A 144179-nucleotide genomic window follows, 5' to 3' on the forward strand; every position below is an offset into this window, starting at 1 on the left:
TTGTTAATAAAAGCAAAGCCAGTGGAGGGTCTATGGTTCCACCAACGACAGCAATTTACAGCTAAGTCTGCCATATCGGTATCTAGAGTTACTGGAAGAAATCTTGTGACAGCAATATGGTTAAAATGAGAATTGAAGTGCAATACATATGTACTGTATGGCAAGACGTACGTACTAGTATTCTGACTGGCTGTATTTTTTTTGCATTTTTTAGTGTTACAGACTAATTGTAACCATTTATGTGTAGTTTTTCAATGACATCAACACATTTATTTTATGTTAACAATATATAATTCAATGGTTTTTTTTTATTTGAGATTATTGTTGGTTTACAGAATTTATTTATATTTATTTTTCATAAAACCAGAATTTTTTAAAGAAAAATATAAAATTCAATTTCAAAATATATTTTATTTCAGATTTTTTTTAAAGTGATATAATACGAAAGCTCATTAGGGACATTTTCAGAATAAAAAAAGTAAGAAATTATCTCAAGAAACTATCTTGAGATTTTGTCATGGTTTGCTGCAAAAATTGTAGTTTAAGTATGAAGGCCCATTGGGGACATCTACAGAATCAAAAAAAAGAAAGAAATTATTGAGATCTCATTATCTTGAGATACTTTCTTGTTATCTTGAGAAACTTTCTTGTTATTTCTAGTAATTAGGCTAAAAAAAATGTGTGGTTCTGATTACAATCAGTGTTAGAATAGGTGCGGTAGGTAGATTTTTTATTTTATTTTAAAATTTTTTTTCCCATATGTCAGTGTCTAATTCAGGTAGTTATGTTTTTCTGTTGTTTTTCCATATGGTCTGTGTTATTGGTTTCTTCTTATCAGATGCACAGCCATTACATATTTGAAGAACAGTTTTATACTGTCTTTTTAAGTTGATGTCAGTTTCCACATCCACTATTTCTTACTAGACTTCACGATTTTATTATTATTTTTCTTAAATATGTACAAAAAAGTTATGGTTGGCGTGAAATATTAGGTGGAGGTCGAGTAACCGGAACCAAGCAACTTTTTTCATTCGGCCTTATCTCGAGATCTTTGGGTTATTTTATTTTTGCTTTAATGTAAATTTAGCACTGTATACCTTCATGGAATGGACAACAAACTGGTCTGCTGTTTATAGTACTGGCCTAGGGATGTCAATGGCTATTATTTTGCCATCATTGGTGGTGCATTTCTATGAATATTCCTGCACACTCTCATAAGACAGGACACCAATAATCGATTCTTACATAATGATTATTTTGTTTACTGAAGTGTAATTCATCTTTTAATAATTGTTCTAAAATATTACGACAATCAAAATACTCAAGATTATACATTTTATCATAGACCCTCCACCAGCTGTTGAGAGTCTATGATTTTATGAATTACTATTTTTTTAATTGGATGGACACATATAATTGTATTTCACAACCACACATGCCCTTGCCCTGTACTTATAGGCTACTGCAGACCCTATTGCTTACATGTGCAATGACTCTCATGAATATTTTTTAGCGACAGATTTAGTATTGCATGTAATCTAAGATGAAAAGGGGACACTATAGGGTCAGAAACAGTTGGCTAAATACATGACTTCTGTTTAAGTTGGGACCAATGCCAGCTAGCTCCATGCTGATAAGTGAAAGTGAAAGAAACCAATGCATTTTATGTCCTTTAACATCCAGGTTTTTCTGAATGTACAATGTATACTTTCTCTCTCACCCAAATATGCAACATGTAAGGATCAGAGAACACCTAATTCAGTTTGACACTTGATATTTTATTCTCTCACAGACATATGTTCACAGATCACATACAGACATTTGTACAGAAAACAGCAATATTAGAAATTCACATACAAGCAAAGGAAATGAGGCAACCCAGCAATATTCAAGATAAATTGAAAGTTTGTCTAAATCAACATGTCCATTGGGTTGATTTACAATACATTCATGGTATATTTCACTACTGCTAAGTTTCCAGCCTTGAAATGACCACCCCACCATGATTCCTTTGAATGTAGAGTAAATCACATACTAAAATCACCATTAGTATTGTTAGGCTAAAAAATTGGTATGAATCTGTTATCCATCATGATAAACTCATACACTCTATTTCTACTGCTACCCTGTACACACAACATCTATACCAAAACATACATTGGCTAAAACGTAGACAATTAATCGTCTACAGTCAAAGTAACCATATATACATAGCCATATATATATATATATATATATATATGGCTATAGATGATTAACTGTCTATGTTTTAGCAGATGTATACCATTGGCAAGCAAAGTTGAACATGTTCAAACCAAGAATATGGGATTTACACCCTGGTCAACATCTATTTACACCATTCGTAATGCAGTGCTGGAAGTGGGATAGTGTACAGCAGTTATGGTTCTTGAAGTGGGATGGTGTATAGCAGTTCTACTATTTGACACAGACCTGCTGTTGTAAAGTATATAATTACCAACAACTTTCACTGTATTAACAGTGTCTTTACTTTGTACAAATACAAGAATCATAGAATCAAACCTTTAAAGACAAAGTTTGACTATCGGGTAAGGGTAATCTCTAAATTGATATATCTATGTGGATTGACACACATAAAGAAAAGTCATTGCTGGTTCTATTTTAAACTTATAAGCAATAGTGCTGGACAACTACATAAACTCTACCCATTCTCTATATCCAATGTACCTAAAAGATGGGCAAGGGGTATTCTCATAACTCAGTATCTCATCCTTCTAATACTGTGTAAACTGAAAAACTTCAAAATAAAGAAAATAAAGATAATCAAACACTGGTACTTTAGTGTCTACCATGTTTTGTAGTCATCAATAATATATTTTCTATGGCGATCATGTCTGTGTACAATTATTATACTATTGCATTGCCTACACCAAACCACGATTTTAATCACTAAATACATTCAATATAATATTATTTTAAAATTTCTGAATAAAAGAATGTATTCAAAATGTTATTTGATAAGTGATGTCATTTAAATACATGCTCCACTTTTCACATACAAGCTATACACATTTCAGTTTGATTTTTATACTGCAGATATTTCTGTCATACCATACAGGTAAGTTTAATATTTCTTGATTGTAAGTTTTAATAAGGACTCTGTTGAACAATCCGATCAAATATTTTAAACTTGAATTCTAAAATGAAAGCTTGGAATTGAACAAGGCTGCTGTATAGTACGGATTCCCAGGATAATAACTCTTAAACTAAACATCATAATATGAACACTTTGACTTAATTTAGAGAAATGCAGAAGCATGACCCCCTAAGTTAGCCTAAAAAGGTGGATCTGCAAAGATATTGGGATCAAGAAGGTACAGGATGTACTGATAACATCTCATGGCCATAGGCTATTCAAAGAACAAATGGTTCACCCCTAAAACTTTGTACACTGCATGAAATACTGGTAATTTGTCTAAAAGTATTCCCAAGCAGCTGTGTGAGAATCTTGCACTTAATTCTCATTTACTGAGAAAAGTCTGAGATGTGGGCATATTCCCACCCAGCAAGACAACATACTACCTTACTATAGTACTCAACAAGGCTGCCTACTGAGGGTGACATCAAAAGATTGGTCAAATGTATACCCAGTTGGGGTGGGGGAGGGGTAACCAGAATAAGCTTGCACCCAGATAAAAATGACTGAGATTTTAAAAAAATGCAGCTACATTTTTCATAGATAAATAAATAAAAATAAATAAAAAGATGGTCATGTTTTGAGTATTTTAGGAATGAGATGGTTGGTAACCATTGGCACTATCTCACTATCACTATTGGTATTCTGGTATTTTTATCTGCTGTATACTAAAATTGTTCTATAACTCTGAATGTGAAACATAGTGAATGGAAGACCCAAATATGACTTGTAGGTGGCTTAGTTTGAAGGAGGGGGAGGGAAAGGGAGGGGGGGGGGGGGAGTTTGAATCAAAATTCATATTGGGTAATGATCATTTGATGTCATCCCTGATGTAGGTTATGCAGATAGACAAATAAGTAGATAAAACAACTGTTAAAACAACAACAACAACAACAACAACAACAACAACAACACCAACAACAACACTGAGAAATAATGTAACTTGCTAACTTCATTGGTTACCAGTGTGGTTCATCACACTTTTGTCCAAAAAAAGTATATGAAATATGGGGCCTACAAATATAAAGGAAGGATTAATGATGGCATTGTCTCCTCCACCTAATTGTCCGAGACATACCAATATTCAGTCTCACATAAAACTATTTCACCATGTCACTGTAAGAAACATCACACTTTTAAAAGTCTTTTAGAGAATTTACATCACATGAAATTCATAAAATTTTCTAAAACAACAAGATTAAAATATTGTCATAAAACAACATCAGCTATACTAGTAGTACCTTCTGGAGAGGTTTCCTCTCAGACTAAAATTAATCACACTATTGCTATGACTATGTATTTTTTTTAATCATAATTATCTAAACTGTGACAAGTAATTTCAATATCTCTATTGCTATCTAAACTAATCCCCAAATCAAGTGGTTTCTCCCATCAACACAGTTGGACTATACCAATCTCATATGGAAAATGGGTGAGGAAGGGTTATACATGTATAAATATTCCCCCTATTCCTCTGTTATTCCTTGATTTCAATCAAAATATATCTTTGACATAAAGACGATGCCCATATTACTTGCTAATATTACTTTAATACATGACATCAAACTATACCATACACTAAAAGTCTACCAACGCTGAAGGCTGTGTAAATTATTTTTAAAACTATTCCACAAGTAAAAGGAGCAAGACAGACTAGTTCATTCCACAGGAAAATATGAACTCTGACCTTGGAAATTCTCTAGACAATCTATAATCCTAACCTCAATGTGACCATAGAGGGCAGTATTGTGTAAGAACACTTAAAATATGCTATATCTACATTATTGTCATTATTATTATCATTATTATTATATTATTATCATAGAATATATGTACACATCATAAAAGGCACTATATTAACAATCAACAAATGTACAAGGTTACAAATAGCTAGAAAAATATGTTACGGACAGAAATATACAGAAAACTTCAATATTGACACGCTTGGAGCAAACGTAGAGCTGAAAAGTCAGAAAATACATACAAAATAATTAGTAAATTCCACATACATAGATAGATAGATTGAAACAAACATTGCTAGGACAATGACCTGCACATTATTGTAAACTGCATTATCATTGGAGGATCACTTATACAACTTCAGCAAGTTAGTTGCTGATTGGGTAATTGAAATCTGGTTTTACTGATAAGAACCAATCAAAACATCCTTTTAAAAAAAAACACTCCTGCAAAGTTAGACAGACTCTTTCTGAAATTGTGCAGGTCAAGCAGTTGAATCCTCTTTGCCAAAACATAAATGTAAATGAGTACAGGTAAGTTTTAAAAGCCATTCATTTAGAATACTTATTGGCTTTGACAGAGAAATTCATGAAAGCAATAACTAAGGATAACTCTTGTGACATTCATCGTCAGAATATGTACACAGATTTCTTAACTTAACTCTAAGTTGAACCAACCAGAAACCCTAAACTTTGGTTCATTTATGCTAATTCTTTAAACCCCTTAATAGGTAATGATAATTGACTGGTTTATATGGACTTCATCTTTTCAACAACCAATTGCAACGTCATACTGAGGAATGCATTCTGTTGAACAGTAACCACTATTAACTCATTCATCTTTTGAGCAGCCAATCATGCAAAGCTTTTGCTAAATTCATGTTAATTGGAAGCTCACTACAAAGATGCACTCTGATTGGCTAATTATAACCACAGATCAACCAATCACAGAAATACATGATTTAACCAGGTGTTAGTTATAATTTTCTACCACTAGCTAGACACCAGTCTTTACAATACAGGTGTAGTTTCAAAAAATGGTAATTTTCTTATGAATTGAGAACAGTTTCTTGCATATACATTCTTATCATGAAAATGCACTGCTGATTGGTTGGTGAAAACTAATGATAAATACACAGCCAGGTGTTACCAGGTGTTCACGATTCTGTATATATATAGTGCATTCTTTACAACAGGTGTAATCTCTATATTCATTAACTTACAAAAGTTTCAATTCTATTCATTATTCACCTTTTTCCCTATGTCATTCATTCCTATACATTGTTTCATCGGTCCATGTAAATAACAAGGTAAAATTCTGTAAACTTCATTCCATAAACACTTAATAATCCTTCATATATTTCTATACCATTCAATTAAAATATATAATAATTTTCAAATTATCAAATGATAAAACATGGAATGACATTTTCTAAAAATTTTGATTGATTCATCATTTAAAACTACTTTCGGCTGTCCTCAGAAGTACAATTCATTCGATAAAATGAGGCATTATCATTTCAAACGTACAATTGATTGTAATCATTGAAGACTAAACACCATTAAGACTACCACCATATCTTTGTGATATAGTTACAATACATTAAACTTTACCCCCTATCTATATAAAATTAGACTGTTCGATTCATACATTCATAAAAAGGATTGGGCCATCCCATTTTAGGGTAGGAGGTGTGATTATGGCTGCTCCTTTGCTTGCTTCTCTTCATCAGGTGTTGTTGGTGGTGATGGTTTTTCACTTAATGGCGCCAGCCTGATAGCGCCATCTTCATTTAGTTTGGTGTAGTAGCTGACTTCACCAGTACCCAAGAGGCTTTCTCTGGAAGCAAAGCAACAGGCACGACACCAGGCTATGTTTCGGAAATGAGTGGCTGCAGTGAAGACAAAACATACGGTGATAAGTTTTATTGGAGATATGGATAGCATGCTTGTGTTCAACATTAATGTTATCTATGCACAGTGAAGATGTCAGACGTTGATGTGAGGATGCAGTGCAGGAATAAAAGTATACATAGAATCCTGACCAGATGTGAGGTATGTAAAGAAGGGAACTTCTCACTTAGCTGTGTTGGAGTTTAACATCTGAATGTTTGTAAAATAAGCTGGAGTTGAGGGAGATAGAAAGTCACCACATGTTTTGATCAAGCTATAAAATGAGAGTTTGAACGTCAGGAACAAAATGACAACATAAGAATAATAATCAGCCTTCAAAATATAGAATATAACTATAATGACTTCCACTAGAATCAGATGCAAAAAAACAGACTGAGTCGTTGAGGGTAAGGGGGAAGGGGGGGGGGAGAGGTTATCAAGTGTGAGGCAAGAGGCTCCTGTAAGGGTGTAAAATACCTTTATAATTATCAACATTTGATTCATTCAACTTGTTTACTGCATGTAGATGAGGCGCATTACAAATCATCTTATTATTATTATTATTATTATTATTATTATTATGTAACTATAAAATTGACTGACTGCATGGTTTGAGGTAGAAATTATAAAAGTGGTAACATTACGACTATAGATTATACTGAATCTTGGAGTTAACATATTAGGTCTGAAGTTTCACACTTCCCATCCCTCTTTTCTATTCAATGTACGAAGACATGCAATCGTAAAGAGTCTCCCTGCCAATCATGTTTCCCTTTCCCAGGCCAATGCATCTGTCCACTGATTCCTAGATGGCTTCCACCTGAGGTATATATTCAAGAGCTAAACATTTAGTGGAGAGTTTGGAACATTCTGTTGTTGAGTGCATGAGTGCACATTTGACCATGGACAATGGAGTGTTAACACTGAGACATGTTATGTGAGGTTAGGTCATAGGTCAAAGTCACTTTTGGCAACATATGATTAGTAATTAAACAGGGCTTTTGAGACACTCCTCCTGCCTCCTGACACAGGTATGTTTTAGTTAATATGAAAATCTGTCACCATAAATAGTCGATTTTCCAGTTCCAAAATGCATTGCGTGAGAGGGTGGCTTTTATGTTGTTACTGTTAGTCTTGTTTTGTCTTTATTACGTTTGAAATAACATTTTAATTTTTATCAGGAAAAGAGGGAAAGACATGTTGACCTCTTCGATTGTGAGTGCTTTTAAATAACAAAGACTAAACAACATCAATGATAGAGATGGATTTTATGAGTGAACCCAGGGTACAATCAGGTGACAACTATCCCCCTGAGTAGCGCGTGCAAACCCCTCAGTGCGTACACAATACATGGCATATTGTATGGGGAGACACGCAATGCATCTTGAGGCATCTTGGAACCAGCAACAGGTCTATGGTGAAATGATCTCCACATGATAATGAGACAATTCCTTTATTTGAATCAGTGCCACCATATTGTTTTTCACATGCAATCATTCAAGGCATCCTGGAAAAAGAATTACAGAACATTTTGTAACCTAAGCCACAGTCCCTCTAGAGACTGTGCCTAAACACGCCCCTGAACTTCACTTCCATTCCACATACACGTATCTGGTTATCTGGTTTGAATTAAAAGGCATGACTACAATTAAGGCCTCTATTAGTATCCTACTTAGAAGTACCACAATTTGTTAACCAAATACATGCCCACTTTGGTCTATTGTAAACTCATCATGTGAGTTAATTTGAAATTGTTTGATGATGTGACAAGTTGCATTGGCACAGTACACTCGATATAATTGGTTGTATTTCATATTCATACAATGGATGATACTTTCAAATATGTAACTATTTGAATTTGAAATTGAAACCCTAGGATTGGTTGATTGTGAAATTGGCACAGTCTGATTGGCTGATACTGAATCTCACCTGTTGAGAGAGATGTGCATATCTCAGCTCATTTAGCATGTTGCAGAGCCACAATGGCCTCCTCACTCAGTATGGGAGTAGTCTCACCAACGGCACTAAAGAAACTTTTGTCTGCAGAATAACCATGTCGCTTATGAAATCTACTAAACTAGGTTCAATTTCACCATGCATTTTACTTCCAAAAATCAAGCCTTCCTGAGACAACAACTCCATTTCTACAACTTTGACCTTTGAACCTTAACACATGCAACCATCTTTACCACCTAGATGATGCATAAATATCATGCTACCCGTGGAATCTGAGGTGTCATGTGACCCACGCCATCTGAGGTGGCATGTGACGAAGGAATCTGATGTGCCATGTGACCCAAGGAATCTGATGTGTCATGTGACCCAAAGAATATGAGATGTCATGTGACCCAAGGAATACCAATGCAAAACTTAAGATAGGTTTGTCATAAAACTAAAAGGATTGGGTGTGTCATGTAAAAGTAAGTTATTTTTATTTTTCAGGAGTGGTACAATTAACATGTAAAGGAAAAAAGGTATAGATGTTAGTTTGTGTAAACCATGCATAAATAGATGTTTTCATTTGCTATATATAAACTACACCATACTAGGAAATACAGTACAGGATTGAAATCTTTTAAACAGCTGAGCTTTCACGAGTTTTGATGCATTTCAAAAGTTACTCTATATTAATAAAAGAATAATTAACCAACGTATTTCAACTGGAGTGAAACTTAGCAAAACTTTCATCTACCATTGCACGTATTTAATCTGAGCAATGGCATTCCAATATGCAGGACCATTCCTTTTTAATTTACTCTACAATTTGCTATCTTATGCAATATAAGACAGTAGCAGGACTGTGATTCTAATTGTGTGAGATAATAAGTTCACAAGAATTGTTTATCTAAATAATCTTTTCACCGTGCACACCAGCAAATATGTAAGCCAACATTGTGTCTATTGAAGCAGACTCTTTTTGGCTGAGCTAAAAATAGACTTTTCCATGTGCATGATGGGTAGAAGTGTCAACTTCCTGTTGTCAATGTTACTTACGTTTTTGCTTGCCTGTTGTCCGTCCAACTAGGATGATTCCAATGTATACAAAGAGTGATATAAAGCAGGCAACGTTACCATAGATCAAGAAGCTGACTGGTCCTAGCAATACAAATATCTGTCAAAAGAAGAAATGAAATCTGTGTCAGAATTCATGTAACAACAGACAGACAGACAGACAGCCAGACAGACAGACAGACAGAGCCACAATCACAGTGTTAGCCCCTTAATAACAGACACAGACAGACAGACAGACAGACACAGACAGACAGACATACATACAGACAGACTGCAGACAGACAGACAGACAGACACAGACAATCAAACATGTAACTGACAGACAGACAGACAGACAGACAGACAGACAGACAGAGACAATCAAACATGCAACTGACACATACAGACACAGACAGACAGACAGACAGACAGAGACAAGTCACATACATCAATTTTATAAAAGCCAATTGTTACTCAGTGCCCTTATGTCACATAATATATAAAATATACGTTGTATTCTTAGTCATTGTCTGTATGATTAAATACTATCAGTCAGTCCAACTACATTTCTAAGGTAACTTCAAAGTTCTAACATCTGGTTTTTGGAGAATATGTTAATTTGGTTTGGAAATAACCCAGTCTATATTCACTAAATCTCAGTAGCACCAAACAGTTGGATTCAATGATTTTCCCTTTTTCTCTTTCAGTTATTCTGTACACTTTTACATCATCACTAAAATGATAAGATATTGTTCTACCAGGAATCCAAGTCTAAGTTTATGAAGTCAGAAGACACATACCCTTCCCACTATAACAGGGAATGCCATTTCACCACTAGCTGCTCCAACTACAATGAAACTGGTCACAGAACCTACAAAGAAAACAAGTAGGTATATAATTACATATACTTTGCATTGTCATTATGCATCACGTCGTAAATTTCAGAAACATACTAACAACTAGACCATGATTGATAGATATCTGTGAGCTGAAATTATAGTAGACTATACGATACATTGTGTAACTCCACCCTAACTGGCCTCCTCTCACCCTGAGAGGGGTTGACTGATGTGTGAAGGCGCCCCATCACGATGTACCTTACAGACTATTAAAGATAATATAGATACGAATAACTAGAGATTAATTTTCCATGGATATTGATTATTGTGATTTATATTGTGATATTATGCTGATTTCAAATGCCTATTTGGGTAAATAAAACCACTTAAAACATGTAAGAATTAAAATTTGTTTCGAAAGTCTTAATTTCGAACTTTTTAATGCCTGTTTCTTTCATGACTTGCATAAGGTGTCAGAGACTGTTTCTTTGACCTGTATGGGGTACAGACAAGTCTGAATGTATTCAAACACACTGTAAGTTTAAAAATAAACATGAAAACAACATACCTGTGACGTCTATATAACGTTCAGCTAAGGCTAAAACAGTAGGGTAGACACTGCTTAGAAATAGTCCAAAGGTAGCTGAGCCAATAAACATAGCTATATGATTATGGCGTAACACCAATTCCATACCATAGGAGGCAAAACATCCAATCTAAAACAAAACACACAATGTGTAATATGACAGAAATAAGTTATGGTTATCAGTAAAAAATGAACAAAATGAACAATGAGACTTTATGGTACATTTCATAATCAGTACTCTCTGTGCTTTCAAACTATTTCACATTCCATAATTTGTCAGCAATGTTTTCCACAAATTATGAATACTACTAAATCAAATGTTTTATAATATAACTGCTACTCTGGTAATCAAGCCTTCAGTTTACAAAATGGACGCAAACTAAATCTATAGTTCTTCAATGTGGTAGATTAAAATGGGTGATAGCTGTTCCTCTGTGGTACGATTCTAATCGCTCTGTGATCAAGGTAGTGTAAACATGGGAAGCACTAAAACAGGTTCATGGAACTCTGTCAGTAAAACACTGCGACATCTCCCTACTGAGACTTTAATTAAACCAATGTCCATTCAAAGCTTATCACTGTTGTATCAACATGTTGTGTCTACCTTAGTAAACCGAAGGCTCAATTACTAGTAATAACAAAATTTTTCCTCTGTATGCATTGACCTTTGTGTTATAAGACTTCTGATTTTACAAGACTTAGAATAAAATATCTAAACTCAGAAGTAACATGCTTGTAACAAATTTTACCAATTTCTATGCTACTAAGTTTTTACTTTATTTTCTCAAAACAACCAATTCATCCATCATTTCAAAGATTCAGGACAAGAAACAAATGAATAACTCTTATCTAAAAGTTTTAAAGTTTTGCCATAACAATTTAAAAATTTAAAGTTCTTTGTAAAACACACTACTTACTATGTTGATGAGTAGCATAAATGAAGGTGATAGTTTTGTAGATATAGGTATTGATATAAGTCTACCTAGGGCAAAGCTACCCCAGTATACAGATGTCAGGTAAGCACCAGCTGTGGATGACAAGTCTATCACACTCTTTACAGAGTATGTGTACACATACCCACCATAGGCAGCCTATAGGAGAAAAAATGACACATATTTAAGCATCAAATTGGCAAAGTCTGGCAGCTGCGATTTTGAATTTTGAAGTCAATGTATAAAATTATATACAATGTACAATAATAACAATAAAGTTAATTGTTATATTATAGCACTTTCCAACAGTGTGCTCAAAGTGCTTTACAATTATTACCACTGGCATGGATCTACAGCGGCACAATGGCTCTTTATACTTCAACTCCCTGGGGAGCATACAACTATAAGGCACATTCAAGTAAAGTATTCGAATTGGAACCTTTATCCTACCAGGTGCTTACTACAGCTCGGTTGACGAGGGCACGATCATGCTTCAAACTTTGCCCATGAACTTCAGCCATTCAGAAACAAATGGAAGCAATGCAGTGGCTCGAACCTGCAATCTAGTTTCCAAGCCAACCACTCTAACCATTTGACTATCATGACATCACAACCTGCAACCTAGATTCCAAGCCCACCACTCTAACCATTTGACTATCATGACTCCACATAGCAGTCATGGTTTTAGTGACAATGGGAAGGATTGATTTGTAACAAATTTCTACTCAAATATGATATTGCCAATTAAAGCAAGAAATGATAAGGCATAAATTATTAACACTACAGTTGTAATTTGTAGAAAATATCTGAACATGCATAAGGAGAAGTCAACCATATATTAACTCAAAACATGTGGTACATCTGGTACATCTTACCTGTAAACCATTGTATATATAAATAAAGTAAGAAAAATGATAGGATTGCAAACATCATAACTTTATTTGTTTTTGTATATCTTACCCTTTACTCGACTTTCTGTATATCTTACCCTTTACTTGATTTTCTGTCTATCTTACTCTTTACTCAACTTTCTGTATATCTTACCTGTAAACCATCGTATATAAAAAGCAAGAGAGCTGACAGGATTGTGATTGTGATGACTTTACTTGATGATGATCCACAACATCTTTTTTCTATATTCTTCTGAGTATTGGTTTTTATTTCAGTAGTGTTAGGAGCTGTAACAAGAGTCAAATTACAAAAAACAATAGTTAGTTTAAATGGAATAACTGTGTTTGTCTTTGAGGACCTGCTTCTCAATGAAGGGTTTTGTAATTGATGATTGTGTTTCCAACATTTCTTTTTAACTGTAGTTTTAATATTTTATAAAATGTTACCACATTAATCATTTAGTAAGTTTATTTGTATTTTTCAAAACGTTTGGATTAATAAAACATGTTCAGTTTTGTAGAATATGTGACATCAAGGGTAATCATGGCTTTGAGAGAGAAAGTTAAACAGCGCCCCCAACGTCTGTTTTCACAATATACCCATTTCTGTTGTTTTTACATACACTTCCCAGGAGGACACACCACAAAGTAGCAAAACACGATGTTGGTTTATTGACTACTGACAGCTATTGAACACAGCCTTCACTTTAATTAGCAGACAGCTGTTGAAGAACAGTGAATACATTGTTTGATTATGATTGATAGGCTGACAACAGCTGTTGTCATGATGTACATGTACAATGTGTATTAAATTTGTCAAGGCATTTTTCTATTAGGAATTTCAGGGAGTATACAACAAATTTGACAAAATGCCAATATCATGAAATACAGCTCCTTTTCACAAAAGTCTCCAAAATCAAGTAATATCACAGAACCCCATCAAGCATAACGGCCAAGTTTGAATATTCATGATATTGCAAGTTATGGTGCTTGTGGTGTCCTTTGTGACCTATACAGTGTGGAGTAATACTGCAGAAAACACTGCCCACATATGAGTGCAAATCCCATGAATATTCAAACTTGGCACCCACGCATCATGGGGTACTGTTATTATTTCATGTGTTTCTTTGAAACCAAAAAAGTTGTGAAAATATGATTGTGTGTTCACATGATTTTGTGAATGTACATGGAAAGCTTGCATGTTCACTTGTAATACAGGTATGCATGAGTGTCATCAGTCTTGTACTGCAGTAGTACACACGCAAAGTCACTGGTTTATTTTCAAGAAAATCACTGGTTATCACTGATTTATTTAGGTATCAGAAATACTTTTCACTTCTAAGTATACATTACATGACATTATAAAAAAGCAATGTTTTTACTACCGTAACTGCAGTAAAACGAAAGTACCAACAGAGGGGACTCAAAGATGCCATTATGATAATAAAATATTCTACTACATTCAACAGTTTAATAAATGTTGGGAAAAGCCTAAACGGTACGGGAAAATTAGGAAGATTTGTCATTACTTGCTGTCATCCGTAACAAACACTTTATAAACATTACATATGTACGTAGCGTGAAAGTGACATCCATAGGAATTCTAAGATGAGGAACACATTGCAACCGTTTGGTGCCAGGTTAAGTAAATGTCTTTGTGTTTTACAGCCAGCCTGACGTCAAAACTCTACTGTTATTAATTTATCTAATCTATACTTACATTTATCAAGGTCTTGATATTTCTCTTTTTCTGTCTTGCTGTCTGCATCACTTGACACTACAATGCTCTCCCGACAACAGCGGTTACGGATTACCATTACGAATACCATGCAAATGATAGGCAGCTATCAAATATGAAATGTCAAATAAATTATAACACCACATTTCTTATTTTTAGGTTATCTGCTTGCTAATAAATTCTATTCTGTGTACTAAAATATTAGATTGTATCATACTACTTATTTATAATTAAAACATATGTGATATTTATTTATTTATGTATTTTGAAATTTTTTGAAATGTGTGTTCATATAAGCCAAAGGGCTGGATGTGGCTCTTTTGTTTATAAATCTTTATTTAAGCATTGTATAATTTAAATAAGTCCACGTAGGACACCTTAATAAACAATAAGATAACATAACTAAGAATTGCATTAATATGATTACAGGAAATTATGAATATTAAAGTTATATGTGAAAAATGTATTGAATTACAAAATCAAAATTAATAATTTTTTCTTCTTCTCATTATAATAAATCATTGAATTATACCTGTATAAGAGACATGATCCAGAATGAATACCGCACACGTGTTCTTTCTTGAGCTTCTTGCAGTGTTTCCATGGTAGAACTTGGATGAATTATTGGCTCCTCAGTAATTGTGGGTTCAGTGATAGACCTGACTATGGGGCCAGAAGTTACATTGGATGAGTTGGTATGGAGTAATGGAGTACAGTCTTCATTCAGTAGAAAGGGTTCTGCTATTATGGGACTAATGAATGCACCTATGCCGTAACAGAAGTGAAGGGCCTGGCAGAAGAAAAGAGACATAATGTCATGGTTACTACAAGACATCGTAGTCTGTAAGGTATGCAGTGACACAGTCAGTGGTCAACTCCTCAGTGAGGTCGGAACAACATGACATATCTTACAGTCTAATGACACTAGAAATAAACATACTACTAAGTATTACAAATGTACAACAGATTACTTGCACTGGTGCCCATGCATACTAGTGGTATTTTCACTGCAGTGCAATACTGAAAACATTATTGCAAACCTGCATGCAAATGATATGCAAATGGGGATGCAATAGTTCATTCTTCATGAAAGTGAGTGATTGCACATTATCATTCTTATGGAAATTTGTTATTTCAGATAAACATATGTAATAATAACAGAACCCCATGCAACATGAGTTCCAGTGTGGTACTCAAGAGTATTTGCACTCGTGCTTGCAGTGTTTTCTGCTGCACTTTCACTTGCTATGCTGCTGAAAGTACGGGCGCCAAGAACACTGCAAGCTCTAGTGAAAATACACTGAGTATGTCACATTTGCACTCACGTGTTATGGGATTCTGTTATATTATGTAAATAATCTTCACTATTATATCTACACTTTCCATACATCAAGCATCTATCACAATTTTTCGGTGGTTTGATAACCTAGTAATTCTACAAAGGTGAGGGTGGGGGGAATCTTGTAAATTTACATGTACACTAATTCTGAAACTGACTTATAGGCTTATACTGCACAGATTATGATCATCGCTAACAAACACGGCTGATATTGTTTGGGGCTAGCTAAAACAATGGTATAATCCTACATGCGGGAATACATGAGTACTAAAATTTTAACCAATACATGTAACATAAATTTGATAAGTGGAGAGCTTTTGACTGCAAACTGTCAGTCTTGTTCAGTATTTGATAGTGATTTGATTATGATCAGGTCACGGAGAATGTTCCCACAGATCTTAGTGAGAAAGTACCATGGTCCCTCATATCTATTAGGTTATTTGGGCAGCTCTTGATGTAGATCAAAGTTCTCACAGTTTTCTTTTCAAGAAAGACTTTAAACCTGTCAAGTAGCCTGGGGAGCAACTTTTTGAAATCTGGACATAAATTCTTTTTTTTTTTTTTTTTAACGATTATGATGACAGCGATTGACACCATTTTGATATGGTCAATTCAGACTTTATTCGTGTTTGATGTTTAGAATTCACCCGATGAAACTAGCATGGAGAGTAGATGGTAGGAGATTACAATTTTAAATAGTAATAACAGTTATTATTCTAATTGTCCCACCATTCAATAAACACAGGTATTACAATCCTAGGCTATTTCTGTTGACAGGGGTAGAATGTTGCCGTACAATCTTAATGATTTATGCTGTACGTGTTTTAGTACACACTATGCTGTATTTATATCCCATGGCATACATGATAAAAAATGCTCTCCAGTAAAACAGACATCTTAACAAGAGTCTCATATTTCACCCTGTTAGAAGAGTTTGTAAAGGAGAAAATCACAATGACTCATACATTTTACATTTTTCTTTTCAGTTAGATATAGAAAACATGTGAAAACAATATATACAGCAGTGTGTACATTCAAAGTATTGATTGCAATAAAGTCACAAAACTGGAAACAACAGTTTAGTTTTGAAAACATTTTGTGTTTCTCCAATTCATTCTGAAGGTTTAAATTGAAATGGTAGAACGTTTTCTAAGTGAGAAATTGCTGTTTTTTTCACATATTACCTTAGCGGCAATCTTAGAATACTAGTATTGATGGTATTACAACACAACTGATTACATTCAAATTGAATATTCATGTTAATTCATTTTTAGAATTAAATATTTTTTGAATGTGAATCAATCCATCAGAAGCAATACCAACCTGTGGAAATATGCCAATGGTATTGTACAACAAATGCAAACTCAATACATGTACAAAGGTTCAAGATGATGCAATTTTTGGCGGGTTTGATTTTGGTTGAATATCTGGATGTTGTTTGGCTGTTCAGCTATGGGTGTGGTCAAGGTTGCTAGGCTCATAGCTACTAAAACCTCAGTTCACTTGCACTAAAAATAAGTGGTACAAGAGGGTAATAAATCAATAACCATCTGTAAAAATGGTGCTACTAGGGGGGAGGGGCATAATTCAATACCATCTTTAAAAATAGTGATACTAGGGGGCCTTAATTCAATACCCACCTGTAAAAATGGTGATACTAGGGGGCCATAAATCTTGATGAGGCAGACATTGGCTGTGGTGTCTATGATTCCCATGGCAATACCCATGATGGCCAAAGTAAGAGCCAGCAACCACAAAGCATGACAAAATGGCAGCATCGCTATGGTGATGGTGATTGTGATGATTGATATGAATAAAATAGGGTCAGCTGGTAACCTGTAAAGACAGCAAACAGACAAAGAAACAAATCAACAAACAAACAAACAAGTCAATAATATGAAACATAGTAAGAGAAAATGGACCATAAGTTTTAGACATCATAGCCACAACTACACTCTTAAAACCTTAGCATTTGGGTGTTTGAGACACACAAATTATAGCATAAAACATCAAATGCTAAGCTCTTATGACCAGGATTCAGTGTGTCTCAAACAAGGATTGTGTGTGTTTCAAATAAAAATTGTGTGTGTCTCAAACACTCAAATGCTAAGGTTTTATGACAAAGAGTGTAACTTATATCATTTGTTCTACATACCAACTTATTCATTTTATTTACTAGATTTGTTTTTTTACTATTCATCTTCAACACACAGTGACTAGGTCAAGTGCATTTTCCTCACCTATCTATCTATCTATCTATCTATCAACTCATCATGACAAAGCCCCCTTAGGTCACTCATATTTTCCTTGGCTGAACAAAGATAAATATTGGGGAATAGTATCTAATTATATTGAGAAAATCATTTTACATCCAAACTAATTTTCCAAATTGTAAACATACTACAATATGGAAACACTTTTTTTTTATAACTTGTTTGTTAATCTTGGAATATCCTCAATATTTTGTTGACAAATTAGAAGACTCTCCAAGTGAAGTTTGTAAACGCTACAGAAAAGTTATTTATATTTAGTTTCTTTTAATAAAGTACATTTATACAAATATGTCGACTTGTCTGCTTATTTTGTGTATTGAGAGAAAGTTATCCCTTTGAAATCTCTTACAGACATTTCATGATTTCCAAGCAGAAAAATGTGAAAATGGCATTTTGAACGTAAGAAGATTTGAGGAACAAACATATTTCCTATTCGTTGCAATCATTTAATTTTTCCACACATTCAATTTAATTTTGTATGAAAAAGAAGAAAAAATGATACATTCGGATAGTCAACCAGTAAATAATTAAATGTTATTCCCCCAATATTTCCTTCGTTCAGCCAGGGAAAATATGAGTGACCTAAGGGGTCTTTGTCACTATGAGTTGATAGATAGATAGGGCACGAGTATTTTCCAGCTGAATGAAGAAAAATATTGGAGAATAACACAATTATAGCAGTACTGTTAATTTCAAAGAAAAATGAGGGAAAGTAATGGCAATTTTGAACGTTTTGACTCGTATTTCGAATACAGCAGAACCAGTGACGTAGAACGACCAGAGTATATATTCCTAATTTTTGTTCTACATGGCTCATGCATGGTGTATAATTTTTAGTTTCCTTTTTTAGCCATAAACATCCGTTGGTTTAATCGCAAACATCAATATTACAATTGTTAGTACATTATAAATGCTTTATACAATGATTCCAACACAAATATGACAAGCTAGCTTAAAAAATGAAAATTAATGCATTTGTTTGTTCACTACTTTTCATTACTATTGAGCCATCCAAAGTAATTTTTTTAATATTGATTATTATCCCCAGGGTATATCAATTATACTTCAATAAATATCTATTGATTGAGTTATTCTACAGTTATTTGTTCAATACCTGTTTCTCTGTACATGTATACTGAGATTTACAATAGAGGAATGATATTACAATGTAAAGAAATCTTATTGACTGTCAATATAGAAACGTTCATGTAATTATGAACTGAGAGTCCACGAATAGACTAAAATGTCTTATGACATGGATGTCTAATATACCACTGCTTAGGTGCTTTTAGTCTTTCATTGTCTGTTTGGCTGATGGGGGAATGGGGGGGGGGGGGATGTGGGTGGGGGGGAGATGTAAGGAACTAAGGGTGAATATACCTTCTCTATATTGAATCCTTTTCTATGTCTCCATAAAGGCTCAGTGTGTGTAAAGACTTGAGGGCAGGAGAGTAATGACTGACTGACTGAATGCCTACAGGACCTTTCTCAAAAATGGAACTTCTGACATTTACAAGGTAATATCTCACAGGTGTTGTGTACTTTGTGTGTGGGATTTAACTATCGAAGTGTAATTTTCCTTAGATCAAAGTGTGTGTTTGGTTACTACTCTAAGGATCGGCATGTCTTTGTAGTTTGTTCTGAAAGAAAATTGTCTGTCGATATTGTCGTGAAAATTCACCATTACTACTATTTTATTTGTAGAGCAGAATAACTTTCACCAATATACAAGATACATATATGTTGAATTTGTTGACTCAAAACCAGTTTTACAAAACAAATGATTTGACAGATAAATTTTCCTTTATATAATTTCATTATTCCTTGGTACAATTCAAAACACATTTTTAATAATTATTTTTTGTAACAAAAATTTTTAAACAAAAAGAAATAATAAAAACGTTTTAAATTTACAAAAAGAATGTTTTGTTTTTTAAAATTCTGAATTCTTTATGACAATAATATTGTCTTCATGCAAGTCATTATTATAGTGAATGTGCCATAAATGCCATAGCCACAGATGTGTGTCCATTGTTTTCTGATGTACTTTAAGCTGACATTATTATATTTAAAGCTAAACGGCACCGTCACTTGATTATACAATAAGGAGAATTGACAAACAAAGCAAATTTGTCTCCCACAAACGTCTTTTACTAATTTCTCGGAACAAATAGAAAATGCTGTCCCTCTAGTGTCAAGAGTTAGAAATGAAAAGATTCAAAATGAGGCTTGAAAAAAAAAGCTAAAAAGAAGACACCAGATAATTTTGGAATGAAGATATTATAAACTATAACAACAGCAAATGTCCATTTCATTATGTAATGCACACAGCTGATTGACCTTGAACTATTAGTACATGTAACAACTGGTCTTTTAATTCCTGGCTAATCACTGTCACTAATATTTTCAGTGTTGCGTAACAATACAGCCATCATCAATCAATGCAACATACAGGTTAGGGGTATTTTTGTTCATTATTATTTGTATTCCTACACGCAGAAAGCGTGAATTTATAAGTATTGAATCTGAAAAGATGGAAATCATATGATAATTCTACAATAAAAAGACCGAGAGTACAATCTAAAAACTCTATCAAGAACAAAACTTACTGATCAAATATGATGAAATCACAGAGAATGAATGAATTCTCCATTGAATTTTACCTCATTAAGACTTCATGACATGATTTCTGTCATGTATCACCTCAAATGATGAATTTTCAATTTTTTCACAAGATATAATATTCCATGGAGTCACTACTTAATACAGGAAACAGAGAGTGTGAAGATGGTACCCACTGGTGCAGAAACTACTTAAGAGATAGTTATCTGAGCTTTACTAGGTGTCGACATGGCTATCTTTGCAATTTATAGTGTTCTCATGGGGGTTCATATGTCAGCAAATATCTCTATATAATGTCTTTTTATCCCCCATTTTCATGTTTAGCATGATCTTATACTTGACTTGATTTGACAAATGACATAGTTTCTGAGTATGTGAGAACTGGTGACTGTGATATGAAGAAATGGAATTAATGACTTCAACTTGAGTTTGGTCTTGGCTCCTTGTGTGAATCTATTGAGAACGTTCACTACTTATAGATAATGGTTCACACATGGATAAATCGACACTTATTCACATCGTGATAATTGCATGTCTCAATTCGCTCTTTTCTCTTCTAAATGTAGTATGTAGTTTGAAAAATTACACCTTTCATAGCAGATTCACTTGATGATGTTTACAAAATACCCAATAACCTGACACAAATGATGGAACTATAGGATCTTGGTGCCTGAACCACACCAAGCCACTAGGACGCATATAAAATTCAAATTATAAAATTATTAATTGCTGCTAATAATTTGTATAATAATGAGGTTGCATGTACATGTAGGTATGCCAGTGCACTGTTTTTGGGGTCGATTGTAAAATGACTGTGTGCCCATCGACATTTCAAAACTGCAGTTGAATTACTTTCAAACTGAAAATAAATAAAAACAATAAATAAACAAACTTTAGTTTGACTGACATTGGTCAGATAAACTAAGCAATTATCAAATCACATCATGATCAGGGTATCTTTACTGCAACGTGCAAGACGCACATAAAGTCAATATTGTGTCAATTATTCAACATTATGCTTTGTTTGTGAGAATAAACACGATATCCAAACAAAACAAAACACCACTGAATCACACACAAACCACTGACAATGGAAAATACAACTTGTGTGGAGTGGCGGTTTCCTTTGCGTGTTTGTATTTTTTTAAAACACCAAGACAGCAGTATAATAGCCAAGTGATTTGTGTGCATAGTGGTAGGGGATGATAATAGTACTTGAGGTGTGTCATAGACCTTCCATTATGAGACAACATCCACCAATATAAAGAATTAAGCCATAAAAACATGGATAACCACAGGGAATACACATTGTAACTACTAATTCACATATAATGGAGTAATAATTCCATCATTTTCTCCCCTGAACTATTCAAATGAAACATGAGTAATTTCTTGAGTGTTAGCCACCCCAGACTATTCATGATTGTATACAGGGAACAATTTATTGCTTGTATTATGTATAATACCTTATCTGCATGGCTGCATGCAATGGGGTTATAAATGTGCCTCGGAAATAAACTGTTTGAACTTTTGCTGTTACTTTGAAAAAATCCAACCCATTCTCAGGTAAAATCAAAGGAAAAAATCAGGGGGTTGCCATGCATACAATATATGAAATAGAGACCAAAATGTCATCAAAATTAAGCCATTTCAGAATTCAATATGGCCGCCGGGTACTATGTCACCGGTAAAGCTATGGGGAACAAAAGATTTTTGATTTCCCTGAACACAAGACAGTTGACCCCAAAATTTCTTTTATTATTTAAAAGGATCAGAAGCAAGCTCCATATGACAAAGTTTGGAGAGATTTTAATCATTTTGACTTTCAGTAAACTTTGTCTCTGATTCACAGTCTAACATGAAATCATTCAAAATTGATGAGTCTTTGGTTTAATTCTTACTATACATCACAACTTTTTATTTCACTTTATTAGGATTTATTGGGTATATATGAACAAGAATTAGCTAGAAAGTTAGTATCTGTACATATGCCTATCATCAGTTTCAGCTGGCATACATCCTGACACTCACAGTACAAAGTGTATATCCCGACAGATCAATGACTGAACAGTGCTGGAACACACACAGCAACGGGAAATTAAAAGCTCTTTCTAATATTGTTATAATGCAGTACATGTTTCCGAGTCTTGGGATCATCAAGGAAACCTACAAATAGAACACACACAGGGGAATTTCCTCCTTAAACAAAAGAAACAACCTTTCCATAAGATGGACAGCATCCTGCTTTTCATCTTACATAAAAATGTTATTTTCACTGAATAGTTACATAGCATGAACTACTAAAAATCAAATCACTGCAGTGTACATTTGTATGTCAATGTTTTCTAAGATGTGACGTACAGTTTTCTGAGATTTAACAGCATCATTTGTTATTTAGCTTTTATTAGCTTCATCTTGGATTTTGCCTCAGACAAAATAACAGACAGGTTTACCCAAAAGTGTCCTGTTAAAAATATTAAATAGGCAATGATCTGTACTATGACCATCAGATAACAGTATACAACATAATTGATGATCACTTGTGAGATGTCAGAAGTCATAGTCTTTTGGAATTATACTGCAGGATGAAAAGACACAGTCATTTACAATCAGCTCTCCATTTCTCATGGTGCTGCTATCCATGACAAAGAAGCCTCGGCTCCATAAATCTGTATTCCCAGACATCAAAACATCTGTGCCATTTACATTAGCATTCATTAGATTGGAAGGAAGATGTTCTAAGAATTACTTACACTAAAATCAGACAAATGTGCATTTTGACTTAAACTACCTTATCTACTGATTGTGATTTATGGAACAAAAAGTCATAAACATGTCATTGTACGGCTTATCTTGCACTGACAAAGAACATCAATTTTGATCAAGGAACTATGTTTGTGGAATCTCAAAGAACATTGGTTAAAATGATAATTACTCATAGGTTCTATACAGTATCTCTTCTGATATCATAGCAGTATATAATTTTCAGTAATAAACAACATATTAAGGTATGACGCTGTTAAGTATTGCTAATACAACTTTCATTACATTTGTTGATAATCTAATATTTTTCCCATTACTTTTCTTCATTCAGCCAAGGAAAACATGAATGACCTAAGGGGCCATGTCACTATGAGTTGACAGCGAATGTTGTCAGAACCCTGGAAGGGTCGTAGGTATTTTCCAGCTGAATCAGGAAATATATTGGGGAATACTTGTACAAGCATAAGTTATGAAAAATTAGGTAAAATAATGATTATTTTGAATGTTTTAATAAACCATTTTTGAAGTAGTCTGTATGAGAACCAATAGCATAGTCATGCCAAGCCATGATGTAGAATGACCTGGGTATAAATCCCAAATTTAGAACATGTTCACTACTGACTTGTGAATGTTATTACAAGGGGTTAGCCTCCATTTACCATTTAGTATAAATCTGATCAGCGGGTTTTTTATTTTTATTAAAAATTTATTTATTTATTTATTTATATTTTTAACAAATTTTAGTCAAATTTTGTCAAACAATCTGATCAGAAGGTTTGTACTCATTGTATAAGTTATATATGTAAAACATTGCATGACACATACATGTCCATGTAATATTGAGGTATTGATAGAAGTTATAACATCAGAAAGATGGAGGTGGAGATGTTGATCGTTTCTTTCCTACAAATACACTGATGTACTCTCCTATCAATGTATTATCCCATGGGTAATGACTCTCAAGAAGTAAAGGGTCAATTGCTTTCTGAAATATCAACACATGAAAGCAAGCATTGTTCCATTTATAGCAAGATGTTGCCTGTTGACATCACGATCCATGATTTTTCTTCACTGTTTCACGAACAGCTAGTAATGGCAAACAATAAATTCAGTCATGCCCCCAAATGGCAGTTATCAGCACAACTGTTTGTAGATATTTACATTAATGGTTTGTCATTGCTAGTAATACCAGTGGTTAGTGAGTCAGTAAAACAAAATCACAAACTCTGAAGTAAACAGGCTAGGCAAGATGGATTTCCAGTTAGCCTGTAGCTTTCACTGATCACAGCCACAATATACAGTATACACATTGAGTCTTCTTAGTTACTATTCTAATGTTGTCATGTGTCATTTCCCCAATACATATATCTGATGTTCATCATGTTTGAAGGCCAAAGTTGATAATAATCCTTGAAAACAATTTCAACAATCCCGAATCCATCAATTCCGACATCTAAACTTTCCCTATGACATTTCTAAATTAATTACTGTGAGGGGATATATAGATGAAGGTCAAAAATAATTGTCACTTTCAACATAACCATTCACATAAGTGTCAGTTTCATGTCTTATTTCTTTGTCTGCTATTTCAAATGACAACTGCTAACAAATAATTTGCACTTCAGCAGCATATAGTAATTACCATCTATTAGCATTAGGAGTTGTAGAGTAACACTGTGAATACACTGGCCTATTATTAGATTATGGCATCAACTTTGATTATCAGTTGTTAATGATGTCCAGGGTTCCCAAATCTTGTAATTAATCACAACACAATATATTTATCATATTGATATGTACAATTTCTATTGTATGGAATCATTAATTAATCTCGTCATCACTTTGTTGCACTATAAATTTTTTCAATTTTCTTTTTTTTGAGGGGTGAGGGAGAGGGTGAGGGGCAACACTTGTGATGTAAATTAACTTTCCCCTTCCCTATATCTACTCTCAGTCTCATCTTAACACATGTATCGTGAATGTCTATCTCATCACATGGAAAACTCTATAAGCATGTAAATTAGTTTTGAGCCAAATCAGTCTTGTCGGAATGTCACAGTTGAGATTGTTTTGGACACAATATTTTTGCTTTGTATCTACGTCAAAAGTCTTCATTTTTGAATTTGAACAAAGAAATACACACTGTGCCAGGTCACAATAATCGCATAGCAAGCACTATAATAATGTTGCCATAATACATATAGAAAATAAGTTTTAAGCTGAATGTGACATCAGAATAAAGAGGAAATTAGACATTTGTGCAGACAATAACTTTTTACAGCAACCTGTCCATGAAGTGTAAAACTGCATAATGGCATTTACTGAATGCATATTGATCAATTCGAACGCAATAAGTTCCTCATATAAATAAACTATGTGTGTTCACTTTATGGTACAGGAACTACAATTTAAAGAAATGCAATTTTAAAATGAACAACATTACTATTCTAATTTCATCTGTCGTATCGGGTTGAATTTGTAAAATGTTAACAGTAATCCGGGCTTCAATTTGCAGAGAATGATATGTGGAGTAATAAAGGCTAGAGGAAATTGGAGTATAATTTACTTATTATGTTGGATTTAAAGTATGTCATTGAAATAATCCCTTATGGGCTTTATTGAGATTGGTGATGTGAAAATAGCAATGTAATGTCAATGGAAAATTTTCCATCTAATTTAACAGTGTGGGCAGGAAGGGGTTAGAAACCTGGAAAACTCATTGCATTGTAATCTGAATTTTACTCCCTTACTTCATTGAAACTCTTATTCCCAAATTAATTTGAATTTTCTACATTATCTTTGTCTTCACAGCCTAGATTATGTGAGATACTATTAGTACATCTCTCAGAGGGCATGTGTTTTTAATTATGGAATCTTCTTGAGAGATACAGATCAAGAGATGAGATGCTGCTCATCATGTCATCATGTCATCTGACAACCTTAGTTGTTCAACCGAAAGAAATCACAGAATGAGAAACAAACACAATGGGCTGACTTCTATTAAAGTACACAATGCAAGCCATAGTTGTTCTTCGTTTGAAAAACACTTATTTTTGTTCTTAGCAATCATTTTTCTTTGTTTTACTTGTTAAAAATTGATAATCAACTAACAATTGTCAAAATCTTGTTTTCTTGTAAAAAAAATAAATATAGAGTCTATTCTTTTGGTCTAAATTATATTTTCAAAAATAGCACTATAAAAGAAATCGTGACAGCTATTATTAGTGAGCACTTTCTTCACATCAATGTGAAAGTGAAATAAGTTAATTTCCCCTGACAGTAAATGTTTGACATTTTTACTAATTTTAGGATTTTCATAAATTCCTGACTCTGTGAGCATTACTAAGGCAATCTTTCTTCACTTTAGGTATAGAAGGAGTATTCAAACTTAAGGAAGAGTGAATAATACCTATGTGACAAAAGCAGCTTACAGTTAATGTCGCTCACAGAGGTGTCAATGATGATAGATTCCATTGTAAGTATAATCAGGTTTAAAGTTGTGAAACACTGATTATTTAACAACACTTTAACAGCAATACCGATAATTTGATTTAAGGTTTTCTACTTCAGTTTCAGTTTAACTCAGTAACACTAAATAAGGTAAATTTGTTCCAATCAGTTCTTGTGCCAGGATATCATGTATTTGCTCTAGCTTGTAAATAAATGTATTTGTTTGATAGCTGTTTACTCCAAGTATTAAAGCTCACAAAGGGTATTCTAAATTTATCACAACTCTTCAAACACTTTCATGGTCAGTATACTGACTGACTGACAATGTGTATGACATACGATTATTACTCTTGACACTGGATCTGCTTATTCAATTATGTGTGCGTCCATGAAATTTCCAAGTTTGACTCATAAATGAAAACTGACATATTCAATAAATTAAGCTATCGGTTTCCATTTGGCTTTTGTATTGTGTTATTTGCTACATACATGTAACCACACTAGCAAAAATAATAGCCATGATGGAATATGAAAACATAATTTTCTATTGCACAACACTAAATTTCTGACATCATTTAGTTTTCAGAATATTTCCTACTATCTTAATATTGGTAAAGCAAATAAAAATTATTCCTGACGAGTCAGGCATATTTACCAAGTAAAATTGTTCTTCTTGTCTATTTAAAGTACTCAAGTTAAAGTCTTGTTATGTTCAACCAGTAATTATTTGTACATAACCCCCTGGATTTAAAAACTGATACATTTTTTTCACAGATCAGACAGGATATGTACTTTTTTCCTTTAAAAAAATTATTTACCCTTGTAGTTTTTCATTAAACTGATACTTCTGGTCAAAACCATGATAACCATCTAAAAAGTTAATTTCAAATATCATGAGTTTGTTTACCAAATGACTATGTCTATTTAAATTGTAATCAGCACACCCCCACACCCACAGTTTATGTTTATACTTAATTTATTATTACACTGTTATAATATGGTACATTGAGACCATGGCCAGACTGTAGCATTTATGTTAATTTGTTCATTAGTATGCAAACCACATATTAAGTTCAGTTCATGTTTATACTTAAGTCATTATTAAACTCTTATAATATGGTACATTGAGACCATGACCAGACTGTAGCATTTATGTTAATTTGTTCATTAGTATGCAAGCCACATATCAAGTTCAGTTCATGTTTATACTTAACTCATTATTAAACTGTTATAATATGGTACATTGAGACCATGACCAGACTGTGGTATTTATGTTACTTTGCCCATTAGTATGCAAACCACATATCAAGTTCAGTTCATGTTTATACATTATTAATATACAAGATTATGATACACTGTGATCATGGCCAGACGGTGATCTGTATCCTAATACATATAACATAATAAATGTACCATCACACATTATCCTGTTACATTGCATTATCATATATAATGACTTCCTGTAAATCAATACTGCATCATATACACTCTGATAAATAAGTAATGCAATTTAAAACACAACCTGATACAAATATTTTGTTCACTACATGTATAAAGATAGTCTAAAGTTTCTTCTGCCACAAGGGAATATAATATTAAATTGCACTTTGACAAATTTTTGACAATGAATATATAGTCACCCCAATGAGTGTGTGTATCTGGAAACCAGAAGGATTATTGTTTGAAGTAAAAATCAGATATCAGATATCAGAAAAATGGCAGGAATAAAATTCCATTAGATTTAAATCACAGTGGACTATTAAGATGGTAATATGATAGATTTAAACTATGTGGCATAGATGCTATTGATTCTTTTATCCATTTACATAGTACATTGAGAATTGCCAGTGCATAACATACACTTTACTAGTAATGGATCCTAACCAGGATATGTGACTGTTATGTTAACAACCATGCAGTCTAAGCACTGAAAACAGTGTTATGAAGTCCTGAATAAGGCAGTTTCAGTTATTAGAAGCTACTGGATATGATTTTATCATTAGTAGTTATGGTAAAGATTTCATATTTTGCTGAAATTATCATATAAAAACTCTTTAACATGGGCTATTAAATGAGTAACGACTCAGAATGACAAGGTTTAACAGGAATGTTAAGTTGACTGACATGGTGTAACACTTCTAACGTGTAACAAATTACCAATTTTGAACACTCTCCAAAATTGCACCATAATAATTTATCAATTATTAATAGCTCCTGTAGCTGCTCAATGACTAGTACACATGCGTGTCCTATGTGACGTTTTTTTTTTGTAGTTTTACTACACATGCGCATTCTATATACTATGCGCATACTCCATGCGAAGGGTGCTATCTACAATATCATCATGAGGAAGCCAGTCACAAATGAATCTACCCTGCGTGAGCTTATGGGCTTTGCCTATAGTTATGATGTTATCTTGGAGATGTGAATTTCATTTCTCAACTTATTAATATTAATGAAACCATTTAAATGCCTTGCTTATCAACAGCTAATAACTTTATATCTCATAGATTGCTTTAATTTATAATCGTAAATTGGGTTTGATAGAAGCGATTACAAATCCTTTTGTCGATGTAAAACATTATTTCTGATGTTTCAACATCACACAGGAGGCATTCAGTATGTCTAGCTAGAAAAGCTGGCAGTGGAGAAAGATCTTACTAGGGAAATCTGATGTCTGATTTTACAGATAGGAATTTAATTTCACATCTTTATTTTGTTCTTTTTCATAGATAAATCATAGCAAATTGTCTGAAGCTTTTCAGTGATATTTCCAACATTACACAGGTCTTAATTTTCATTAAATACTCTTTACATTCCTGTATTACTGACACTTGAAATGTTGAAACTCAAAAATGTATCACTCAAACATCTTTCCACGGATCGTAATTTATTTATTAGCAAAATTTGAAAATTTTAGTTTCTGAGCATTCCCTCAATATCTGATAGATTTCAAAAAGCAATATCATAACTATTGTGATGAACTTAATCTCTACACAGATATCAATTGTGAATGTATATATTAAACAAAATAATGTACATTCAATGTATTTATAAATGTTTTCGTCATTGTAGACAATTTTACTGAAAATGCCACTGTATACCATTCAGATCTTTAAATGTCAAATATTGACAGACTTTGTCAATCATATAAATGCCAGTAATGTTGCTATTAACTAATTAGCACTGTAATGGAGGTATGAATCTACAAGGTTGCAAGCCTATCAGCTAATAGTCGATCAGCATACACATGTAACATAATGACCAATTACTGATATTTTAAAGGCTTGTCTCTGCACAGCATCTGTGAATAATACCGTGAAGGTTTTCTTCTCATTAAAAAACTCTGAACATTTTCAATGCATTTCAATATCTGTCATCATTAATTTTTTTAGCATACAATATATTTCGTAATTAGCAGTATCTAAACTTATAACTCAGAGCACTTTAATTCTTGCTCCTGCTACTTGTGTGGTCATACATGTACACATCAATATATTTTGCTAAGACTTGATTTCGGCCAGCGTAGCTTGCGTCATAGTTTTTTAAACATTCACACACACATCTAATACACTAACAAATTCGCTTCAGGTCATACAAAAAAAATACTTTAAAAGCCAAAACATTGGATGTATGTTACTTTTTGTAATCACATATATTAGATGAATCAGGGAAATTGGCTCCCTTGTATGACAAGAAAATGCTTTTAAATACATTTGGAATTTTAAAAAAAGGGAAATTTGCCCCCAGTATTATATAAATACCGTTTGTAATTTTTCTGTCAGATACATCCTACATAGCTTTATTTCTACAACCAATAATAATCAGTGAAATCTTAAACTCCTACAATTTCTCGAGACAACTGCAATCTTGTCAGTTTTCATAAAAGTGTATACTTCCTTAATATAACAGAGAATATGATAGTTAGCCAAGTTCCAATGACATTCAAGTGTCCGTGCTCAAGATGTATAAGAAACATGTCTGTATATAAGTACTGTCATTATGCTGTCTTCGTAATATCTACATTCATACAGCTACATAATATATAGCTAGGTTTTTCTTCTGCAACAATCAAAAGAGTTAATTTTATCTCAAATTTTATACTGCTGTCTACAAATTGCAAGTAAAATATTGCCCAGTTTTCATATTTGTACAAATTTCAGCTGTTTAACCTTTTATAAATGTACACATTCTTGTGTGTATTCAAATGTCATGTTACATCACATCCATAATTCTTTAAAATTCTTGATACAAAATCAAAAGTACATCTTATACTTTCCTCTTACAACAAATATTATCTATGTGAAATAACCTCTGATATATGATTTGCTGAAAAAATATGCCACAGAAATAAATCATTTCACTATTTTTTGCATTGCATAATTGACGTTCTTATGACAAACGATTTCCTTTCTATAATCCTTAAGGCTTTCTGATCATAACATGTCACAACTCTTGGAGATGTGTTTTAAGATCACCTTTGACCTTTGATGTACAATGGCTGTCAATGTATAATGAGTGAATACATCACAACAGCTGTACAATTGCCAGTGTATGACAGTGATCGATAACTTTTAAAGTTTCCAGGTGTTGTTGCATCTAACAGATCCCACAAGTATAACCCATAATATAAATGATGTTTTACAATTTTTACTATGGTCAATATTTTTCGTCACACTTTTTTTAGTTCACACTTTTTTTTGTCATTTTAATATTAGAGGTTTTCAAAGACCTTTTAATTCAGAACATCAACTTTTGTCTGCAGTATGTCACCAGGTACATGGTATATCATTTTCATTTAAACCATCAGTTTGACATACATAGCAATCCGTTTTGGAGAAGAAAACTGCACAATATATTTTGTTTCAAAATTTTTGGTTTCAACGGAACAATGAGAACTGAGTATTGGGTATAGTCTTGTGAGCTGTGAGAATGCTTAGATGAGACCTTAATTTTTATTGCCTCGAATAAGAAAAGACACAGAGATTAGCACTATAACGTTGGATAAAACTGAATTTCAACATTATTCATTGAGGTTTGTTAGATCCAATCTATAGTAGAGACATCTGATAACATCTCTCTGAGTATTATATTTTCTAATCCCAGGATATTTCACACACTGTCAATTTTTATGACCTATTCGGCAAAACACTGTGATGTCAATGAAAAATGGCAAAGTCAATAGACAAATGGGCAGGCACAACAAATTAGGTTCCACCCCTTGTTAACCTTTCCAAACATGCATGTTTGGGCTAAAAATATGTATAGATCTCCATCTAAAAGGTCATTTCAAAAGAAGAAATTCCCCTAATCAATGTTTAAGTTCACTGTAATAGCCATTTACATTATTACAGTGAACTGAAACATTGATTAGGAAATATTATTTAGAAATTTGATTGCTATAATTATTTCTGATTACATAGAAAGTATTATTTTGGTATAGCACAATAGCAGAGTTATGGAGTTTTTTTTTAAAATTGATTATGGCAGAGATGTATATCTGGAAATGGGAAAGAAAAACTACACTTTTTTTAGCCTAGATTTAATGGGTACTAACTGCCATATAACTTGGAGTATGACATATTACAGCTCTGAGCTCCACCTTGGATAAAGACATTGTCATAATATAGAGGTTTAACATATTGTTCTATGAATAATACATTATATAGAGCAAAAGTTAACAATCCTCATTGAACTGTGGCAATAGTTTGTCAAGACTTCATCATTTCCTGCGGTGCAAATTTTGAAGTTTAATCCCAATTTCATGTACATTGAAAGAGGAAATTACTGCTCAATCTGGGGTTCCTATTCACTGCAGGTAATTTCACCCTGAGGGCAGCAACCTTATCATTGAATGAAAATCAACCGCATTCAGTTCCAGAACACTGCAATGAAATTAAAGGTTAAAGAGCCAAACAAACAATCATGTATTTGAATGGTCTCCTGAAATGTTATTCCCAAATAGATCCTTTGATTTTGATTAGTACACAGAAAGGTACCCAAAAGTGATGGCCAGAAAATGTCATACTATTTGTACATGAATTACCCTTTTCCATAACTTTGCACACCCACATTCACAAGTATGCTTGTTCACGTGAATGTGAAAAGGAAATTTTATTCTAAAAAGCCAATAGTTCTAAAACAACTAGTCCAAGACGTTTCAGTCAAGTAACTTTACGTCATGCATAAAATAAAAGCTTCATCATTCCTAGGTTCTCTTCCTAGGGATACTGTACTCTTTGAAGTTAGCATTCAATAGACGTTCAACAGGTAGGAAAAGAATGAAAAATGTTAGAAATAAAATAAGAACAACAAATGTCCTCTCAATCACTACAAATAACGACCAAATTATTCTAATGAAGTATTGAAATGCTACATTTAGATTAATAAATTGACCAAGGAAACACACATACTTTATTTTAAATATGGCACTTGGGATCTAGTGAGCCAGAGAGATCACTGTGACTAGCTGTCAGGGACTGACATCTAAACTGTAATGACTATAGGATCTAGACATCTGCTATCAATCTCACATTATATGTAGACACTTGATCCCTAAGTAATCAATTCTTTCCTCTATTGTTAAAATAAATCATTTAATTGGGTTTTAAAGTCATTATCCATGTCAGGTGATTAATATAGAGTCTACAAACTGGATTACTTCAGCCTATAGTGAAAACAACCACCTTAGAATGAGCTAGGTTACATTGAATTTCACAGTTACCTGCGCCATATATATGTATGTATCTAGTACAATGTATTACAGTATTAAAGGTGCCTCACAGAGATAACCATGAAAGTGTGTCTGTGTATAATAATGGGGTATACTTTAATTTGTACTATATCTTGCAATGTGTAGTGTGGTGTCTAACAGCGACACTAAGCCACAGAAGTGAATCTGTATACAAGAATGGAGTATTTTCATGTTGCCTACGTTGGAATAGTCTAGAGTTCTAAACTGGTAAGTATTACATATTAAAAATTTCATTACTAATACCAGTCTTGTCAAGACGGTTACGAAAGGTGTTAAATTGTGGCGCTCCCCTGTAGTGAATGAAGTGCAAATGGCACATGTCAGTAGTAATCCATCACAAACTGACAGGCTGTTGTCATCGCTCATTAATATTCATTTGATACAGAAACGTTTTTGACCTTTCTAATGTTTCTAGGACTGCAGTGATATGCAAATGTCCAACCAGGACACCAACGCTAGTCTGTTTATTAAAACTAAAATCACATGGGGACGCAACAACGTCATCATGTTTATATGAACACGGTTTAGTTGGGGGGAGCACAGATATATGTTTCGAACAACTGTCTTGACTAGACTGGTATTAGTAATGAAGTTTTTAATACATAATACTGTGCCAGTTTCTCTTGTCAATCTGTGAACACAGTGTAAATATCTAAATTCACAAAACAGAGTCACATTATAACTGAAAACAATTGTGGATGGTTGGAATATGGATTGATGAGTGGAAGGATAGACAGATGTGCAAGGATGGATAAATGAATCTTGGGATTGATGCCTGGCATGATGGCTGGAATTGTGGCCGGATTGATGGATGGATGGATGGATGGATGGAATGATACTACAATGGTGGATAGATAGATGGTTGAGTGCAAAGGATATATGATGGATGCAAGGATAGATAAACAAACACAGCCTTAGGAATATGTGGCAGAATGAGTGGAGAAGATAGATGGATATCTGATAGATGTAAGGACTGACAGACAAATAGAGGGATTGAGGGATGGATGGATGAATATGATTGATGACCAAATCTAGTGATTTGAACCTTTTTCAACATTGCCCTTTTTAATCATACAGTAGGTATGATGAAACTGACTGGAAATGCAATCTCTCAAATGAAAATAACGGGGTACAAACCATGTGTAGATTATATAGTAGCTATAAACCATGATACATGCTGAAACATTTTGTGTTAATAGAGTTCATTTTGTATATAAAAATAGTCTATACACAAACAGTCATATATTGAAATAATAGCAGTACATACCACTTTGAAACTCTTACTTCACAGATTTCAATAAAATATCACTTTTAATAACCATGATTGGTCTCCTATTAGAAGTGGTATATTAAATCTGAAATGACGGTGGTCAACTATTTTCAGTTAGCTCATTTGCTTGTAATTTTCACCAGTAAATTGTTATATCACTCATTTACCATATGTAATACCCACCCACCACACATCTGTATATGTCTGTATAAAGGTGTGTATATTAGAACTGTATGAACTTTGAAAATCTAGTCCAATGATCTCGTTTAGTACTTTTTTTTTTATTATCAAAGGGACCATACATATCATCATTTCAATCCAATATTAAATAGGGCAAACATTTTACATTAATTCACGCAACATGTGCTGTCTCATTTTTTTGGAAAATCAAATACACCTTGTAGTTTACAAAGTGATTGAAATATTAATTGTCTACAATGATTAAAATGAAATTATTACATGTATGTATATATGTATGTATGTATGTATGTATGTATGTATGTATGTATGTATGTATGTATGTATGTATGTATGTGTGTATGTATGTATGTATGTATGTATGTATGTATGTATGTATGTATCACTATGTATGTATGCATGTATGTATGTATGTATGTATGTATGTATGTATGTATGTATGTAAGTACATGTATGTATGTATGTATGTATGTATGTATGTATGTATGTATGTATGTATGTATGTATGTATGTATGTATGTATGTATGCATGTATGTATGGATGGATGGATGGATGGATGGATGGATGGATGGATGGATGCGTATTTGCTATTTACATGTATATGATGTGACTGTCACAATTGTAAAACAATTCCTGTAATGTACATTTTATTTTGAGTTATATCATTATTAAATGACGATTTCCTCTATGACATTACACAGAATTATTATATCAAGAGAGAATTTATGTTCATGCACACCTGTATGATTTCCAAATTATGAAAGAAGGACTGTTTACGCCATGTAATTTTAATGTAAGGACTTTGATCTAATAACAAATTACAAAGTTTGATTGCCCCAGTAATGCTTTTAACACAAATAGAGTACTTTTAAGTGGTATCTGTTGCATATTACAACAATTCTGATTTCTATGATTTTGTATTCTGTCTTGTTGTTTGGAAAAATGAAACAATACAAATTTGTCATAACTTATTTTTTTTTTTAAATTTAAACTTATTTTTTTAAATGTGGAAAATGTGAAAATGTAATACATGCAATGATGGACAATATACATGTATGTCATATGATTTTTATCAATAATGGTAACTATTATTATCATACAGTTATGGAATAATCTCATTGAAAATTATTTAATATGGCAGTAAATGTGTTAAGAATGACCCACAAAAAAATTATATGAACACTCACAGTGACTGATTGATTCCCTGTCCAACAGACTTTATTCTTGTTTAGTTTGCCTGCCTCCATACAGAGTTTTACAACCCTGACAATCTTCTAAATTTCCCATTCACCAGTGCAATAACCAATATCAATGATAACAGCACTTGTCTTGCCATTATTAAAGTTTAACAAAAAGGATATCCATCCTTTCTTTCTTGTAGTACTGGTACCTAGAATTGATTATGGATTTTTACACTTAGATAAAACCACTGATATGAAAAGCCAATAAATTGTATTCAGTGTTCTCACCATGATGCAAGTCAGTGCTGGCCGACAGTCAAAGATGCAGCCATTGCCTTTTTCTGCCTGCATAATTTATGTAAGCTTGGTCGGATTTCATATCTTTCTTTATAACCTACTGCCTTTAATCAATTGGTATTTAAACACATATTGTTAGATCATGAAGTATTGCAGACAATTGGTAATTAAATGACAGAGACAATTGGTAACTAAATGACAGAGACATTGGTATTTAAATGACAGAGTAGTGTGAAAGGAGGACATAGCTGTCCACAACTTCATTGATTCAAGTCACCAACATTAAGTTTACGAATATTAATTACCTTATGAATATTAATTACTTATGAAGACTCCATTTTAAATTAGTAAGATAACTGTATAGCATATATGTATGATATCAGTAACACATATCAGTAATCCTTACCCTCTGTAATGAAATAACAAATTTTTATGATTAACTTTCAATAACCACCCAGTACGGGATTGTGACCTGCTGGCATCAAATACCTTCTGTTTCAAATATGTTTGTAAAGAAAATAACAAAGGGGAATTCTTTATTGTGGTCACCATCTGTTCTAACATACATGTGATGACTGCTGCTGACTACCAATAATCAATCAATATAATAAATGAGTTTATGAAATACCAGAAATATGATCAGAACCATTAATGTAGAATCCCATTGCTTTATATGGCAGTCAAATCGTGGAGGAAATTCACTTTAAGTTTTTAAAAAAAATCTTCCAAAATTGAATAGTAGAACAGTAAATTAGGAAACATTATTTTATTTTGCATTTTATATTTCATTGTTCTTATTTGCATATATATTTACAACATGGCTTTTTTCTTTTGAAATAGCGTTCTCTTGACATGAAATATATAGAAAACACATCCTGAATTTCTCTAGCAAAAGACAATGTCACCCCCTCCCCCCCACTCTTATAAAGGTTAACCCTACCTACTTTAATACCACACAGTTCACGGCACTATTAACACGTTTTCATGTTGTTGATTCTCATGTGACTGGTTTTATTATATCATCATCAAATTATCACTGACTGCATGTGACACCAGTATAACATAGTGCACAGATGTATGAAATTATTAAAAGTAGTACTACCAGTCATGCCTTCATAAAGGTATCCTTTAATGCAAATGTAATATTCCCCAATATTTATCTTTTGTTCAACCAAGGAAAAAAAGAGTGATCTATAGGGCTTTGTAACAATACGAGATATTTTTATCAACTCTGACCTGTTTAGATCTAATTTGCATAATGCTGATTTGGTCATTTTGCTTTGAAAAATTTCCCAACTAGAGGCTAAATGTAACATTCCACCAAATATCAATGAAATAGGCCGAGCGGTTTTTTACTTGAGATTATTGACAGACCGATCGTCAGACAAACACACTTTATCATGACTGTATATCAGTTCAGTTGTGCTAAGAAATGAAAAATGGGTGAAGAAAATTTCTCTCTTTCACAAAGTTAGGTAATCACATAGTAAAAATCAACCCCACCTCTGAGAACATATACACGTTTGCAGTCTGTAATCAGTTCTGTGATTAAAACTAAAAATATCATTGGAAATTAAGAAATTTTAAAATACAATAACTAATAATATTCATACTAATTACGCATAGTGAAATGGCTTTTAAAAAGTAGCTCATTAGCATTACTTCAACAATTGCTATAACAATCACTTCTAAACAACCATATTAATTTCAGACATGAGTCCTTCAACCAGAGCTCTATTACAATTTTTCCAATATAATTGGAGCTTGGGAAGCCATATACAGTTTGAGTAATAAAATCTCTGGAGATGATACCGAAATACAGCAGCAAACCTTAATGTTATATTAAAAGTTGAAGTAGCAGCTGCATTGTTGAGTTACTATCTAATAACTGGCAGCCTTCTTAACGCATCCAATTCAGCTATATAAATACGTCTTTCTGGCAAAGAAAGAGATGTGTGGAATATTCATACAATCCACCATCTTATTGCCTTTCAGCAAATTCTATACGAAAGTTAATCAGAATCAGAACGTATCCATTGGGGACTTTTTGTAAAATTAGTTTGGCTCAGGTGTTTCAGAAATAAAAGGTAGTCTAAAATGAACATGGAGATTTGCTCCTCACTGCATTACTCTTGAAAGGTTTGCACAGAAGCTGTCCATTCAATCCAAATCTACAACTGTGAGATTTTCTCCTTGGTTGAATCTATTGATGGCTGCTAAATGGGAAAATGAGGCTATATAACCCGCTGTCTAGTTACATGTACATGTACATTTGTTAAACTAATGGAGTGAGTGTGGAATTTTAGTCGTATTACAACTTTACGGCATATTACCTACAGTGTTATATTCCATTTTCTAAATTACTTTTTTTTTTGTAAAAAAAACCAACATTTGCCTAATTGTATATCATAAAAATAATACTGGTCTTCCCCATGGCAGAAACAAACCCAATTCTGTACATTTTCTGCTGTAAGGAAAAGTAATTGTCTGTAGGGTTTGACAGAACTGTAATTTTGAAATGTTGATACCTGAGGGTCAAAGTTATGAAATGTTTATGGGTTGTGCTCACACTGGAACCCATTTTGAAGTGTATATGGTATAATGGAAACATGGTTCTGGTCATTTCATCCATTCCGTCATACAGATACAGCAACTACGTGTGTTAATATATTCATGCTCGACTTACAGATGAAGCGGAAACTTTATTAATTAATACAGCAGGCAAAATAAACAAATATGATTAATTTACTTTCTAAATAATATTCTGCATATAAAGGTAAATGCAAAGTACATGCATATTGTGTTTAGCTTGTACAGTCTTTTTTCTTTAATCTGATTGTTTATCACTAGAGAAATTGCTTTAGACATACACAGACTAACATGGGTAGAAGGCATGTTAGATGTCTCAGAAAGGTGTTTTGCCTATCAGGCTTCTATATTAAAGAACGATAAAAATAATAGTACAAATAGACTTTGAATGCATGTCAGATTGTTTTTTATACTCAGTGAAATATATCTTGACATCTATCATTCATCATTGCTCTAGTTTATGACAAGATAATATTTAAAACTACAGTACAACACCACCTTTTTCACTTACAAGCAAATTAAAAGCTGACATCAATCTGAAGAAGTGGGCTCTGCAGAAATACATAACCACCCCTATTCAAAATAACCATTTTGTTCAGAAAGTGGAAAATATTGGAGTCAATTGAATTCTGTAATGTTTAAATGTACAGATTAACATTTAAATGCATACCACCATTACAGTTGTGATCTCTACACTAGACAAATCTAATTATTGCAACATCTTTCAGCAATGTTTTCAATAAGATGTCTCAATATATATTTCACAGTGTCTACACAAATTGATGACTCAATGGCCTTCCACTCTTCCATATCAACAAATCCCAGATGATTGCTTGCTAAAATGGAAGGATATAATCAACATAGGCAATGGGATTATTGAGAGCCACAATAGGATTACGAATGTCTGTGAAAGATTTCAGATTATTATCATGGCTTTTGGAATTTTACAGTATACCGTACATAAAATTGCACATTGCCTTCTGGGCAAATGTGGATGTGAATCACATATGATTATTCATATTTCACTTCAAAATCATGACATCTGTACATTGCTTGCTGAACCATAATTAATTAATCAATCTATGGTCTTGCTGATTTACTAACACAGTGAGATTGACTAATTTCCGCAATAGGGACCACATTAAATGATGCTTAAACAACACAGAGAATGGAAAAGTTTCTTGATGAAACAAAAACCCATTAATTTTTCTACCACATGCACTGTCTATTTCATTAATGCACCATAAAACCTAGGCAAGGCAATGTTGATGTTTGCCATTTGTGAGTAGGTGTATACTCCAAAGATTTGTACATTAAAGTAGTTTGTAGAGTAAATGTTAACAGATTCTGAGTAAACTCATGGAACAATATTAAAGCACGCACAGAGGACATTATTTGCAAGAAACAAATCTAGCATGTCGCTGTCGACTACAACAGACACATATCCATGAATTGCCACATGTTTGCAATGCAGAATGGAATAACTAAGTCATGACAGTCTCAATTTTAAATTGAACAGACAGATATATATCCAAGAATTGCCACCATACTTGTACTACAGCATGGAATGACAAATTATTACAGACACATATCCAAGAATTGTTACAATACTTGGGAATTCTGCATTGAATGGATCTGTGGCTGGTGAATGAAATTTCATATGTTTACATTAGAAAAATTTGCTGATGAAATTTAAAATAATAATTTACTTAATATCTTATGATTATGTACACAATAATTTTGTACAGTGCATGTGTTACATAACTCATTCCTCACATTTCATTGTCTACTAGCTGCCTAATGTTAATTCACAAAAGTTTGAAAAATGTGTGTTAAGATAACACTGAACAGTATGTACCAGCAATTTCTTTCTCTCTAAAAGGCGATCCGTAGTTCTAAGGTTTGAATCAATATCTGTCTTGATACTTCCTCATAAAATGAACTACATATGTATGCATGTTACTAGGTATATTGTGACACTTGTACTATCTTGCCAGTTACAGCCATATAGTGTACTTTTGAACTCTATAAATGTGTACTTTTACATGTACTTTTGACGAGCTAGATAACCGAAACAAGAAACAAAATTATATAAGTTTAGAAATATTCACATGGAATTATCAAGCAGAAAGTAAATTTTGAATCTTATGTTTGATTACATGAATATGTGAATTTTATATATTGTGTGTGTATGTGTGTGTGTGTGTGTGTGTGTGTGTGTGTGTGTGTGTGCACAGACATATATGTGGTGTGTATGACTATATAAAAGAAAGAAGTGGAATATAAAAAGTAATCTTCATATTATCCAATAATAAAAAATAGTTTATTATGAATCTTAAATTCAATATTTGGATCCAACATTCTCACATTTAGTATTCTTTCATAAGTTTCACAATCATTCTTCTATTCAGGACCAACTTTTACACTCTGCCAGAATCTGCTTAGTGCTGTATTTTAAACAACATTTTAACAATATTCCAACATAGGCCTTTAAAACTCACATGATCAACATACATATATACTGTTAACTGATTACTTTACACATGCATGTACGTACAATTCGGAAAAATGTGCTTTCATCACCTCCTCAAAAATCTAGACGTTCCTAGTGCTCATATAATGCAGAGCTAAAAGTGCTAAAAAAAGAGAGCAGAAAAGAATATGTCGGTGATTATATTGTTGCATATGTGCTATTTTATCGCATATCGTTAGACAGAAACTCTTCAAAAACAATTTAGACTGATGGCTGACGTCACAATGCTTGAAATGCCTAAAACCAGACAGAGGAAAATGCCACTTCCTTTGATAGCATCTTTTATCATCCTACCATTCTGATTTATCTTTGATCTTATCAGCCGATTGGCCATTTATGTGATATCTTCATTTACGTAGATCAGACATAATGATCCTCGGGCAAACATCACTTCCCTTGATGTGTATAAAATTTATGTACCTTGGAAGTATACAGAGACCTAGAAAATGATAATGGTTCACATCAAGAAATATATATACATGCAGACATGCAGAAAAATATAATGATGGTTTGCACAAAGACATATTGTAGAATGATGAACAATCTTGGACTATCTGTCCCAAAAGCTATCAGAATAAATGTATCATGGGTAACTGTAAAGAAAAAAGACTGGAACTAGATAACATATCCACTAAAGGAATGAATTTTGTAATATTAATATTGCTCAGAAACTTAATTTAATAGAACATTAAACACAGTTAACAACAATTAATAAGTATATTCTATGTGAAATCATCTTAAACATGATGAAAAAACTTTATACTTTGGAGAAATAGAAAGACTGCAATTTATGACTGCATAACTTTACTAGAGGGACACAACTTAACTTGCAACCAAGATATTGTTCTTATAAAAGTGTATTCTTCTCATTATAATATCTGAATCCCTTATTAATCAATTCTATAATAATAAAATTACAGGATTCCTCAATCCATTTAATTATAATGTATTGAATGCTGTTAAAGACATACAATTTATAGTAAATGTAATTTGTTATGGCAATGTTTTAATATAATCATTCATATTACAGCATTTAATTTACAAAAAATGTTTGCTGGTACAAGCTTGCAATATCTTTAATTTAATGTGACCTTAAACCCTAAATCACATTTAGCTGTCAACTGCATTTCATGGCATACCTTAAATTTGAAATTAAATGAAAGATAGATTCAAGCATAGAATAAACTATACCCCCATTTGTGGTTAAATAACTTGGTAAATATAATTTTAAGTGGACTGAGTTACAATTTGTATTAATATATACATTTATACAGCGAGGAAGCATGTAGTGTACCGTATACTTTCACCAGTGCAAAGTACGGTTTTTAGAATAACAAAATTCCTATTCAAAAAGCAAAGAAGGGTGCCCTCAAGAGTTGAAGCGTTATATGGCTTGTGTGAGGAATGCCATGGCTTATAACTAAAGTCGGCAGTAATATCAAGATTTAGATTGAATCAGATCACTACCATAATCTAATAAATTGATCTTACCACAAAGTTTAATCTATAAATCCTGTTCAAAAACAGACAGTTAAACAAACAAGAGGCATGAAAACATACTCCCATTGGTGAAAGTAACGACAGCCTAAATTGTATCTCCAGCAGCTACTGAGCTGACAAACTATATATAAACATTAATGATGGATCACTTTCCCCTTAATATGGAAGTAGCAGGTGTGAGAGTGTCCAGGTGTATCCTTATTAACCGAAATTAACAATGCATTCGACCAAAAGAAACACATGTACGGGAGTAGTAACCTTATTATGCACTAAAATATAAATCAAATTTGAAATTAGATGATGCTGTATGTGTTAAAACATTTTTAGTGCCTAATGGATATGAAGTAGAGGTCCTTCACTATCTGAATGTAGTGATATACATTTCATGCTTCAGAGTAATGTACTTTTATACATGTACATGTATGTCGTCAATTCGAAACCTTAAATCTGACAAAATTTCATGAAAATATAAAAAAGTTGAGCAGTGCTTCCCTGCATGTGTAACATATTCCATCCCCAAAGCTGTTAAAAAATTTCTAAAAAATCCACTTTCTTTTGTTGCGAATATGAATGCTGATGACAAACAGTAAAACTGGCTTTTCAGTGTACAGAACTCTTGAACACTGATACACGTTTTCCGTTGAACTCTTTAGCAATTTCTCTCATGAAGCAATATATCTTGGAGCAATCTCTTGTGAGTGGGTTGTCCTAAATTGTGCAAGATTACGCGCTTCTGTTACATACTACACCTCTGTGATCATGCCGTCCTACACACATTTATAATCTGATATTCACGACTTCAAATCTGTTTTGGCTATTATATGATATTCTGTACAAATCAACTGCAGTGCTATGAAATGTGTCATATGAAATGTGATAGCTCTTAACACTTGGTTAACACTACAAGAGTTCATAGAAAAGATCATAGGGTCAAACTTTAATCATCAAATTCCTTATAAGCTCCTTTTGAATTTCTATGAAAAAATTAATTCTGATATTTGTACTGAATTATTTATCTGCATACATTGTCATGGTATCTATTCAAATTTTTGAATTTGTTTGTTATGTGCATGAACACCAATCATCAGATATTTCTCCCTCCCTCCCTCTCCCCCTCTCTCTCTCTCTCTCTCTCTCTCTCTCTCTCTCTCTCTCTCTCTCTCTCTCTCTCTCTCTCTCTCTCTCTCTCTCTCTTTCTTTGTTTTATAAGTTAAAAATAATAATACATAGAAGGATATGCCACAAAGCTGACAAACTGAATGGCAAAGCAACCTGATATAGCATTTCCAATTTGTTTGGTTACTTGTACAATAGTCTGATATAAAAAGATACAATAATTGTTCTGTATATACTTGAATTATTTGTAAATTTACTTAGGAACATTTGTATTGTATGCATGCATGCATGCATGCATGATGTAAACTTTTACCCAACTTCCTTTATAATCAAAATGAAAATATGCACTCAATGTGAAAATTTAAGAAAATACAACATATTATGCTGAAGTTAAATTCAAAATGGTTGCCAACTAAGTATGTAGTGAATGTTCATAATTCATGAGACTCGGTACATTTGTAAAACATCTGCAGTTCTTTGAAAACAATTGAGTGAGAAGTATATCTATTTGATATTCTATACTAGTGCTCTTTTTCAATCATACCTTTCCAGACATCAAAAGCAAGCTCACTTTTGTGTAAACATTGACTTTACAAGCAGGAGGATCCTCTCGGCTTGAATATTGATTGTTTTTCAAAGTTTACCTCATTCACACTACATTTACTTTACTGGTACACCACTTCAACGAATGTTGACTAACACCCACACAGATTGCAGTGTCATCTTTTTAGTCATCAATCATGGGTCATCCAGCCTTTCTGCTGCAAGATGTACCTAGTACATGTACTAAGGTATGATCATCACTGTTAGCTAAATAACACTTCATTGATAGTTGTCGAGGTATGTGTCATGTGGAACGACAGGGAATCATTAAAGTCAGATCTTTCATTTCTGAGCGAGTGGTTTGGGAATGATTCCTGTTTATGCTGGGGCCATGGTATGACAGCTACAGACTTGCGTATACAATCATTTTGATTTTAGTACCCTGTCATCAATTCACCAAGCCTTGAATATATATATATATGCATGGGTACTAAAGCTGATGAAACACTTGGAAGATGATGATTTCAAAATGGTGGCACCCTGACATGTACACGCAAACTAAAGTTGTATACTCAGCCCAGAACACCTTTTTTTGAGTCACTGCTTTCATTTGAGGTAATTTTAATTTTCAAGAATGTCAAGAATATAAATGTATCAGAATTCCAGAGTTTTGCAGAATGTCTGAGATTTCACTTTCATTTGTATTGTCACGGATTTCATTTTGTTTTTATTCTCAATCACACTGTGTAAGGGCAGCATGTACAAATACTATCCTCTCACTGCTACTTGCCTGGGGATGATTTCCATGTGATTTTCTTCAATTCCTGTGAGTAATACAGATAATATTCCCTTATGCTATATTTACCTAAATACTAGTTATTTATCAAGTTTTCCCAAGTCACCACTTGTGTTTAACTCACCCATGACATTTCATACAAAACAGACACAAAATTATGATTTTATTCAGTATAAAAAGAACAAAAACTATCCCTTTGAGGTAGTCTATATACAAAATTAAACCACCTTTCCTTCCAAGTCACATTCAGAATAATCCAATTTCATTTTAATCCTGCCCAACAGAATACTCATTCACCATAGCCTTTAATCCTGCCCAACAGAATAATCAGTCAAAAGGGGAATTATGTATATAACATAAAGTAAAATCTTGTAGAAAATTGTTCTCTGTATATGTAATGCTTATAAAGTTAGGTCGGAAGGGTGTATCAACATTAGCTAGCTGACTGGCAACATGAGAAAGCTTTGAACTCAGGAGCGGTCTCTGAAAGAAAAGTGTTTGAACAAATCTGTTCAAAATGTCCAAGCATTATACCATAAAAGTCTTCCGAAATCCTCATATTAAAATTGGATTTAATATTGTGAGCACATGTGAAAGACTTACTTTTAAAAGAATACCCATGTCCTCTATATCATGTAGGAGGTGGTGTTCAGAAGTGCATGCCTGAAGAAAAACGCCTACATGGAAGCAGCTGACTACTTAATAGTAAAGGCTTGAAGTAGGAAGTACATGTGTAGGTGAAAATCATGCCTACCTACAAAATGGACTCTCTCTCTCTATTTTTCAACATTCTGCTGGCTACTATTTTTTTGCCTTCAGCAAATCTATATTGAATTACAATATTTGCCATTGTAATGAGAAGAATTTCTTTTGTAACTCTCAATTTACAAAGGTTAATTGAGTATAAAGGTTTGTGAGATATCTTTCTTACAAAACTACAAAACAGAACTTCCAAGCAACCAAGTGATACAATGCATTACAGTACTGTAGCTTTCTACAACTGTGTAGTGAGAAATACAGTTCAACTTTTGCATTATATCTCAATTCTCGGTACCTGAAATAGAATACTGCCTAGGTGCATCATAAAAATAGCGAACATTTGATTTTTTGGTCAACACCATAATTTCCACTCCACACACATTAGTATAGGTGCATATGAGAATAAGTCAACAGTCTCGTTCCATTTTGACCCTCTAGTATGAGGTAAAAATGCTATTGCAGGTACCGAGAATTATAAACTACTCCACTATCTCTTCTAAACTCTTGTTTGCATTTCTAGGTTCCCACAGCTTCTTGTTTCCATGAACCAAACAATATCACAGATTCTTTATGTTGTACATCACCTGCACCCAATTTTGTATTCCTGCAGTATATTTACCAATTGCATATTTTGCATCACATGATCATATATTGTCATTCACACTATAAAATATCTCAGAAACAATCAGAAATTCAACTGTAACACAGCATTTTAGTGCCTAATTTAGTGTACACAGTAAAAGTAAAAAGTATTTTCTAATCATACATTAGTAATTAGTATATCTCAGAAAGTTGAAATGACAAAGTATGACAGTAGTTACCCATACTGTTCATCACGCAATTATGAACATAAATTCCTACATTTTGGGAAGATATTGAAATTACTACCACAAGGGGTGCAATATCAGAGAGTATCATTCACACTGTGTGAAGATTTGAAAAATAACTTACATGATATATATTTTAGTTCATAACATTTGTCTTGACTTTGAAAAACGACTTAATTTCTTTTGAAGAACAGTGCCTTTGTACTCGCAGGTAATACAGAAGTATATCATCGGCCAAATACATGAACAGTTCCATATCTTGCAACTGAAGGTAATTTTACCAGTTTAATGAGTCACCTTTGTGACTTAATTATTACAGGAAAATTACTTCTTGCCCTATGGGGTAATATAAACTATTTGGCTAGTACCATTATACATATTATACATGCACGCTCTTCAGAGAATATGTTTTCCAATTCAATTCAATTCAATTCAATTCAGGCATATCTGAAATTTAATATATATGTGGTTCATTGATAGTATTTTTGTAAAATTGTAAAACTATATTATTTACAACTGTGAATTTAAAATTAAAAAGATCTGATACTCTCTGGGCAACTTAAGTCAAAATTAAAAGCACAGAGTTGTCAGTTGTAGTCTAGCATGATAACTTGATTCCCACTGCTATTGGGCAGTATCATATTACCTTTCTACTTTTAAAACCACAGTGTGTTTGCTACCTGATGGCTTTGTGACAACCATCATGGTTATAAATGTATTAGGCAAGAGAAAATCAAGGCAATTTGATGTTTTTCTTGGAATTCTACCCATAATTCTGAAGTAGTGTAACTGTAGGACAAAACAAGTCTGCATACAACACATATCCCCTCAAATACTTTACTTCTAATGGTGACATGATTTAAAAAGAAATTGGTCGCAACAAATAAACACTAAAAATGTATGTGTTATAACGGAAATGGCTGGATTTTGATAACTGACTTTGAAGGTCAATATCGAGATTCAATATGTGTGTGTACATGTATGTGTGTGTGTGCATGTGTACATGTATGTGTGTGTGTGTGTGTGTACTGTACACATGCACACTCATACATTTTACATTTTATAAAACATGCATGCATACCATGAACACAGAGAAATACAAAATTCTAAGATCTCACGTCACTTCACCACTATATAATATATAATGTATCTTTGATATTTGTTTCCTCCCCATGCAATAGTAAAATCTTATAATTACATCCCTAGTGACTTTATAACATAAACCATCATTCAATGTCCAACCACAGCATAAACCGTGTGGGAGCAAAACATCTGTCAAACTTAACTGTATATACTGGTTGTCATGGTGACCAACAACCCACAGCTGAACTTATATTCCATAAAACAAATGTACGTAAATCTTTTCTTAGCTTAATACGTATTCAGATACTCTTGTGACATGACACCGGTGATCAGGAAATATGGTCACATCCTGTCAAGAGGTGTGCAACTGTATCTTTTTGATGAGAATTGATGACACCCAGGTATATCTAATCTCTCTATCAATCACTCATCATTCTTAATGACGCTACTTTCCATCATTCCTATCAGCACATATAGCAATTCACTTGGTGAGGCATTCTAAGGAGTATGGAGAATGATTTTAATGAGAGTTGTAGTCAGATCGTCTGCCTACCAATTTGATACTTTAAACAATATCAACTTCATATGGTATTTATTTGCTACTTCCAGTATATTATCACACATATAATCACAGGGAGCAAAGGGAATATGTTCCAAACAAACAAACAAACAAACAAACAAACAAACAAACAAATAGATAGATAGATAAATAAAAAATGAACACATGCAAACAAGCAAAACATGCATGCGGAAATGAATTCTCCTTTTTATCTTCCCCATAAAAGATTACCGATTATATGTCAAAAAAACACTTCCAAATCCAACATAATGGTAAACATTTAATTCACACTAAAGAAGAATGATATATTTCTTAATAAATTATCACAAATTGGAGACAAAATGTATAGACCTACTGTTTACTCAAAATGTTTTCCTCACCTTAGTAATTCTCTGACATGGAACATACAGCTGTTCAATAAAATATTTCTGAAAAACATCATACAAGTCTTGCAAAACACCTCTGAGATACAAGTTTGAAAATTGATAGCTAAGGTCAAACTTGCTAAATGTATGAACAATGTTCTCTGAAGATTAGTACAAAAGATTATTGAAACCTGTGGAGATTGGGTAAGTAGACTTTCATCACAGTTGCGTTTGTCTTTAGTTTTTCGTTCCTACACAAAACAATTATTGGAATGCAACAGAACATTAGTGTGCGTTTGAAGTATGTACCAAATTTGATTGCATTAAAAGAGTGCATTTTTAAGATACAGCCTAGTTAATGAAAATTACTAATTATGCAAATGACTCATTACAACTAAAAGCTACATCACAAAGCTTTGTAGAAGCTGTGCACTTTGTTATGGTTGATGTATGTAGTGAATTATAATGAATTTGAAAAGATCATTGTAAGATTTAGCCTAATTACTGAAAATCATTAATTATGCAAATGAGTCATTAACACTAAGTATATAACCTATTTACCAAAAAAATTAATTATGCAAATATATCATTAATATTCATAGAATGTTTACCAAAACCTAATCACTTCTAGCCATTACCCTAAAGATTATGTGTACCACATTTTGTTTCAATTGAGCCAGTCATTTTTGAGAGAAAACAAATGTCATAGACAGACAGACAGAAAGACAGACAGACAGACAGACACACACACACACACACACACACACACACAGACTTTTCATCCCTATATTATAAAATTATAACCTTCCTTTACAGAAGGTAAAAATGTCACAACCTAATTTATTTCTCTTGGTTTTTATATATTCAGCTTGAAGTCATATATATTTCTGAAATACAATCATGTTTTCATGAATTCTTTATGAAATATCGGCAACAATTTAATTGATTTACCTCACATTAAATATACATGTACAAAGCAGATACTATAGATGGGCAAACTTTCCTGTCACTTAGTATTCACCAAAAATACAGAAAAGTACGTAACCAACTTGTAGATTAAATTGTACACGAGGGAAATGCCATCTGGAATCATGGCGGTATGCCTATATGCACACAAAGACTGACAGGGAATATGTAGGAAATTAAATCCTAGCACAGGAAGAGAGTGAAAAAGCAAGGAGGAATTCTAGCGATTAGTTCCACTTGACTTGGAAACATCAACATGTCAGTTTTGATTAAGACAAGTGTTACTTTAATGGCATTTCAATCGACTACTTACAAAGTCTTTTTTCTTTAATTTCATTTGAATATGTCTGCAATGTTAGGAACACTCCAACCTCCACAATGCATGATAATCTCTGGGGAGACAGTATAGGTTGCGGTAAAGTTCAGTAGGTGTGCAATATGCATGGCCAGGTGAAGAGCTTTTAGTTTGATTTTGACAAACACTGCATTTCATGGCAGTCACTTACAGTAATTCTGACTGCCTTATTTGCATTATGCGAGGGTACACTTTGGGGTGGGGTTTGGAGGTACAGGTAGGATGTGGGGGGGGGGGGGGGTGTCTTCCAAATGATACAAATGTTTGCCCAAAAACAAAGTTTTGTATTATGTTCCTAGTTAATATTGGCAGGGTGTTCATTGCATGGGTTCCCATTGTAAACAGACAACTGCTATGTTTGGATATATGGAAAACAGGACTTTCAAGAAGTAAAATAAATACATTTAAACCTTGCCTTGGAGGGATTTATTTTTTAGGACTAGTAAGAATATGTTTCCAACAAATATAAATTGGCAAACCATAGTTTGGGTGATTGTCAATATAGTTTAAGGCTGTCAGTGATCACAGGTAAATGGTGCACAATATGCAGGCAGTACACATGTACGTCCAATATTTCGAAGACAATACAATTTTAGACCCTTGAATTACAGTAAAATCTGAGCATGCTCAGATACACTGTAGATCCACTTATGGTTATAGTTCCTGTGTCACAATATGTCAACCAATAGTCAACTTGCCAACTAAACTGAGCATGCTCACACACAAAGAACCATTAATGTGGATTATTTATAGAACCATTAGCAAGCTTATGACAGAACACCATGACACATGGACATCATGCAATGTCACATACTTTGAGAGCTTGTGGTGTTCTCTATGGCCATACTTTCACAAGCACCATAAGCAAGTGAAACTGCAGCAGAAAAAAACACAAGCATAAGACCAAATACAGTGGGTAACCATCATCTTCATTGATTATATGTTATAAACAGATGGAAACAGGAAGTACAGATTAAGAAATAGCAAATGTGCAAAGGCAAGCGGTCATTACAGCTTTGGGACCTGGTCTCAGAAACGTAATTCAGATTGTACTTTTAGTGACTATTAGCAAATGACTGAATTTTCTCGTAATTATCTTTTCCATATAATTTCCACTGGTATTTACAAACTATAGAGAGATGACTTGTTTGCAAAAGTATCAAAAGCAGACAAGTTACAGTTGAGGTATATATGCAAATCAGGTAAACACCGATGATATATGATATTAACATGACTCTATGAGTGCATGTATGACTCTATGAGTGCATGTATGACTCTATGAGTGCATGTATGACTCTATGAGTGCATGTATACTAGACTATATTACTGCATTGTGTCTATGAAAACACAATAGTACAGTAGGGGTCTAATTCTCCATCTGTGTCCATCACACAATACAACATATATTGATGACTAAAATATAGTACTACAATGTAAAATGCAACAGATGGAAAATTAACAATGCTGATCATTATCCATGTTAAAATTGATGATGCAGCTTTGTACAGGCACTATCATTTTTTTCTTTTGTTTGTTGGTAATTTCATTTCTCTACATGATGGAATGGATGGGGCAAAGAATTCTTTTTAAAAAGACAGTCTTACAGAAGTTACGGTTTCAATTATTTTTACAATTTTTACAATTTTACAATTATTTTCATTTTTTTTTGTAATGAAGTATATCAAAACTCCTGGCCATTCTCGCAAGCCATGGAATACTTTTAATCTTTTCACTGACAAAAAAATAATTGTCTAGGTACACCAAGGTGGTGCGTCTCAAAACAGTGTCATAAAGATTGAGGCTTGTGGTTTTACAACAATTGATCCTATTCAGACAAGGAGAAATATGATACACATTAAGAATGGCCTAAATTAGTGAATTCAAATGTTATCGATTTTGTAACTCGTAGATGAAGCATATCCATATACTATCATTGAGAAATCAATGGATGTGAAAAATTATCAAAACTGTACCATTAACACTAATAGTCTCATCTGACATAGGGAGCTGAGACTAGTAATAGAGGGTAAGAGATCTGAGCAAAGGAGTACCATCCCTTATACTATATTCCTGCCTTCAGGTTGACAAAAATAGATCTCTTTGACGTCATTGTGGGGTCTTGACATGAATAACATAATAATCACGATTGATATCTCATATAGCAGAATTAATTGACACCCAAAATTATTTATACCTTGCCGATAAGAAGACATTCACATCCTGTTTGTTTCAGTTCTTTGTCTTTTATGCCCTAAAAATATAAATGTTACTATCAATATTTATGAGTACAAAAATGAAAGTCTTTATATTTCAGACAGGGCCACCATTAAGACCTGCATCAGTACAACAGTCTCAATTTTGTTGCACTCTTTGTTTCAGTTCTTTGTCTTTCATGAAAATATAAATGTTACTATCATATTTATGAGTAAAAAAATACAACATCTTTCACAGTGTACTAGCACAAATGTGGCATAGACAGGAGACAACATACCTGCATCATCAAAATGACACTGGTCTCAATATCATACTACATGTACAGCCAATCACTACAGCAGTCTGCATCCATGGTGAGTTACATGTAAAGCCAAAAAGTCCAATTTGACATTTTTCAATTGAAATTCTTCCATTCCATAAACTTTTTTTATTTTGACTTTTTGACAAAGCCATAAAAGATGAAATGCATATAAATCATTTCATTTATCATACCTTTGAAATTCAAATATCAAATTATGTAAGACCTTCTGTGAATTTTTCAAGATTGGTTGTCAAAACTAGCTAATACTAGATACATGACATAGGAAACAAACATGTGAAAATGAAACACCAATATCTTATCAATTCAATCTGATGACTGACTACATGTATACCAAAGTTGTTATTCAAGGTATTAAATATACCTATAACACATCAATGCTTATGTGATGTGTATGATGAATACTTGTATTAAAGTGGGACAAGCTGAGTTTATAAACCTTTAACTCAAGTGAAAATACTTGCATGGAACCTCAATTCAACTATTCTAGTATAATATTAACGTCAATGCATGTCTTCTATCACATTACAATCATCTTCTAGCAATGTTAGAACTGTTTATTGCCTAGTATGGAGTCCTCAAACATTTTTGGTACGTATGGAAAATTATGTTATTGGATCATTTCTATGTTATATCTTAATACCAGGTTTGAGTTAAGTAAATTGCAAGTGATGGTTTAGTATGCTTCAGTAAGTAGAATACTATGAGTGACTTTTAAATACGCAGCATAAATCTCCAAAAAAAATAAATGAAAACCCAAAACATATAAACTCAGCTTGTGGCCCTTTAAACACAATCGATACTCACTCAGTAAACAACATCCCATAAAGTGACGTTGTTGAAATATACAAAGTAGTGTTATTTTAAATACAAAAAAAGTTATCTGGCATTGTTTTCATCGTAGTTTATAAATAAAGTAAACTCTACTATTACAGAGTTCAAAACTAGTTTTTATAAATGTGATGTTTCCGTATAATGAGCCACAGGTGTCAATCATAATTTCTTGGTGCATCTACGAATTACATTAAGAAATCATTCAGTACTATAGATCTTACAGTTACTACAGTAACTCTGAAAATTAAATAATGTTTTCATTTGTAGAATAATGTATTATTAATGTACTAGTAATACCTATATAAATATTGATGTATTCTTTCAAGAACTTCAGTAGAAATACTATCCATTTTTCAGAAAAAAGTCACACTTTACAATGAATCCATAGCAACTTTACCTGCCATCAACAAGGTATGTCCTTAGTGCTCCTTACTTTTCATTCTGATAGTCCTATTATCTGGCTTTAGATATTGTTGCTATGGTAACACTCGCTAAGGAGACTCTGGAGTAGGAAGCTCTGATTTGGTGTCATTGATAAGTCACCTTGTCACGTCTGGTTCATTTCATCTGGACGGGTGAATGCTTTTCATAACAAGTAGGTGTCAAAAAAGTCAAGAGTTTCACGTACACATTATCGCTTTCTCTGAACTTTTTCAAATATTTCCAGATGTCTCTAGTTAACGAGGTATCCTCCTGATACGCATAATTCAACTTTCAGTTTTAGTGAACCTTTCATCAATGTTTGTGTTATTTCTTGTAGCTAATTCTCCACATCAAGTTCTCTATCCATAAAATTTACCTCTGTATTGGATACCCATGCAAATGTACCAGTATATAAATCAAATATAAACATTTTATTGAAAGATTTTACAACTATTTCCACACTTTTCTTGAAAAAGAAGTTTAATTAATAGTATTACACTGCATTTGTAGTTGGATGGCACAAACAAATCCATTTTGTTAGTACCCTAGTATAATAAATTTGACTTTCACATTGTCAATACACTTTGTTGTAACAACCAAATTCCTGAGAGTGTATCTGTTTAAGTGTTTAAGTACCAATATATTTCATCTTAGCTGCACTTTAATATAGAAACCCATTCCTACCAACTCTGCATCACATGGATGTATGAAAATTGACAAATCTTGCTAAGAAGAAACATGCTGTACACTTGAGTAAAGCATCATGGGAAGATAACAAAGTTCTCTTCAGGCACCCTTGGCCAATCAATCCTGAGGCTTCAAGGGGTATGAATCTCCTAACTTTGTTTACTTCCCATAATGCCTTGTTCGAGTGTAAAGCAGACCTCTTCGTAGCATATTTGACAAATATGTTATCTCTATGTTCTTAGAGAGATCACAGATTTTTTTGTCAATTTTTACTTCTATTTAAGACAGATCACACATACAAGATTGGTGAAACATAACACAACATAACGTGAACATATGAAATGCTGGTTTTATCCCATATTCCCATTATTGAAACATGTCCTTGCTACATGTATATCTTACATCCAATTCAAATCCACCTGTTACCTGGGTATAGTAATATATGTGTTATATTTAGCAATGATATACCACATGCCGCCAGGACTATTGAATTCCGGTAAAAGTCTACCAATGTCTATTATGATCCATATGACAGGAAGTGATTATCACTCAGTTTAAAATAGTTTCATATAAAAAGATTTTAAAACAGCGGAAGTAAAACAACTGAAGGTCATGCCGGTACACGCAAACATGCAATAAATTGTATATATGACGTATTAGTAAATTCCTTTTCAAATAATGACTTGAATGTATAGCAACTTTTTTTCAAATGAGGCATTTGTGGCTGTATTTGGTGTAATGGATGTAAAGTTAATGCTTATTGTTTGAAACATGCGTATGGATTATACTTGGGCCTATAAAAATTGTTTGGTTCTGGTTACCTGACCCCACCTAGTTTTTCACAGCCGACCCTAAACTTTTTTTTTTTTTTTTTACAAATTTGAGAATAAACATTATAAAAAATTGTTTAAGTCCCACAAGAAATAGTGGATGCAGAAACTGACACCAACTTAAAAAGACAATATAAAAGTTAAAACTGTTCTTCCAATCTGTAATGGCTGTACATCTGATGTGAAGAAACCAATAACACAGAGACCATATATATTTTATCTATATACATGTATATATATCTATAGATACATAATTTTTTATATATAATCTACCTACCCCACCTATTCTAAAATTGAACGTAATCGGAACCACACATTTTTTTTATTAGGCCTTATTGGTTAGAGCAGATATAAGGTTTATGCTTACTGGTTACAACATTGTAAACCACACGCCTCTTAATGGCACCATCTGAAACCTGCACTGGCTTGCAACAATGACTGGTTAAAGAATATAACAGTCTCAAATATGAAATCCACTATTTACTACATTGTTATTTGATTTTTCATTTTGCTGAATATTTCTTCTTTTTAGAAAAATAAATAGAGAAAATATGTCTAATCATCTTTCTTGAATAAAATTTGCAGTCTTGGAATTTGTTGATCAGCTGGGCACGACAGACAAAAAAGTTGGGCACTCCATTTTGCACTAACACATGCAAAAACAGCACTGTTCAACTAACGAGTAGTCTTCAGTTCTCTTACAAAATATTATGCCACTGTTTCAAATATACTGAAGACTAATTATGTTTGAAAGTTTCACAGCAATTGTGAAAAGGTAAAGGTATATAAACAACATCACAATACAAAGCTACATGTTATAAGCATACAAGACATGTATTACCATGGGTTGCTATCTGCCTTGCTGCTAGTGCTAAACCATGGTTTGATTTTACATACTTGATATATGATCACTTATTTGCCGTCTGTCATGAAAACTGATGCCATAGTAGAAAACTTAGACTGTTTTAAGACAACAAAGCGGTGAATATTTGAGACTATTATCCTAAAGTTTTTGCCATTCATTTGCCTTGAAAATTGATGCCGAAGTACATTTTGTACGTAGTAGAAGCTAAGGCTGTATTTTTTTTCAACACAAACTTGTTAACCTTTCATTCTTGTAATCTGCCATGGCAACCGATGAGACCTTTTCATGAGTCAAAACACTGGCAATTTAAAAAACTTGCCTGCTATTCCAGAATGTTGTTATCTATTTATACCTTGATAACTGATAAAGTACAAACTGACAAATTCACGATCCCCAAATGGTGACAATTTTAAAAGTTGAACGTTATCCTTGCCAGGCTATTGTTATCTACATTGAAGATGCTGAAATCTAATGAAATTAGCAATGACTTCTTTTATGATGCTGAGCTAAAAAGGATTTCAAAATCTAGCTGTTATATTTAGGAGTCCTTATCGGCCATGAAAACTGATATCTTATGCTTCTATGCATTTTTAATACTTGTGATAATCTGCTATTAGTATAAGTAACATGGGCTGACAGTGTATTACAAGCTATCACGTATCCTACTTTTTTAATTTCTATAAATCTGTGCGAATGTCTACCCTTAGCTGCTGTACAGTGTCTAAAACATTACCTATACAAATTACAACCAAGATTATATACATATCATACTATTTTGAATCAAGTCCTGCATTTGATATATTATACAACCAGTATCACTGAAGTAAATCACTTTCTCTATGTGCTACTTTCATTTATAGCAATCACATCAGGTGTACAACGAGTAACACTGAAGTAAAGCACTTTCTCTATGTGCTACACTCATCTATAACATTCATATCAGGTGTACAATGAGTAACACTAAAGTGTTTTCTATATGTGCTACACTCATTTATACCTTTCATATTAAGTGTAAAGTATAGATTCAATTGGTTTATTTACAAGTCTAGCAAATGGCCTTTCTAATGTGGTCAATTAGCAAATGAAACAGTATACTTTTACACTTGATATGGATGCCATAAACAATCGTGGTACATACAGAAAATGCTTTACTTTGGTGTTATGCGTTGTATTTTAGTGGATAACAGTACATCTATAGTAAGTTATATGTGTACTTCATTGAAAGAGCAATTGAACTATTTGTGTATTTTTAGTTTTGTATTGCTGAAAATATTCTGTACCAACTAAAATAAACAATCAACAGCCTAAGACTCAAAATCTCTGTCCTGTAATTCTACACATAAATATTATATTGTTATTTTACCAAAAAAAAGTTTGTGTGTGTTTCCCTCATAAGAAATTACATTTCATAATTTACTATTTGGGACCTGGCATATGACTTCACTATACATATCAGAACAAAGTCATGTTGTATATTTCTATCAAGTTTATATCCACAAATATTTTTTCATCATCATGTTTTATATCTCAGTAACTTTTTCACATGAAAGTTCTACTGAACAATGCATCTTTTGTGATGGTATTTTCTGCAACCATTGATGATACATTTTTTGTAATTCCTACAAACCACAGATGATACACTTTTTGTAGCTCCTACCAAACACGGATGATACATTTTTTGTAATTCCTACAAACTATGAAATAGTCAAATGAAGGTTTTGATTGTACATGTTTAGCCAAATAATGAGACTATTTAAAAATGATTCAAAATTAGGAGTAATTAATAGGCATCTAGGCTTGTGGTTCATTAGCTTTATCATTATTCACGATTTCTCTTTTGCTGCGTGGGTTTCAATTTTAGCTGTTAAAGTGTAAAATGTATCACAATTTTAATAGCTGAAATTTTCTATTATAAACAATTTTTTCTTTCAATAAGTTGACTGCATTGACTGATATATAAATGAAATATCAATGAATAAACAATAGTCATGTACCATGATATCGTCTACCTCTGACCCAACTCAGAACTGTTTGTAATATTGACTACATCGGTGACAATGGGTTAAAACTTGAGAAAGCATTTTCATTGAAATTTTAAATACGTACAAAAAACTCATCTTGTATGATATTCATGTTGATTTTTGTCCTGAAAACAGTATAAAAATATCCATAAAGCTTTGACAAGTTTATGTATGTGTAAATTTCTAAATCTTGGTGTCAGAGGCACTATGTGGGTGCACACACAAAATACACTATTGAGTTCAGTTTGCCAAACTGTTTATGCTACGTCAAATCTCTGTTACTTGTGATGATGATATCTTTTAGTAAGTACAATAACATGCGTAATTCTTCATATAATTTATAAAACAAAAATACAGCATAAAAAATACTGTAAGATCTAACCCGTGTTAAGTCACAGGGAACAGGACAAATAATTAATTTTATTTCCCCCCCCCCTTTTTTTCGAATTTCTAACATTATTTTCTTATTTTCTCTATATTTCTCTATATTTCTCTATATTGCCACCATAACTATTCCTATTTCCTACAGTTATCACTTTGTTATCAGAGTTTACCAACTTTGCATTAATTAGTATATTGCTAATCTTAGAACAAACTCACAGGCTATTTGTCCAATTAATACATTAGGCAGTGAATGTAATTCCTCAGACATTCTGAGTACATATGATAGCTAAGGTATAATTCCTGTATGACAAGCCATTATTAGTATTGTATACCTTTTACAAACATTACTATGACAACTCAAATGATGCATATTACCATAGCAACCAACAAATTTGAAATAACTACAAGATCAGTAATCAATTATAAATGATCTCTGATAAATGATACCGGTACATGAATTTTATATGAAATGGGAAAGCCATAGATATTTTTTTGAATCTTACAGGCTTCATGTTTCTTCAGGTAATTTGTTTAATGACAAAGAAGTATGTCTACAACACTAGAGTAAGTATTTTCAGTGGAGTGAGAGACACAGTTGACATACTGCTATATGCTTTGTCAAATTCAATTATGACATTTGTATTTTATCCTGTAATTTCTTTCAGAACAGAGAAGGTAATCCGTTCACCTCTGTGACGACCGACCCAGCTGACATCACTGCCACGCTCTGTCAACTTTAATTACGTAACTTACGACATCTACGCATCTAAAGCTTTAGACTGTACGCATGTTAAGCTAAAATGAGATTTTAATAGTTTTTTGTGTTGTTCTCGGGTTCTTTATTTCCTTGACCTATACAAGTAAAAAATTGAATAGCGAAATAGTAAATTGGAAAACCCAAAGATGTATTCAGCTGGGAATATAGTAATCTCTATTTTAGTTATCTTTAAGTTTGATTAGAGCCCATGTTGGACAGATGAAATGACCTGACTGCATTGAAACCATGAGATGTAAGATAGTCTTTACTATTTAAGAATCTTCAGTCAATTACATCGTAACTAAGCCAATACAACTCAAAGTTTCAATACAAGGCAATTATGATGCATGTTTGTTCTCGAGTCCATTGGTTGGTGAGTATACTGAACACAAATCACCAAAAGACATCCTTGGATTGCATACTGTCTTGCTATTCAACATCACACGATGTCACTCAGCCAATCGCATAGCACTCTTATAGTGTTACCATGTACTGTAACACAAATTTTACAAATTACAAATTTTTTTGCCAAACGAGAAGTTTTAATTTCAAATAACTTTTAACACCATTGCAGTTTTTTTGTTTGGGGTGATACGTAGGTAAAATATACCCAAGTTCCTGAAGTATTTTCCAGGGGTTTCTCACCAAATTTCCAGTAAGTTATGGAAATCTATGCAATTATCATAAGATTTCCCTCTTTGTAATACCAAGATTTCCAAACTTTATCAAGCATGTAGCTACATGTATGGGACAGGAAAAAGCTTCCATACTATTGTCACCTGACACCCTATATTTAGGGTATAATTACATAGAGTTACAAACACCAAGTTATTAAAGTCTGACACCCCATAGGCTGTAATTACATAGAGTTACAGACAAAGTCATTTAAGGGTGAATGCTGCCCAAAACATCTTTTAATACAAGTTACATGTTAAATGTCAACCACCTTCAACGAAAAATGTCATTCTCCAAATTATAAATTTTGTTATGACAAGAAAACTAAAAGACAATAATTTGAACTTTATAATTTAATATAAACTTTATATTTGACTATAACTCAGAGACCCATATATACACAAACATCAAAGTGACAGTCTGGTAGCAGCTAGTCTGGTCATATGACAAAATACATCCATTAACCAAATGTTTGACATGATATTCTTGAAATGTCAGAACTGTCTATTCATAGCCACAACTGCACTCCAAGTCACACCAATCAATAGAAAAACAGGGATAAAAAGCAGATGTACTTTTAACAGCATCAACTTTAATCAATAACGCAGCATTTAATTTCCTCCTTTTCCATGCCTGCACAACCGAGATGCCATTTAAGTTACGACCATAAAAAACTACATGACAAGGTTCTATAGTAATGTTAGATTGTACATCACAAATACATCATCTAGTTAAATAGGATTTCCTAACACTACAATGTATATAGACCTCATAACCACAATACAATGTATATTATTATATGTTCATATACCTTGTCACACGAAAGCCTTCCAACACTGACTTTTCACGTATACATCTTGTTGTCCAGCCCTTTTGGGCTTCTCAATCACACCCAGCGAACACATGTCATATACAGACTAGTGGCTGTCCCTAATAGCTGACAATTCTGTTTAAATAATTATTGACTTTGGTGTTTAAACTTACTAAATATGCATTTTGTTATAAAAATGTGTCTCCCAGCAACAGGTTTCTGAATATTGTACTATAAACTGTGATTATTATAATCATTTATTTGAATTTATCTACAAAACTCAATAAATTGATGTTGAGTTAAACATCCAAAATCTTGCAATGTACAGTATGGTTCAAAAATCCCCAGCATTCAGATTTGCTAGTCTGATGTCAGCCTGATGTTATTACAAAGCTAAACATGTTAAAAATAGTCTTAATATACATGTTGGTGATGTACGTGTTGGTGCCAGCACAATAGAAGTTGTATTAGCTCTGAGCTATGGTGTTAACATCCTAAGGGTTGGTGCAGGCATTATTCCTTCCAGCTGCTAACTCTGCAGGTGATATTGTACTACCAACCCAGTGTTATATAGCACTGTGAGGTTATTGGAGAACACCACTCTAGGAAATAAAGGCATTTTCATAAAATATGGGTTCTGGAGAATCACTTCATGATTTTACATCACTTAAGATTACTTGTGATTTCAGAGAAACATCAAATTGATCTTGTGCCTTTATAAGGTGTCTTTGCTGTGGGCCACATATTGCCTCATAGGCGTCAGCTGATATGATTATTCATGACTAAACAATGAATATTCATGACTCTTAACTGTCAATTCTTGGACCATGGACTAGGACCATGGACTTGATTACATTGTAGTGTTTCAAGTGAATTCTTTCCATGGTCCTTTCAGATTTGTTTATTGTTATTGTTTTTGTATTGTTAGTATCTCATGTTTCTGATGAAATAAAATTCCATTGAATTCAATTCAGCAAAGATACCCTATAAAGGCACAATCAACTTGATGTTTCTCTGAAATTGCAGCAATTGTAGGTGATTTAATAAAATCATGAAATGACTCTCCAGAACCCATAGTTTATAAAAAATGTCTCTACTTCCTGGAGTGTCACAGTTCTCCTAGAACAATTCAGGTCACTGCAGGCATTTAACCTTACCAGTTTCTAACACTTAAAGCCAGTCAGGTGTTTACACTCACCTAAACCAAACTAGCCCAGTTAGAAAGTACAATGGTAAATTTGTGTGACTTTTCAATGAGTCATGCCACCCGCCCGGGTCGTGCCACTGAGTCTAGTACCAGACAAAACCATATAAAGCCTGAGTAGTCAATAGCTGAATTCACTAAAAGGAAACCCTATATTTTGGCTTTGAATGCACACAAATTGGTTTACCTTACCGAAATTCATAACATACAACTGTTGATGACTGTAGAAATAATAATTTTAGATTTAATATATCAAGATCTCCCATACTGTGCTCAGACTGATAAGTGCATTGACCTATACCTGCACAATGCTATGCTATCTAAGCATACACCCTCAATTGTGGAGCATAACAATGTCAACTTATTGAAGCAACTTCTTAGTGCACAGGATTAAATCCTTCACATAGCAGCCTATATCCTACCAGGTTCCTATTTATACAGCTGAGTTGACTGCATCACAATCATGATTCAAATCTTGCCCTACAACTCTTAGCCATTCAGGCAGCAGTGCGACATACACTATTAAACCAGTGACTTGCAGATTCCAAGCTGGCCACACTAACCATTTGAACATCATGTATCATATTGTTTTAACAACTTCAGTGGTGGGATTATCAGAATTTGATCTTATTATTAATGTTCATGAACAATTTATAAGTATGCATCTTTTGTTATGCAAATCAAATCAAGTGACATAAAAGTGGATTAACTGCACTGAAAGTTGCACATGTTGTACATAGTCAAAGATTCATGTCACATGACAATTGGCTTGTTGGAAATGTGACCTATTCAATGACACAAGTAAAGATTCTCAGAAATAATAACTGCACACTCGCTGCATATTAAATTTAGGAGTATTTGGTCAACGTATACATGTAGATGGCTATCATGGTCAAAGCCAGGCATAAACATGTCACAAAGTCAGGGTCTAGACTTCATATTCATCAAGCTGTGAACAGCTGCAACATTGTAACATGTACGTATTGAGTATTCAGGGATAATTTTATTAAGCTATTGAAAATATCAACAGTCAATTACATAATATATTGTATTCTAGTGTATAGTCAGTTATGAACTTATGTACACACGCTGGCAGCAAAGTCAGCTATGTACACATCCTGGTAGCAAAGTCAGCTATGTACACATCCAGGTAGCAAAGTCAGTTATGTACACATACTGGTGACAGTCAGTGACAATATACACATACTGTACTGGTGGCAATAAGTTAGATATGTACACATACATACTGGTGGCAATAAGTCAGTTATGTACACATGCTGGTGGTAATATTAAAGTCTGTTGTAGGTAGGCAATAAGTCAGATGTACTAGGGGCAATATGTCAATTTTGTACGGGGACAATAATTCAGTGGTACCTGGGCAATATGTCAGTTGTACTGGGGATAATACGTCAGTTATACTGTGGGCAATATGTCAGTTGTACTGGGGGCAATAATTCAGTTGTACTGGGGGCAATATGTCAGTTGTACTGGGGATAATACGTCAGTTATACTGGGGGCAATATGTCAGTTGTACTGGGGGCAATAATTCAGTTGTACTGGGGGCAATATGTCAGTTGTACTGGGGGCAATATGTCAGTTGTACTGGGGGCAATAATTCAGTTGTACTGGGGGCAATAAGTCAGTTGTACTGGGGATAATACGTCAGTTATACTGGGGGCAATATGTCAGTTGTACTGGGGATAATACGTCAGTTATACTGGGGGCAATAATTCAGTAGGGATAATACGTCAGTTATACTGGGGGCAATATGTCAGTTGTACTGGGGATAATACGTCAGTTATACTTGGGGCAATAATTCAGTACCTGGGGCAATACATCAGTTGTACTGTGGGCAATACGTCAATTGTACTGTGGGCAATACATCAATTGTACTGGGGATAATACGTCAGTTGTACTGGGGATAATAAGTCAGTGGTACCTGGGGCAATAAGTTAGCTGTACTGGGGATAATACGTCAGTTATACTGGGGGCAATAATTCTGTACCTGGGGCAATACATCAGTTGTACTGTGGGCAATACGTCAATTGTACTGTGGGCAATACATCAGTTGTACTGGGGATAATAAGTCAGTGGTACCTGGGGCAATAAGTTAGTTGTACTGGGGGCAATATGTCAATTTTGTACATGTGCACTATTGATAATTAGGTTCCTTCCTCAGCTTGGGCAAGGTGTACTTCAGAGAATGGAACCAGCTGTTATCTATTAATATACATGTGTTTATAAATAAAGAAATGCTGAAAGAAAAATTGGCTTATTGGTATAACCTCGATTGACTTTAACTTAGCCACAACTGATAAGCTTTCTGTAACATCTGATGTGCTGTACTTGTATGCAGGTAAATTATTACTGTCACAGAAAATAAATGAATGTAATTAATCTTTTCTTTTGAACAATACAATTTATACCCTGGATGATATACATGCTACCAAATCATTTTGTTACCCTTTTTCCATCTCTAGTAATAAATAAAGGAAAAACTGATAAAGATTTACACATAGGTTCCCAAATATTTCATCAAATTCTAGAGAAAGAAACTGTTAAGAGATTGGGCCATCTGGTACACTTGCAAAGATACACTTAAAAACAGTATTTTTGGAGTAGAATGTTAACCCCCAGTACATAGAATACAAAAAGCCTGGAGATCTGTCTACATACTATCTACATCTCCTTAGCACTGCCTACAGTTACAACTTTGCGCTACATTTGATGTTTAATGATAAAAGACAGTCTAGACTTAGGCACAGCGTCTATTCAGAAGGAAGGCGGAGTATTATGTGAAAACTGATATTATATGTCTGAATGTAGAAAAAAATTTATGATTTCCTACTTTTCCTGCTTCAATATCTAAGACTTCATATATTCAGAGGGAAGGAAAATTGAAAGGAAGGAGATGATTGTATCAAAAGTCAGACTTGTGATACAACTACACATCTACATGATGTATTTACAAAGGAATATCAAAACAGAATAGAAATGTTCCGGACACATTATTCAGTTCCCAAAGATGCTATTTGAATGCTTGTTGTCATGGGTTTTATAAAAGAGATGGAGGAAAAGTCTAATGGAATATATGTTAAAATGGAATACAGTGTACAATCTAATCTTTAATATAACTATTCAGACAACAAATAGTTTCCTCAGTGACAGAATTTGGGTATGTAGATATCATATTCTAGGGGCTACATTATATCTGTCCTATACTGTCATAAGTCACACCGTTGTAATTATACTATATAACAGAGTTTCAACCCCAAGGCACATGAGTGCCACTGTGATATATGGGTATTTCTACAGTGCCAGTGGTGCTCTGCAGAAAGCACCACAAGCATGAGAGCAAATACCCTGAATACCCACACTGGCACTCACACACAAGGTTCTGTTATTATCAATATACTGATCTGCCCAGCATGAGGAGGCTAGGTAAAACTGCAATCTAAAGTGCAACCATTCATATTGGAGCTGGCGAGATAGCATTCTGAGCATATTGCTAGCTAATATCTTTATTACATTCCAAATGAATACTTTTATGACAGGACCAAGGAGAATGTATACTTATTTCTATATGAATGTTGGCTGTATAAACTTATGATAATTATAAATATAAAAAATTTGACATTTACTTTTTCTTGTATATTTGCCCCAGGACCTACCAGGCATTTACCACAAATGTTCCCTATATCTGGAACACAGGCAAGAGTACGTGTGTAGATGGTGGCATGTTATGAATTATTCAGTTTGTCTGCAATATTGTATTGTTCTGGGATAAGGTTTGACAGGTTTTTTTGACAGCCTGTATCATCTTTTGGGTTTGTGAAGGTATATCTATATAATTATGCTGGTAGACACTTGTATGAAAAAGAAGTTAAAGTACAACAGAAATTTAGAACAGGTTATAATGTAATGTGTAATGCCTGTTTTCACCAAAACTGACAATATAAGTACAGTGTACATGTATTGACTTGTTGAAATATGGTTTATTGTTTCCACAAATTATTAAGCTATGGGAATGATAGTTTTAGGGAAAACACAACAGCAGCCATGTTTGTTTTTGATAACATTATACATACATTGTAGATACAAACTAAAACTAGTGTACATATGCAATGGGTGACAGTGATGCCTTGGTGATGTAGATCATCCTGAAATCACATGAAGTCAACGAGAATGTACACTGGAAATCTACCAAAATAACACACTATTATACTGATTTCCCCAGACTGGAAGATCGTCGTTGATCCGCTAACGTAACCCATCACAGTACACTAGTAAGTTATAAGCAGAAACAACGACCAGATCCTGTAGCAATCCATAGACTAAAACATTCTTTCATGGCTCATTATAAACCTAGAAATTTTACAGGTCTAAATACATGTAATGAGCTATCTTACACAACAATAACAGAGAAGTTACATGTAATAATCTTTCTTTCTAGTAAAAAAACTTTAGAGTTGTTGATTGTTTCATCTTTAATGACAACTGCTCTCTGCTAGTCACTTCAACAAGTCTTCTTACTACATTCACACTACTGTCACTGTGACAGTAAACCTATTTATTTTAGCACATGACAAATTTGGCAGAATAGTAATTTAAGATGTGTACACGGTCAGATGCACTTTAATATAGTGGACAGTGCAAGGGGAAGGTATAGACATTTACTTGTCAAAAACTCATCCAGTTCATGGCCTGCCATATTCAGTGAAACTGTTCTTAACACCTTTCACAACAGCTGTATATAGAAATATGACAGCTCATAAAGTAGGCTAGCAGGTCTTTATATTTCCACAGAAAAAACCCAGTACTGAAAACCATATGACTATAGGTAATAAATCAGACATGACTCAATTTATCTTACCAACAACTGTTACAGGAGTCATATTATATCACTATCCCACTGAAAGCCCAGGGTACTGTCTTCTTCACAAGTCTCATGACAGCTAGATACATGTATTATACATTGTAAAATTACATGCATTAAATACAAGCATGAAACTTTGATTGTGTGTGCCATCAAACGTCTGTGCACAATCATGACATGCTACTGAACACCATGTTCTTAGATTCAATCAAAACATAGTTTTACCAAATTTGGTTATTTTTTTGCAATATAATTTGTGGAGTAATTTCCAGTCCAATGTTTCATATATATGTAACATTGTAAATCAAATATTGGGATTACTTATACTCTGGAAAATCTTAAATATTTGATGAGACAACAACAAACTGTGAAACAGTCTAGTAACTCTACAAGTGGTCATTTTCAACAATTTCTCGTTCCACATATATAATCAAATGGACTAATTCTACCGAAAATCTAGCTAAGGACAAATAAAAAAAGTTGTTTGGTTCCGGTTACCCAACCCCACCTAGTTTTTCACGCCGACCCTATACTTTATATATATATATATATATATATATTCAAGAAAAAAAGAAGAAAATTGCAAAAATTGTGAAGTCTTGCAAGAAATAATGGATGCGGAAACTGACATCAACCTTAAAAAGACAATATAAAACTGTTCTTCCAATCTGTAATAGCTGTACATCTGATGAGAAGAAGCCACAGAAAAACATAACTACCTGAACTAGACACTCACACATGGAAAAAAACATTTTTTCAATCAAATAAAAAATATACCTACCCCACCTATTCTAAAATTGAATGTAATCGGAACCACACAATTTTTTTTACGCCTAAGGAGAAAGGTGAACAGTGGATATCAATTAGTAATCCCAATAGCATTACACTATCACTGTCAGTGGTAAGACAGAATATTGTGCTAAAGAAAGCCATTTGACTATACAGTGGAGAAAGATCATAGAAAACAACCACACATATAGTTACTAGACTAGATGTGATGATTCCTTGATTTTTTAAAATATGAAAATATACATCAAATTTGCACTGTAGCAACACCTCATGCAGTCTGTTTTTATGGAGCTGATGTGTTTAATACTCCAATAGCACTTGTATTCCTCAGTTTGTCTTACATCTTCCCATTCAAATTGATTCACACCCTAGACTCTCTCACCAGTCCTCGGGAGCATCGCTATTAGATGTTTTGTATGTACCAATTAGTCGATGAAGGCCCACAGTACAATCATGCAGTAGATATCGGTATCTACAAAACAGCCCTTTTAGCAATGCGATACTCCAAGACTGTGAGAGAGTCTAGCCACACCCCAATCCCTATGCTTACATTTATATAATAAACATGTAAATTACATGTAAATTATTCACACTTCATGGGGGGGGGGGGGGGGGGGTTAGGTAAAGGTGCAAAGGTCACTATTCCTATATTGACACTGGTGATTTCTGCCCCAATGTCTGTGTTCAATGCATTTGCATGTGTTCATTTACATAATGACTTCATTTGAATAACATTCTTCTTCCACTGCAACTATTATCAGGTTATCGGGACATTTTAAAATTGTAATATCCACTTGATACTAGTAGAAAGACAAGCTGAAGAGTATGACATGCAATTGGAAGTATACACATCTGTACTATAAAGAAACTCATTCCCACTTTTAATTAAATACAAATACTCAGAAAGAGGACACATTTACATCACATACTGACATGTCAGTGGATATTTTTGCAACTGATCCGACTAAAAAATTTGGGAAAATGCCATAATGAAGGTTGTAGTTTCATGACGACGTTAATTCGACTTTGATCCAATTTTTGGCCTCTAATTTTTCTCAAAACAATGCTACAAGAAAAATAATGTATTCACTATGTGTGGACATTTTTGTTAATTCATAGTTGTCATGTAGAAAATATTTCAAGAGAATTAATTTATAATATAATTGTGAAATTTTACAAAAATAACCCCTTCGGGTACATACATTGTATTCCATCTCATCACTACCAGGTGAAAAACATACATGACACTTTCCTTGTAGCATACTATGCCGAGTCTACGTTTTCTAATATCAGACTAGGCATACATTAATGTTATTACACTTTTATAGCAATTTAAAAGCTATTAAGTCAGGATTTTCCATTAATTCTTCATCTCATTATATTTGAATATATTATTCAGGTGAATAACCAATTTGCAAGCAATTTTTACAGTTTCCTTTCGTGTTAATTTGATTTGACAAATGGATGAAATGTTGACACTGTGTAAGACATTATTATCTCTTAGTCGACAAAATACCATCTATGGATTTAAATAATGAATTCATTTTCAATAAGTAGAATAACAATCAGTGTGTTAATTCCACCAGAGAAAGACAAATGGTGTATTTTGTACTTGAGACATCACAATTTTTACCTGACTGTCTGCAAAATATTACAGATCTCGACCAAGTCTCAAGAAAGGAATCATTCAACTATTTAAAGGCCTACGTTTCAATCCAAGGTCATTAAATTACTGTTACCTTAGTAAGAATTAGAGTATCACTCTCCTGTACCAAATTTTCTACACCATTACAAAACACCTGGTTTTCACATCTACATGTTAATCCTAATCCAAAGTGGGCCTTTTTGATAAACAGGCAGTTGAATTATAATGTACTACGTATGATACATTAGGACAGACCATACAATTTTAGTCTAGGTCCTGACAGGGACCACATTATGTACTACAATCCCAGTCTAGTCAATCCCATTGGTTAAGCACAGATATCTGTGCTACCCCCTATGGCGTTCACATCAACATGTCGTGGCATCCCCACATGATGTTAGTTTAAATAGACTGGTTGAGTCCTGGTTGGATATTTGTATATCATAGTCGAAACCAAATCAGCTGTACAAATGAAGATTAATATTACTACTGACATGCGCAATTTGCGCTTCGTTCACCATGGGGGGGTTGAACCACATTTAACGCCTAGAGCAATTGGCTTGACTAGACTGGGATTGTAGTACGTAATACGGTCCCCTGTCAGGACCTAGACTAGTACAATTTTGACCCACAACTTGATACTTATGAAGTGTACTACCATACCATAAATCAAAGATACAACCTTTTCCAATATTTTTGTTCCTCATGTGGCCTCAATTTTACTGTTATTTTGTATACAAGTTCTTTATTTCCATTTTGTTTGCAATACTTGCAATAAAACTTAGACATGAGTGCCTTGAATAAATTAACATCTGCACAGCAAATTTAATTTGTAATAAAGTGAACTATAAAATCATCCATCCCCATATTTTAAAAAACAAAAAAACACTTTAATATTTAAATACAAATTTGTGTCTTCATGCAGTATTTGAATCATCAATTTTTCATTTCCTGACTGACATCGTTAAGTGTAATCGGAGTCATAAATACTTAAATTACAAAATAATTACACTTTTACTGATTATTAGGTCAAAGGTCACATACGCCTGAGTAATTATCAAATAATAGTGAAAATTCATCTGTAAGAATATTAAATTCCTACCTTTAAAAAAATTCAATTATTTCACATGCCTGATGCTAACTTTTGAAATTTAATGTTCTGAGCACGCTTCCCCAAATATTCAATAAAATAAATAGGAAACTCTGACTTGTAATCGGAGAGAATTGAATGCTAGAGGTAATCTACACAGTATTTACACAGTTTTATTGAAGGATTTTTGTTGAAAATATTTGTTACTTTACAAAAATTTCAGAGTAAACACAGGGGCTATAGCTTTGCATATCTACGCTTGGAATGTGATCATACCCTAGGCTATGCCTTCCATTAATAGGTGGGTTTAAGTTAATTAATTAATTTTGAATTAAAGTATTTGACTTTATGATTAATAGTCACTGTATGCACACATTAAATATGTTTAATTAATAGTTACAATTTATAGTGTGACACAAACATAGGGCCAAATAAAATGAGCGATTTTCAAAACACGGCCAAATAAAATGAAATTGCAAAGCAATTTTCAAAACATGGCCAAATAAAATAACATATTGTAGTGGAATTTTCAAAACACATGACCTTATAAAGTATAAAGCATGGGTAGGTAGAGTGATTTTTTTCCCATTTTTTTTGTACTGCCATGCAAAAAATGTAAATGAGCTAATGTATTGGTCTACATGTATGTACATGTGAAAATCAATCACATTGTTTCCAATCACAAATGTTTACATACACTGATAAAGTAACTGAGTGTCATCTCAATCATTGTTTCCATTCTCCTTTATTTTTGCAATTTAAAAAAAAATGCTTTGGGTGATTTGCATCTCATACAATTTTTTTTTTGGGGGGGGTTCTTTTGTTAATATTTTAAAAAACCTAGTCCTCAGGTTGATCATAATACTTATAATAAAATATATTTATTCAGGGTAGTTCAAATAAGTGTTACAGTAGTACTAAAGTAAATTAAAACAGTTCTTTCCATTGAGGCTCTCAATCATGGTGTAATACTTGTGGGCCTACTACAGGAATGGTATATCAGTTTTCTTTCAAATACACAAGTTAATGAAACTTAAAAGCGAATTTTCACAAAACGTTTTCACATCTTCCACTGACTTTAATACAAAGCAGAAATGAGATTCTCTTGATAACTTTACATTTCAACTGTTAAACATGTACACACCTGGAGAATGTTATGTATTGTGAAAGTTGGAACACTAGAATTATTGTAAGTCTTACGGTAATTTATAATTATAATTACATTACTCTTTATATAAAGCATAACAGTACACGATACAAATTATCGTGTAGGCGTTCACAACAATTTACTGCATTTTAACAGTAATATAAAAACGTGGTCATGCAGTATCTCCTGCAACAAAAATATCAACCTATGCTGGTGAAAATTGAAAATTTTCAGATAGAATTTATTCACAGAAATATTTCATTGAATTTAGCCTCTGACTTTGTTTGCTTTAATTTAATTTAATATTCAAAATGTCAAAAATATCCCATGGTAAACAATGCTATTCTCAAATCTTAAGGAAATTTAATACGATTCATCAGTAATGCAAATGTCTGGGGAAAAAAGACTGTTTATCATAAAACATGTCAACAATTGGTACAGCCGTTGTAACCTGAACCTACTAGACTCTGCAGTTTTGTGAACAATAAAAAACAGCTTTTCCATTGTGTTTATTATTTGCTCTACCAGCAACAGTTTTCAAAATATGCATAATAGTAAAATTCATGAGGTCAAACACCAGAATGAATAAAGCTATGGATTGATGGAATATAGTACCTATATGCCAGCATATTTTAACCACACAATATAATAACATCCATCACTCTCAGAGTTTTACCGAGGAAAGTTACATGTACAAAGCATATGCAAAGGGCACCTTACATTCTACAATAAGAAAACATGTCATCTATCAGAAATAAAACACAATGTATGCAGACATATGTCACAATAGTACATGCATGTACATGATGCAGTCACTACATGGGAAGAATACAGTAAAAATTAGTGAATTTATCCTATACCAGCTGTTACTGCATATTTTCACTAAATGACATCTGTCAGGGCCACTAAAATAAAAATGTTTTCATTTCAGACAACCCGCCATGTAGTTTATAGCTTAAACCAGTACATAAATTAATAAAACTATATAGGGTTTCAATCTGAGACAGGACTCTACAGCCCCCTTCCCCACTACACACACACCTTTTTAATTTATGTATACAGAAGGCTATTATTTTCTTACCATGATAATAAATCATTAATAATTACTAATCAACTTCCAACAACCAAAAGTAATCTTCCTAGCTCATTTGTGACTTTTTTATTTTTCATGAAGAATACATATTATCAATAGCAGTGTAAAAGGTAAATTCCCAACACATTGATATGCCAGCAATCCATGTTTGCAACACTGTTGCATATCAAACCATTACATTTGCCCCAAGTGACAATTTTGATCCCCCCCCCCCAACATATTGATATACTAACAATGCATATTTGCAACACTGTTACATATCAAACCATTGCATTGGCCCCAAGTGATAATTTTGATCCCCCAACACATTGATATGCTAACAATGCATATTTGCAACACTGTTGCATATCAAACCATTGCATTGGCTTCAAGTGACAATTTTGATGCTGTCAAGAAAAATAATTCAACGCAAGCAGTACAAAAGTATGATGAGGCATTTCATGAATCCAGGGGGACATCGTATGTTGAAATAATACCTCGTCAGATATGCATTTGATAGGTGGTCACCCAGTTCTGGATTGTTATAATATGCCATTATAATAACTTGATATGTCTGGAACAGTGTGTGAAGTTAACGTTGGTCCATTTGTCAGAGACCTACAAATTTCCGTAAGGCCTAATAAAAAAATAGGTGGGGTAGGTAGATTTTTTATTTTATCTTATTATATTTTTTTTTCATGTTGAGTGTCTATTTCAGGTTTTCCATTGTTTTCCAAATGGTCTCTGTGTTATTTATTTCTTCCTATCAATTGTACAGCCATTACAGATAAGAAGAACAGTTTTAGAGTGTCTTTTAGTAGAATCAGTTTCCACATCCACTATTTCTGGCAACGCTTCACAATTTTCACAATTTTATAATTTTTTTCTTGAAAACGTAAAAAAAAGTTTAGGGTCGGTAGTGAAAATCTAGGTGTGGTCAAGTAACCGGAACCAAACCATTTTTTTTCTAGGCCTAAGGACCAACAATTTTGCAGAGTTATAGCAACTTTGTTGAACCTTATGACCAATTGCAATTTGTAGTTACTGAATAACAGTTATTTAATAATATGGATATATCCAAATTTTACCAACACGAATCTGACTTTGTGGTACGTGTTTTATGCTTACTTACTTGTTTGTAAGTGACCCGTCATGAGTCAGAGAATTGTTGATATCAGGTTCTACAGTGATGTACTTAGCATACATAAATTACATGTCAGAATACACTATTGAGGTTGGTTGAATTTTTCAATCTTTGTATTTGTACAAATTGTGAATACAAGAAGAGATTATATAGATGAAATAAATTATTGTAGATACTAAACTATTTGTTGCATTCTTAATTATTACAGCAAGACAACATGTAACATGATAAAGTTCACAATCACTTGATCTTTATGGGGAGTGGGAGGCAAAGGGGCGTAGAGTTAGCTATAGGTCATAAACTGCATCAAACAAGGACCTTCAGTTTCCCATAAGGACCAACAGCTTTTACTACCTTTCGGTCATGATGGCCAAGTCATTTTCCCTTAACTTCACACATGGGTCTGGAATATTTGTAGCCCACAACATTTAGTTTCCTGGAATCAGCCATACTTTTGGATTCCCTAATGTAGGAGTTCAATAAGAGATCTCTTCATGGATGTTTGGGTGGACCCATAAACTTACATATTTGAAAATCAAATCCTGGCTATAAATACAAAAGTGCAGGTACAAGATATTATCATTGTGACTTTAAAGCAGTCATACACAGCTGTTAGTTCCAGAATTTTTTTCTGTCCTACCAGGATACTCCAAAAGTGGTTTTTTTCCCTCTCTCATGTATTGCAGGTACAGAGAGGAGTAAGTCAGGTAAATAATGTTGGGTTCTTATATAGCGCTTTCCCACACCGTGCTCAAAGCGCTTTACAATTTATTACCCCTGGCTCGGATCAGAACGGCACAACGGCCCTTTAGTCTTCCTCAACTCCCCGGGGAGCATACAATCCATTGCAGCCATTTCAGCGCATAGGATTAAAGCCTTCACATTGCAACCTACATCCTACCAGGTCCCCAATTATACAGCTGGGTTGACTGAAGCACAGTCGTGGTTCAAATCTTGCCCAAGGACTTTAGCCACTCAGAAACAAACAGCAGGCAGCGACAGGACTCGAACCTGCAACCTGTAGATTCCAAGCCGGTCACGCTAACCATTCACCCATCATGACTCCATGTAAACTTACATGATATACATATTTCAACACCCGGTACAATAATTTTTGTGGAGAATCCAGGTAGTGACCATGAAACTGCATTTAGATTTTACCTACTTTAATACTGCCCTTAAGAAAAACAATGTGCCAAAGGTTTTGTAGCATAACTGTATATTTTATATATTTTCAAAAAATGTTTATCTCTACGTACATGTAGTTTTCAAAATATAAGATTTGTCCAAAATTCATATTTTTACACCTAATCTACATATCACAGATGAGATAATCATGAATACATCATCATCTACACATTCCTAGAATCATTGCCATTAAATTTCAGCTCAATCTGCCAAGTGGAATTAAAGATTTTGACCAAAAAAACACATTTTAGAACCAATTTGCATATCACTGATGGGATCATCATGTCATGAACACTTTTTTATCTACACATCCCTAAGAACATTTCCACTAAATTTCAGACCAATCTGTCCTGTAGGTTTTTTTTTACCAAAATCACATTTTTGACCCACATCACACACCTATACTGCAATCAGTTTCATTTGAACAACTTCCTAACTATAGACACCCAGAGTAATATCCACACCACACTATGGCAATCAGTCCAGCATTTTTTTACCGTCATCCAAACACATACAACACATACATGCACATCCATACAGACAGACAGACAGACAGACCCTTTGCCATCTCTACAGCACTACTGAATCTCAATTGTGCCAAACATTGTGTGACATTTTTTTTGCTACTAAAAAATAATGAAGACTTTAAATTTCTGACAAAAATAAAGGATAACAATGTCAACACATTTCTTTTAGATTTTTTTTTTTATTTTACATGATGGCTGATAGTAAGTCAAAATTATTAGTCAACTCTCTTGTTATATTAGTAATGATTCTTATGAACTACCCATTTTTCTCTCTGCTTGAATGTACTTTTACAAGATAACTGTTTTCCAAGTACTATAACCCTACATTTTTATAAGCAAAGTTTCATCACATTATCAAAAGTTATGCACCAAATTTGAACAAATATAAATATCAGAGATACAGGAATTATCAATAAATAATAAACATCCTTTAATGCACGTTATTTCGTTCTATAAATCCGGCCATCAGGCTATGTCCAATTCCACATGGAAAACGTTAAACATGACTCAAAAGATTACTACTTCTTGCAAAATAAAATACTTTAATCAAGTAGAAAATTTACCCACAGAGTAAAACGTACGCCCAAAACAGGCAAGATTTACATGTGAAAAGATAGCAATACAAGGGAAAACAAAATGTTTGAAAAACACCCCTGATGGTGAGTTTCTTCCATTGTTCTTTCCTTTCACAAACTATATAAAAGACATCTTTGCAAATACATGACAAAGATATGGTTGGTCCAGGAATACATTTGTAGACTATAGCGATGCAATATAACTTGGATCATTTATCATCTGACAATGTATGTATGTAATCATTGCTCCTAATACAGACTACTTACAAAATATAATACAAAGATTTTGTGATTCAGAATTATATTTGATCCAAGTAATGTCAGTTTATCCATTTTTGAAGAGTGATGATGAATACCTGGTTGAGTTTTGCTAATACAACTAATACTGGCCAATTATGTACTACAGATATCTGTAGAATTACCTGCCTGAGTTCTGCCAATACAACTTACAAGCAGTGATGGCTACAGATAGATGTGGAATTACCTGCTTGAGTTCTGCCAATACAACCAGTGATGGCCAAGTATGTACTAAAGATACCTGTAGAGTATTCTGCTAATTCTCCATGCCTAGTACCACTACTAGGCTGTCAGTAGTCAGACATAATACATATTAAAACCGTTTGATGACATAAATTAGTATGTACCAGTGCAATAAAATGTCAAAGTAACCCCATTATGCCACAAACTGTGCTACCAACACCTGAAGACAATTAAATAATGGCATTGGGAAGGCATGTATCAATTTAACAACACAACAATAGTTGATGTAGGTATTTGCATATGAGTAAAGTTTTTTATTTATTTATTTATTTATTTTTAAAACCACAACTGATACCCCAAAATAGTGAAATGTTCATATTGTGTATTACAGATAATATTACTTAAATGTGAGATTCATTGCCTTTATTTCTTAGTCAACTTGGTCATTCACTAAGTTATAACAGTTCAGTGAGAACAGTTGTACCATACCCAGTAATTCACTAAGTTATAACAGTTCAGTGAGAACAGTTGTACCATACCCAGTCATTTACTGAGTTATAACAGTTCAGTGAGAACAGTTGTACCATACCATCATTTACTGAGTTATAACAGTTCAGTAAGAACAGTTGTAACATATCCAGTAATTCACTAAGTTATAACAGTTCAGTGAGAACAGTTGTACCATACCCAGTCATTTACTGAGTTATAACAGTTCAGTAAGAACAGTTGTACCATACCATCATTTACTGAGTTATAACAGTTCAGTAAGAACAGTTGTAACATATCCAGTAATTCACTGAGTTATAACAGTTCAGTGAGAACAGTTGTATCATACCCAGTCATTTACTGAGTTATAACAGTTCAGTGAGAACAGTTGTATCATATCCAGGCATTCACTGAGTTATAACAGTTCAGTGAGAACAGTTGTAACATATCCAGTAATTCACTGAGTTATAACAGTTCAGTGAGAACAGTTGTATCATACCCAGTCATTTACTGAGTTATAACAGTTCAGTGAGAACAGTTGTATCATATCCAGGCATTCACTGAGTTATAACAGTTCAGTGAGAACAGTTGTATCATACCCAGTCATTCACTGAGTTATAACAGTTCAGTAAGAACAGTTGTATCATATCCAGTAATTCACTGAGTTGTAACAGCTCAGTAAGAACAGTTGTACCATACCCAGTCATTCAGTGAGTTGTAACAGCTCAGTGAGAACAGTTGTACCATACCCAGTCATTCACTAAGTTATAACAGCTCTGTGAGAACAGTTGTAACATACCCAGTCATTCACTAAGTTATAACAGCTCAGTGAAAACAGTTGTACCATACCCAGTCATTCAGTGAGTTATAACAGTTCAGTGAGAACAGTTGTACCATACCCAGTCATTTACTTAGTTATAACAGTTCAGTGAGAACAGTTGTACCATACCCAGTCATTTACTTAGTTATAACAGTTCAGTGAGAACAGTTGTACCATACCCAGTCATTTACTTAGTTATAACAGTTCAGTGAGAACAGTTGTACCATACCCAGTCATTTACTGAGTTGTAACAGTTCAGTGAGAACAGTTGTATCATACCCAGTAATTCACTGAGTTGTAACAGCTCAGTGAGAACAGTTGTAACATACCCAGTCATTTACTGAGTTGTAACAGCTCAGTGAGAACAGTTGTACCATACCCAGTCATTTACTTAGTTATAACAGTTCAGTGAGAACAGTTGTACCATACCCAGTCATTCACTGAGTTGTAACAGTTCAGTGAGAACAGTTGTATCATACCCAGTCATTCACTGAGTTGTAACAGCTCAGTGAGAACAGTTGTACCATACCCAGTCATTCACTAAGTTATAACAGCTCTGTGAGAACAGTTGTACCATACCCAGTCATTCACTAAGTTATAACAGCTCTGTGAGAACAGTTGTACCATACCCAGGCATTCAGTGAGTTGTAACAGTTCAGTGAGAACAGTTGTAACATATCCAGTCACCCTGAACTCTCATGTGCTGGTGAGAAGGTTTATGTAATCAGTTCAAGAGATATTTAATATCTCTCAAATATTTTACTACACAAATAACAACGAATGCACTATTTGATCTGGTGGGTTACAAAACAGTCAAATGCCAAAGAACACACAATCACATACACAAAGTCCATACAACATACCATGCAAGACTTCAAATCCAAACATAAAGACAATGTTCTTAGTATACAATACTAAAGGCATCTTTCATGTGTATAGATTACATAACAATAGAATAAAAAACTAACTTATGTTTTGGTAATATTACATTTTTCTAACTTCATAAAAAAACACTAATAAAATATCATATTAGTATTATCTATTTACTACATACCGTACAAAAGACATCATTTTCGTGTAAAAACAACAAAAACTAATTTTCTTGTTCCATGTTGCAGTTTAAATTCAAATAGTGTCAGCTCTTTGAAAGTTTGAGCACATGCAGTGTTCAAAAGTACCAAAGGGAATTTTACGTCATTACTATTATTTCAAAGAATAAAGTATAAATTCAAGTCTTTATTTTTAAAACATAAAGGCCTAAAAAAATTGTGTGGTTCTTATTATGCTCAATTTTAGAATAGGTGGGGTAGGTAGATTTTTTTTTTATATGTGAGTGTCTAGTTAAGGTAGTTATGTTTTCCGTTGTTTTCCATATATAGTCTCTGTGTTATTGGTTTCTTCTCATCAGATGTACAGCCATTACAGATTGAAAGAACAATTTTATATTGTCTTTTTAAGTTCATGTCAGTTTCTGCAAGACTTCATAATTTTCATGATTTTATTAATTCTTTTCTAAAAAACGTCCAAAAAAGTTTAGGATCGGCAGTGAAAAACTAGGTGGGGTTGGGTAACTGAAACCAAACAATTTTTTTTAGGCCCAATCATATTTTTTTTTTTTTTTAAACCCAGCAACTGGAACAATTTCAATTTTATATTGTCTAAAAATTTTGATCTGAAACTTTTGACTCAAAACCACCAATAAATTTACTGTTAAATTCTTGTTCCCTATTTTCTAAACTGTCACTTCTGTATGCCTTGTTAAAATGTGCAGTACACTGTTCTAAATCAAAGCAACCCAGATTTATGGGACAATGTATGGATGACCTGGAGATGAATGGCTTTTTAATTGTCATTATCTAGTCTAGTGAATAATCCCCATTAAATATTCATCTCACCTTCACTTCACTAGATAAGTGCCTTCTACAAATTGCTCTAATTTTAAAAGGCTTTCTTTTTTTGGCAAATAAGTCAACACTCAGACCCAGAGATATTGATTATATAGATGGATGGGCTCTGCTCTGTTGTCATGATTTTACTGTTTCACTGTGAAGGCTTTACCAAACAAGAAATAATTATGCAAGAGTCACTATATCAAAACAATGTATAGAAACATAATGTGTGTTGGTATATATTGTTACATTTTGTCTTTGTATTTGCTGTACTATATATTTCACAGCATGATGTAACTATTACAATATATCTCTAACATGCAAAATAAAACATATTTTCAGGTGTATTCATTCATTTTTTAAGGGTAAAAAAAAGGATATGAAACTGGCACTATAAATACATACAAACAAACAAACAAACACAATGTCGTTTTCACTATTCAATGGGTTACTTTGTTTAACTTTGTATTTTTATAAATCATTGCACATATAACGGGAAGCCATGTACCTAGACTTGACTTTTGTGAGAGTACATACACTCCAAGACGTCTACGGAAAGTGCCAGCTATCGATCATTTATTCCGACGAATGCTTGCTTTAACATGAACGAGTCAGTGGGAGTGAACACCATCAAGTTGTTTATCACCTTTCTAAGTGAAGGTAGGTAGGGAGGTGGACGTCAGTAGTTCGTGGAGAGAAATTTGAATATCTGATCGCCACAAGAATTTTGATAATTTTAAGATCGACAACCGATTATCGAATACGAAAGTGGTGATGGTGAGCAACATTAGAAAATGTATTGCCAAAAAGATGTATAACATTGAGTTATTAAAAGAACCAAGTGAACTTACCTATCAACTAATACGCCGCCAAGAAGTGACCCGACTAACGTACTCAAGGCCTGGGCGAAGAAAACCCAACTCATAGTTTCAAGCGGACTGCTTGTTTGGCACCCTAAATCAAGTAAAGTCGGCCCAAGCAACGCAACACACATGCCAAAAGTCAAGAATACGCTGCAGTACGTAACTGTCGCTTGCATGTTTTCCTGGAATACCTCCTTCGCTGTCACTTGGTCCCCCTTTCGCTGGTCATCGGCCGAAGTTTCCGACGTCATAGGTGGTGTTGTTGTAGGTTCTGCTGCAGACGGCGCCTCCATTCCGTTGCTATTTTTAACCTCACTCGATGTGGCAGACTTTCCCTGAAGTTGGGACACGTTCTCTGAAGTTGACATCGTTCGTTTAATACTTTGTTTCTGCCGAGAACGTCTCAACAATAATATTAGTCCTTGGTACAATCAGATACATTGATGTAGTGTAGCCGACAGATGGGTGATACAAGCGTTTGCCAAGTACGTCCAGATCACTTCCCCATTGACAGCGACTACATGCACACACACATAAACCCACGACGATGATTCAAACGAAAACTTTACATGCAGAGCTTTGCCACCTCTACGCACTGGACAATTCTATTAGGACGTAGGGGTGAAGGCATACAGATAGGATGTACATAATTATAATGCCCAAAATATCTCATGCATTTTACTATGTGACAGTGTGTGTACAGAACAATAATAATGCCGATAAAAAGTAACTCAAAGTCGTTTAAAACAACATGACACGTATTAATCAACATTTTAAATAAAACACAGCTACCAGGCTTGTAGCTCTGGATTTATACGCTACGGGACACGTCTTCTCGAGAAGACGTGTCGAAACCCCGCGTAGCGTATAAATCCAGAGCTACCAGGCTTGTTGCCGACCGACCAGTCGAGTCGTGGGTCAGTATTTTTGGCGTGCTTGATATTGGTATTTTCAAAATTCTCATTTCTGAATTTTTTGATGAACATTCAACCCAAATTCTTCGACCAGGAAGATGTTTATGGGTGAGATGTTCATTGAAATGTCGACTATCTCTGTGATTTGAGGGTCGTGGTTTATTCCATCGGTTGTTCCATATCCGGATCCAGTGAAAGATGGCGCGCATGGCACTCCACTTCAGGCCATGCCAGTACCTGAGGCCTTTCTCCGTACTACTAGTACTATGGTCTGAGCTGAGACCGACTACTTGACTGTGGTATACATGAGTATACTCGTAGTGGTGCTCAGTCCTTCTATCACGTGACACTAGTACAAATTACAAGTATGTACATGTATAAACGCAGACGATGAACCGATGATGCAAATCAAATCAATGGCTTGTCTCGACATGATCACGTTAAAGAGCCTTCAGTGGGGTGAGGGATTGGAGGGGCCATATTTTACAAATCGATTCTATCCTAGTGGAGGGCAATAATTTAAGAAGTGGGAAGGTTACATTTGATTTTACACATCGTATTATCTAACTTTGCATTATTTTGTGATTTTTGGTATCCCACCGCTGCCACCGGTTCCACATCCAGCAACAACCACCATTGTACGGTAATATCACAAGAAATTGCTGCTGACAACATTGCAGTGAATCGTATAGTTGTTGTGTTGGTGTAAGCATGGATGTATTGTAATACAGCCATGGTGTAAGCAGAAGGTTGACAGTGCGTCACACAGGAATGAATTTAAGGGGGAAATAGTTAGGATGTTGAACTCAGCCCAAACAATAGCGGGAGTGCGCCAATCTAGTATTTGGGAGTCCTGGTCTTCAGCTCTGCCAATACGATCCAAACTTTTATAAAGCCACTGTTTTTTTCCCACTAAGTTCTATCACCCCGTGAATTTGTGTGAAAGTACAACATTAAGTATAATCGTGTAATTATCGTGTTTGAAACAATTTTGGAACTCGCGTCCAGAAATATTTGGGAATTCAGTTCTTTTAACAAATACTTTTTCCTTGACTTGATCCAATTAATTTTTTTCGCAGTAGGTGGAACTTAGCAAAAAAAAATCACACGACTGGACTCTAGGCTATATCATCATCAGCTATGCTCTGCCCATGTACCACTTGTATAAGGTCATCTATCTAATTATGATTCTGATCATATTTCCATCTATTTATCTACCTACCTCCCACCCACCTGTCTATCTACCACGCATGTGACTCCCACCCACGTGCCTGCCTTCCTACCACCTATGTGCCTACCACCCACCCACCCACCTGCCTAAGTACGTACGTGCCTACCTGCCACTCAACACCTACTTACTTTGAGATTGCCTGCTTACTGGTACGTCTGTCTATTTGTACTAATAACCCAAATTTATTGTATTTTGTTATTCCCTTTTTCAAAATTTGTAATCGCTATCTCCTGATTCGATTTCTATATATTAAGGTCTATGGATAAAGGTGGGAACCGTAAAATCACTGACAAGACGGTCTGTAATTTAATTTTCTTTGCACCATCGCATCGTCTTATTAAATTTTAGTATCGAATCACAATACATTAGAAAAAATCGTTGTTATTAAACTATGTCAAACCTATAGCTTTCCACTTCCTTCAACCCATATTACCACAACACACTCTCAACAAAGATAAGACTTTTTTTCCGTTTTGAATTTTCATTTTTTGCCCGGAGCTGTTTCCGTTTATCTCTCTGTAAAAGTAATCTGTAATAGCATTTGATAAAAGACATCACAACGTACATAAAAACCCAATTGCGTCGCGTTGTGCCGTTATTCAACGCCATACAAGATACATTAGTGAATGACTTAGCAGTGACGATATAGTTAAACTTGTGTACTGCCTGTCGTACATTCTCAAGGTTTATAACCTAGCTATGGATGTTTTAACGATTATGTTTTATGTGAAGCAGGATATTAAAAGTCGTATTTATCACAAACAATTACATTTATGTGCGTCACGGGTAAAGGATAGACGAATGAGGGATATTTAGTGCGGAAAGTAAGAAATATTGTCCATGTGTGTACCCGTCGAGTTTTAATTTTTTGGAGGCAGAGGGGAGGGGGTTTAATGCATTCTATATCTTATCATATAATCATCTACAGTCACGATGTGTGGGTGGTTTCAGTTCTGTATATACTAGTAGTAAGAAAGGTGAAGGGGACTGGACATAAATTACAAGGGATCTGAGTCGGTGTTGTTGTTGTTGTTGTTGTTGTTGTTGTTGTTGTTGTTGTTGGTTTTTTTTGTGGGGTTTTTTTTTTTGGGGGGGGGGGGGGTAGTGACAGCATTGGGGTCACAATTTTTTTACGCAATGCTAAAAAAAATCATCCCCTCCTACAATCTATGAGGAAACTTTCAGTGGAAACAAACCATAACAATATCTATTCCATTCTTTCGTCACATGATACCAGTGTTTAGCCAAGTGCAACCAACCCAGAACGCCAGAACGGTGAACACGTCCACAAGTGTGGACGAAAGCTTCAGTTTTTGCTTTCATTAAATATCACCGTAGTGTATCAAAAGTTTTAATGTCGGAGTGCATAACAATACCCATGTAGTCATATTGCATTGACATGTAAGCTGTCATATGGTACACAATGTTTTAAACCGCAGATTTATTAATATATATTCTATAGTGGTCTGAGATTAAACTTTCTTGAGTGTTGTGACAATATAATATGAAAAACCATTAACAGATACAATCATAGCTTATATGTGTGACTGTGTGGGATTATATATAAAACATGTCGTAAATTAAATACACGAAGTTATTGAAACAACAAAAGATGTGGCCTGTAAGTTTGAAGTCATTGACTCGGAAAACAAAAATCAGAGTACAAATCTAAATAATGTGAGAACAATGGTTACAATGTCATTTATATTCGTTTCGTATATGCGAAAAAGCAGTCATGTCATCGTATAGTTTATGATTCATTCGACCGCTCGTGAGAAAATCTCTTAGTGTCTTTTTATGAGCTGAATTAGTCGACTTTACGACATTCGGATCAGGATATAAATTTTAAAATGACTTGAGAGAGAGAGAGAGAGAGAGAGAGAGAGAGAGAGAGAGAGAGAGAGAGAGAGAGAGAGAGAGAGAGAGAGAGAGAGAGAGAGAGAGAGAGAGAGAGGGGGGGGGGGCAGACAGATTTGGGATGCAGTCTTAGAAAGTAAGAGAGCGAAAGCCAGAGAACTGTGACTACCCAAAAAGGGGGAAATATTGAAGTTGTCTTCCACAGCTTTACATTATTTCTACTCAAAAACATCTTCTTCTTCCCACGGCCTATTTGAGATTGAAGATTTCGTCGCTAATCAGTGAAAGCATTCGAATTCTGTACGAAGCACAAATCAATAGTCTATATAAAAAAAATGATGAATGGGAAACTCAATTTCCTGTGAGAAATGCGACTCTGTTGTATCTGGTCTTTATTGAAAATCCATTTCTGAAATTAAATATGCCATTTTTTCGATGTACGTTGCTTCCAAATTTCCAGAAAGGGCACAGTTATCTTTAGTCACTCACTCATTCACTCACTCAATGAGATCTGTGTGAAATGCAATTTTCTTCCGATGTATGATTTCTGTTACCCTTGGGAACAGTCTATCATATAACTCTATTGACCATACTAGATACTAGAGTGTATTTTTAATTAGAAATTCTGGGGGGAAAACTGTACTTAGGAAAACTTTGACGAAATTGATGGCTATTTTGTTGAGCTTTGATGATAATGTAAATGAAAAACAGATTCCATTATTCACGTATTCAATCTTGCTACAATGCTCTATGAAAATGATCAGCATCGACATTGAAAGAAGACTCTGTGAGAAGAATTTTACAGAAAACTGTTGAAAAGTACAATTATGACCACTTCAATTTCATCTCAGCAAAATTCCTATATTCGTAGACACAACATTAAAAATATTTGGTTTTTAAAATGTATATTCACAATTTTATGCATGATTGTAAATAGATTATGCAAAACTATCTAAATGAGGTAATGAAATCATGTTTATATAAATAAAAGTTGTAAACACATGAAGTGATTGTAAAAGAGGCATCTGGTGTAGTTGTGAAAACAGGTGGACATGATCATAAATTTAACAGCATTCGACTGACATATATCGCAAGCCAGGGTACATTTTTTTCTGCAGTGCGTCTCCAGGGTGAGTCTTGGACGATGTCGTAAAAGAGGCTGTGGGTTATGACGATGTCGTAAAAGAGGCTGTGGTTTATGACGATGTCGACTCAAAGAGATAATGGCACGACTTTCATAAGAATAGAGCCTATGTTAATATGGAACAAAAAGTAATTAGCAAAGACCCTAAATTTACAGAATGTGTCCATTCCATCATTGTATTGACTTAGTATACAGCAAATACGGATTTTCCGTCAGTTATAGACATTGTGTTTAGTTTATTTTGTAGATACTGTCCAAGCTTATATGACATTGTATAAAGATTGCAAATACGTATAAGTTTGTACAGAACCAGACGGTAGCTTTATTTTGCAACGATTAGTAGTAGTACCCCTTTCGTCTGTGATTTTACAATGCACTCACAGTCACACTGTAAATCAATGTCATGGTGGTGAAAATAATAAGGACTTAGTCATTTAAAAACTAATAACGGGAGGAGAAAAAACGCACGCAAAAGGTGAAACAAGCTGTAGCGAAGGAATGAAAAATCTCGTCAAAGTATTTGGCGAGACCATCCGTTTGTACCGACTCTCGATATATACTGTTTACATGTTGTCACTGACGAGAAGAGGGTTGTTGATAGTAGTAAGTAGACTCGACGGCTATAAATAGTAGAGTATTCCTATGTCCTTGTGTGCCCCATGTGGTAGGATAGAGAGAGTAAAATGCGACTGGGGATGATATATTTTACACGCAATTCATTGATTAGTGCAAACAAACATGGCGACAACCCATTTTCTTTTTATTTTCAAGTGCATAACACTTTCCATCATATAGCATTTTCATTTAAATGACATTACATTACAATGTAACAAGAGAAAAGTTTAAATAAAAAATATACTTTTGCAATAAAATAATGTGACCATCCTGATAGAAATGATGTAGGGTATCTTTTTAATATGTTGAAATACTGCTTTTCCTACATAATAAAGATACTTAGTGAGGTAACAAGCTATCAATATAGCAAATATAAAAGTTCTATTTAATTGAAATGGAAAGGAAAATAATCATTTTCATTTCAGAGATGCACACACACACAGACAGACAGACAGACAGACAGACACAACACAACACATTTACATGTAAATACTTGTTCACTCATCCATATATCTCACATGATAGAAATGTGAATGAATAGTCTGTTTTGCATGACATACTTTTAGGACATCTCTTGGGGGTAAAAAGTAAAACCACACAACTACTCTTATTCTATTTATGTATTTGTTGTTTTATTGTTCAATCATGGTTTAAATCATACTATCTCAGCAGAAGAAACTCTCAATGTTAAAAACCTGCACAAAAATGGCTAATGTTTTAAAACACTCAAAAATACTGTTTCTCTAAACTGATATCATTTCAAATATCAAAGACTAAAACACTGAACTTGAAATTGACTGTACAGGCATAGTTTGTACAAATTTGAACTCTTTCGCTTTCCACACAAAGAATGACTTCATACTCAACAGTATCTACAATCCGATAACACTACCAACGATCACTGAGTCTACCAAAGGCGTTTTTTGTAATCAAGAGAGATAAATGAGGGAATATTGCACAGAATTTCATATATTATATATTATTAATATTATTATTATGCTTCTTGTCCTCATATCAAATACTTTGCATACAGTAATTTCTCATAAGGGCTTGTGGTTTTTTGCATAATATTAGATGCAGACATCACAATACGCTAAAACAATGCCCTAAAAGACAAATAAATGTCACATACATGTATTAGAAAGCAAGCCAGTAATCACTGAATACAGTAGGTCAAATTGCTATCAAATGTTATTTCTGTGTAAAACAAGTTATATTTTTATGATATGAAGCAAAATAAGAACCATTACATAAAATACTGTTGGAAGGAACAAGTTTGCATAACATAAAAGCAATATTGATAATTAGTAAAATTTATAAAAAGCTAGGAGAAAGTGTCAGAATTGTGTTACTATAAGCAACAACTCAGCTTATGGTGTCACTTTCCCTTCTGGCCTTTCATACCTTACAAAAGGTTTAACATTTAAAATAAAGCCAACACTTAAAAGCTTACCAACTGACAATTCAATATTTCTTTTGGCATATTTTCTTTGTAATCTGCCAACTCCATGCACTGTTTGGGTAGCCAAACACTACGTCAAGCAGATGAATCTAAAGATTGTAAAATAAAGTCATTGGTGTCTCTTCCCCACCCTCACAATGTTCTGCTTACATGTTTGGCGTGCCATCAATGGTTATGTTGCCTCCCCCACCTCAAGTTCTACTTCAAGGGTAAGCAGAATGTTTGGAGCACTGCCAATGATTGCATTTTACAGGATACAGTGAAACTACAGAACTCTAAATGTTTGGCACAGGGAACAAATGTTAACAGTGTACTAAATTCTAGGTTTTTAAACTGTCATTCTATCTTTATTCTATCCTGTACGTAACATACTCGGAAGACTACTATTTGATTATCTACAACTTCCAGTTATTGCTGCCTTTGTGAACATACATCTGTACAACAGAATGCTTCAATATTTGACCTTCTTTTTTTGAGTTCAATCAATCAATCAATAGACCAATCAAATTGATCAGTCTGAACACAGCAGAATTTGAACCACTGCTCTGTGTTATCAGATATGGTTAAATACGGCTGGATTTCTGATACATAGATGAAGCAATTTCAAATTGATCAAATATGTCAGTGCGAAGCTGCAGAGTTTTAATAGATGCCTGTTTGTGTCTGTTATGTGATATATACATTGTTACTGGTACTGATCTGTTAAGTTTTATTTAAAGTTAATCTACAAATCTTGACATGCCATGTTTATGGTAATTGCTAACTGTTGCCTAGACTCATTTTATACATCTCAAAATCCTGCCTTTTTCTGAATGATAATGATTTTTTTACAATGCAAGTTGATTCTGTTGTCTCAGTTCATATCTGAGCATAGATTAGTTGGGTTCAGCCCTATGGGATGATACTTGTGGGATCCATATGATTGAACAAGAAAATACTAGTAGCCGACAAGATTTTAACACATATTTTTGATAGTCCTACATGTATGTGATCTGCTGACTGTGTCTAAACACTTGTATTGTTTGCTGTAATAGATTCATACATTTCGTAAAACATCACTATCCTTGAATTCTAAATTTCCACACAAAGCTCTATCTCATATCAACATTATATGTATATCATATGGTCGTCCATCTTTCAACCAATTTGTATGTTAGATTGTAAACTAGATTTTGCAGAAAATGTTCACCTGTATAAAAATTACCTATTGTAATATATATGCTTCTACTAAATAATTCATATGCCTTGCCTTGTCCAAACAGCACTAGAACAAACAATTTACGAGCAAAAACCTTGGAAATAAATTTGATATGTAGATAGGAGATTTATTTATCGGCATTAACTCATCAAGCACATGTATTAGGTACTTCGGCTGCTGGAACTTCATACAAATTGAGCTATTCGGCAGTTCAAGCTTAGTACAAGATAGTATTCATTTTAGAACAGAACACTGGGAAATAAAATAAATCACACCAAAACTAAATAAAAATTAAGAAATAATACAACCCAAATAGATTGGTGAGAGAGCTGACATCACTAATATTAAACTATATTCAAAATAGAAATCTTCTGTCTAAAAGCATTGGTGGTAGGACTAAAATTTACACTTCATATTTGCTGGTGTGTAAGAGTTTGTGATTTTGAGTTGAGCATAAAAGACCATATGGATTGTTTTCTATCACCCTTTGGTAGAACAATGTTGTTACTTTAGTATTCTACTGTGATAGTCTTTGTCTTCAGATACTCATTCAAGGCCTCTTGTCCTGTGAAGATACAAAATCAATCAATCAATCAATCAATCAATTGATAAATCAGTCAACCAACCAACCAACCAACCAATCAGTAACTTGAGTATTATAAAATAAGTCAGTCAACCAATCTATTGATCAATCAATCTATATATTGAATAAAATATAAAATTCTGAGGGGCTGGGGGGGGGGGGGGTATTTTGAATGCTCAATGTAACATTTCAGACACACATTGTATGTTGTATTAAAGTAAGAATACCCTGTCTACATATTACTCGACCAAATATGAGTTACTGTGTTGCACAAAACAAGATCAAACAAGTATTTTTTTTTCAGACATTACTGTGCGCTGTAGCAAACTAGATGAAAAGTGTAAGAGTTTTTTTTCCTGATATTGTTACTGTAGTGTGTTAAATACAAAATAAGATCAAGAGTGCATGTGTTGTTTTTCAGATATTGTTACTGTGTTAAATACAAAACAAAATAAAATTATTTTTTTTTCATAAAGAATTACTACTGTGTGCTATAGAAAATAAGATTACAAGTGTATTTTTTTTCCAAACACAACTACCATGTGTCATTGAAAAAAAAGATAAAAAAGTGCATGTATGTCTGCTCTCCAGATATTGTTACTGTGTCTTGTACAAACAAGGTGCAATCCAGTATTATTACACTAGGTAGCATGCTAGTTACATTCTACTAAAATGGGGTCATATAGTAAATGATCTATACTGTTTGCTCCATTTGTACATTAATAGAGCCTTATATTGTATAACCTGGTGTGAAATAAATGACAAACTATAATGACTTAGCACAGAGTGAGTTCGAAGTGATGGAATCAATAATGTAACTGACTGCTGACTGGTTTGGAATTGATCATTATAATGTGAATATCAAGACAGGAAATTACTTTGTAACAAAATAAGTTTATGGTACCAGTGTGCAAATGAATCCTGGTGACCGCTTGCTGTAATTTTAGATGAAACTGAGATGAAATTCTATATTGAAATTGTATATGAATGATTACATAGATGGCAGTTAGACATTCCATTTCCACCATTCTCTGCACATACGTTGTTCAAGTCCTAACACTGTGCATTAATGGAGAATCAAGATATTCAGATAGCAGTAGTAAAATTTAATGATCCCTATTTCATCTAGTCCATCTTAACTAATGTTAATATTTCATTTTAGTTCAGTATTTCACAATCTATTTCTTTCTAAATAAGTTATTCCCCCTTTCTGTAATATTTCTCATGAAATGATACATTTTTTTCTTGATGACTTTTCCATACATATACATTTCTGCTTGATTTCTGATATAAACATATATTTGATCAATAGCATAGCATCAATTGAATGGTTACTATACAAAGTTATGTATCCGAGTGAATAGACCCAATTATTTTTATTCAAAACTACTGTCTAGACTCTCACTCACGCCATTGTGTCGTATGCATTGTCTACGTTTCTACTAGTATAGCTATTTGGTTGGAGTTACATGTCAATTCAACATGTTCAAGGAACAACATGAATAGACGTGTTCTCCGCTGTTACATTTGATTACGTTATTTCATCGAAATTCTAAAATAAAACAGGATAAAGGACAATATAGTATAAAATAAAGATGATAAATTCAGTATATGAAGACTTTTGACACCATTGCAAAGTGGGAAATTGATGAACACTCATGAAATGCCTTTAACAACGATACATTTACTTTTTAACATGATATTTCTACAGAACATAGAGGGCCGAGGGAGAACTGCATACAGAACAAATAACAAAAATGTTCTAAAGTAGCTGCCATATTGACTTTTTCCATTGCTCTCGAAAGTATCTCAAGTGGGGGTAAAACATTCTGAAGGTTTCTAAAGGTATTTTACTGAGTGATGTTTCTTTTCTATCTAATATTTGCAAGAGGTCCAATTTATGTAACTTGTATGCTAATATTGAAAGGTAAAATTTCAAATTTTGTGTAGACCTAAACTTGGACTCTATGTACCTGCCAATGATTCAATACTACATGTGTAGATGCGTATTAAACCAGATGCCAGATCTGAAAAGGAATATATTAATGTGTGTATGTACACTTGATAAAAAGCGACTTCTGTTGTGTAGATTTCAAAATCCGTTCAAGAGATTTCGAAAAGGACCGTACACGGAATTGCTATAATACAAACTCCACGATCACATCTGTTGTGATTATTCATTGCAGACAACTTGCATGTCGTGTACTAGTATATGTTTTGATGTATTGTCATGTGTGTTGGCGATTTTTCGCCCAAAACTCAACATATAATCTATACACTGAAAGTTTATTTTTAGGACCAGACAGACTATTACGTTGCATTATATAAGCTTACACTCGAATGTTATGTTACAACATGACAAACATTCACAGACACAGACAAACTGATAAAAGAGTCGTGTGAACCACAGACAAGTACATGTATGTGCATGAACCTACATCAGAGGGGTGCCCGGTGTTGTTTTTGTATCAATATTTGTCAGTTTGATAGTGATAAGAAGTAGACTTTTTTCCATTCTGATCACAGGCGTTTCTATATAACTCCTGCAATAGTAGTATATCCAAATATTGCTTTCAATACAGAGTCAAAATCATTTACGTTGTATGTATACATATAATGGGAATATTGATTAACGATCAGTATATGCAGTTGTCATGGGGAGGGTCATGTTTTACACAATGGGACAAAGGGGAGGGTCACTTTTTACGAATGGAGAATTGGGGGGGGGGTCATGTTTTCTTAACAGACCATGTGTGATTTCCTCCCCCCTGTAAATACTGAAGGCTCCCTAAACCAACCAGAGTATTCATAGTAACTGAAATAATTCATGGTTGGCATACATTTTTAAAAGAATAGCAATTAGCAACATAAAACAAAACAGGAAATCAAATAAACCGGAAGAATCATACTTAATATGCAAATAATATGCAAATAAAGAAGCCAGAATTTATAATATTGTGATTAATATACAAAATTATACAACAGTTTACAAGTTTATAGTCTACAGGATGCCCATAAGTACATTTATACAGATATAAAGCAATCGTACAGTTCACATATTTTAATTTGCCATCAATATACAGAAAAACCATGATTTTACATCATTTATGAAATTGCTGCAAAAATTACCCTTAATATTGAAATAAAAATTGCCAACATATATTTTTTAATTGCTCAGATGATGGGGAACACAATGATATATGTTGGCAAAAATTAACATGAATTTCACACGAAACCCAAAAATCTGCCATATGCCCGCACTATAAGACATATGGTGATCGTGCTTTTAGTGTTGCTGCCCCCACTCTCTGGAATAATCTCCCACTCAACATCCATCAGTCACCTACCTTATCTGCTTTTAAATCCAATGTTAAAACTTTACTTTTTAAAACTGCTTTTTAAGTGTTATTTATATTGTATGAATTGCTTACAGCGTCTTTGATCAAATTTTTTGTGTGGATACTGACGCTTTATAAATAAATTATTATTATTATTATTATTATATTGTTTTTTTTTCTTTTAAAACTAGTTTTCAATTTAGAAAGTTCGTGCTAGTGCTGTTTTAAATGTCTAGGTAGTCAATTATTTCTTAATTGCAAACAAAGAGGGCATAAATTATTTCCCTTGATGTTTCACAGTTTCTTAAATTCCAAATTCCAAAATAACTAATTATTTCTATTTACTTTGAATACACAAAGATTTCATTATGTGTACATGTATGAAACACAAGTCAAAGTGAAGCATATAGTGATTTTTTAATGGACATGAACCTGTCAACGTACACAATGACATAAATATGTGAGTTAATGAATAAAGATGGGTTAGTTTTGGGTAATCCCAAATGACATTATCAACTGTATTTGTGTATCCTTTGGTGATACAGAGACTTGAAATTGCTAATATCTCATCAAATTACCACTTTCATTCTATCCAGGGTATGCCACTAACAAAAGGTGAAAAATAAACGAGTACTTGAAGTGACACCATTGTAAACTTAATCCAAAGGTTAGATTGTTATAAAAACCTTGCAGCTTAAAAGTGCACAAAAGTAGGAATTTTTTTCCCACTTACATGTGATATTTTCAACTCAACTACATAAGTAGAACTGTAGAGTTAGTAGTATATTCAATTCAAGTAGATTTATTGCAGTTAACACCATATGGTGTAAAGTAACAATACTATATTGTAGTTTATTTTCTAACAGTACAATTTTATCAATATACTACATACTAAATATACATGTACATAAAAGAACTCCTTGACACTATGCTCAAACCAGTTTTCATTCTCAAATTAATTAAACACTAAATATGTCACTATGCAAATTTCAGACGAGATATAAAATATTGCAAAGAAAATCTATACATAAATTTGATAAGCCTGCTTGAATTTGTTGGATAATCGGAAAGCTACAATTTTTAAAAACAGAATGAATATCAAAGTTCTTTGTAATTTTGTCTGGACCTTGTACCCATGAGGATGAAGGATGTTAATGATTCTTTTTTAAGGACAACACTGACAAATTTTTCGAGGAAAAAAGTAACTGGATATTCACTCAGTGTGTATTTCATCTACAGTACATTCAATTCAATAAGGTAGTTTATGTTTTGTTGCAGATCTCATGAGATATGCAAATATGCCTAGTAACAACGGTTGTCAAACGTGATCGTGGTCAAGCTTTCGTCATGGCCATGTGTGATGATGTTGAGAACAATAGTGTTGCTAAGCATTTGACACTTTCAGCTTGACCACCCTCAAGTGGTTGCTATGGATGCAATGGCTCATGTGGGATCTCATGAGATCTGCCACTGCCACGAGATGAAAAATACCGCCAATGGCGTTGTAACACAACTGTAGTTTTTAAAAATGTTTATCCATATGCTAGTCTATGTTGCTATGGGCGTGGTCTTGTTGCTAGGAAAATTTACATACATTTTTTGAATGTTTATTCAATTGTCTATTAAACCCTGTTGTTATCTTTGTGAAATACACCACCGTTTGGCTGTTGCTATGGGCGTGGTCATGGTTACTAGGGTATTTGCATACATTTTTTGAATGTTTATTCATCTGTCTTTCTATTCCTGTTGTTATCTTTGCAATATACGTGATTATTTGGCTGTTGTTATGGGCGTGGTCTTGTTGCTATGCAAATTTACATACATTTTTTGGATGTTTATTCAATTATCTATTAAACCCTATTGTTATCTTTGTGAAATACACCACCGTTTGGCTGTTGCTATGGGCGTGGTCATGGTTGCTAGGGTATTTGCATACATTTTTTGAATGTTTACTCACTTGCTTACCAGATGATGTTGTTATTTGACCAAAATATACTGCCATTTGGTTGTTGCTAAAGGGTGTGGTCATGGTTGCTAGGGCCAATTTTGTCAAAATGTTTTTAAGAAAATCTGCAGAATATAACAGTTTCAGAAACATCTTGCCAAGTTTCAGACTAATTGACCAAGTACTTTTTGAGATATAAGTTTTTGACCAAAAATGAACATTTTTACACCTAATTTGCATATCACTCATGGAATCATGGTATGCTTAATATTTCTTCGTCCATACATCCCTAGATACATTCCCATTAAATTTCAGCCCAATCTGCTCAGTAGTTTTAGAATTAAAGATTTTTAACCAAAAAGACACATTTTTAGCCCTAATTTGCATATCACTGATGGAATCATCCCGTCATGAACAAATCTTACTTTACACCCCCTTAAGAATGTTCCCACCAAATTTCGCACCAATCTCCCCAGTAGTTTCTGAGTTTAAGTTTTTTGACCAAAAATCACATTTTTTGACCCAAATCACACACCTGTGATGCGATCATTTTGATTTGAACAATTTCCCAACTAGACACCCAAAGTAATGGACCCACCAAATATCGTGGCAATCGGTTCAGCGGTTTTTGACTTTAAGTTGTTTACACACACACACACACACACACACACACACACACACATCCACACACACAGACAGACAGACAGACGCCGGGCGATCCCTATAGCACTACTGAACAAGTTCAGTTGTGCTAAAAACAGCTTATTCAATTCAACGCAATAACTTACAGTTATAGTTCCAATAGACGCTAATATTATTACAATGCATACCTTATTCAAAAAATGTATAATAAATTGTGAATGAAACTAACATGAACTACATTATTAAGTTTTCAATTATGACTCTTTCAAAATATATACTTTAACATATTCAATCTGCATAGATGTTGAAGTAAAATTTGTATATAGAAATTTATAAATGAGCCTGCTACTTACCAAGATCTTTGCCAAAACCAGATTGTTTGAATCCACCAAATGGTGCTGCAACATCAGTCTTATTATAACAATTCATGAACACTGTACCAGCATCTAATTTGTCAGCTACATACAGGGCTTTAGACATGTCTTTGGTGAACACTCCAGATGCAAGACCAAACTCAGTAGCATTGGCACTCTTTAACATACCATCAATGTCGCTGTGAATATTTACAAAAACAAAAGTTTTCTCTAGTTGTTCTAAAACATGAACATTTCATCTCTTTTAGATTTTAGACTTTATAATATTCATCTAACCTAATGACAACAGATCATTTTTGTGAAGGTTAGTGATTCTGAAGAATATCACAGTGAAAGATGAAAAACAAATTGTTCATAAGATTCACTTACCCATTTTTGAATTTTGAGATAATCATAATAGGGCCAAAGGACTCTTCTTTTGCAATCATCATGTTGTCATGAACATCAGTGAAAACTGTTGGTTCCATGAACAAGCCTAGTGGGAAATGAAGAGAACGTTGTTTTCCGTAAATTCCACTGAAAACAAAAGAAACTATGAAATCGTTGCTAGAGGGCGATATACCCAGACACAGTTTATGTGCATAGCTAACTGATCACCTAGACAATTGATAAAATATCAATTAAAAGTGCTGAGGAAACTGCCCTTATCATTGAGTGGAAAGGTTCACTGGATAACCAGATAGACGTGGTTGAAATGACCATTTGGAGGACTCAATTTAGTATCAGCCTTTGATTGGAAAGCAGACAAAAACTAAAAGGTAGAAAGAAGATTGAGATAGTACTTACCAGGCCTATCTGCTTGTTTACCGCCATACACTAATGTAGCGCCCTCTTTGATACCAATCTCACAATATTCAACAAGTTTCTCTAGATGAGCTCTGTGGTTCTGAGGTCCATGTGCTGTAGATCTGTCTAATGGATCACCAATTTTCATCTTCTTGATTTCCTCAATCTACAAATCACAACAGATGAACAATACAATGTGAACTTCATGACAAACCATGGCTAACTGACTGTAGCACAAACAATTTCAAGGGCATTACCATCACAATCTAAATGCCAATCATGGTAACATCTAAACAGAATTTCCTCTAATGTATGTCAACAACAACAACAACAACAACAACAACAACAGCAGCAACAGCAACAACAACAACAACAACAACAACAACAACAACAAATCAGCAAAAGGAAGAGAATAAAGATAAATATTTTTTAATTGTTGAAATATCTAAATTCATTTCCAATGTAAATCTTCCAGTTTTAATCCATTTTATCTGACTACAGTACAACTCCTTTCATCTTGGACAAAGCGTTGACTTTTTAGCTCTAATAGATGCCTGATTTGCTCTACAGCCAGCTCTAACACTTATACTCATATTAAGTGCCACAACTTTTACTCTCAATTCTTGGTACCTGAAATAGAATATTACTGCCTATGCGCATCATAAAAATAACGAACATTTAATTTCTTGGTTGACACCGTAACTACCGCTCCACAGATTACTATAGGCACGCGTGAGAATAAGTCAACCTTCTTGTTCTATTTTGACCCTCTAGCATAAGGTAAAAAAACTATTGCAGGTACTGAGAATTTCTCATTATCCCTAGTCTGTTTACTATCAAACTTACCACTTTCTGGACGAATTCATCATGGATAGATTCTTCTACAAAGAGACGTCCAGCGGCAATACAGTTTTCACCTTTGTTAAAGAATACAGCACCACATCCCTGAAAATATACATAGGAAATGTCAGTTATTATCTAGACACTGACAAGGAAGAAGATGAAAAAAGTGTCATCACTAAATACATCTTATTGTCTAAGAGTTAAGCTGTCAAAATATACAGGGTCTCAGAAAATAAAAGCAAAATTTCAGGGATTATATATAACAAATGTCTTATATGACTAGATATGTGTACTCTATTTTTATCAAATTATTACAGAGTTGAATATAGAACTGTAAACTGATGTGGGAAGAATCAGACTAGCTACCAGTCCTGGTTGTATCATTTGCACAAATCTTTGTCAGTAGACATGGTACAAGTTTAGCAAGAAAACTGCATCTTGTGCATGATTCAATCACCACATTCCCTCTTTCTAAGACAATTGTAAGCTATTAAATTCATCATTGAGAAGGAAGACCACCATCACAGTATAGCTCAATACAGTAATCCAGAAATCACGTTTTTCAACACTGAGGGCACTATTCACTCAAAATGAAATAGACAGTAGGAGAACACAGTCTACAATCATGTTTTCAACACTGGGGGCGTTATTCACTTTAAATGAAAGAGACAGTCATAAAGGCGTGAAAGCATATCAGCTTTAAACAAGATTAACAACTTACATTTCTGACAGCCTTGTCTAACTCACAGTCACTGAAAATGACAAGAGGAGATTTGCCGCCCAATTCCAATGATACTTTCTTCAGATTACTAACTGCACAACTGAAGATCAAAAAGAAAGGGAACAAACTTACAACATCTGAGTAAGGAGTTCAAATTATTTTTTTGTGATTATTGAAAGGATGGATGATAATGTCATCACTTGTAAAGGTTATAAGTTATATACCTCTTCAATATCTACTTCATCATATTAAATTGAGATTGATAAAGTGTGTTATCTGTAAATGCATTTTACAATTTTTTTATTTCACTCGCTTCAAAGTAGATTGGTTGAGATATCTAATGCCATTAGGAATATAATACTGTTATATCAAAAGTTTTGAGACGTCACTCAAAACAAAAAATTTCATAATGCATTGACAATATTTGAATAAGTCCTACAATACACACAAGTATAATACACTGAAAATGAACATAGAAGGAGAACAAATTTAAACATCTTGCACCTTAATAATAAATGTAAATGATTGTAGTTTGGTAAAACACCCTGTAATCATTAAATGCATTTTTGTACTTTTGCAAATTCATTGCGAAACATTGTAATTTTCAATATTAAAAACAAATATTGTGTCTTTTGTCTTACTTTTATTTTCACGAAAATTGTAATTTTTTCAAAAGTGGAATGAACTGCTTTGTTTTTTTAAAAAGGAAACCTTTTCTTTGCTACACTTTAAAAGATAAAAAGAAACTTCAACCATGATGCAATTTTTATTTCATCTAGTGCTGGTCCCAAAGGTATCACAACTAGTCAAAATCAATTTGATGCACTAAAAGTTGTCTGTGCGTATTTTATGGTCCAACAAGGACAGCCACGTATTCATCCAAACCAGTTAAATCAATAAAAATACCGGTGTAATAACACTGTAATGTCTACTATTTGTATCTCAGCCATACTAAGGATAGGCTAAGCCATAAAATCAAGCACATAAAAACCATGGATTTGTCTCATGGAATGAGATCAGCGTAGCATCACTAATGACAACTCTCAATAAAACTCTAACATTTTCCATGAAGTTATTGGAGTTTAATGAAGTGTAAAGTTTAGTTAAGGTATTATAGTAAGCCTTACCTCTTCATGATCTGTTTACCAATTGGAGTTGAACCAGTGAAGCCTAGTTTACGAATGTCTGGGTGATCTGACATAGCTTGACCAACGACGGCACCTAGTGAATTAAGAAGGGGAAGATGGTGACAAATTTGACACATCAGTTTGAGCTCAGCTGCAATGTACAGTTAATAGGTTAAATGAATCTGTTTGTGTACTCCCTATAGCCTTTCTAATGACATCATATTTAGCATAATGGAGACATTCAAATTTAATTTGTCTTATCATTCTTGATATAGGATAAGTTTTACAAAGTGAACAACCACAACTTTGCAGTCTTTTCACTAGAAAGTCACACAAGGTCACTCAGGATGCTGCTATTGGTGAGTGCATCAATGATTTTTATTAGTTGCCATAAAAGAATATGGAGATCATTCAAATTATGACACGTATTCAAATATACACATATACATTGTGATGGTATGATTGCAAGGTCATAACTATAAATGTAGAGACTGTGTTGTGTGTTATCCTTCCTGGCCTCAGACATAGAACACACACAGTAAACTCTTCACAACTTTCTCCACTATGTGCATAAAACATGTCAATCACAGATGGTTTGTTTTTACATTGACTTGGGTAACCCATTTCACACTAAGCCTTGATGATTTTTAAAAAATAAAATACAGTGAGTCTTAATAAAATTGTCTAGGTACACCAGTTAGAAGTCAGATGACTTCAGTGAAATCTGTAGATGTATATCTTTTTACTCTGGGTGCCAATGTGGTATCAAATCACCTCTAACCCCTAACATGAAGAGAGATTTAAGATTCCATGAAGGGTAGCACGAGACTATACTGTTCTAAACATAAACCGTTTGCCATAAGCTATATGTACCTCAGATTGCTTCAGCTATTCAACTTACATTTGTGATGTATGAAAACCAATGCATCTGAAATCTCCACATGTCAAACTCTGTATGTGAACTTTTCCATGGAATCTGAGCCCCCCCCCCCCCCCCCCCCCCATTTGTCCACACCAGTACATCCTTGTATCAATGTTAACTCTACCAATATCTACACTTTTTTTCCCTCACAATAATAATAATTACTATAGTTGTATTATGTTTTAGAATAATTCAACTTACCAGAGCCAGGCAGGATGTTAATAACACCTGGTGGGAAGCCTGCCTTGACAGTAAGTTCAGCAAACTTGAGGGCAGTTAATGGTGTGACCTGGGCTGGTTTGAGTACAACTGTGTTACCAGCGGCTATGCATGCTGCCATCTTCCATGCTAACATCATCAATGGATAATTCCAAGGAATAACTATGGCACAGACACTGTAGAGCAAGCATGGACAGAATTTAGTCTTATGTGCCGATAATTATGACATGTATTAACAGTGACTACTTGTATCAGTGCATGTCTAACACTACCATGGTATTTACACTGCAGTACAATACTGAAACCTATATATATTGCATACATGTATGAAAAGGAACAATGCACAATTGCCCAATGTACACTAAATCACATGGATACATAGTCTAGTTCCTATTTGGTGGTTTAGTTAGAGACCACAATGGCATCCACACTAACAGGATACATGGTTGTGTTATATTTTCCAAAATTCTGCTCTTCTAGATAGATATGTAATAAACAGAACACGATGGAGCATGGGTGCCAGGGTAGGTGCAGTACTTAGGGCATTTACACATTTGTTCTTGCCATTGTTTTCTGCTGCACTTTCAGACTTTACTTTTGAAAGTATTATGCAAAAAACACCGCAAGCGTTTGTGTAGATACCCCAAGTATGACAGTCACACTTGAATATCCATATCCAATACCCAACAAACAAAATGATACTCATATTAAGGTATATACAGAGGAATTTTTATTTTATTTTATTTATTTTTTTACAGATTTTGGAAAAATGTCACCAAACTATATAAAGAAAAACATTGCCGCATGGTCAACTTTAAGGACATTTGAAATGCTAACTTCATAGTGACAGTAACAAATATGAGTTATTTACATGTTTTCTAAAAAAAAAGAAGACAAAAACCGAATTGACTCAAAAACCTCCAACTCTATATAAGTTTCTACACAATCCTAATTTATACTATTTTGGTTACCTGACTCAACGTGACTTGGCAGACTACCCAATCTTATATCATTAAATGGCATCAGCATACCAAAGACATAAAATCACAACAGTTAACTTAACAGTAATTACTGTTCTATATTTAGTATTTTGACCTTTACATAATACAAACATCTAGTTTATAGTTATGTTAATTATGAAATATTAAATACACCCCTGTGATGGAGGCTTAGTTTTACAATTATCACGTCTACCATACTTAATACTTCAATTATGAAAATAAAATTGTACATTTTTATTGGTAAGACTAATCTTCAGAAATAAACTAAAATGTAATGGCTAGGGTAATATTAATAACTGTGATTATGTTTCATGTCATGCTTTATGCTGGAAATTGATAATACAGTTTTGTGTTTCCTCAAAGATGCTATCACTTCACTGCACAGTTCTAAATCTGAACACAATCCTTAATAGTTTGAATACATTCTTTGAATACATACATACAGATCTGTACTTACCCCAAAGGTTCTCTCTTTGTGTAGGTCAGGTTTCGGTTGGGTCTTGCGTTGTTAATTGGAATTGTAACACCCTAGTGAAATATGACAAGTCAAAAATAAGCCATTCAAAATCAAATTTCAATATACAAAATTTACAAATAATTCAAAACTGAATTACAATCAGAAATTGTAGATTTTGTCAGCCATATCAGTTCATGAGTTGAAAGCATAGAGTTTAGAACTGGCGAGGATAAGACAACATTGTTGTGGTGTAGATGTTTTCAGTATGTTTTATAATAATAGTAGTTATTATGATAAACAGACATATACGACACAAACGCCAAAATAAGTGGAAATCATGTTTAAATTTTCTTCAGTTTTTTTACATCCTAACTGCTACAGAATGTAAGACTGCATCACCTATATTCACTTACATACTGTCACCATGTTTACAAATATTTATATCACTAAATAAAATGAAACTTTCTTATATTTTGTCTTGAATGAATCAATTGTAGGACTTTCTCATAGTAGTATAATGCATGTGTTCATTGCCTATGCTAACTCAGTAACAATTTGTCTGCTGGAGCACAAATGATATTTCCTGTAATCTGCATCTAATCAGCCAATTTGTAACAGTGAATTCATAAAGTGCAATGCATAGTAGGATAAGGACACAACTACATTAAACTTGGTGATAACTTTGTTAGCACAATGATGATACAGAGAAGTATGCAATTGGTACAAACCTGGATTTTATCACACCATCCTGCAAAGTACCTAAATGTATCAATAGACATTCCTACGTGTGTTTTCAGTGCTAATGTGTATACAGCACCAGAATCTATGCTTTCTAATGTAGCTAGTTCATCTTTGTGTTCATCCATCAAGTCTGCTAACCTAGGAGCAACAAGAAAAAACACGATATAATCTCTGACTGAAAGAATTCATTGAAGCGTAAAAGTAAATCATCCTATTGGGATAGACACAGCAAGTTTATGTTATACAGCTATAGTAAGATGGCTTATGAAGGATTTAGTACTTTCTCCATACATCTATCTCTTATTCCATATAGTGGTAATCATGGAAACATGAATTATAGGGATTGATTATGAATGTAACACCATTGTGAAAGGAATAAATCCCCCCTTGTCAAACAAATAACAATTCTACAAACATATGCAGCACATGAGTCGTCGACTTATGGGTTTTCAAATTATAATTGAGTCAAAAGCTGTCAACTAAATTTCAGTTTACAATGCAATATTTTTAGGTGGTAATTTAATCAATTTCTGGTGAACAATATCTGGCAAACAATTTTCTACATCAATTTTTTTTCTTCTGATTTGTCTGTAAACAGGACTGACATTGTATGATTCAGTTAGACTTCAATCTCTTTATAAAGAACTCATTGGGAAACATGAAAACGGTGTGTGCTATAATGAATTCATTGGGAAACATGAAAATGGTATGTTATAATGAATTAATTGGGAAACATGAAAATGGTATGTTATAATGAATTCATTGCTATATTGAAGCTTGTACTCTGGTCAAGCTTTTTTTGAAAGTTATATCATGAGAAGCAAACAGATAATCTTTAACAACAAGCTGAAGTAATCAGAATAGGCATACATTGCAAGCTGGTTTAAATTAGTAAAATGAGTTACAGAATACTCCTTCTATCCAATATCATACTATCTAGTATATGTTATCAAATTATTCCAATATAGAGTAAACACATACCTGTACATAAGCTTGCCTCTATCCCTGGCATTCATTTTACCCCATTCTCCTTCTTCAAAGGCAGCCTACGTAAACAACAAAAAATAGTTTTCAAAAAATGGTATGATGACCACTTTCTCACTCAAAAGTGAGGAAAACGCATCTGTTGATTGTTGTATTGTGATTCAGGTCAGATTACCAAACTTTTGACAGTATTTTGTAAAATTCATGATTTACATTAAAGGTACTATTTTTTTGTATATTACAGGTATGGTACAAATTTTCCGGATGACTCCTTACTGATATTACCAGCTACTTAGTGCGTCATATTGACAGTGTAATTGACAATTGACAAGGCACATGTTTATTTTGTAACTGGTATTGTCATTGACACTGCCAATTGAGCTCATTTACACATTTCTCATGTTACAACCATTGGCAATATAAACTTCATCTGCCTGGCAAGTGTTCTAACTGTTCCTATCTCAAACAATGGCATGATTATGTTGTGTATATTGAGGCATACAAATCATATCACACATTACTGCATGGAGCTGTACGTACCTTTGCTGATTTGACTGCTTTCTGTACATCAGGACCTGCTGCTTTGCTGATTTTACAAATGACAGATTCATCATTTGGATTAATAGTATTAAATGTGTTACCATCAATGGCATCAACAAACTCATTGTTGATGAATATTTGATGAGGGAATTTCAATTTCATATTATTTACATCCATTTCAACCTGCAAATAAAATAAACAAAATGATAAGAACATAAATCACATGGGATTGAATGATGGGTCTGTGGGAGTCTAGATTTAAAGGGGAACACCACTCCAGGAAATAGAGACATTTTCATAAACCATGGGTGCTGGAGAGTCATTTCATGATTTTACATCACCTATAATTACTTGTGATTTCAGAAAAATGTCAAGTTGATCTTGTGCATTTACAATGTATCTTTGCTATGGGCTATTGCATCATGGGAGATAGCAGAAATAATATATTCATGTTACACAATGAATATTCATGAAATATTTTACACTCAAGGGTATAGGCTCTCAGGATCATGGAGATTCAGTGTGGAACTTGAATACATTTTTTCTGCGTACTCCCATGATGCAATAGCACATAGCAAAGATGTCCTATAAAATCACAAGATCAACTTGATGCTTCCCTGAAATTGGACGTAATTGTAGTTGATGTAACCTCATGAAACGACTCTCTAGAACCCATAGTTTATGAAATTGTCTCTTTTTCCTGGAGTGGTGTTCCCCTTTAATATCTGATTGCAAAGTTACCACTTACCATAGATCATAGATTCAAGTTACTTATCATCTATTTAAACATTACATCTCACAGTTAACATTTTGTCAGTCAGTGGAATAACTCATGCTATTACCACTTCAGTTGTACCACTACAAACTACATGAGAATTAAAGACAAGAGTGTCTACAACTACTTACAGCATCATACGTGAATTCTGCATCACCTTCTCCTCTACCTTTACGTACTACTAGCTGTGTAAAGTCTTCTAATGTTGTAGCCATATACACATCTTCATTTTGTAATTCAATACCATTACACTTTTGTTTGACTTCTTCAACAAGTCTGATAAACAAAGAGGAAAGAAGATCATAAATTCCGGTATAACAATTTGACACAAGCCTTATAGATAGAGAAAAGAGCTAACCAGCATGATTGTAGAACAGAGGACTAACTGTACAATGGATGTATGTTTATATTCATGCTATAGGGAGTTAGGGTTATGGTTAGGTCATGGATAGGAATATAGTTAGATCCACTAACATAAAGCTGATTTGTATGGCCACATGGTGTATTACACTTGCTTTAGGTAAGCTTAGAATTATCAAGTTGTTTGTAAGTGTCTTTACAGGTTCATATACACAGTCACCTTATCATGTGGTTAACAGCATTATTTCAACATTTCTAGGAACCTCATGCAAAGATAGACACTGTTCTACCACTAGTACAAGATTCATAGACAAATCTCAAATTTAACCATGGCAATCACATTTCCTTGTACATGGGATCAGAACCACTAGTAATATTGAGGTAAACCAAGATGCATCCCCATTAAATTTCAGCCCAATCTGTTCAGTAGTTTTGGAATTAAAGATTTTTGACCAAAAAGACGCATTTTTAGCCCTGATTTGCATATTACTGATGGAATCATCATGTCATGAACAAATTTTAATTTACACACCCCTAAGAATGTTCCCACCAAATTTCAGACCAATTTGCCCAGATTGTGTGGTTCCGATTTATATGCTCAAATTTTAAATATGTGGGGTAGGTAGCTTTTTTATTTTATTTAATTTCATTTATTTTTTTCATGTGTGAGTGTCTAGTTCAGGTTTTCCATTGTTTTCCAAATGGTCTCTGTGTTATCTATTTCTTACATTCAGATGTACAGCTATTACAGATAGGAAGAACAGTTTTATATTGTCTTTTTAAGTTGAACTCAGTTTCCACATCCAATATTTCTTGTAAGACTTCACAATATTGTGATTTTAATATTTTTTTCTTGAATATGTAAAATAAAGTTTAGGGTCAGCAGTAAAATACTAGGTGGAGTAGGGTAACCGGAACTAAACAATCAATATTTTTACACCTTACGATAAAATATTAATAACTACCTGGCAGTCATATACACAATATCTAATCTTTTTATCACGTAACCCTAGAGACACACACTCTTCTGATCCTAACCAATATATTATATGAATACCTGCCAACCCCTAAAGACACTCTCTAGTTTTATCCCAACAAATACCTTTTCACCAATTCATATGCCAGGCAAATCCTTAGCTTATCTTTACAAAATTTGACAAAAAAACAACATCAAAATTTCATACTAACCCATGTATTTATCAATTTATCCCCTAGCTAATCTGTAAATGTTCAAGATATCACACAGTGATATAAATACACTGCAACAGTCACCAAAACAAACCTCTATCCGCCTTTTTTGTAATTTATACATTCCAGTAGAGAGAGTGAAATGTACAACATAAACTCATTACAATTTTTATTAATAGTATACATGTAACTATACGAAAAATTTAATACCATCATTATCATTATTATAGGCTTTTTAAAAAGCTCTATCAAACTTATCAGACCTTTCCTACAGACTACAGTAAGCTTTCCATCCAAATAGATTCCACTATGTCATCATTCAACTAATTAATTGAATTAATATAAGTCATACATCAACAAAACAAACCATTACAAATGTGTTCCTACCTTGCGACGTCCATGGAGCCAGCTCCCATTTTAAAGAAATCTGTTGATCCGTCAATATTTTCATTACTAAGAATACCAGCCCATATTGCCTAGAGTTAAAATAGCAGTCATGTCAAAACTTGAATTTAAAGAATATTTATGGTTTCATTTAAGAGCAATGTATGTCAGAAGGAAAACAGATGTGACACATATCAAACTCTTTATATAAGGTACATAGATAAATATACATTATATTCATTATCATAGGAATACACCTTGCTTTATATATTACTTCCTGTATATGGGGTCATTGTGAACAATAGATGGACATATTATGCCATTATACAGGCTGTAATATTTCAGAAGTATCTCTAAATATTATTTCCAGACATCCACTTCCTTCAGTCTAGAGGTTATCCATGGCTTTGAATCCTTTGGGATTGAAAACCACAGATAGACTAGACTATACTGTTCTGTTGTCGTGCCTTCTGGCAGTTATACCTTATAATGTGACTGTGAAACAACTATGGGATCGGAGATTGTAATTGTAAACAACATCCTGTTATAAAAGGATCTTGGTGAAACATTCACACAATTGCATGTTACACAGACAACAATGATGAAATGTCTGTACTGCAAAAGACAAATGTTGTATATCCTTATAAATTAGTTATACAGAGAGTTAATTTCTTTCATTCTTCATTTGGCATGTACAATCTGGTAGTTATAAATAAAAGGCTGGCAGTGAAGTGATTGCAGGGTTAGAGTTGACTTGCAGTAGTACATAAATTATGAACAACAAACAACTGAGGATCTGGGTCAGAAGTCATAAATTATTGTACGGGCAAAAACATCATTAGACGGTTTAGAGAAAACTTTGTATATATTTGTACACAAAATAAAATGTCTTTACTAGTTTAAATATTCCATTAGAATCACTGATATATTATGCAAAATTTGAAGTAAACTCAAGCATTGCTGAGAATCAGATAAAACTTCCTGGACTTTAAGAGTTTTCAGTTCATGCGTGAATATACTGCATCCTGTTGGCATTTTTGTCAAACATTGACAATACCAGGATGTATTACATTAAATTCTAGTTTCTCTATCATTTCTGATCAGGTTGACATTGACAACAATACACTTTGACTGAAACAAGTATTCCCATCATAAATTATTCATAAGTCATTAAAATAAATGATGCATAACATACAAGATAAGAATGATAGGTTTTCCAAAGATATCATGGCTGTGAAAACTACCTTAATTGTCTCTGCCATAGCTTCCTCTTCAGGCGTGAGTTCAACTTTAGCGACAGCTTCATCAGCCTGGCCATATCTACTAGCTTGGATCATCTTACCATCTCCTAAGAGCAGTGTTTTAACATTGAGCTATTGGATGAAGACAAAACACAGTTATACACACTCAGTTGAAATTACACATCACAGATTGTATGAAATTTCTGAATCATCGCATCAGTGTGATAAGGTTGTATCTGCTATACAATATAGCAGATACGACATTATTGCATTAACACGACGAACTGTAGTTTCATATTTTTTATATCTGTCTTTGAAATGATATTTGTTTGTTTTCAGTTTCACTTTCATTCTTACATCACACATTAATATTTTACCAATGCTGTAATCATTACAAGTCTTTTATATTCCAGAACTGATGAAGAAGAAAGGGCTGTAGCTTGGTATTCACTTTTATGCCGTATTTCAAATTATGTTTATCATATCAGAAGGATTACTCTTTAACAATGTAATAACTTTATCCCACAAATAAGAGTGTCTTACAGGAAGATTTTGATTTTAGTAGAAAGTAGGAAATGATGAAGAAGAAAGGCTTATAGTTTGGTATTCATTTTATGTCATATTTCAAATTAAACTGATTTCATATTACAGGAAAGAACATAACATTATCAGAGGGAAAACAAATTGTTTGTAGCATGTTATTCAACAATTCAAATATTGCTATTAGTAGGAAATTAATTATTCTTATTTTATTGGCGTGTTCTGCAAACATTTATTGGCAAACTACACAACTTCATATGATATTGTATATATTCTGTCTATATTATGTCTATCTATTGATAATATAGCCCAAGCTGGCTGAGTAAAATTTGCCAGGTGGGTATACATCACAGCATAGATTCTAACTACCACCTATTGTCACTTCTCTCTCTTTTTGGTTTGATTTCTAAATGGGCGTGGGTTAGCAAAATTTGACCTTCAAAAAAACTGTTTGCTTTACTTGCAATACTCAATAACACAGATAGCTTGTATACAGATAACAAGCGAGTCTTTTGAAAAGGGAACTTTTTATTAGTCTTTTCATTGTAACACCCAATGTTTGGATTGGGTAAAACCTTTTGTAACACCCATTGTACATAGTCTGGATAGGGTAAGTACTTTCTAACACATATATGTGTACTTCTCCAACTTACTTTGTGAGAATCTAGAGAGACATGATATGATGTCATCCTATTGTAAATACACCCCTGATGATGTTGATGAGAAAATGTGGCAAAAATTTTGGGTTAAGTTGAAATTGACTCTATCATGTTTACTCCTACTGATCTTACATTCATGCAGCATACATGCGTATGTATAAAAATGCTGGCAGAAGACCAAGAAAAGGAATTTGAAGAATTGCAGGAAATAGTGCAATGTGCAACTATGCGATAACTGTATTAAATTGACACTTTTAAACTGAGACCCCATTTTAAGCTAAAGCCAATGTACAAAATAAACGCACAACATTTTTTTAGGAGACCTTTCCTCTTCATTGTCTATGGGAGAATTTCAACACCAAAGCATGATAAAGGTACCACCTCAGTATGCAGACACAGGCTTACTACGCTTAGTAACAAACTGACAATTCAAACTTTGGTCGCCAAAATAGTATGCCCTATTAGATTATATATGAAAACCTGGAGAGTGTTAGTTGGTAAAGATAGTGTTTACTTTTTGTAAGGATGTTTTATAACTATAAAAGATATAAAATTACAGAGTATTCCATCTCTTTTAAATGATATCTTTCAATGGAATGATATATTTGATAATAATCGATTTAGTCAGAAGTAAATACTTTACACTCAGATATTTTAAATTATTTCATTTTGGAATCAACAAAATCAGAATTATAAATGGGATTAAATTATAGAATTTTGTAAGCCTACCTTCTTTCCATCATTGCCATATAAAACCAGACCATCCTTGTGGACAATTCCAGGTTTACTCATTCCAGGGATTTCTAACTGCGTGCCGTCTGGATCAGATCCATCAAGTAATGTTGATCCATAAAATGTCACTTGCTGTAGACAAACAAGAATCAATTCATAATATAACATCTGATAACAATGTCCTTTTTGTGAATCGCGAGACAGACAGAAAACACAACATTTAAAGAAACCAGAGAATATGTTTATTGTGCGATTCAAATGAAGTCGAAGATAAACATAATTTTTTTATTAGTATGTTCATTTTTCAATAACCATAGGGAAAAATATATTTCTAGATTTTACTTTGATCCTCCGTCTGTACAGAACTATGTCGATTTACTTTCTTCAAACAAAGTAGATACACTACAATGTCTTGCAGTATTCTTATTTCATGCCATGAAACTGCGTAAAGAAGTTAACGGTGTTATGTAACAGTTTCATTGCCTTTTCAATACTGCTTTACTGTAATATTGGTATATTGCATCTATGGGCAGATGGCCTCCGAATACGGAATAAATAGACCATTCTTAAAAATGAATCGAGATTCAGTTTCTAGTTTTAGCTTGATTGAAACATTCATCTAAATCGAAACACTTGAGATGTCATCTTTATCTTGTTGAAAGGCTAAACTCCAATGAGAATTATGTCCATAATTAACAACTGTGTCCTAGATTAATTTCTATTCTGAAATAGCTCGTTTGCATTCTTTTGAGATTCACTTCACTGACAAACTGTTGTTGGAGACATGTTTACAGGTAATACATTCATAGGTTTGTGTGACAACTAGACATTCCAAACAAAATAAATGTGTCAACAGTGACAAAGTAACAAGTGTAGGTATAGCTAATGTGGTTGTTGTGTGAAATAGGTGACAACAGCTCATAAATTGGCAAAACTTTACACTTTCTTTTTAACAGGATACATATTAAATCTAGTTCACACCATTGACTTTTCATTAAAATACACAATTACCTGACACTGCTCTATTTATGCTCAGAACAAGCTGATAAACTGAGGCTTTGCTCAGAAATTGTACAGCATATACAAATTCCAGCACCATAGTTATGTGGTACTGGTACGCACAGAGTACAAATTGAATGATAAACTAAATCATTGATATAAGTTAGTACTATGTCTGTCTAATCAAGGCTTTGTAGATTTAGTAATGACATCAATTGATAACTTATTCTTCAACAGGTTAAAGTTGCAGATGACCAAACAAGATTTGAAAATTAGGACACAATTTGTTTACATTTTTTTTTATCTACAACTAAACTCAACTAAGGGCACAGAATTTTGTCATATTTTCCATGTTATAACAATTTATGTCATGAATATTGTGACCATTTCTAGAACTTTGATTAGTAACTTATTATTACGTGTGATAAAATGTAATTCCAATTCAAGGAATGTCTAACAACAAATCAGAATTTCTTACTTGTCCATCTATAGTACTCCATGCACCTGGCTGTTTGTCATTACCACGGATAAAGTTATGGAGTTCTTCTGCTGATTTTCCCCATTGCATCTTGTCAAGAAGAAAACAACAAATTGGTTAACGTATTTATAGACAAAAATTTATATCAATTTACAAAATAAATGGTTCCTTTAGTAAGAAGTAGCATATTTCTTGGCTATATTCATGGCAATAGTACATGGCAATAGTTTGTTCATGTTTTAAATATAGTTGAAACACTCTAATAATAGTACATGTATTTCAACAACAAATTACGATAATAGCCTCTACACAATAAGAATACTTTTAATTTGAATTGGTATGTTTGTTTTGATAAATGACATTCAGAAGAAGATGGGACCTTTCAACACATACACTAATTGAGGAGAAGAATGAGAAAATACATGGATATTCAATAGAATAAGTAATGACTGAGTAATGTGAATAATAAGAATTTGTATGTTTAACTACTCTGTACCTAACTATACTTGAAAGAAGTGACAACTACTTACCTCTGCAACTGCTTTCTTTTTCCATATTTTGTCATATGTAGCTCCTTCTTCTGGCTGTGCAATTCGGGGTGCCTTGCCTTCAGAAATCAAGTCAACTGCTTCACCCTGTTACAGTTTGAGATGGAAAATATAAATTGTTCTTCTGAAAATCACCGAATATTCACATCTTAAATTGCCCATGCCATTGGAGTGCAATGTTTTTGACTCGTTGGAAAAGCCATACAATCAATACATAAACACAACGAAGCAGTCAACAAATGTATTTAACACAGAACATTGTACTTTTTCGACATTAATGTTGTCTTTTTTTTGTCGTATGCCATAGGTTGAAGAAAAGTTGACTTCTTTTGAATTTCACATGAGATAAACTCCCAAGAAGATATTCTCTAGAGTTAATCTACCTTGACTCGGTTAACATTCTGTTAAAAGTACAGAATGCTACAGTAAATTTATAGCATTGTTCCATGGTGATTAGAAACTAGGTTACATTCATATTTGAATACGCTATGTATAGAATCAATACCAGGAATGGTAAAAAGCAAGTCTTTTACTAGAACCATTTTAAAGAGCTACTAAATTGGAAAAACAGCTGACTTTAAAAACAAGGATTATGTAAAAAAAATTATCTTGAAATCACAGGTAATTTGTATCTTCAGATTCATTTCATTCAAGTTCCAGAACTGAATTGTCCAGAGACGCAATTCTATGCTTCCCTATAAATTGTAAATTTAACTCCATCAGGAAGGGAAAATGTATCTGATTCATTTGCAAAACAAAAGATGATGATGAGAACTGATGTGGTGAACTTACCATTGCTTTGATACCTTCAGGGTATAAGAATCTGTTGTACAATGTGTCTACTGTGTCATTAGGGTCTATGTCAACTTCTTTTTGTAATAAAATAGGACCTGTGTCTAAACCATCATCTGCCCAGAAAATTGTAAAACCTCCTTTCTTGTCGCCACACATCAGGGTCCTTCAAAAAAGATTGGGGGGAAAACAGAACGGAAGAAATTATTTCTGATTTCAAAATAATAGGGTTGGCAAGTCAAAGTGGAATAAGATGTAATCTCTTCATAGCAGGGAAACACGATATCAGTTTGTTATGTTATAGCCAAATTTTTATGCCAAAAGAATGCACAGAATTCAAAGGACGTCATCTTGATTTTTCAAGGATTTCTGATCTGCATATGTATCAACTCACAAACATTGTATACACTACAGAACCATATATGAGCAGATGCTGGGAGGACATGACATATTTTAATCATAATAATGTTCTTCATTTATTATGCAAATATAGCAGTGTAAATGTAAATTGCTATCTCTTCATTATATTTTTCAAACTCTGTACAGAGAAGTTTACTGTAACAAATTTTCGCAATATGTTTAAGCGCATACACTTTCACTTTCGCATATACTGACATAAAGTATATATACTGACTAACGTGATATGGTCTTACTTTGCCAAGTACACACATTTTGTACTGTATTAAACCTGACGCTATCATCATTTATCTATCTCAGGAATATTGACTAGAATTGCATTGGAGAAGGAAATTTGATATCAAGCATGTGTATTAAACATATGGTAGTAACTAGATAGTTCAATTTGTTTGAGGTCTTTCTGTTAAAACCCTACTTTTAACATTAAAACAGTACACAATATATCTTGACTTGGCATGTAGTAATTTATATGTTAATATAAGAGACTTTAGTGGCTATCAAAGCCAATATAAACTTCTTCTATACTATGACAATGCATGGCATATTTTGTGTATTATCCCACTGAAGAATTTTTAATTTTTGAAATTCTTCACTACAAAATATGTAAATAATTTTGAGCAAAAATTGTGTGTCTAAAATTATTAGTTTATTTTCTGTCATTATTTTATATAAAACTATCATCAGTTCCTCTTTAGAAGCAAATAAGGCTTTAGAATTTTGTCAGGTCAAAAACGATTTATGATGGTATAATTACATCTATTAATTCTTTTATACTAATTAAAAGGGTTATAATTCTTTACATGTCAATTAGAAGATTAGTCTGAAATATTGACCCAACCAAGCTTAATTTTATCCAAAGAATTAATTACCAAATGGGTTATTTTAATTAATGAAAATCATCCTCTTGAGTGGATGACAATTAAATTACCTTGTAATTGGATTTGAAATTGTCCACATGGTATCATCAAAATGAAATGACAATGCAATGTCTAATTTTACTCTCATAAGTCAAGCCATATGGTACAGCTGTTGTTTGATTTACTATTTGAGATAGTACCAGAAGTACCATCTTCATCAAATGAGTAGTAGAGTTGTAAATAATTCCACTACAGATCAATGTTTGAACTCAATCAACATAGTTTTGTCACTGAAGTTCAACTGACTATGTCCTCAAACATCTGTCTACCACATAATCATCATGCCAAATTTAGTCAGTGCTTTTGTTGAGGTTCAGTAAGTAAAATCTACCCACACTCATTTGGTTGGTTGTAATAAAAAAGTAACCTGCAAAAGTTCATGTTACACACATCTACATAAAAAGATCAATTATGGAATCCTCAGCCCCCCCCCCCACTTTCTTCTGTCTATCTGTCTCTTTTACACTGTAGTATAATTATAAAATCATTCCATCTACTTCGAATGCCGCGATTAATATAATTTTTGTTTCTCAAATATCAAGATTAGTTCTTTTACCATGTTACTTTTCATCTAATAGTAATATTGCTACTATCAGGATATCTGAATTATACTAGGAGAGTTGATCAACTAGCTCTGTTTCTCCACTCTCAATATTATGACGTCAAGACATTGTACATAGTTATATATGTGATCACTATTATACAAAGTACTTTTTCTCTGAATAGCACACAACTACACATCAACTGCATTATAACTGTTTATTCTATATACTACAATGCATGTATTCATATGCCTTTCAATCCAAACTTGTATCACAAAATTGCTTTAGGGTATGTTATTATTCTCATCATAAAAGAAATCGTCATTTACAAATGACTACTTCTGTAATTTCTTGTAATAGCGCTAAAGAAATGAGTGTGGCATTCTTCATTAAACACTAACAATGTTCACCACAAAAAACAATGTAAGCACTTGCTTTTAAACTTTTCAAAATAGACAGAGCTCTATGCTTTTACAGTTACAATGTTGTAGACTCTGATCAGGAAGCCCTAGAATACACGGCAATTTGAATGAATAGTGGTTGCTGCTAGTTACTAGATTTCTAAGCTTTGGATTTCATAGATCTAATGTACTCAATCATTTGAGTGTTAATAACAATATGCAACTACTTTACTTCCGAAATCAAAAAGTTATTGTCAATTTCCCTTCCATACAGTTATCGTTACACAGTAAAAGATGAGCAGAATAATGTATGGGTATGTCTTACAGGTAATCTACCGTCAAGTGTCTATTCACTACTTATTTCCATCATTCTGTATCTCTTCATATGTCAACATAAAGATGATTTCCTTGATTTGTATGACCACATCAATACATCACTTGGTAAATTGTCAGTTTGTCTTTCTCATTTGATATCAGAACATAACTACCTCTTTCTATTTTTAGGACTGTTCAATCGATATACGCTTTCAAGATGTCAGTATTTAAAATGTTTTCAATGCATGCATTTTCATCTCTGTTACTTAAACACTCACCAATTGATGGCTGAGGCACCACGATGTCTTGGTAAAATTGAAGGATGATAAATGATAGAGCCATGTTTTGGATGGTCGATTACGCTCATTGGAATGAATTGACTACAAAATGGAAGTACGTTGAGCTCGGCACCACACTCTTTGTATTCTGCTACAACGTCAGGGATTTCTTGTCCTTTAACACGCCACCTTGGGTATTTATACACTTTGACGCCATCGCTGTGTGCTGCTACAGCTGTTACAGATGGAAATGCAATCATATAATTTCAGTCAGTTGTATTCTAACGGATTATAGTGAATTCAATAAAACTATTTATACATGTATGTACCTGATTTCGTAGCAGAAATTCTGAAAGGTAGGATGACTAGAATGTCAAAACAGCTGCAATAAAACACATGAAGGGTGTTTTCAGACCACAAACTCAAAAACGAATAATTTGTTTTGATGACTGACGTGTCAGATATATGAATGACAACTTCAAAATCTAGTCTTGTAACCTTACAGTAAAATTTAATATTCCTAATTTTTTAGCATTTGAGACAGAAAGCTGGCTTTAGAATGAATATTCAAACAGACACATACATGTCTGCAAACTTCATATTACACTCTTTTTAATAGGTTCATGATTATCATAACAGATTCAATAATTCCTGTCCTGGGATGAAAACTGGCAATGTTAAAATAATTCCTGTCCTGGGATGATTTCTTTGTGAAAAATGACAATGTTAAAAATATCAACAGATATTTTATATGCATGTACAATGTAGGCGATTGCTAACTGTTCAGCTACCTCCATAAAGTCAGTTTGGTTCATTAAATGTAGTCGTTACCATTAAAACAAAAGACAGCAGAAATGTATGTGATCTGTCATTCACTACATGTAGGTATCATCTACACGTACCATTTCATAATTTGACTATATGTATATTATACAAATGTGATAAGCTGTTGTTCTAATGATGTAAATATTCAGTGGTAGCCTGAGGTATAGCAATAGCATATCAGCTTGTCCTTGAAAAGCATATATTACAATGTACATACATATATAAATTGTACTTTCTAATGAGCTAATGTTTTCTGATGAGGGTAATGAGTTGGTAAACTTAATAGCATTTCTCAGGGGCAGTATTTTTTATGCTGATGAATCATAGAAAAAAACAAACATTTTCACCAACCCTGCAGCATGCAGTCTCTTTAAAATAGCATAAACAAAAATTGGCAAATCTGGCATAGAGATGACCTGTGGTAGACTGGAGTGAAGCATCATGAGGAAGTACAATTTGTGATCACTCATACACGGATATGGGTCTGAAGTTGATATCAAAATTGTTTGGGCAAGTTTTATAATGTATGAAGCTCCTAACATACCCATAATGCCTCAATCACCACAGAATACAACAGCTCTTTTTTGAGAATTTTAGAAGGGTTTGTAAAAGTTGGCTATCTATCTAGGAAGTGCTGGAAGACAAACTAAACCTTATATTTGTTCTCCTACCAAAATACTTCAACGCAAGGAACAGTATCTTTGCATACAAAAAACCCCACCCCAAAGGCCCTTGTCTATCTACTGAACTGATTTGGGGTCTTTATTAATAGAGCTCTTACAAAACCACTGCTGTTTTTGTGTTTGGAGGAATAAGGATGATTGTAATGTTGATTGTTTGTCTAAATTTCAGATGTTATCTAACTCTCCTAGTCTCCTATTGGTAGTCCATGATTACCCATTCATCCTTTCAGATTATTCAACACTCCATGATGTACATTGTGTATTCTATTACTGTCTGTACAATGTCATCACAGTAAGGGTTGCTTGTAGCATCTCAAACATCTTACATATTTGAAGTTGACCTATCATGACACAGGTCAGTTTGCCTACATTTTATCAACAGCTCTTGTTTCCAAGAAAATCTTGTGTCAAGTTATTTTCACTTTCAAGTGAACACATTTATGATACTAATGAACCAACTGTTCCAAAATACAATTGTTTCAAACCCCAAAACAAGTCAGAACAAGGTGAATTAAAATCAAAAACGTTTCAAGAATTTGTTGGAAATCCACAATGACGAAAACTAGTTGGTCTAGTTCCTATACAGTATCATTACGATTGCAACCAGACTAAAAACTAGTACGGTACTAGTAGACTCTGGCAATTTGTATGTACTATGGGGCTAGGTACATGGTACATCCACACAATATTAACAAGGTCAATAATATACAGTAACATGTAAATACAGTATACTACAGCAAACAACTCTTCCTTTTTGTAACATCATCATTTACATAATCTGAATGGCTGTGTTAATGCAAACAACATACACTATGACTGAGAAGTTATACTCAGACTGGACTTTACAAATCAAGATATTTTGATGAGATATAAACTGTATGTAAATCTGCTACCAAGAAATACAGTCACTAGGTATGTGAGTAGGGCATAGTTGAAGTCCACCAGTGTAAAGCTCTAGGCTAGATTCACAAGGGCAAAATTCTCTTTTTAAGTCTTACTACATGTAAATCACATATGAAGGTTTATTGAGTACACTTAAATTTGTCAAGTCATCTAGCTTAGTAGTGGCCTTACTCTGAGATTGACAGGTATAAAAGCAAAGGTCAAATTCCTTGGATTAATTTGGTAATGTTATATAACTTTTTCAACCAGATCTCTCTACACTGTATGTCACATAAACTGCATGATGCAATACAAACAGGGTATCTATTCTTAGCCCTGGTACTAATGAAATGAGCTCTTAGAGTCTTACATATAAAAAAAAACCATGTATGTCAGGTTTGAATACATTAGTTGTTAACTAGTTTAACAACACACCTATGGCTAAAAATACTTGACTTTGGTTGGCTGACATTCACAACAGACAGCCTGAAAGGTTATCAACATTAAGATGAATGTGGGTTCAGTACCTGACCTACCTACTATGAATTAGAAACACACAGTGCAGTGGCCTGATCACTGTGATTAATATGCATGTGTATCCACCTATGTGGGATACATACTACCAGGGGCGACTAGACAGGCAGAGTGTGAATATAATTGAATGTGATTATTAATCATATACTTACTATCACTGTTATTATGACAGTTTCAGATACCAGCTATTTCATTGTTTACTGTACTCTATTAAGTATTATAAATCCATCCATTCCACATATCAAAATGTATGTGATCAGCGTTTTCTCTTTCCAATAGATACTATGATCACGTTTTATATTATAACTATGATTCTGATCATGTGAAGTTGTTGACAAATAGTTTGGGATGAACATATTGAGTATCATCACATGTATCATAGTAGAATACTAAAAACTATATCTCTAGTGACATAACTATAATATCTAGCATTACTATGATTGATATGGCAGTATTTTTTAATGAGACCTGAGCTCTGAATGCTTTTGGGTTTGTCTAGTTTGCAATGTCATCAGATTGATTTCAAAACAGTCTCATTCTCATAGTACGGAATGATGTCCTATCTCCCAGGGCCCATAGATAGAATAGGTCATGCCTACACATGCAAGATGACTTGCATTTCAATGCCAACAGTCACGTAGATATAAATAGTGACAGTGCCCTTGATCAACTTGGCTTACCTAATGGATCTGGTTTTCCACTGATGTCTGGAACTGTAAATACTCCAACTACTTCATGTCCATTCTTGCGGAGGAGACTGTAAACTTCCTGGCCAAACTGACTCTGTCCTATCACAGCTATTTTCATCTTGGACCAAAGTGCCTAAAGTGAATAAAAACAGATATATCATTGCATCAATGCTAGTGATCACAGCGACGCCATTGAAATTAAATGTACACTTTTGATTTGGTTATTATATAAGAATTGTGCTAACAGCACATACCTTTTCACTAGCGTTTCCAAAGCTTATTAGATATCTCTCAAAACCTGTCTGGTACTACAAGGGTTATTTAAAGGCACTGTGGCATTTAACCGTTCTAAATATGGTGGTCAGTAAGGAGGTGTGCCTCATTTGAATACAATCTTATGAATATTCATGAGTAGACCCTGACACAAGGTCAGAATATTTGCACTACACTGTGTTCATGAAGGCAATCAATACTGCTTTTGTCTAAACAACTAAAAGGAAAAGTAATTTCTGAATATCCAAAGAAAAAACCTTGCAGAAATTGTCTTACACTAAAATCACATAACATGGCAATTGTGCCAAATAAGGTCTTTTTCATGGAGGTGTGTCGCGACTCATTTAAATATATTTTGCATACCATACATCCATGTTTCCTATTGGTTGTACAGGGCTTCTATGATAACAGCTGATAGACAAACAGCTGATTACTCACTATGGCTTTGTCGATCAATACAGAACAATCACTTGTTTGTTTGCTAATCTATTCAAATTACCTGACAGTTACATGGTTAGTATAGGCTTAGACAATATCTGCAATACAGTGGTTATTGATTAGGTATTTTACTTGAGATTTAAATCCCTGCTGGTCTGTTCTAAATACATGTACACAATTTACCTGGGTACATAATGTTGAACGGTATAATTTATTTTGCAAAACAGGTTCAATTCACAACCTCAATCAAACAAGTGCCCATCCATACATGTACACATGTGAAAGTCACTGTTAATAAATGCTATAAATTAGTTTCAGAACAACACAGAGCATGTTATAAATAATGGCTATCTGCCTAAATCACAGATATCAATTTTCACTCCAATGTTTACCACTGTTCAAAAAAGTCCATTATGTAAGAGCCTTCGTACCACAATTAGCATATTACTGTCTTGTTGAATTTGTTGATGTGGACAATTTCCTGTTGTATTGACAGACTACAATGTAATTACTTTGACCTGACAATAAGGTTGCAGTATGTTATAATCTGACATATTATACAATCACAGCATGATAAATCATATGTTGGTGTGTGGACTCACTGTCAAAATACATGTAGATACTTCTATGCATGCTGCTTCTGATGGTCCAATGACAAAACTGGAAATACAGATGTACCTTTCTTTTCATCTTTACAGTTACTTACGCGTATGACATATTACTGTAAAGAGGAAAGAAACGGTACATTTGTATTTCCAGTTTTGTCATTATCTGTGCTTTTCACCTCATACAGTTGGTTTGAAGACAACAATATCAAAAGTGACACTTTCATGGGTTACTTGAAAAGATTTGACATACTGTTAAATTATCACAAGTAATATCTGACTTTACTTGCTTTACTCACTTGAATGTAGAACCTCCTAAGAGTAGTTTTCTAAAAGTCAACAATGCCATTCTAATTCCTAGTGTGTGACTGTTCCAAATAGTGTACTATAAAATGATAGAATTATCTACAGACATAGACGGTACAAGCTAAACATTTTTTTAAAATTTCAGTAAATATGTTTAAATACTAACAGGAGAAGCAAAAAAATTATCCACAACTGAAAAGATGGTAAAAACTAAACATGAATATGTCTGCATAAATATTTTATGAGCATAATAGAATTTTACTGTTTTGATCATTTAGAGTCTAAGATTTTCTTTTTAAAAGAAAATTGCTCTGGAGTATAAAGTCAGAATTGTAGCTGTTCTGCACTCAATTACTAAAGTAGTAATATAGAAATTGAATTTTTTTTTTTAACTGATTTATTTACAATCCTAGCATGTAACCTTTCTAATGTGGTCAATTAGCAAATGAAAAAGTATACTTTTATACTTGATATGGAAACTATAAATGACTGTCACATGGAAACGCTTTACTTTGGTGTTATGGGTTGTATATGTGGCTTGCAGTATGACATTATTTTAGGACCTATTACAGATTAGTGAGCTGTGTATGGCTATTATTTTTTCTCCAATTACAATGTACTGTCAAAAAGACAAACTTCGTGCAACTGTGAAAAGAATAAAATCTATAAAAAAGAAAGAAAAGTCGATCGATATCCAAAAAACTTTTTTAAAAATAGCATCAGAAATTTCAGTTTCACCTTTTATAATCTAAATATATGAAGCATTCTTTGGCAAATTTGGAAATAAGTGTGGCTAAAATACAGCAATTTTTTTATAATGTTGATAGCATTTATGTATTTTAATATCTGTAATTATAATTTAGCACAAATAACTAATAAACAAATTAAAATTAACTCTAAACAGGTCTGTCTGTCTGTTTAATGAGATTTTTAATCTGAATATATCAATAATTACGACTTTAGGATTCATAAAAGCAAGCAAGTAAACCAGTTTTCTTTTCACCTTTATTGACTGCATGGAGTGACACAGAGTAAATTGACAAACAACTGACTTCATCACCAGCACCTTTCAACAATTCCATTGCATTCAGATTAGTGCACACTTGCAAACACAATTCATAGGAAAAGATCATTTGCACAAACTCTAGTTCAAACAATTATCAAGCTGACCAATCACAGAGTGTTCATGAAATTGGAAATCGATGTAATACGAAATTCTCTTCATTGGATTTCTATGAAACTATATTAAGATCTAAATTGATTTTGGATATTAAAGCTTAATGGAAATCTTCAAGTCTTCAACAGGAAATAGTGTACATCAATTTGCACTGATTTCATTTAGTTTGTATCAATTCTCACTGGGCAACCTAAATTTAACTTTGATTGCAACAACTCCCTTTCATATTCAATCTAATTCAATTTTGCCGTTCTCCTTGTAAATTATGGATTTAGACTTGCTAACGTTTTTATTCATGATAAAAATCATATGGAAAGTGTGAAAGCCATTTTCCTATTCAGTTGATACTTGTTATTTCAGTTGCGACCAAATTGGCATTATCACTCTTAATTTGCTCGGGTGAGACTTATGAATAAACATGCATATGACTTATGTTGGCTGACCTCAGTCAGACTAAATCTTGTCTTGAGCAAAAAAATCCAACTGCTTTTACAAATAAAAAAAAAGAAAGATCATGAGGCAGGGGGTGGGGGACAGGGGAATTAGTTATTACATGTACCTGCAAGAGGTCACAAGTTGCTATAAAAATAACTGGCACTAGACACAAAATGGAATAAATACTATAGTCTTGGATTATTTATTCATTTTTGTGTGTCTCGAGTCAGTTATTACAGTGATGGGACCAGTATGACTTGATAATTGTGACAGTGATGAGTAAACTAAACACATACATTTTGGAGCTTGTTCTTCACTTTTCGCTTTAACTTGAGAGTTAAATCAATAATTAAGAACGAAGAAATGCTATTCCATTTGGCATTGATCTGAATTTAAATTTTGACATCAATTTACAGTATTTTTAAGTTCACTATCATAAGCTAAATCTTTTATTAGCATTATACACTGTAATACTAACTGTAATCTTCCACATACTTCACTGCAGCCATGTTCACAAAGGTTGCCATGAGAACACCTAAATAGCAGTCATCATCAGGCAAAAGATGAACATATTCAAGCCAGGAAAAGGTACATGCGAGCTCGAAGTGTTATTTCTTACACACTGTAACACTATCGCTATCTCAACAGAAAGAGCTTTTTCTGATAATATCAACTTTCAGTATTGAATTTGCACAAGGTTAGGAATTGATTCAGTGGATGTTTAAAGAACACCTTTACGATTGACCGCTTTATGAAATACTCTATGGCTGCCAATCATTGGTTTGATTGTGGCTATGCTATCATCATGATACATAGTAGCTATGTAATCAGTGCCATTGAATTGAAGACTTTAATAAACGAAGACAGTACATCACAATAACAGGTAATAAAAAGAACAGCTTCCTGGTTTTGTTATCATAATTGCGCTATTTATTCAATTATTAGCATTCACCAAAGATCAAATCTATTGTTTGATATGTAAACCTACTTTCCCCTTTCATTTTTCCCAATTTAAATTTCAACTATATCTCTAATGTAGTGACTGTATCTATAAATCACACACACTCCATCAAATATAATTTCAGAACTGTGAACCTTTCAGTCAACCTGGGTCCTTATTAAATCTAAAAGCCTCCTCAAATTTCAAAGGAACACCTGCTAACAATAAGCACTGAGCAATACTTTGATATGTACTACTTGTATAGGTCTTTTATAGGTACATTCTTCCATTTCAGACAAAAGAAAGGAGAGCTGCAGAAGCAAAGGTCGCTTTATTCAAGGTTTTAGTAAATAATCATGTTCTGAAATATATACTAGTAATAGTAGTATACAGTCTTCTCATGTTCTACCTACAATTCTTTTACAAGGTAACCCCATAACCATGGTAACACCAGTACATTGTAGTTGCCAGTTGGAGACCAGAAAGAGAGCCTGTGGTCTGGTTTAGGCTATAGCTTTATTGATATCATTTTTACATAAAGTGACATCTTTGGAGTGTAATTTTCTACTTTTCATTGCCCTTTATATTTCCTTGCTCATGGAGACTACTGGTATGACACATGACAACTATTTCTTAAGTGTTAAGTATTTTTGTGAGAAGTGTAAAATAAGTTGGTGTGATAACAGTTTGATACAGTCAGGAATCCAAATTGTTGAACATTCTAGCCACTTCCATGTCTTTCCTCTGCCTGTACATTTTGTACTTCCAGCTGTGTATTTCTGTTCTTTAGTGAAGGAACAGCAATGGCTGGAAATCAGGCTTGCCAGTAATGACTATGAAGTATCCATGTAACTCCATCATGCCAGGTACCAAGACAGCATACGGCACCAATGATTTCATTAACACTATTTATACTTTACATGGTATCACATGCAATAACAGAATATTCTGAGATTCTCTGGGATATTTAGAAGTGTGAATATCAGACATGTATGTGCAATGAAAAACATTAGCTCAAGAACTGCTGATTCAGCATTTGAAATGCCTCTTACAGTTTGTTTTTTTCTAGAACATGCTAAACTTTGGAACGTTTCCAATCTATGAATAAAAGAGAATATCACCAGGCAACACAAGCATGACGTATTACATCTCTGTCCTAGATGACCCATTACAGTACATGTATATCAATGTGTAACCTGCACCAGTAAACTAGTTTGTTGTAGTCAGGTTTATAATACATTGTAATAATAAGACATATATCTCCACCAATAGCATCACCTAAATAAATTATCACAGGAAGGTTACTGTCTTTAGTTGACAACCACTGAATGTCTTTGTACATACAAAAAAATCCAGTGGGCTAATGATTTACATACACAGTATTAATACGTGTATATGGTCACATAGGTAACTCACTAACTGTATCACTGATTAGAAAAATGCAACCTGGGGTTATTGATCTCACAGGTACAATATTCATACAATCACATTTACGACAACCATACTTTTTCAAATTGCCAGGTAATGCAAAAGCCTCTTGGCAAATCTACTTCTGCATGTACAATGTATATGGTGCAAGTCTTTTTCTGAGGGTGGAGTGTGCGTTGGATGTTTACATGAACAATTAGAAACATTCTAAAAACTTTCATTTAACCAGTTTATGAAATTATATAAGTATCAGTATGGGTCAGAATCAATACTGATAGTGATCCCCAGATTTGATTACATAAGGACAGGTATAGATTTGATGCACCAATGTCTATGATCTGGTGCTGTCAATTGTCTCATTTGACAGGTCCTTCAAGGACAGTGATCATGTGATTATATTGAAGAATAGACACACCCCCTTCATACCCCTTTTTGTTATCCAATCAATACTGAGTGTACACACAGGTCAACAGCTGTTTGTCATGTTACAGAACACACATTCGCACAGACATATAGGACAGTTGACCCCAAGACTAATTTTTTAGATGTAAACAAACAAATATCTGTTGGATTATTCAGTCATTATGTTAAATGTTATGACGGAAGTATGTTATCTTGAGAAATTAAAAAATTTGCTAAACACCAATACCAGATTAAACTCTGACATTGTAACCCACTTGATTTAAACCTATAAACCTCATTTTTTTCTTCAAAACAATGAATGCACACCCCCTTTTTATCAGCCATTCCTGTATCACTAACATTAAAGAAGACACTTGATTGGTTGGAGACAGGTACAAAACATCTCAGCTTAGCCAAATGAAAACACCAGTTTAGAGTTGTTACTGTCAATCAAAATATACAACCTTGAGAAGTCAACTTATAAGTTATAGTGAAGTAATGCACTTGTTGTCTTTCAAATACCAACAAAACTAGAATTACCCACAAATTGATTTCACACATTGTAGTCAAGTCAAAACATTAAAAGTTGAAGAAAAAAAATACATTACAAGAAATGAAATATGCATTTGACTTATTTTGCAACTAAATATGCATATCAATTATAACACCAACCATCAGTATTTGTTTTTCTTCAAATAGGTCATTTAAACAGACTAAAAATAAATTAACCAGTAATGTTGAAGACTGAAATAGCAGCTTCAAATTGATAACATCAGGTAAATGAGGTAATTCAAATTCCCATTCTGTGGATGTATAAAGGTCTGCATGTGAAAGATTACCTCTAAGGTAGGGCTTAGGCTTGACTATACCACATATGATCACTGAGACAGAACAAATCTATATGATAATATAAAAAGAAAACGACACAAGGAAAATTCTTTGCTGTGTGTCATCTCCTTGTGGCAAAATCAAATTTAATAATCAAAATTAAATTAGACATCTCACGAAGTGGAAGTGAATTTCAATAGCTTGCTTTCAAAATTTGCCATTAAACACATTTCTTTAATTTGGACTTGTTGTGTTTCATGACTTGGATGGAATTATAATTGCATTGGCAGTACCATAAGTGTTAATGAAGCGTGATATTCAAACTAGTAGATTTCTATCAATTTACCAGTAGGGACACCAAAGTGACATTTGCTATTTTTCCACAATGAATCATCAAATGTCATGAATGAACATAAATTAAAAAAAAAAAAAAAAAACAGGTGTAAAAACAATTATGGTATTTTGTTATTGTAAATGTGTGTGAAACAACAGCAGAGTTCTGATTATGATATTTGGATGGTCAACTTTAAAGAATTAGATAAAATGTGGCAAAATCTGCATTAGGTTCCTCAAGCTTTTCACAGGAAAGTGATCCTTTTTTTCAAGGCTTGTGCACATGAAATTGAAGAAAAATAAAGCCATGTCAGTTTTAACGCCAAAATATCACCTTTCCCATGAAGTTGAATACCAAGGTGTTAGATGTAAAAACCATTCCAAGATAATACTGTCAAAACAGATGATTAACATTGACAGGTGTGATTGGTACATGTATATGGGTATATATGTTGAGATGAAATGCTTGGGGTTCAAGATCATGTTCTGTGACTAATAGTAATACTAGTATGAAATGAACAGTCAGCTTACATTTCTCCACTGAAGAGTAAACTAAAGTACTACTATGCCTTTCATTGTGCACTAGTTTTTTTTTTTTTTAACTCAACAGCTACAATTTCACACAAATGGACATTAAAAGCATCTGAAATGCTCAAACTGACGTCAGGTATTTCTAAATGAGTGTCTCCCAGGCAAACAAGTATAGCATAAGGCTTGAATGAAATGCTTTCACAAACATACCGGCATTTAAATGAATGAAAGGGAAAGTATGATGCAATACTCCAACCCAGGACTTCAACGTGGCCACATGTGTTTTACAATCATCTCTCTCTCTCTCTTCATTTGCATGGTAATCAAAGCGGTGTACCTTCTCTTACAAGTCGCAGTTTTATATATAAGCGTGGAGGGGGAACTGTCAATGGTTTGTACCAGATTGTGCAGTGACTGATCTGGCGTCTCCACATGGCCATTCCTGAACACATTTTACACAATGTACAATACCAATACAACGATGGATTTGGTATGTCATGATGTCAATTTCCAGCAATGTGTTATGGTTCGAATAGGCAGGAGTCGGTTGGAACAGAGATACTTACATATCTGGGTATTTAGCTGAAATGACATTAAAATTGAACTGTGGAGCGTGGGTATAGAACAATTCCCAATACGACCAGTATCTTATAACTTTGTTAAAGCAATTTTGCACACACGTCCCAAGAGTCTCTACACAAATCGACTGTGATAAGTGTATGAATTCACAAACAGAACCATGAAAACACATCAGTTTGTCTATTATATTAATGTCCACTAATCACTGATCATCTCCGTAAATTTGCAGCTGTCGATTTGTATGGATGAATATCTTGGGAACTGACAGTGAACTTGACATTGCCAGAGTCAACGTAGAGAAACGATACAGGCAAGTTGTTTTCCCCCTTTGGCAGACATAGCTCGTCGATTGCAACAACACCAAACAGCCGCTACGGTTACACTGAATATTACCGAGGCCTTCCTACTAAAATTACTGGGACTCGACTCCGAAGTGGAACTCAGTGTCATTGTTTGTACAATAACTGTAAAATGAACATTCAGCAAAAGCTTGTAAACAGACCAATGCGTATGCATGTATGATCCGATACACGATTGTGACGTTGTTGAACTTCATCGTCACCCTGACTATGCAGATCTCGTGAATCTATGGCTGTGTATCTTCTGTGACTTCAATGTTTCACTTATCAAACAAAATTTTGACAATACAACTTACAAGGAAATATTCTTCGAGGAAGGCGATATTACTACGTGGTAACGTGCATGCAGCACAAACAAATGAGCAGCTTGAACCGGTGTTCGCCGGTTGCTTTTGGCAAACTTTCAAGGTGATCTGTGCAACAATAGTCAATACACCTACAACTATAAAAGTAGTTCAACTGGCTCACAAGAAAAGGGTTCGGTGGCTTTTCCATGCTTACATAGAAAAACAAACGCACTGGTAACAGCATTGGGTATCCCAATGAAATAGCACAGTCAAATAAGCAATCGCACGAAATAACGCTGAGTGGTCTTGAACCACAAACTTGAAATTAAATAGACTTTCATTTCCAGCTGTTATTTTTGTTAGTCGCGATCGCCATCGATCGTGCACCAAGTCATACGTTACTTACCCGTTGAGTGGAAAACCTTCTTACAATGCTACTAGCAGCAAGCATTCCAACAGATTGACAGCAGATTTCGTCTACTTCAAAAATGAGCGCGTTGGAAACACCGGCAAAGTCCAAACACGAAACTAAAAGCAGCAAGTCGAGTAAAGTATTCAACCGGCTGCGACACTCGTACTCGTACTGTGTATATGATGTGTGTGATCGATACAAGCTGGGAACGCTTTGGCAGTTCTATCTAAAAAAATACCCCCTCTGAAATATTGGTACTGGGATTAACAGAGTTGCCGCTCTATACATCTGGCATTTCGAAAAATAACTACAACGAATAACACAAAGGCTTATCAAGTTTACAGTAGTACGTTTATGCAACGTTTAGCCACCGTGACTGAAATGAAGGTACTGTCTAGATAGTTATTAAAAGGGAACATGATGAAGGACAGAACAGCAACATGGCGCACGTGTAAACAGTAAACAACCGCAGACGACATTTTTTGTAGCTGTCGATGACGTCATAAATGGCATACCATACCACAGTACCATACCCCAATAACCCCGACGACAAATGAATATCGATGAATTTTAAAAAAAGATGGCAAATTATTTAATTTGCAATCTCGACTTTCACCTTAGCCTAGTTGTTACAATTTTCATTGCGCAATTTATAATGTGAAAACTTTGTTTTTTGTTTTCAAATTTAATAGCCGTACAAAACTACTAAAATAAAGAGACCGGGGTATCTCATTCACAATCTCCAGACAGACTGTCTATTCCTAGAATAGGCTATCTGTTTTGGAAAAAAAATATGTATGTAATTTCACAGGCTGGCAATCACGGAGAGAAAGTTTTATTTTCTCATTCAACTTTTCACTATTTAAAAGATAGCCTTTAGGCTTAAGCCTCTGTCTAGAAGTAAACTTGGAGCTTGGGCATATTTGATCTTCAGATGACAAACTACCTATTGAAAAAAGTATTTTGGAAATACCTTTAGTTTATTTTGTCTTTGTCATCCTTTAACGAATACTTAATAGTTTCTCACATGGGTGTCAAGACAATAGATTAGATACACTAAGATCGTATGTCTGGAGATGTCATTCAAGTTAAAGTTAAAGTCTCCTTTATTTCATTTCCATGACGCTCATAACTATGCATGACCTATTTCACGGTTATCTTAGGAAACTCGTCCCCATGCGTGAGTTACGTATTATTGTGACGTGTGTATAGAGTCGCGCGATCGCATGTTTGAGAACTTGGCCCTTGATCGTGGAGCGAGCACCTGTCTCTCCCAGCTCTGGGTTTTAACTCAGACCACTTAATTAATATATAGTTGTCTGAAGTTTTGATAAAGTTTATGTTCCAGTCATACCCCATACACCGTCTCATATGCAGTTTATCCTTTACGACAATTTACTGACATGATCTAAAATTTTGATAGTTTGTTTGTTTGTTTATTTATTTATTAGCTCCATGATAATAGATCCATGGATGGAAGCAGGGAGGGCTGAGGGAGGGAGGGATGGATCGATCGATCGATCGATCGATAGATAGATAGATAGATAGATAGATAGATAGATAGATAGATAGATAGATAGATAGATAGATAGATAGATAGATAGCTAGCTAGCTAGCTAGCTAGCTAGATAGATAGATAGATAGATAGATAGATAGATAGATAGATAGATAGATAGATAGATAGATAGATAGATAGATAGATAGATTGATTGATAGATAGATAACACGTATATTGCAATATAAGGTAGGCTTAAACCTAAAGTCCCCTATTTATTTTTTGAATAAAAAACACACACCAAACAATACAATATACAATATCCTCAATAAGGCATAGGGGCGTGTATTATTTCATATATTGTTGTTTTCCAGGTCTACGGACTAAATATAACAACTTTTTGACTATATATTCCTACCTATAAGGAGAAAAGAGTTTAATATTTCTACTAGTATAGAGATCAAGTTGATACATTTGTAGCAGCGGGATTCGTACGATATTTTCCTAAGAAAACGGCAATCTAAGCAATAATACGTGCTCCCGTGCAATAAGGCCATCAAAATGACACCGCCATTAAAACAAACAAACAAACAAACAAACAAACAAACAAACAACATTAACAAATGAGGTAATGGAGCCAGCAGACTCTGCTCAGGGCCAGGGTACGTCCAGTAACCAGTGAGTCGAGTGACTGTCATCTGCTTTGAATAGCTGTCACCCTTGACCCCAAGTGATCAACATGGTCGCCCCATCACATACCTCGCTGTCTCGTCGCATTGTTCTTGTACTTATCGTAATTTTTACTACACTTTCAATTATTGTAGTACTCAGAACACTGACTTTATCTTCAAGGCAACCAGCTGTCCAAGAATGCAACCCGTATGATACAGACTTCATTGCCGCAAACGATCGACTCAAGCGAAACCTGCAACGAGCTATATCCATTCGCACTATATCCTATGAGTATGACCATCAGAACACAGAAGAATTATCAAGATTTGTAACATTTCTACAAGAAAGTAAGACGCAAAGAAAATATGTCGTCAAATTGTACATTTTTATCCATATCTGCGTGTAATAGTTTGCATTACTCGACTGTTAGTTATCATGTTAGTTACACAGTTGAAATTGCAAAGTCGCAACACATTATATTTAGGCCGTTATATTTATAATGTATAATGTATTCGGTGTCAAATACAGGACCTTGAGGCTTGGGGCAATGGTTAATATATATATAGTGCACAGCACATTTACATGTACATGTAGCAGCACATAGTTTCATTAGGGGCAACAAACTTTATTAACTAATATATTTAGAAGAAGTGACGACGCGACAAGACTCGGGATACGATATCACTTGTACCAATGGCTTTTGCTACCTATGACCAACAGTCACTTTCTCTTACTTTCACACACTGCTTGTGGTATTTTGTAATGATGACGATAGTTCTATGAATTTTTTAAAACTCTGACAAACTGTCGTTTTCTGTTTATCTACTATACTGTATACAGCATTTCCCAATGTCCACTCATCACCTCTAGTGAAACGAGAAGTGGTTGCCAACTATAGCCTTCTGTTCACAGTAGCAGGCACAGATAAACATATCAAACCTTACATGCTTGCAGCCCATACAGATGTTGTACCTGTACAAGGACAGCAATGGGACTACCCATCATTTGAAGGACTAGAAGAGGATGGTTTTATCTATGGCAGAGGGACAATTGATGATAAACATTGTGTTATGGTGAATGCAACTACTGTTTCTTTACTATCAAAAAAGGCTCAATGATGGTGAATGTTATACACTTATTGCCTGGCTGTCATGTGAGGGCACTACAGTAGACCTCAAGGGCTGTTATCCAGGAACTGTCTCCTGAGGCTGAAAGCTGAGGGAAATAGTTACTACATATGACATTTACTAATGGTCAAATGAGGCCAGGCAATAAGTGTATTGTACACCATGTGATCACATTCTTGGGCATGAATTAGTCAAACAAAATCACTGTTGGGACTCCTATGCTACTGTAAAAGTGCCCTTGGGAAAATAGAAAACGATTATTGCCCTCTTTATGCAAATTGAGGTCACTATTGAATTGAACTGAAATTGAATATTTATTCCACCAGAAGAAATATATATATATATTTAATATTTACACTGAGGTTCTATATATAAATTCTCTCTCTCTCTCTCTCTCTCTCTCTCTCTCTCTCTCTCTCTCTCTCTCTCTCTCTCTCTCTCTCTCTCTCTCTCTCTCTCTCTCTCTCTCTCTCTCTCTCTCTCTCACTCTCTCTCTCTCTCTCTCTCTCTCTCTCTCTCTCTCTCTCTCTCTCTCTCTCTCTCTCTATAATAAGGCTAAATCATGGTAACTAATTTACATAATTAGGAAACCCCACTAACATCACCATCATAATTTCTTTTATGAGAGACAGCAAAGTTTCCTTGTACCTTGTAATTTATTTATTTTATCTGTTGACAGTAACATTGAAGACTGAAGTAACAGTTGCCAATTGTACACAGTGAATAAAAGTAACTTAACTTTAGGTTAAAGCCAGGTACATCTCAAATATAATCATGAATAGTATAAGTGAAATAAGGTACCCTATTGTCCATTTCAGGGCCTGGATACTATAACAAGTGCAACTAATTTGCATAAACACTGAAAGCATGATTATGTAAATTAGTTACCATGATTTAGCCTTATTATATATATGTAGACATATTCTAAACATTATATACATATTCTAAAAATAAATAATCCACAAAATAATCCAGAATACACTGCAGGTAGATACACACTCTAAAACTTACAAAAGTGTGCTGTTAAAATCTGATAAAAATTGAAGGTTTTAAAACTAGAGGTGCAAATCATTGAATTGATGATGAATGTATTGAAAACAAAACAATGTCATGTCAGAATTATAGGGGAAAAAGGAACAAAACAGCAATAACTTGGCAACAAAATGGTGATAACTTGGCAACAAAGTGGCAATAACTTGGCATTTATTTCTTTTTTTCATACAATTGTCATTCTATCACTTTGCTTCTGTTGATTTTCCAAGGAAGGTTCAGAGTCTGAATTGACCTTTGACCTTTTGACTGACCTTTGTTGCACATTTCATAAGGTCATTGACTTAAACAACATCTACCATGATGTGGTCAAAACTCAAGGGATGCTCTGTACAAACAATGGACTATAATCATATTACAGGACCAGGGACCAGATATAAGGTGATAATTACATACCGCTGTACAGTAAATTTAATACATTTCAATAATGATACTGAATGCATAAAAAGATGTGTATTTTTAATATCTCTTTATAGTTTCTGTTTTTCAGGTGATGAAAAATTATGAGCAAGTTTTCATCCATATATTTTGGTATTTGAAATTACTGTTGAAGTTGTTTTCATGAAGGAATGCTGCCCTAGGCTACTAGTAGTATTATGTATTGTACTATCCGTTAGAATTTACTTTGACATGATAAAATATAAGTTGAGATATATGATCCTACATTGTTGGTTCAAATATTGAGTATTAACAAGTTGCAGAGTGTCCATATTACTTCAGTTCTGATACAACTTTAAAACACATTTGTATACATTCATATATAATCAAAGTAATGAAAAGTATGGTATACATTTTTATTTTACTTTTGAAAGATGAATTATGTGTGTTTGCTGTGAAGCAAGGGGAAACTGGTTAATATTATAATATAGAAAAAGATAAGGACATTTTGAGTAAAACATTCATTGTCTCTGATATTGAACCCTCTAGAGATGATTTGACATTTGAATTGCTGGTTAAAACACACTAGAATATTTGTATAATGACAACTGTAATTATATCAAGTCTACTTTACTTAAATCTTATCTCACATATAATTCAATATAACAGGGATAAAATCATCATAGTTACCATTCTCTCTCCTTTTCTTTATTTTCATATTTGTTATAGGGTATATTGGAGGCCTTAGAATTTAGACTTCAGCGAGGTGAACAACTGAAAAGGACACTTTACATAGCTATTGGGCATGATGAAGAGGTAAATGTGTGTGTGTGTGTGTGTGTGTGTGTGTGTGTGTGTGTGTGTGTGTGTGTGTGTGTTTGTGTGTGTGTGTGTGTGTGTGTGCATATAAGCATGCTTGCTTGCATGTGTGTGTGTACATGCATGTGTGCATGTTTTATTTGTAGAATCATCACTAATTTAAAGGAAAACATTACCAACATTGTCTTGTTCATTTCTTTTTCTCACACAACATTTGAGCAAATGTTATAAAATGAAAGCAGTGGCCCCTTTGCTATAATTTTTGGAGAGATTAACACTTGTAGATGGTACATGTATAAGAATTTCTATCACTTTCAATTCATTAAAGTTTATTGAACTACATGTATATGTACTCCAGACAGTATTGATCACCATGTTGTTCACTCATAAATAATTTAATGTTAGTAGACTACTGGCTGCAATTAACTCACCAAATTTGTATCAAATGGTATATTTCAGTAGCTTTAATGTATTACTAATGCAAGCAATTGTGAGGCCATTCGACTCATTCCATGGACGTCAATTTTCATTGCCTTAAAGCAGGTTTTCAACCATTCCTTGTAAACGACTAGTGATGGGTTTTAAATCTTTGTAAACCAGGTTATGAATTTACCCTTTAACCATACTGACAAAAGAGGGTTTTTTTTTTATCTCTTCTGAAAAACACGTAAAACTGTTACAATTATGTTGATATAATTATCGATCTGTTGATAATCACCTATTTGTAATAAATCATACAAGATGTCCATCTCTCTCCAAAGTGTATGGTCTGATACATCTAGTTGAATTGTATACAGGTATAGTACAATCAGTCACATGTTACGCTTCTAATCATGTGCACCCATAACATCTCTACCTGTACATTGTGAATACATGTTAACAGTGAGCCTTTGTAATTCTATCAATCTCATTGTATAACTTATAATTGTTAGTAGGTCTTTTAAAAAAAATTTTTTTTTAAAGCTTTTAAAATCATTAATGTAAGTCTGTGTAATGATATTGGTGATGCTTTCAGTTCATAATAATATTTTTGACAGTGTTGAAGACTTAGAAATGATAATTAACATCATCAGGATACTATGAATGATCTGATTTTCAGCAGTGATGAGATAATATTCAGACACACATTTGTGGTGCCCCATCTTGCCATTATTAAAGTTGTGTGTTTTACTGATCCAGGCATAGAGAGTGTAAAATTAAAAATAAAGTACAGAGGCAGATGGGTCATGAGAAACACATAATGCTACCCTTATGTACAAAGTATAGTTGCTTTAAGTACTTCCCTTCACAACCAAACTGGCTCTAAGTAGCCTTGAAACTATTTTATCAGACAGGTCAGTTGTGATGACTTTGTTGATAATGTAGCGTCCATATTTTTATCATGTTTATTGTAAGAATTCTACAAAAATGGTGGTCCAAACTTTTATTTAAAAAAGTAAAGTTATCTCCAACTATGCAAATACATATCATAAATTTTAGATAATAATTATATCATTCCAGTTAGAGATTTGTAAAATGATGGTCCAGAACCTTTATCCTATTTACCTAGTATAACACACAGAGTATAAAAAAAAGGGTAATCAGAAATGATATCATTTGTTTTTGAGTTTTGCATAATATGACGCAATGAGAGATTATTATCTAACTGACCACTTTGCTATATCTGTGACTATAAAAAAACATTTTACAAGTTACACTAAAGGTGATGTTTTATTGTGCAAGGAAAATTAGCTTTTAACATCCAGATTTTGATTTGAATTATTATATAAATGTTTCATCAGAGACAAAGAAATAAAATCCTAGAACAAGTACACTTATACTTATAAGTATAAATAAAAATAAAAATAAAATAAATAAGTAGCCATTGTCAATCAGAGCATTTTGATGTAATAAAGAACTAAATGTTGGTATCCAGGCATACTGAAGAAGAATTTATGTAAGACAGGATATAGCATGGATTACAGACTAGCATTCAATTTGCAGTCACCAAATTTTCACTTCAGACTAGTGGCAACTTTGTTGAAGTATCATTTCCACCTCCTATCAGGCTGGAAGCACACTTCAGAAAGTTTTTGATTATAGTCACAGTTTTCAGGAAACTTCAAACAAAAATTGCTCTGTGTGTGTGTGCATTGGTGCTAAAGTGATCTTTCAGTTCATGTGACTGCAAAATTAGCAGCAACTTTCAAAGTTGTGCACCTTTAAAATATACTTTATGTATCAGTTGAAATTTCATGCAAAATATATTCAAAGTTATAATGAGAAGAGAAAATTTCTCTAATTGGAAATACCCTTGTCTTTTAATAGTGACACTGCCAATGAAGTTTGATGTACTCCACAAGTAAATTGACAAAGAAGTCAGAATTCAAGGCACCAACTTAACCTAAATGAAGTCTTTAAGTTTAATGTATAAGCTTTCAATAATTTCATATTGGCTTTATAGAATGATGATATTAACATTAATAAGTTGTAAAGGGCTATGTTTCAATCCCAGGTCATTACATTAGGATTATATGGTATCAGATTTCTGTAGCATTGCCACTCCTTTTTACATCAAGATATCAATCCTAATCTAAAAGTTGGTCATTAAGTGTTACCATGTACATTCACATATGGTAATTTTAACATTATCATTATCAATTGAAAAACATCACATGTAAAATTTTAACCCAGTGTTTATTTACTCTAGAAATATCAGAACAGTTTGTGTAAGGTGATGTAGTTACGTGATACAAGCATATGCAATGTGATGTAGCAGACACATGATAAGTCATTGAGTGTATTGGTATCAGTATTCCTATGTGGTCATCATTTCAAGGCCACTTAACCTGTGAGTAACATCTCACTGCTCTGTAAGGTATGACACATCGGTCAACCCCCTCCCTGAAGAGGCTGGTGAGGATGGAACAACACAATGTATCTTATAGTCTAGCATCACACCTGTCCACTCAAGTCAAAGTGTCTGTGTTTATTTGTGTTATCACTAGCTGTGATATCATTCCTGTATCATTTTGGTATCCTTAAAAAACCTCTTGTAGTATACACATGCATGTTTTACACTAGCAAGTAGTAATACTACCGTAATAATTATAAGCTGCTAAAAAAATATGAAATTTCATTGTGATAGACAGTGTAACTGTACTAATCATGCACAAATAAGCTTTAGAAGGAATGTTGGTCTCAGTATTAGTGCGGGGGCATATGGCAGATTTTTGGGTTTCGTGTGAAATTCATGTTAATTTTTGCCAACATATATCATTGTGTTCCCCATCATCTGAGCAATTAAAAAATATATGTTGGCAATTTTTATTTCAATATGAAGGGTAATTTTTGCAGCACTTTCATAAATGATGTAAAATCATGGTTTTTCTGTATATTGATGGCAAATTAAAATATGTGAACTGTACGATTGCTTTATATCTGTATAAATGTACTTATGGGCATCCTGTTGACGATAAACTTGTAGACTGTTGTATAATTTTGCATTTTAATCACAATATTATAAATTCTGGCTTATTTATTTGCATATCATTTGCATATTATGTATGATGCTTCAGGTTTATTTGATTTCCTGTATTGTTTGATGTTGCTAATTGCTATTCTTTCAAAAATGTACGCCAACCATGAATTATTTCAGTTACTTTGAATACTCTGGTTGGTTTAGGGAGCCTTCAGTATTTACAGGGGGCGGAGGAAATCACACATGGTCTGTTAAGAAAAACATGACCCCCCCCCCCCCCCATTCTCCATTCGTAAAAAGTGACCCTCCCCTTTGTCCCATTTTGTAAAACATGACCCTCCCCATGACAACTGCATATACTGAACGTTAATCAATATTCCCGTTATATGTATACATACACATTAAATCATTTTGACGCTGTATATTTGTACATATACTACCATTGCAGGAGTTATATAGAAACGCCTGTGATCAGAACGAAATAAAAAGTCTACTTCTTATCACTATCAAACTGACAAATATTGGTACAAAAACAACACCGGGCACGCCCCTCTGTTGTAGGTTCATGCACATACATGTACTTGTCTGTGGTTCACGCGACTCTTTTATCGGTTTGTCTGTGCCTGTGAACGTTTGTCATGTTGTAACATAACATTTGAGTGTAAGCTTATATAATGCGACGTAATAGTCTGTCTGGTCCTAAAAATAAACTTTCAGTGTATAGATTATATGTTGAGTTTTGGGCGAAAAATCGCCAACACACATGACAGTACAACAAAACATATACTAGTACACGACATTCAAATCTGCAATGAATACTTACAACAGATGTGATCGTGGAGTTTGTAGTTTAGCAACTCCGCTTGTGTACGGTCCTTTTCGAAATCTCTTGAACTGATTTTGAAATCTAAACGACAGAAGTCGCTTGTTATCAAGTGTACATACACACATTAAAAATATTCCTTTTCAGATCTGGCATCTGGTTTTAATACGTATCTACACATGTAGTATTGAATGCTGGACAGGTACATTCTACACAGGATATAGAGTCCAAGTTTAGGTCTACACAAAATTTGAAATTTTACCTCAATATTAGCATACAAGTTACATAAATTGGACCTCCTGCAAATATTAGATAGAAAAGAAACATCACTCAGTAAAACACCTTTAGAAACCTTCAGAATGTTTCACCCCCACTTTTGATCAATTGAGATACATTCTAGAGCAATGGAAAAAGTCAATATGGCAGCTACTTTAGAACGTTTTTGTTATTTGTTCTGTATTCTATGTTCTGTAGAAATATCATGTTAAAAAGTAAATGAATCGTTGTTAAAGGCATTTCATGAGGGCTCATTAATTTCCCACTTTGCAATGGTGTCAAAATGAGATAGACTTAGTCATCAAGTTGGCATGTGACTACTTATTCCCAGCAATAAAGGTTATTTGTGTATGAGAATTACCAAAAGATGTAGAAGGGTACATTCCATGTTGTTTATGTTGAGGATTTGAATGTCAGATTTTATTTGAGTAATAAAAAACTTGGAATGATGGCTAACAATGCAATAAAATTTGATTTAAGATACTATTTTCTGGTGGGTTGGTGGTTGGGGTTGGGTGGTACATTAGAATGTGTCTCTGCTGTTACTTTCAACCTTTATTCATGACTGACCAAGAGAAAGTTCGTTGCGTAATCGAATGTAAGAGTGCCTTCACGCTGAATAACTAAACTAAATATGTATATATTCATATTGTTCCTTTGAAATATTAGAAAAGATATTCTTCAGATACTGATTTTATCATCTTTATTTTATGCTGTTTATCCTGTTTTATTTTAGAATTTCGATGAAATAACGTAATCAAATGTAACAGCGGAGAACACATCTTTTCATGTTGTTCCCTTGAATTGACATGTAACTCCAACCAAATAGCTACACTAGTAGAAACGTAGACAATGCATACGACATAATGGCGTGAGTGAGAGACTAGACAGTAGTTTTGAATAAAAATAATTGGGTCTATTCACTCGAATACATAACTTTGTATAGTAACGATTCAATTGATGCTATGCTATTGATCAAAAAATATGTTTATATCAGATGTAAACTGAATGCCTTCAATAAAGGCAAAACTTTAGATTGCTGTTCCTTCACGCCTTGTCGAAAGAAAAATTCTGCGCTACCAGACATGATATTGCATATCCATTAGTTACTACATCAATAAATAAAACGTAGCTTTGGAACTTATTGTTCATATCCTCTTTTGTAAAAGTTGAGTTTGGTGTATTTTTAACCCGCTGTAAATTTCACTAGAGTCCACCATTTTAGTTTCACTATACGAAAAGTCATATTTGACCATGTCTTTCCACCGGGGTAAATCTTTAGCAGAGGATGTGTAAATGTGGTGAGTATGAGATGAAGTGACACCTTTGACTTAATTCACCCCCGGTGACCTCTCCCCTGGGGGCTGTGAACAGTCAAAAGTGTCACTTTGTCTCGTACTACCCCTTGACAGAGATGGTAGTTAGGTGGGTCACAGGTATGGTAAAGGTTGGGTCGTGCCAGTAAAATCAATTTAATACTAGACAATAATTTTGAAAAAAAAATAATCAGGTCTACCACTCAAGTAGTTGTTTTGTCAACTATTTTTTTCCTTGTTACCACGTCTACTCAAATAAAACCTACCTAAGAGTACCCATTCATTCTCATTCAGGCTACCAGCCTACCATCCACAGACACCACCACACGATCTAGGTTAGTGTAATCTGTTCACCTTAAGCTTATGAGATTCGCCAAGTTTTATTACAAAAGGGCGATGGATATATTCACTTGTTTCAAAGATGGTAGACTGTAATTTGCTAGTTAAATTTCAGTAATTGTACGTGTATTAATGGCTTACAGCTCGATGTAGTTTTAGTGGAGATTCGACTAACCCTGGGCTTCGCATCACTGTTTCATAGCTGACCCCCACCGGCTACCTATTCCGAATATATGCATGAACCGTTTATTGTTTCGATACTGAGAGGTATGACATGCCAAAATATACATGTACTAGTATAGTGATATTTTCTCTATTTTATCGATTAAGTATAATATCTATTGCGATCAGAAGTGCATATTTTTAATCAGCTCACACATCCATATAACACCAGAGGATGAGTGCATTCTTAAGATCTAGCGTAATTACTGAAAATCACTAATTATGCAAATAACTCATTAAAATTACAAGCTATACGGTATTATCAAACTTTATGACACATGCACTTTGTTATCATTAATGTATGTACTAAATTACTTCGATTCATAATCATATTTTAACATTCTGAATGACTTAGAAATGGCAAGTAAAGTCAGAAGGAACATTTGAACTGTTTGTTTTATTGAATTTGCCCAAATTTCAGCGATAAAAAATAATTTTCATTCACTCATGGTTTTCCTAACCCTGCCATATAGGGCGTCGATTTAAATTTTTTTCATCTAATTGAAGACATTTAGGGTCGTTTGGGTCATGAGAAACAGAATTAAAGCTGCCCTTATATATACCTACCAATTACTGTTGTTATCTTTACAATATACATAATGTTCTGACTGTTGCTATGGACATGGTCTTGTTGATAGGCATATTTCATACATGTTTTGATATTTTTTTTGGCCTGACTAACCAAAAATGTTGTTATCTTTGCAAAATGTACTGGCATTAATGGCTGTTGCTAAGGCCATATCAATGGAAGTTGACTATAATCACATGGATTCATGGGTTTTCATTGCCAAACCAATGGTTAAGAATAGGGTCTTGGGGCCACATTTTATTTTTAGCCCCCTAAGACTAATTTTGAAGATAAAAATTGCCAACATGTACTTTTTTATATGTGGTCCTATAATGAACGTAACCATATATGTTTCATAAAATTAACATGCATTTCACACGAAAACCCATATGCCCCTGCACTATATTGACTATGCCACTTTATTGAAATATTAAAGTTACCAAAAATGTTCATCAACTTTGTAGCTCAAACTCTTCTGATATTTCTATTGTGCAAACATCAAAATTATCACTTCAATAGATATTAACTATCCATTACTAGGTTAGTGGATTCAAAGGAGCGGCTGCCATTTCACAGATTTTACAGTCTAGGAATGTTGAAGTTGAATTTCTACTTGATGAAGGCCTGACTGTCACTGATGGTGTTGTTCCACTGATCAAAAAGAAGGTGGCATTGTAAGTAGGAATGTTAAAAATACTATATAAGAGGGTAGTTTTAGGTAATTCTCAGTAGATTGCACTCATGCATATTTCCAGTAATAACAGTGAGCCAGGGGCAAGAGATTACATTGGAGTAGCCTGGAATCCATGCGAATGGGGGTTTTGAATTTGTTATTTAAATCCCCATTCGCATGGATTCTAGGCTAATACTGGATGGAGACATGACCTATGACCATTAATAACAAAATATGGAGTTGTGTTTTGGCAATACACTTGCATCTAACCTGTGACTATGAACATCTCATTGAGTATCTCAAAGTTAAGTTACTTCTGTAACCATGTAAATTGGTAAGGTGGTTGTCTTTATCTCAAACATTAAAAGTCAAAAAATATATGTAAAATTCAAACTAAACTTCATGAGTAAAATTTTTGTCATTGACAACAAAGAATGTCAACTATTGGCATTCGTTTAGTTAGTCAAATTCCGGGAGAGGACAATTTTTATTATATACCACAGTAGTCCAGGATTCTGGCCCAAACCAAACAGTCTCTACTAAACAGCGCACCTACTGGCCAAGTGGTGTAATCTTTTGTTTTTCAATGACCGACCATCAACTGACCAATTTGAAATGCAAAAGGCGCCCTCAACGATTGGAATCTGAGTACATAGAATCTACAAAATTAGTTGAGACATCTGTCTTATTCATTTCTGCCTTGTGTTCTTCCACTAGTATAGATTATTTGGAGTCTAATTTATTTTGTATCTGACTTTCACAGAATAGGTGTGGCAGAGAAGGGTTTCTTGACAGTGGAGGCTGTACTGAACACTACCAACACTGGTCATTCATCGATGCCCCCTAAGCACACTACCATTGGTAAACTAGCTCAAGGCGTCTCTCGGTGTGTTGACATTCTTTTTTTTGCAGTTTGAAAATTTCCACAACTTCATTTAGAATTACCGTAAAATACAAGTTTTTATGAATATGTCTAGACTTGAAAAGTCATTTTTTTTTTAAAATTTCCTCAAATTGCTGTGATTTTCATATAAGATGCCAAACAAATATGAATGATAACCAAATGATATAGCATACAGTTTATGTCACACAAACCAAAATAGGTCATTTTGGAGTCCAAAGTGTATAACTAACCACATGTATACCCTGAACTTTACATGGCATAGGAAGTCAATGAGGCTTTCACTTTTTTCAAAACTACGATATGCTGACTTGCATGTGGGGACCACACTAGGGAATGATAGTTAAGAAAAGTGACCACACAATAT

At 33.7% G+C, this 144179-nt stretch overlaps 3 protein-coding genes across 5 annotated transcripts in view; 1 reads left to right on the plus strand and 2 right to left on the minus strand.

The window, feature by feature from the left end:
• Positions 1 to 5060: 5060 nt before the first annotated feature.
• Positions 5061 to 82071, minus strand: LOC144453850 (major facilitator superfamily domain-containing protein 4A-like). Of its 2 annotated transcripts, XM_078145228.1 has the most exons (11): positions 81526 to 82071; positions 17763 to 17958; positions 15316 to 15573; positions 14766 to 14889; positions 13200 to 13333; positions 12141 to 12314; positions 11206 to 11353; positions 10599 to 10669; positions 9802 to 9919; positions 8737 to 8847; positions 6779 to 6806 (listed from the first exon to the last, which is right to left on the minus strand). In XM_078145228.1, exons 1-10 carry the CDS (start codon positions 81903 to 81905, stop codon positions 8765 to 8767), a joined length of 1686 nt encoding a protein of 561 aa, XP_078001354.1. In that variant the 5' UTR covers positions 81906 to 82071; the 3' UTR covers positions 6779 to 6806; positions 8737 to 8764. The 2 variants fall into 2 exon arrangements, with proteins under 2 accessions (XP_078001349.1, XP_078001354.1); XM_078145223.1 differs by lacking the exon at positions 8737 to 8847 and having other exon boundaries at positions 5061 to 6806.
• A 5861-nt stretch (positions 82072 to 87932) lies between these two features.
• Positions 87933 to 129863, minus strand: LOC144453936 (mitochondrial 10-formyltetrahydrofolate dehydrogenase-like). Of its 2 annotated transcripts, none has more exons than XM_078145309.1 (22): positions 129688 to 129863; positions 120352 to 120493; positions 116748 to 116982; positions 113878 to 114043; positions 113068 to 113172; positions 112538 to 112627; positions 111058 to 111192; positions 109133 to 109261; positions 107892 to 107980; positions 106088 to 106232; positions 105182 to 105364; positions 104639 to 104703; positions 103645 to 103795; positions 102917 to 102987; positions 101441 to 101634; positions 100318 to 100411; positions 99191 to 99290; positions 98473 to 98571; positions 97627 to 97792; positions 97210 to 97315; positions 96820 to 97019; positions 87933 to 90523 (listed from the first exon to the last, which is right to left on the minus strand). In XM_078145309.1, the coding sequence occupies exons 1-22, from the start codon at positions 129730 to 129732 to the stop codon at positions 90468 to 90470; spliced, it is 2766 nt and encodes a 921-aa protein (XP_078001435.1). In that variant the 5' UTR covers positions 129733 to 129863; the 3' UTR covers positions 87933 to 90467. The 2 variants fall into 2 exon arrangements, with proteins under 2 accessions (XP_078001435.1, XP_078001442.1); XM_078145316.1 differs by lacking the exon at positions 129688 to 129863 and adding an exon at positions 120615 to 120706.
• A 1956-nt stretch (positions 129864 to 131819) lies between these two features.
• Positions 131820 to 144179, plus strand: part of LOC144432786 (N-fatty-acyl-amino acid synthase/hydrolase PM20D1-like) — a 16894-nt gene continuing 4534 nt past the window's right edge. The window contains exons 1-6 of the mRNA XM_078121068.1: positions 131820 to 131850; positions 132013 to 132207; positions 132701 to 132933; positions 135145 to 135231; positions 142779 to 142912; positions 143675 to 143797. Of these exons, the coding sequence (XP_077977194.1) occupies positions 131820 to 131850; positions 132013 to 132207; positions 132701 to 132933; positions 135145 to 135231; positions 142779 to 142912; positions 143675 to 143797 (803 nt within the window). The remainder of the gene's footprint in view (positions 131851 to 132012; positions 132208 to 132700; positions 132934 to 135144; positions 135232 to 142778; positions 142913 to 143674; positions 143798 to 144179) is intronic.

The sequence above is a fragment of the Glandiceps talaboti genome, chromosome 1 (assembly GCF_964340395.1).
Source record: "Glandiceps talaboti chromosome 1, keGlaTala1.1, whole genome shotgun sequence".
Lineage (NCBI taxonomy): Eukaryota > Metazoa > Hemichordata > Enteropneusta > Spengelidae > Glandiceps > Glandiceps talaboti.

Bases quoted from the DNA above. Each gene is read 5' to 3' on its own strand.
- LOC144453850 (XM_078145223.1), bottom strand. From the start codon at position 81,905: ATGTCAACTTCAGAGAACGTGTCCCAACTTCAGGGAAAGTCTGCCACA. The intron at 14,890-15,315 runs GTATAATTCAAT...CATATTTGATAG, and splicing joins GGATCATGTCTCTTATACAG to CTGCCTATCATTTGCATGGT. The intron at 9,920-10,598 runs GTATGTGTCTTC...TTCTTTTGACAG, and splicing joins TCCCTGTTATAGTGGGAAGG to ATATTTGTATTGCTAGGACC.
- LOC144453936 (XM_078145309.1), bottom strand. From the start codon at position 129,732: ATGCTTGCTGCTAGTAGCATTGTAAGAAGGTTTTCCACTCAACGG. The intron at 114,044-116,747 runs GTGAGTGTTTAA...TCTTTTTTGAAG, and splicing joins GGTGCCTCAGCCATCAATTG to GACCCTGATGTGTGGCGACA. The intron at 100,412-101,440 runs GTAAGTTGAATT...TTAATTCACTAG, and splicing joins TAACATCCTGCCTGGCTCTG to GTGCCGTCGTTGGTCAAGCT.